This window comes from Haliotis asinina, chromosome 14, assembly GCF_037392515.1.
Source record: "Haliotis asinina isolate JCU_RB_2024 chromosome 14, JCU_Hal_asi_v2, whole genome shotgun sequence".
NCBI classification, from domain to species: Eukaryota; Metazoa; Mollusca; class Gastropoda; order Lepetellida; family Haliotidae; genus Haliotis; species Haliotis asinina.
Genome location: NC_090293.1, coordinates 54646296 through 54750905, shown reverse-complemented (window position 1 = coordinate 54750905; position 104610 = coordinate 54646296). Strand labels below are relative to the sequence as shown.

At 40.6% G+C, this 104610-nt stretch overlaps 2 protein-coding genes across 2 annotated transcripts; one reads left to right on the top strand and one right to left on the bottom strand.

The window, feature by feature from the left end:
• Positions 1–1527: 1527 nt before the first annotated feature.
• Positions 1528–52579, bottom strand: LOC137261875 (doublecortin domain-containing protein 1-like). Its single transcript, XM_067799683.1, has 39 exons — positions 52492–52579; positions 44935–45103; positions 44132–44362; positions 43803–43864; positions 43289–43401; positions 42769–43037; positions 42528–42627; positions 42280–42373; positions 40356–40522; positions 38895–38990; positions 36830–36919; positions 35899–35985; positions 35636–35737; positions 34667–34841; positions 34011–34119; positions 33107–33251; positions 32521–32652; positions 26237–26422; positions 25571–25722; positions 24821–24944; positions 24483–24567; positions 23954–24039; positions 23570–23710; positions 23151–23397; positions 20756–20921; positions 20200–20352; positions 19408–19599; positions 18608–18816; positions 18357–18427; positions 17833–17968; positions 9481–9740; positions 8967–9150; positions 8608–8805; positions 8002–8247; positions 7075–7211; positions 6462–6548; positions 5999–6148; positions 3996–4181; positions 1528–3713 (listed from the first exon to the last, which is right to left on the bottom strand). The coding sequence occupies exons 2-39, from the start codon at positions 45099–45101 to the stop codon at positions 3663–3665; spliced, it is 5586 nt and encodes a 1861-aa protein (XP_067655784.1). The 5' UTR covers positions 45102–45103; positions 52492–52579; the 3' UTR covers positions 1528–3662.
• Positions 52580–52809: 230 nt separating this feature from the next.
• Positions 52810–103650, top strand: LOC137261171 (AP-2 complex subunit alpha-2-like). Its single transcript, XM_067798877.1, has 24 exons — positions 52810–52934; positions 56038–56115; positions 72912–72980; positions 80323–80465; positions 81954–82147; positions 82492–82621; positions 82939–83040; positions 83329–83437; positions 83723–83945; positions 84179–84275; positions 84544–84681; positions 88122–88229; positions 90479–90553; positions 93554–93651; positions 93983–94112; positions 94371–94472; positions 94711–94887; positions 95119–95312; positions 95600–95772; positions 96676–96799; positions 96985–97101; positions 97582–97651; positions 97955–98089; positions 98302–103650. The coding sequence occupies exons 2-24, from the start codon at positions 56052–56054 to the stop codon at positions 98377–98379; spliced, it is 2850 nt and encodes a 949-aa protein (XP_067654978.1). The 5' UTR covers positions 52810–52934; positions 56038–56051; the 3' UTR covers positions 98380–103650.
• Positions 103651–104610: the final 960 nt, after the last annotated feature.

Sequence of the window (104610 nt, the reverse complement as noted above, 5' to 3'; positions counted from 1 at the left end):
GGCTTGCCTGATACAGACCACAGCCACAGAGATGGAATGGTGCTGAATGCGGCGTTAAGGAACAAATAAATTTGCTACAAGAGGGCGCCCATTGTCCTGCTGTAAAGTGAGGTGAGACCAAAGGTAAGTTAAAAAGGAATCAGGACTTGTCTGTATAGAGTACAAAGAGTACTATCGCCATTCCTGCAGTCTGAACCTTTCATGTTTTCTTGTCCATGCCTACCCATGAAGATCCGAGTTAGAACTGATCTTCAGCAACCCATTCTTGTTCCTAAGAGGCGACTTACGGGATCAGGTGGTCGGGATCGCTGACACGCCATCGTATCGAAATTGCGCAGATCGATGTTTATGCTGTTGATCTCTGATTTGTGTGGTCCTGTCTCTGGTATTTATAGCAGACTGTTGCCATATAGGTGGAATATTGCTGAGTGCGGTCTTAAACAACAAACAATGGATGTTTGCGCGGACTGGGATTTGATGTTTGTTAAAATACGTTTTGCTACCAACGCAAATGAGATCAATATTGTTTTATATTGTAAACTTCAGGAAAAATCCGAAATGGTATTTCAGAGAATGTGAACTGCAGAAAAAAACTAGCATGCATGATTACTTATTGTGCAGTTGTTCGCATTTGAATAGCTTTGTCTGGCTGTTGGATTCTGGATCAGTTATAGGGTGCTCCAGCTTCCTGTCCATGGAACAGATGGCATCTGGACAATCTGCATGATGGCCAGTCTCACATCCCTCATCTAACATACATACCAGCTGGTCTGTAATGGTTTTGGAGGAGACTAGGTTCCAGTGATCTCTGCTGGCTGTAAGAGTCTTAGCCGAGGGCGAGCCACCAATCACCAACTGTTCAGGCCATGTCTCACAATATGAATAACTCAACTGTTTGGATCCTCCTAGAAGGCTGACTGTTTGGATCCTCCTAGAAGGCTGACTGTTTGGATCCTCATAGAAGGCTGACAGTTTGGATCCTCCTAGAAGGCTGACAGTTTGGATCCTCCTAGAAGGCTGACTGTTTGGATCCTCCTAGAAGGCTGACTGTTTGGATCCTCCTAGAAGGCTGACTGTTTGGATCCTCAGTTAAAGTTGGCTGAGATAAAGATGATTTCTTTGCTATCAAAACATCAAATAATCCAAAATTTCTTTAATCTTCAATCAATATGTTAAATCGAAGGACGATGTAGTTTCTTGACCTTGAGGTTACAGGGTTAATGGGTGAAATCAACAGAGGTGGACATCTTCAGAGGTTTCAAAAACAGTATTAGTTCATCACTGCTTCTTGAATGAGTGAGTGAGTGAGTGATGAATGTCAAAGGAATGAAGTTCTGCACAAGGAATTCCCTCACTTTAAAAAGCAAATCCATAGCTCACTATTTTGTCTGGATAAAGATACTGGAACTTCTTTGTGGAACAAAACTGACTGAACAGTAGATCCTGCCTGTCTAATGTCTTCAACCCAGGACCATTCAACTCTTCACACAGTACTCACATGCAATAAATCAGTAACAACAGTCATGATGCTATTTAGAATCAATTTTATTCTAGCAAGTTCTCCATGTTTTGAAACAAGCTCCTGTGAAAATGTCTTATGTACAATAATTTTTACAAGTAATTGGAATATAATCAATATATCTCTATAAAAATACAATACACCTCAACAGAAACAGTAATAAAATCCTATCCTACGGAATGGTAAAAACTTGTCATGTATGTGGTAAACACTTGTAATCAGCAAGTGTGTTAGACAGCCACAGATGTAGGATGTTTCTGCACAGTGTACTAGTAGTACAGTACAGATGATCATATCACAGACGTGTTAGTATGGGTAAATGATCTACAAGTGGATGATTTGTATATTCTATAAACATTAATTCATGAATATTCAAACTCACAGATATAAAGTAAACAAAATCATATCACAGACAAATACAATCTTCACCATGGACGGAACTGGACAGACCATAAAAACAATTTCTGTCATACAGATCTCAGGTTAAACATGAAGAAAGAAAATAGAACATGTAGAACACTGACAACATGTATACACAATAATCATACAACAACTTTGAACAATTATAATGTTTCCCGTTGGTAAAATGGTAGTGGTAAAATGGTAGTGGTAAAATGGACTGTGTGACACTGAAATAGAGTGGGTGAAGTTCATATGCACTGTGTATAGGTCAAGTGAAGCTCTGGCACCCATAAAGCAGGTACACTGTTCACAAGGCATCTACACTGTCTGCTTGTAATGCCATTTTCTACCACAGACTATCTCTACTTACTGTTCATTTACTGGCATAAGACAAATGGCAACAATTAGGGCTGGGACGGGTATCCCGGATACCTGGGATGGGTGGATTATGAATTGGACCTGGGTACCCATGTCAATAACCGTCCCGTTAAGATCATGTGACTAATAGACTGAAAAGTGTAAGTTGTTATTTTTTCTTGATGAAAAAGTTGTATTGTCTTTGAAGATTTACACAAAACTTACAGCCACTGATTTTGAATATGATACATGGTTAAGATATTGAAAAGTTCGAAACTTTTTGACTCCCAGCTGAAGAATATGTTGTCATTTCTGACAAATTTGATATCTGTAATTAGCATAATGGATATCCGGATAGGGTTGGGTAATAGGGAGTGGGGTACCCGGGTAAAACATTTGGACCTGTCCCCAAGCTAGTAACAATTACCAAGAAACAGTATCAAGGCAACAGCATTGCAGCCATACCCAATACTCTCTGCAAAACTTTTTACAGTCTGCAAAATCCAAATCAATATGTAGCTGACAATGCAATACCAGGCATGTTACATGTAACTGTACACTGGTGGCGTACATGAGTGTTTCAACCACACACAGGTACTTAATGTCCATTATGACATAACTACACAGGTGATGTTTAATAGACATATATTCAAATCCGGGTACTATTGACTAGAAAGTGCTGGACATATATCTCGACAACAGTCTACCAGCCACTCCACTAGTGTGAGACAGATGAACTAAAGATCAAACCATGATCATCAAACTCCAAGCGAGGAAATAATTCTCTAGAAGCTGGTCACTGGGTACAGGTGTACAAACCACGCTGAAAGAATAACTAAGAGGAATACAGAACAACATATGTCAAGGTAAGGTTCCAAACTTTCACATCAGCACTTAGTGTCTTACTGCAACAAAACACAAGGTCATTCACACCGAATATCACCTTCAGGATTCTTGTGTCAAGAAATGCTCACTAGAGCTGAGACCACCGTTTACGACAACTGCAGCACCCAAAATACCACCATCAAATGTCTATCCTGAAACTATCTACAAGATTTTCGTCAGCTTTGTATTAACCAACTATCTACAGATCACACATGGGCCTATAATGAAGAAAGTGGCATATTTTAACCATTGCATGTAACAACAACAAATCCACACAGATCTCTATAAGCTAATTATTCTAAGTCTTTATAAATTATGCCTTCTAGCAGAGTTTCTAGAATATACACATCAATCTGGCATAGATTGTAGCACCTCTGGCTGCTCCATGGAACTAGTGAGCATCGAAGCAGTCCTTCACAAACACCTGTGCTGCTGTTGATGTTGCTGCTGCTGCTGCAGAGGTGTGCCTGCCCCGTCCCTGGCTCCGTGTTCTTTCCAACTAGGGAGCTTCTAAAGGCAAAGCCAACTCTGGAGGACCAAATGGATCCACCTGAAGATAAACCATACAGAGCAGTGATGAAGCAGTTCACATAAAAAGTAATTCAAACGATGCACTGTATACAAATCTTTTCAGAGTTTTCACATTGCCAGGCCATCTGGACCAATGGATACATACAATGCAGTTAATTCAGCATTGGTCAGTGTCACAGACGTATCATATCACCTTAAACAACAGAACCTCCCAAGCAAAATCAGGATAACTTCAAAATCAAATTTCAGAATTAAAATACTTCAGTGAAAATATAAGAATGAGAATAATCTGTCAGCTTACATCAACTTTAGGATTCCCCTTAGCATCAACCCTGACGTCTGTTGCTGAAGGACCATACGCTCGTCGTGCTCGCCCCCAACTGGCCTTCACCTCAACATCTAACATCTGGACTCTTGGTTTCTTAAAGGCCTTCCCTGTAGAGGCACACAGTAACTGGTCTCGTTCGATGTCATCATATGTCTCAATCTAAACACAGAGCATGTGTGACATCTGTAAATATATCCTCTAAACACAGAGCATGTGTCACATCTGTCAATATATCCTCTAAACACAGAGCATGTGTCACATCTGTCAATATATCCTCTGAACAAAGAGCATGTGTCACATCTGTCAATATATCCTCTAAACACAGAGCATGTGTCACATCTGTCAATATATCCTCTAAACACAGAGCATGTGTGACATCTGTTACTATATCATCTAAATACAGAGCATTTGTCACATAGTTGGTATATATGGAGCAAATATAGTCTGGTTCATAATTATTGAGAATTTTTCTTCTTACTTTGAGCTATCCTAACACCTCAGCTGATTCACTGATACTTAAAACTAAGTAATGGTATAAGGGAGGTAACTCATCTTGGCCTACTGAGTATAGTACAATTAGAGTTACCTCCCCTGAATTTGTAGCCGACGTCATTTTCCTCAGCACTGTCAACAATGTCTGCTGAAGATAAAAGAAGGTTGATTTTTGAGTTGTGTAATCAAGGAATTGATGATGTAAATACATTGGCAGAGAGAACAGGAACTCCTCTTTCTACTGTGTATAGGATTAGGAAGAATTTTAAAGAGGGAAAGGATTTGGGGCACCAGAAAGGAGCAGGGAGACCCAGAAAATTGGACTTCTCAGATCGCGTCCGGCTGGGAATTTTAGCGTCTAAAAAGCAAAGGGCAAGCATCTCCAACATCAGGTATGAAATGATAGAAAGGGGATCAACAGTTGTATCAAAATCTACAGTTAGAAGAAATTTGATTGATCTTGGATGGGAGAAAAAGACTGGAATTCCTTCTCCTCTCATGAAACAAGAACATAAAGACAGGCGTGTTGAGTGGTGTTTGGCACATGAAAACTTTGACTGGGAAAATGTGATTTTTACTGATGAAAGCTCAATATGGGTATATCCCAATAATGTGAAAATATGGACAAAGTCTGCGTCAGCACCGTTGTATCGACGACCTAAATACAGCCCAAAGTTTCATGTATGGGGAGGGATATCCTTATTAGGAACGACCCCGCTGTGTGTGTTTGAGGGAAATCTGACAAGTCAACACTACACTAACATAATAGATAATTTTCTCCTTCCAAGTGCACGTGTTTTATGGAAATGACTGGATTTTGCAGCAAGATAATGATCCTAAACACACCGCAAAACATGCCAAGCAGTGGTTTCAGGAGAAAAATGTGACTGCATTACCATTTCCTGCATATAGTCCTGACTTAAATCCCATTGAGAACATTTGGAGGATGATGAAGGAATGTGTGAATCAAAAGGGGTTGACAAAAATTGAAGACATGAAGAGAGAAGTGGTCCGATACTTGGACAGCATAACTCACGAGACACTAACCTCTCTGATAGGAAGTATGCCTACCCGTCTTAGACTGTGCCGTGAAGCTCAAGGAGACTTGATAAAATATTAAATTGTTACCTACACAACATGAAAAGGTCAGTTCACTTTTACAATACATTCAATTTTATCTGATTTGTTCTCGTTTAATAATATGAAATGCTTTAGCTATTCTCAATAATTTTGAACCATACTGTATCTGCTCACCAGCTGGATGGTGGGGTACTCTTGTGGTTCAAGTCTCTGCTCATCACACAAATGACCCAAATTCCATTCCCCACATGGGTAGATTGTGTGAAGCCGTTTTCTGATGTCCCCCACGGTCAAAATGCTTGAATACTGCTAAAAGCTAAAGGTAAGCTCATTCACTCTCTCAGTACATATACAGCAGGTGTATATAGAAAATCTACAGACAGAGGGCGTATTAATCTACTCACCAATTTTCCATCGGAAGTGAAGAACATCTGGGCCTTCCTCCACAGTGTCAGTTTGGTGGTAGCTGCCTCCAGGAGTTGGTCCAGGGTTTCCCCCCAGATATACACCGCTCGCTCCAGACTCTCGCCGTTTGGGTACACTTGAACACGTTTCTACACAGAATACAGAATCTTTACACAACTGGTTTACATCTGACAACCTTCAGGATGAAACATGTTTGTTTCCTTAACCATTTGTTAGTTAATAATAATTACCTAACTACAGATTCTACTTAGAGTTAATATCAAGTCTACATGGAAAGGAAAGTATTTTTCCATTTCACTGAAAAGCCAGTAATTGTAAGGGATGGCTTTGACATTCACGTTTCATTTTCACATTACCCTAAAATATAATGAAGAAAGTTTGTAAAGCATGATATGTTTCAATGGCCTGCATCTTGTCCCGCTGTTGCTACTATAGTCTCACCATGTTGGGCTGGAGGTACAGTCTCCCCTTCAGGTTGACATTGGCCAGTCCCAGTCTCTGGTTAGCCTTGATCTCTCCCAGGTGGGTCTGTAAGTAACACAGTGTCACACATACTACACAGTGTCACACTTATTACACAGTGTCACACTTACTACACAGTGTCACACTCATTACACAGTGTCACAGTTGCTACACAGTGTCATACTTATTACATAATGTCACCCAAATATACTGCATATCACTGAGGATCATTATCACAGCAACAGCCAATCACATAGCTTCACAAAATACAACCACACTTTGTAACACAACCACACATTGTAACACAAACATACATTGTAACACAACCATGTCAAAGTTTCTACATTATTCTTAATAAAAAATCTTGTTTCATTTTGTTGAACATTACAGTTGCTATACCTTTCAATACAGTCAGAGATAATTTCAGTTGGAAATAAGTTGGCAAAACAATGAATGACAAGCTGACATAATATCTTAGGGTAACCTGTTAATGCCATTGCAATTTGCCGACGAGATTATTATATCTGTTTATCAGTGGAAATGTTCCGTTCTCCAGACCGGGAACCAAGAAGTCCAGATGGTCAATACCTACCTCCAGCTTGTGGACTGTGTCGTGCTTGGCCTGCTCCTGGGGGGTCAGCTGTTGCCACTGCCCCTGGATGACCACCGGCTGGGAGGTGCTGAGCGTGGACTTATACTCCCCAGGGTTCAACTCCTCCATCCGACGACCTGCAAACACCAGTCAACATTGATGACAACTGTGATCATGGCGGAGGTGCAAGGAGTAACAGCCGGCTGAGAGTATCTTTCTGACAGTCAGACTGTCACGTAATGACAAGGAGGACAGTAGTCCTGTGACACTGAAGCACTGTATATAATGGTACAGTTTAGACTGAAACATCATCTCACAGATTTCAATGTGCAACATATAAACACAGACTTGGCCACACTGTACCTAGAGACATACACGGGCTTGGCTACACTGTACCTAACTAGAGACATACAGGGACTTGGCTACACTGTACCTAAGGACATACAGGCACTTGGCTACACTGTACCTAAAGGCATACAGAGACTTGGCCACACTGTACCTAAAGGCATACAGGGATATGGCTACACTGTACCTAAAGGCATACAGAGACTTGGCTACACTGTACCTAAGGACATACAGGCACTTGGCTACACTGTACCTAAGGACATACAGGGACTTGGCTACACTGTACCTAAAGGCATACAGAGACTTGGCTACACTGTACCTAAGGACATACAGGCACTTGGCTACACTGTACCTAAGGACATACAGGGACTTGGCTACACTGTACCTAAAGACATACAGGGACTTGGCCACACTGTACCTAAGGACATAAAGGCACTTGGCTACACTGTACCTAAAGACATCCAAGGACTTGGTTACACTGTACCTAAGGACATACAGGCACTTGGCTACACTGTACTTAAAGACATACAGGCACTTGGCTACACTGTACCTAAAGACATACAGCGACTTGGCTACACCCACCTTTCATCTGACGCAGGACATGTTTCTCTATGTCCAGATCAAGAGAAACCTGTGCTCGGAAGGCTCGCTTCTTTCTACGATTGATATCCTTAGACTCAACCACTTCTGGAGGCACAAAGTTCTTGCCACCAGAGACCCACAGCTCGATGGGGTATCTGAGAATGGTCTCAAGCGGCGGCAACGGCACCCGACTCAGCAGTTCCTCCCTCTTCCGCTCCAACTTCTTTGTCTCCTGGGAGTCCAGCTCTGTGACACAATAGGGGAATCACTACATCATGACAGAAAGTATTAATGCTCTAAAATATTGTCCAATGCTTACTGACATACCATCCAACTCTTGACCTCATAAACTCCTATCTGAATTTGAAAACGGTATAAGAAGCTATACCGAAACTAATGTACTAACTATACTAATGTGAAAATGTAGAATAGAAGTTGATCATCTATGAAATTTTGTCATTTGCCTAGCTTCTGACAACATTTCCACACCCTCCTTGCCTCAACACCCTCAGAAAACCCCACCTGTGATCCCCACCCTGACACCTCACCAGTCTCCAAGCCCACTCCACAGCTACAATGTCACTATCCCCTCCTTCCAGAACCTACCTGTCTTCTCCTCCCGAGCATGGTGTTCCTCAGCAACGTCTCCTGCCCCTCTCTCCTCCACATCGCCACCACCACGCTCATCCTCATCAAACTGCTCCATGTTGTGCATGGCCCGAGTGAGTTGTGAGTGCACCTCTTGTGAGGCCTGGTCCTGGAGCGCCATCCTGTTGTCTCCACCCTCATGGACCATGGTCATTGCTGCAACATGTTGGACATTTTGTGATTCTGAAGGACCATTTGCATTACAGAGCACATAACTTTCACATCTGAAAACTGGTAGCATGATACGTGACATGTAAAGTAAGCAATGCTGACATGTAGAGTACAGGAGGATGAAAAGTAAAGTACATTACACTCACACTGCTCACTATCACTGTTCTCCATCATGACGATCTTCTCAATACGGTCGGCCATGACAGCCTTGTAGTTCTCCACGGCCCAGTCAACCAGATCGTCCATGTCCAGGACGAGGACTCCATCCTCCGTGTAGAGTCTTGTTGCTGGCTTGCTCAGCCCCAGCTGGTGGGTGCACTGGTTCAGTATCTGGGAAGACAGGCATCATGGGAGTAAAACATGCACTTCAATCTGTGGTGCGACCCTTACCATGTGAGATATGCCTGTGGATGCTTCCCATGTATGATGTGTGACCTTTGACACAATCATTGTACACCATACTGTGTTTCATCCCTGAACCTACATTGTAAGTTTCATCCACTTCCTGATCTTGACCTTACCTGAATGCTGTGTGCCCTCAAACTCTTACTACCCTAGCAAGCTGTGACCCCTGACCTGATGTGACCTATCCCTGATAGCTGTGTGATCTACAAGCCAACCTTTCCCCCAAGCTGTGACCCCCGAACTGACCCAACCTACCCCCTGTATGCTGGATCCGTAGACTTTCTCGCCAGTCCTCATTCTGCCCTCTCCATTCTTGTACGCAAGCAGCTTGACTGTCCGCACAGACTTTGCTGCGGAGATCTGCTTGGCAATAGTCTTGACACTGGTCTCCTCCCGCAGTGTTGCCAAACTCTCCTCCCAGTTCCGCAGAGTGATCTCAGCCTCAGGTGTTGACAGGTCCACCTTGCCATTCAGCACACAGAAACTTCCCACGTGACGCAGCTTAAGTTTCTTAGCTGTAGACACAGAACATCTTTGACTAGCAACATTTCTCGATATCACCAAGCATTACTATACAGCAAAATATGACTTTGCACAATTAAACAGGGTGGCATGAATCCTGAATCTGATCTGAATATTATTTTGGCACTTGTTTAACATTACTGGCACAATGGTGTCTTGGAAAAACATTTTACATGGACAAGGGGGGCTGTTAAAACGTGTCTGTGTCCGCAACAGCCAGGATTTTTGTAAGTGTTGCCAGTTGGCACCATAACTACTAAACCGTGTGTCAGTGCAGTTGTGACTTTTGCCATTCATGGGAACCATGGTACAGTCAGGCAGCGTTACTCCGGACCCCGATATTCCGATTCCCGCGATATCTGAACAAAACCTAGCTGTAACCAATCTTGTTTACTATGTAAACTCATTACCTGTTGATTCATTAATCCGGTGCTTCACTCTCCGTATCCGGACATTAATTAGCAGTAACAGATTAGCTAATTACACATAGTTTTGCTTCATTAATCAGGTGGTACATCAAAAAGGTTCGGATAATCTCCTCACACCATGAGCCCCATTCACTGGTAATTGTTAAGTGACACTTCCGAGTTGAACATGTTGTTAGTTTGTGATTTTGATCAATTAGTAGGTCTTACTTTTGGCTAGTTTGAGTAATGCCAGTCATGCTTACTTGCAGTATAAAACACAAAATTATTAGATTATAACATGGACGAGACAGGGTTGTTTCATACAACTCGGACCAAATCACACGCTGGCAAACAAGAAAATGGTTAGCACAAAGAAATCAAAAGAAAGAATCACCATCGCCTTGTGTGCAAACGCAACTGAATCGATCAAAATCAAGACGTTTGTCATCGCAAATTCTAGACGTCCCAGATGTTTTGCAAAAGACTTTAATCCACAAATGTATGTCCGATATCAGTTTAACAGGAAAGCATGGATGACATCAGATATATTTTGTGATTGGCTATGATCATATGACAGACAGATGCAATCACATGGTCAACACGTGATCTTATTTTGTGACAATGCTGCCTGTCACAAGTGTGCCAATGTCAAACTGACCAACATGACAGTTAATTTCTTGTCCCCAGACACCACATCGCAGAACTTTCAAGGCCCACTACAAGAAATATCTCGTCAAGCATTTCATCCAGTGTGCTGAAGATGACCGGCCACAATCACTTAATCTCCAAGAAGATTTCTTTCACAGTGAGTTTTGTCATGTGTATAATGTATCCAGACATGATTGTATGCATTGATTGGTTGTCATATGAATATTCAAGTTGTTATGTCTACAAACTGTAAGTCTTTAGAAACTTGTATACATTCATATGTTTTTGTATTGCCATGTCAAAGGGAAGTAACTCTACTGTAGTGGTGTTCATAACAGTTCGTTTTAGTAGTCCGCACGTTTCACTATCCGAACGTTTTTGATGAAAAACAGAAGTGTCCGGATTAACGCGGCCTGACTGTATACAAGACCTGTGGATTATATTTAATGTTGGGCCAATGGTATGCTCTAGCATTGAAAAAAAACCCCCCAAAACAAAGCATATTTTTTAGCGTGAATGGCACAATGGCTCTGCCTGGCTGTAGCACTGAAAATGTACAGTTCTTAGATGAGACCCGTTTCCACTCTCCCTCTCAACAAAATATGACCAGTCCCTGAACTAAATCATCAAATATATACAGTCAAGTCTGGTTATACAACATCGCCTGTTGCACATCAAATTGTCAGATAAATGTAAATATTGGATTTTCATATTCTGAGGACAGATAATGTTATGCAATTTTCTGAATAAAAATGTATTTTTCTGAATAAAATTGATATTTTATACTTATCCTGACTCGATTACACGATGCCATTTAGAAAGTGGTCAAATGCAACATATGTCATATTTGGGATTTCACTTTCTTAGTAAAGTACAAATTCTAGTACTTTTTTTGGTTGAGTCCCATCCGGGATTCGAACCCGCACCCTCAGAGTCAGGCACCTAATCGCTAGCACACAAAGTCAGCCGCCTAGCCCGCTCTGGTGGAAGTCGCGGTGGCTGAGCGGGCTAGGCGTGTTTGACTTCCAAAAACAGCCCTCCATTATAGTTGATAGCGAGCAATTCCCATGTAGTGCTAGTGTAGAGTCAAGGCTCTGACTTTGTGTGGGTTGGAGGCTCGCGGAGGTTCCAATCCTGCTGCTTTATATGCTCTGAGATATTGTTGCAGGATACTTCCTTAGGTGTCTGAGTAGATACAGGCGCTTGAACCGTTAGTCTTCTAGACTTAGTACGTGCAATGTATATCTTCAAGGTTCTCACTGGACATAATGATAAATTTTGTGTATCATGAGGTCCCAAGATTGAAGATAAGGCTGGTATACGGAACTGTCTATCCGGTTGACCTGGCAGTTGATTCTTTGCGATGAAATCGCATCTTAGACCATACATGAAGATGAAATACAGATGGCTGGCAGTGCGTCTGCTTTGTGTGGGGGTGGATGAGAAGATTCTTCCACTCTGGTAATTGTAGTGTTTGTTGTCCTAACTCTTCTATAAGTGTTGGAAACCAATCTCTCGTTTGCCAGTAGGGCGCGACCAAAATTAAATGTAACCCCTTCGTTTGTCTGATTTTTTCGATGACTTTCGGTAGCAGTACTAGAGGGGGGAACGCAAAAGCGTTCAGTCCTTCAAACTGAATGCTGAGAGCGTCTGTTGCCCAGGCTAAGGGATCTGGTACTTGTGACACAAAGGTCGTTGTCTGTTTGTTGAACCTCGTTGCAAATAGGTCTATTTGCGGTGATCCGAGGGCCTGACTGATTAGTTGACACGCTTCCCGATGCAGCATCCATTCTGTTGGTGATGGATGAAGAAGACGAGATAGGGCGTCTGCCATGATGTTGCAGGCTCCTGGTGTTGACATGCTTTTACTTGAAGATTCACACTGTCGACTAAGTTGAACAGTTGAAACATCAGGTGTAGTAGAGATAGTGATCTCGTTGACCCTTGTTTGTTTATGTAAAAGACTACTGTTGAGTTGTCTGTGTGGATCATTAATAACTTATCTCTCAGTGCTATCGACCAGTGGTGGATTACGTGAATGACTGCTTTCATTTCTAACTGGTTGATGTGAAGAGCCTGTTCCTCTTTGTTCAAGTTTCTGCTGCTACCTCATTTCCTAGATGAGCTTCCTATCCTTGCAGAGATGAGTCTACATAGAGATGGTTGTTGAAAACTGGCTCTAACATATAGGTTCCTGCCCAGACATTCGATCGGTGATTTACTAACCAACCCAATTGTGTTAGTAGCCCGATTGTGAAGTCTAACTGTAGTCTGAGTTGACTCTTCTGTTGATGCGCTTGCATGCCGTTGTCCAGAAAAAAAGCACTGCATAGCTCCCTGAGATGTAGATATTTGACGATGGGTTTGGTTACCCGAGTAAATAGCCATGAGGCCGAAGATATTCCGAATGGTAGGACCGTCCCTTGGTAGTGCTGACCATTGAAAAGGAAGCGCAGATATTTCCTGGATTCTCAATGAATCGGGATATGCAGGTACACATCTTGCAGATCTATGCTGGCTGGATAGTCTGCTGGTCGGATGAGGAAAATGTAACATCTTGAAATGTTCTGGCTTCCATAGAAACTTCTTGTTGTAAATGAGTCGGAATTTCTCTCTCGAATTCTTCTTCGGTGCCAAGAAGATTGGGGAGTAAAAGTCGGGTTTTAGGTTCTGTGGCTGTATTACTTCTACTGTTCCCTTCTGCAACAGTGTTGATACAGCATCGGTCAACCCGTCTAGTTGATTGTCTGCATAGATGATTGGAGTTGGTAGTTTTGTAAGCGGTGGTGTATCTTCCAGCAGAATCTTGTAGCCGTCTCGCAAAATATTCATGACATCGTTGTCGTTGAGGATTCCAGTAAAATTGAAGACGTCCACCCACTTGAGATGGTTGTATGGGAACGGCTGGGGGTGGAAGACTCCAGTCATTCCGAACCTGATCTTCAGCGTTTATTTCCTCCTCCATCCCTTGATGATCTTCCTGACGTCTGCAGGCACTTATTTCCTCCATAGGGGCGACGAAAAGAAGAAGACAGCTTCTCCTCTCAAGCGTTGAATTTCTTATCCCTCGCTCTTTGAACCCTGCAGAACTTGGACTGATTTGCCTGTTTAAGGACAGAAGTCAAAGTGTCGATGGATTTGATCATCATGACTTCCCTTGAATCTTGAGCAACTGATCTTGCTACCTCTTCAATCTTCTTGTCAAACACAGTAGGTGCAGACCATGGGGCTTGATACGAAGGCTTTGAGAAGTTCTCACTCCATGACGCGGCGGACAGGAACCCCTGTCTCCGTAGTAGATTAAGACCCGCAGTAGCAGAGGCTAGATGTTTGGACATAAACTGTTGATCCCTCCTCTGTGTGATAAGCGCAGACAGGATCATCCTCTCTTCCTCATTGGCAGGATTGCTGAATTTTGTCATGATTTTGTCTCGTTGATGGCTCTGGATCGAGCTAATCCGAAAAGGGTTTGCCTCTTAGTAGTGTCGAGTTGCGACAGCCTGTTGTCTTCTACTTTGTAAAACCTCCTGCAAGCTGCATTGATAACTTTGCAACCTTCATCTACATCAGGTGCTCTGATAAATGGCTCCATGTGATGAAGAGGGAAACGACGTGTGTTAAATGGCGGCACATGTTGCTGTTGAAACTTGGTTGCTGACCTAATACAGGAGTTATCCGCAGGAACGTTAACGTATCGATGTCATCATTCTTCATCTTATACGTGTTGAGTTCATTGGAATCCTTAGACGGTGAGACAAGGTTTAAGCCATCCATGATCCATGATGTGACTTCTGAATCTGAGAAGAGGGCTTCTTCTGGTGACAGCTCTTACTCCTAGAGTAAGACGCATTCACAGATCACTGATGATCCCGAATGTGTGAATCTAAGTCTGAAGGGGAGGATGACTGCATACGGCCCCTTCTATGAACAGGGGAGACGAGCAAGTGACGTCACTCACCCAAGTACAACTACTCGTGCGAGTGCACTCACTCGACATGTGTGTGTCCTTCTCTGTACCGCGACCAGATGACCGGGACCTGGATCTTTTAGAGTGCGTGCATGCATACACCTCTTCTTCATCTTCAGACGTGTGTGCAGGTCTAGACGAGTGCTCTCGCTGATTCGCAGTTAACACTGCTCACGAATGCAGTCGTCTTCCTTCCTCCATAAGGAACCATCGCTCCATAAGATTCATCATCTGCATTGTGAATTGTTGCATGAAGGCACCTGCGTCAATTGCCTGTGTTGACTGCAGTGACGACTGTGTCTACGATGCCCGAGGTTGCAGTCGACATCTGCAATGTCTGCTGTAGATGATAAGGGTTCTGAGGCATTGATGATGCTGTCGGTGTCAATCTAGTTGCCGACGCCTGTTGATTACGTTGATTGATGTCTTTCTGACTCTGTATTATCAACGGAGGCTCCTTGAAGATGCGATGTTTTTTTAGGGGGATGATCTCTTCCCCGAATGATTTGTTTATCGAAGAATGATGATTCTGTGATGATCTTGAAGACGAGGACTTCGATGACTTAGATTTCATAGGCGGTGACGGCCCTGCCTCTACAGACGGTCTCTTCTGAGTCTTGGGAGACAACTTGCCCGACCCTGGACATAACCTCAGAGATACAGCTGGCATATCACTGGAATGAATCTCAGCACCAATAATTAAACGGTTACCTGATTATATTTCACCAGATTTAGACATGGCTAATGTAGGCCGACGTTGCCTATCTCTAGCACGTCTGTGAACAGACCATAAATTTAATAAGAATTCTGCTTCAGACAAATTTATACATAATTTACAATGAGTATGAGCAGAACATAAGGGCTTACAGCCGGACAAAATAAATGTTGGTCAATCGCCAATGGCCGTAATCTGCACTGAAAACACGATTTCATCAACTGAGACTAAGACTCAGTTGATGAAATACGTGTTATAGAAAGACACAATAATCACAAATTTGTATAATAATATTATATATATACAAGCCAAATACCACATATAACACAAATTCAGTTTGCAAGACCAAAATAATGAAAACCTTACAAGCCAAATACCACATATAACACAAATTCAGTTTGCAAGACCAAAATAATGAAAACCTTATCGCTGTATATGGGACCCCAGTTGCCTCCATCCGTCCTCGTCGGGTGATAGGGAGAAAGTGAGTATCATGGCCAATCACCTGACCATGTGCGCGGGAGGGGAGATAATTCATGGGTGAGAGTGAATTTTACATCCGCTTCTTTTAGAAGGGAATTTCACAGTTGACTCAGTTGATGAAATACGTGTTATAGAAAGACACAATAATCACAAATTTGTATAATAATATTATATATATACAAGCCAAATACCACATATAACACAAATTCAGTTTGCAAGACCAAAATAATGAAAACCTTACAAGCCAAATACCACATATAACACAAATTCAGTTTGCAAGACCAAAATAATGAAAACCTTATCGCTGTATATGGGACCCCAGTTGCCTCCATCCGTCCTCGTCGGGTGATAGGGAGAAAGTGAGTATCATGGCCAATCACCTGACCATGTGCGCGGGAGGGGAGATAATTCATGGGTGAGAGTGAATTTTACATCCGCTTCTTTTAGAAGGGAATTTCACAGGATTTCAGGTGTTCCACCACCTTCGCCAGGAAGAAGAGAAAGCAATTAAGCATGAATCAGGATAAGGACAAATATGATATTTTACACTTATCCTGACTCATGCCAGTTATGCTTATCTCCTCATTCTGTGTGAAGATAGTGGAATACTTGAAATCCCTTAACGTTCCCTTCTAATTGAAGTGGACGTACAATTCACTCACCCACCAGAAGCCTTCCTTTCCTGCCATTACGGTCACATGACCAGCCATGCTTGCCACTCTCTTCGAATCTCATAAGCCTGACATGAGAATTTCCTGGATTTCAGCGTGCCTGAGAGGGGCAGTTGCGGGGGCTTGACACATGAGTCAGGATAAGTATAAAATGTCAATTTTATTCAGAAATTGCATATTTTTCCTTATTCTGACTCATGCTTATTATGCTTACAAAATCCAACGAAAATGGCGGCGGGTCATGGGTCAGGCCACGTTGGATTCTGTTGACTGCCATATGAGTACGTCCAGTACATCCTTCAGAAACTATAATGGTGGTAGTTTGATCCTGTTCTTCCAATATTCATCTGTGTGATGGGGGATCACATCTAGTTACATTGTTTCTTCTCTTGAAGCATTCACTGGCTGGAACGTGATGACATATAGATCAGCTAGCATCCTGCCAGTATCTATTGCACACTGTTAGTCAAGATTTCCAATCAAGACCAGTCACGACCCTTCTTCATGTACAGGCATCTTCATTACGAGTACAGGGTCAAAGTCAGCCTGTGCAACACATGTGCATGGACTCTAAACCGTTACACTCCGTGAAGCATCTTGGTCTCAACAAGTCATGTGATAAAAGGGTGAGTGAAATTCAGTGCCTTTGTGGAAACAATAGTTGTTGTGCAACAACAAGTGGCCAAACTGGTGAATGCCAGTGATGTCCTCTGTCCCGTAGACAGTGGTTGGCAAACACCATACTTGATTTCCAAAAGCACCCCAATGCCAAGGCTAAGTTGACGAGAAACATGTCAAAAACCCAAGAAAACTTATAAATTTTACACAAAGATGATATTAATTAGAATCACTAAACCAAACATGACATAATTTACATTATAGGAACGAAAATTAAGCAAAAACTTATCGCCGTATCAGGGCCCAAAGTGCCTCCTGCTGTCCTCGTCAGGTGATGAAGGAGAGAGTGACAAGCATGGCTGGTCATGTGACCGTATTGGCAGGAAAGGGAGGCTTCTTGTGGGATTAACAGTCAGATTAACGAGACTTGACTGTATACTGCTGGTAAATGGTCCTGACATCTGCAACTTGACACACAGCTGCTATACATTGATGCTGTTACTACGTCGGTAGGACATGATAGGTAGATGATAATCCTGATACAATATATTTGTTTACATAAGAGACTGTCCATACCTTGTCCCATGGCACAGGCAAATGGCTTGTTGTTGGGCAGTCTCTGAAGCTTGAAGCGCCCTCTCATCGCTCTTGCACAAGACAGACACACCCGAATGTCTCGGTTCTTCCTGTCATGTACTTCTGCAATGTAGCCCTGTAACCAAATACCTTCAGGCTCAGACAGAGAACAACCTTTATCTCAAGCACTCATTTTGTCAGAGTGCAAATCCAAATAGTTTCATCCAATTCACAAACAAACCCTTCCATCATTACTCAGTCATTGAACATCAGTGTAACTTAACCAGATACCTATTGCCAGCAGCATGCTCTAAATGGAGTATTAATAATGCCAAAATGAAGTTATCACCACCTACACCTACCACCTGTTTGTGTTATAGAATGTCAATGTTACACAATGGCATGAGGATGTACAGTGGTATCATTCAAGCAAAATGGTGGAGGACGCCAGAAATCGTCTGGAAGGGTCTGGACATACAAAGGAAGCTGGAGAAGCAAACAAAGACACTGTACACGTGACTCACCGGTTGATCAATGATGGCAGCATGGGATACGGAAGATGTGCAGACGTCAGCTCTGTTGGCAGCTGTTATCTCTGAAACAAACATGGAACACCCTCATAATTCTAAGGAGCATGGAGGATTCAATTACTTCTTTACCTAAGCACTCATCTAAAGTATACTGGCATTTTAATCACAACTCATGTCTGTTATCAAAATTTTAGAGTCTCTTCCTGGAGAGATCCTTGACATTGTAAGTAAATGGTTCAACCAACCTTTGTCATACTGATCAGCATAGAAGGCGTATATAAAGCCTGTCTCTGCATCATAGCGCCACCGCTGGTGAGCCTTGCCATACTGGTTGAGTCTGCGAGCCTGGAGCGTCACTGCACATCCTGTGAAGGTCAAGGGACGGTTGTCCCCATGGTCGTTGGGCATCGCAATGGTCAGTGCCATCTGCTGGTTGTACTTGGAGCAAATCTCACTGGAAAATAGTGATACAGGACGGAATACATGAGACGGATGCCTGAGATTTGTACTTGGGACAGTGTGATAACTGGTTGTGTGAATGGGATGATGAGATTCTATTTGGAGTGAATCTCACTTGACAATAACATGACAATTGTAGTGAATGTCAGCTCAGTATGGTCATACAAGACAGATGAGTTATGTACTGACAGTGAATGTCTTGTACTTGGGTACAGTGATGTATCCATACCCTTGTATTCCAGGACTAGGTCAGCAATCTGAGATGCTCTAATTACCTTCAGTTCAAATGTTCATTCTTCTATGTTGTTATTTTTGCTTCCTTTTCCCTTAATGAGCAACACAGCGATCTATATTCCACCCAAATAACAACAATCTGTAAATAATTGATTCTGCGCCAGATAATCCAGTGACAAGCAGCATGAGCATCAATCTATCAATCTAACAGGAATCTGATGACATGTATCAACCAGGTCAGCAAATCTGACCACCCAATAGCAGCCTCTTGCAACAAACATGGGATTCTGATGATTAGTCCTAATCTGTTTCCGAGGGATTCTGCTCCTCTCTAATGGATATAGCTGCCTACCCATTTTCCTTCATAACCCAGCGCTGGTTGATGTCGTCTGGCCGCCGCTTCTGCAGGTAAACATCAATAACCCGTCCTTCTTGTTCCTGGACGCCAAGCACCAGGCCATGATTAGCTGCACAGGCAATGAAGCCATCCTCGTATACAAACCGCTGCAATGTGTCCCGTGGAACACGTGGAGACGGACGTGGTCTGTTGTTGAAGGAGAAGATATCAAAATGTGATACAAAGCTACACTCAACAACATATAAGCTAAATGACAGTGGTGTGTGATGAATACAGACAAGGTTGAGGCAATCTAGTGATCAACATCATGATCAAACCAGGCAGTTGATTTTAATGCATATAACTTTATGGCTAAAATTTCTTGAAATTGCAGAGAGTGACGTTTCAGTGTAGATGCTGATACCATCATTAAGCTGAATCAAGAATCTACACAGAAATGTCACTTCATGCAATAGACAACAGGTTGTTATCCACAAAGTCATAAGCTTCATTACTGACTCACAGATTTACACTGCTGATCAGGCAATTAATCAAAGCAGCTGTGATATAATCACAAAGAACAGACAAGCTGGCGAGGCAGACCACCTGCTTAGTTGCCTCTTCTGACAAACTTGGGTAGCAGAAGACCACTTGCACCCCATTCCGTGTTTGGAGGCAATCATCATAAGTTTGATCTTTCAATCTAATGCATTTGACTAATCTGACCTGAAAGAAAGACAAAAAGAAGACCTAGGAACCTGTACTGGAATCCCTACAGAAAGACATGCATGGTCCAGAATTCCTCACCGATATTTCTCGTACAGGTCCTTGTTGGAATATTTGACAGCTTCTGGGTCGTTGTCCTCGAAACTATTACCAACATTCACCAGTCTCTCCCATGGCCAGCGGAGGTTGTCCAGCCGTTTATCTGACTTCAAGTGGGCGCGTTGGCGGGCGTTACTGTTACAGAAGGGATTACATACATCATAGAAGCTCAACATAACAATAAACCTGTCTGAAACTCAAGAAAACTGGCACTGCGGCAAAATATGAACAAGAGAGGGGTATTCCCATTTCTGACTTCTGAAAATGAGAGCCCAGTGGAAACTGTTCACTCCATATCCCGGGTACGGATACACTCCCCAGCATTGCTGCTGATCATATCAATCACTGGGCTACCCAAACACTATCTGGTACAGACCATTATATTGTTGAAAAATTGCCGAAAGACCCGGGAAACGAAAAAAAAAAAAAAATAAAATACCAAATCAGTTCTTAGTTTACTTTTTGGCAGGTGTGTGTGCCAGTGAATACCATTGATTGAGATTACTATACTACTGTTGATAATGAGAGAAAATCATACAGGTGTTCAGTGGTGAAATCTTCCTCATCTTGATCTTCCTCTTGTCTTGCTGTTCCATTAACCACCCTGGCATTCTCCTCTGCCTCATCCTCTTCCCGTGACCAACATTTGTTGACAACAATTTTGGCATTGGGAGTCAGCCCACCCTCTATCTCCATCACAAAACCTGGAAACATAACAACTGTGTCAGCCCACCCTCTATCTCCATGACAAAACCTGGAAACATAACAACTGTGTCAGCCCACCCTCTATCTCCATCACAAAACCTGGAAACATAACAACTGTGTCAGCCCACCCTCTATCTCCATGACAAAACCTGGAAACATAACAACTGTGTCAGCCCACCCTCTATCTCCATCACAAAACCTGGAAACATAACAACTGTGTCAGCCCACCCTCTATCTCCATCACAAAACCTGGAAACATAACAACTGTGTCAGCCCACCCTCTATCTCCATGACAAAACCTGGAAACATAACAACTGTGTCAGCCCACCCTCTATCTCCATCACAAAACCTGGAAACATAACAACTGTGTCAGCCCACCCTCTATCTCCATCACAAAACCTGGAAACATAACAACTGTGTCAGCCCACCCTCTATCTCCATGACAAAACCTGGAAACATAACAACTGTGTCAGCCCACCCTCTATCTCCATGACAAAACCTGGAAACATAACAACTGTGTCAGCCCATCCTCTATCTCCATGACAAAACCTGGAAACATAACAACTGTGTCAGCCCACCCTCTATCTCCATGACAAAACCTGGAAACATAACAACTGTGTCAGCCCACCCTCTATCTCCATGACAAAACCTGGAAACATAACAACTGTGTCAGCCCATCCTCTATCTCCATGACAAAACCTGGAAACATAACAACTGTGTCAGCCCATCCTCTATCTCCATGACAAAACCTGGAAACATAACAACTGTGTCAGCCCATCCTCTATCTCCATGACAAAACCTGGAAACATAACAACTGTGTCAGCCCATCCTCTATCTCCATGACAAAACCTGGAAACATAACAACTGTGTCAGCCCACCCTCTATCTCCATGACAAAACCTGGAAACATAACAACTGTGTCAGCCCATCCTCTATCTCCATGACAAAACCTGGAAACATAACAACTGTGTCAGCCCATCCTCTATCTCCATGACAAAACCTGGAAACATAACAACTGTGTCAGCCCATCCTCTATCTCCATGACAAAACCTGGAAACATAACAACTGTGTCAGCCCATCCTCTATCTCCATGACAAAACCTGGAAACATAACAACTGTGTCAGCCCATCCTCTATCTCCATGACAAAACCTGGAAACATAACAACTGTGTCAGCCCACCCTCTATCTCCATGACAAAACCTGGAAACATAACAACTGTGTCAGCCCACCCTCTATCTCCATGACAAAACCTGGAAACATAACAACTGTGTCAGCCCATCCTCTATCTCCATGACAAAACCTGGAAACATAACAACTGTGTCAGCCCATCCTCTATCTCCATGACAAAACCTGGAAACATAACAACTGTGTCAGCCCACCCTCTATCTCCATGACAAAACCTGGAAACATAACAACTGTGTCAGCCCATCCTCTATCTCCATGACAAAACCTGGAAACATAACAACTGTGTCAGCCCATCCTCTATCTCCATGACAAAACCTGGAAACATAACAACTGTGTCAGCCCATCCTCTATCTCCATGACAAAACCTGGAAACATAACAACTGTGTCAGCCCATCCTCTATCTCCATGACAAAACCTGGAAACATAACAACTGTGTCAGCCCATCCTCTATCTCCATGACAAAACCTGGAAACATAACAACTGTGTCAGCCCACCCTCTATCTCCATGACAAAACCTGGAAACATAACAACTGTGTCAGCCCACCCTCTATCTCCATGACAAAACCTGGAAACATAACAACTGTGTCAGCCCACCCTCTATCTCCATGACAAAACCTGGAAACATAACAACTGTGTCAGCCCACCCTCTATCTCCATGACAAAACCTGGAAACATAACAACTGTGTCAGCCCATCCTCTATCTCCATGACAAAACCTGGAAACATAACAACTGTGTCAGCCCACCCTCTATCTCCATGACAAAACCTGGAAACATAACAACTGTGTCAGCCCATCCTCTATCTCCATGACAAAACCTGGAAACATAACAACTGTGTCAGCCCATCCTCTATCTCCATGACAAAACCTACATAACATTACTTTCATTTACATAACTGTAAATTACTTTTATTTACATAACTGTGAGCTTTCATGGGTGAGTGTGATCAATTACACAAACCTGTGAGTTCAATGCTAAATGCCTGAGAGTCATTGATTGGTATGGAACAGGGAATTATGGGACTAAATCAAGGAAACTGTACTAACCTTGAGGGTCCCTCAGAGAAACAAACTGGCGAATCTTTGCCACATCAGTGGAGAGCTGAGACAGAAGGAATCGACGCTGCTGTTCAGTCTTGTTCAGTTTTGGGTCACTCCACTGCTCCCCGCACGTGACAAACACTAGCTGATCTCGCTGCAGACTCTGAAGGGTGAAGTGTTCCACACCAGTCTCATCGAACATTCGGCGAGCAGCAAATGGCAGATTCAGGAATGATGTACAGTGATCCAGGAACTATCAACAGAAAGGAAGTGATTTGATTGGATGTGGCTATGATCTGTTTCACATACAACCAATAAGACTGATGCATCTTTATATTACAATCAATCAAACTGAGGCATCAACATGTATTTCAATGCTTTATGACCAGCCAGAATGTAGAACTAACATCTTTACTTGGACTTACCATGAGAAACTCCAGCTCCCGGACGGTCAGGTCGCCAATGGTGACGTCAATGTCAACAGAGTCAGCATGATTCATGGAAGTGTCCTTCTTCCTGCTGCGTCCACCATCCTTCTTGTCCTTCTTGGGAATCTCCTTTGTCACCTACAGCAAGTGTGAGGATGTGAGTGAGAGAGGGTGGACAGGCTTCAGTGTCCTGCAGCTGTCCAGCATGTTTCAATACAAATGATGGTCACATTTGATGACACTAGCAATGGAATTGTTGTGTCACCCTCTTAAGTGCATGTCACTCTGTCTCTTGTTAAAAGGTATGGATTTCATCTATGAAAGATACTTGTTCTGAGTAATGACAAAACATTATAGAGAAAATGCACATCCATAGCTTACCGAAGTCAAACTGGGCCCAACAATCTGTACTGCCAAGCTTTTATCTCTCTCACCATTTTTCATCACCCACAGACGCAGTGGAACCACTGAAATCGTAAACGCACAATTATCAACTAATTCTGTCCATACCGCTAATAAATATTCAGTGAACCTTTGACCATGAAGACATAAAGGACAGCAAAGTGATCATAATTACAAACGAGTGATACAAAGATACAGAGATGATCATGCTTGTCACAAGATTCATAACATAATGGTATTGTGATGTATCACAAGGTTCACAGCATAAAGCAAGGTACGCAAGAAGGTGTATAATAACAAACATAAGCTAGGAATAGTTTTCGTGTCACAAGGTTAATGGCTCATATATCACAAAGTACATGAGACAGGTGTATCACTAGGTTCATGAGATAGGCACATCACAAGGTACAGGAGATAGGCATATCACAAAGTACAGGAGATAGGCATATCACAAGGTACAGGAGATAGGCATTTCACAAGGTATGAGATAGTCCTTAACAGCTCTCACCTCCTGTGAGGCCAGACTTCTTGTCTGACTTGTGTAGTGGTGGGGCATACGGCATCAGGTAGCCCTCCATAGGCCAGTCATACCTCTGTAAACATAGAACAGTCAAGCAATGTATTCAAGAAGATTTAGAAAATGTGTAGCAGAGTGCATTTGGCTGTCAATTTGAAATGTCATTTTGCTCAAATCTGGAATACTGAGTTTAAAATTTTCCAAAAGTTATTTTGACTCCTGACAGTGGTGAGACAGTGGTGAGACAGTGGTGAGACAGCGGTGAGACAGTGACAAGACAGTGGTAAGACAGAGGTGAGACAGAGGTGAGACAGTGGGGAGACAGTCACCTCATTCAGCTCCCCATCAGCTGTGATGGGCCAGGAGTACGCCAGCTTGTGCCACTCTGAGTTCCCGGCCTGCGTGTACTTCCACTGTCCCAGGTTGTCAAACTTCTCCTGCTTCAGACCAAATCTGTCAAACAGTCAGTTACAGGACATGTACTGATCAGTTATGTAAGAGATATGTTATTTGTATTTGACCCAACAACGTAAAGAAATACAAGTTTGGGGTTCTGTGAACAAATTATCCCAAACCCAGTGAGACAAATGTGTTGTGCTGGGGACTTAGTTACTTGAAAAGCACAGAGACCAAGTGAGTACAGTTTCACTCCATTTTTACCAATATTCCACCCATATCACGATGGTGGACACCAAAAACGTGTTTCACACATTGCACCCAGGGTCACAGTGGGACAAACAAACGCTTTAACAATATGGTGTCTTCCCAAAAAACATGTGGGGCAAGCATGACGTACAGCCAACCTGTTTCTACTCTCATATGACTCACAGAGAGAGACAAGCATGTTGTACCGTTGACCTGATTATACTCTTATTTGACTCACAGAGAGAGACAAGTATGTTGTTCGGTTGACCTGATTCTACTCTCATATGACTCACAGAGAGAGACAAGCATGTTGTATGGTTGCCCTGCTTCTCCTCTTATTTGACTCACAGAGAGAGACAAGCATGAAGTATTTGGAACATATTTCATCTCTTCTCTTTCAGAAGTTGAAGATACTGTTGATCTGAGACACTCACCTCTGACAGGATCCCTCCTTCCTGGACCTAGGTTCTGACACTATGAGATACACACGGACTCCTGGCTTGCAGCCCTCAGGGGGATTCTCTGTGTAGGATTCGTCATCTCCGAACTTGTTGCCGAGATATGTCAGGACTTTGTCGGGATAGGCCTACAAATGCAAGTTTTAGTATACCCAAATATGTCAGTCATGTGACAGGAAGCAGTTTATTGATCTCAAAAGATTGAAGAACTGGACACTCAAATAAACATTCATATGACCATAGTCATTCACACTTGGAGCAAGGTTTCTCACTGGATGAGTCCCAAGGCAATGTTCTAACTGATATAGAATCAGAGTCGTCATACTGCATTATATTGTGTCATATTGTTCTGTCACACTGTGTCATCATGAAATACTGTGCCAATGTTCTGGAACATTGTGTCATACTCGTGTAATGTTTTATCATATTGTGTCATGTTTTGCCATACTGTGACTTTTGTCAAACAGTGTCATGTTCTGGAACACTGTGTCGGGTCTGGAATACTGCTATGTTCAGTCATACTGTGTCATGTCATGTCATACTGTGTCATGAAAGGCCATGTCAGGTCTGATGGCATGTCATATTGTGCATGTCACGCCATTCAGTGCAATGTGTTTTCACACATCAATAAGTAAAACTCACCACAGAAGCAATGGTGGCATCTGTTGTAAACTTCCACATCTGGTTGGGGTTCTGTGTCATTTTCTTCTGCAGCGTGACAACTTGTCCCTCGATCTCGGCATCTCGGTCAAAGAAATGCCCCTTTACTGAAGTGTCTGACACACCGAGACACAGCTGAGGCACGAACTTACAGATGATATAGCCAGACTGTGGGAAAAACAATCCCAATAACGTAATTATCTCAGCAATGTGTATATCAAAAAGTAGATGTAACCACAATCTAGATGTAAAAACAATCTATACATTAAAACAAGATATATATGAAAACAATGATATGTCAACAACTAAGATATATAAAAGTAGCATAGTAGTGAGACTTCAGGACTACTGAGGTGTGCCAGGGCCTTGGAGCCTCCAAACGGCCAATGCAACCCCCCACAGCCACAAAAGAGGGTAGAGTTTTGTGCAAATCTAGTTTTGGAAGACACATAGACCCCAAGCCACAAACAAAGACAACTTCCGACATGGAAGAAGTCTTCAAGGCCTTCTGGAGAAGTGTCCCCAGCGTCTTGCTTTCCAACCAAGAGAAACAATTCCTGGAACGATCTGATCTGGCCACACCCTCTACGAGCAATACAAGATCTCTCACCAATTTCTCAAACTCTATTTGCTGTGCTATTTGCGAGTTCGTGGAACATGGCAAAATAATTGATTTCATCTACATCTTCCCGCCTAACCAATTTCGACCTGCAGTGGGCAAACTCCTAATTGTTCTTGCCGACGATTGTTGTCTGAACCCAAGGACTGACACAACTGCAACACGGACTGCCTCACCACCGCATAGAAACTTCCAACCGTCTTCAATGCAGACAACTCAAATTTGAACAAACCTGTAGAGGTTGCAGATTCTTTGAATAGAGTCCTCCTTGGGGTACTTAAAGCATTAAAATGTTCCTTTAATTCTTGCAACAGTTGTAACCATATTTTAAATAAAAAATATGTACAAAACAAAAAACAATGTTTTTGTCCTGTGAGACCACCCCCACCGGGCCCTCTGGAGCTGTGACAGCCAAGAGCAGGTAACCTCAAAGCTATAGCCTCAAACCAAACACTTCCGGTCTGTAACAAATACAGACAGAATGTGGGGAGACGGGTGGCCGTACCCCAAGGAGGACTCTATTCAAAGAATAGCCAAGAGCAGGTATCCTCAAAGCTATAGCATCAAACCAAACACTTCACTTCTGCAACAAATACTGACAGAATGTGGGGAGACGGGTGGCCGTACCCCAAGGAGGACTATTCAAAGAATAGATCCTCCTTGGGGTACTTATAAGCATAAGACAGACTCCTAAAGATTGATCTTAGGGAGAGGCATTCTGTCTGCCTATAAACCTGGCACAAGATGATAGCCTTTACTACAGACCAGTCCCTCCTAGACTCCGCGATTCCGCGGTTGCAGAAAAAATCGCGGAATTTACCTTTCCATGCAGAAAAACGTCTGGTCCGCTGAAAACACATTTTCGTGCAGAATTTGCCACATTTTCAGACGCAGAATTTGCTTATTTAAAAAACTGAGTGAAACTGACTGATAGCCGAAATAAAAAGTAATGTCAAAAGAAGGATCGGTTACACATAAAACAAACTAACATATTTACTATGACAACATTTGCAAAATAATCATAATTAAAGATGCTGTATTAATAAACCAAGTTTTAGGCATTGTTTCAAATAATATTTGATGAATTTGACACTGCGATTACGTTCTCAAAATCGATCATTTTGAAAACTGAAATTGTTTCAGATTTCGTTTAAATATAAAATTGTTACTTGCATAAAAGTGGAAGTTGTTCATCTGCATCAAAGTTACAAATGAGAGGAGAGAAATAACTTTCAGCAAGTGTTTAGTTCTCAAACACAGAAAAAACTGTGGGCGTTTTGTCATCAAACTTACTCAAGATGTGATGTGTGCTGTCAACTTAACTTTATATCTGTGTTTGAGAATTAAACTATGAAGGTCTGTATAATGTTTTTGTTGATTTATCTAAATGTTTAACCGCAGACAGTTTTGCAGAATATTGAAAAATAAGGAGCAGAATTTGCTTAAATTTGCTGCGGAATCCTTAAAAATTTGCCATGGAATCCAGGAAGGACTGATAGACAGTAGGTAATGAGGAATCACACTTACCTGGTCACGTGACCATATTCGCCAAACGGCGGGGTGCGGACTAGGGCCAGGACATAAGATGGCTTAAATGACCCGATAATATCTCAAGATACTGACACAGTGTGCCAATTAATCCCCCCTCCCCACCATCCCACCCCCACCCCTTTTTCTTGTAGAAAACGAGAGCCAGGACAAGCCACTGATACAGTTCAGAAAACAGTCTCTCTGGCAGTCTAGACCAAAAATACCGCAACCATAATAGAGAGCCTTAAGGGTCTTACGGACATCTAAGACGTGAGCACGTTGAAGAGAGGTACCGGGTGGTGAAGGCTGCGTGAAAACAGGAAGCTCAATAGGCGCCGTTACATGAAAGGTGCTATCTCTCTTAGGATGGTAAGTATCTGGCAATCTGATGCTCACACTATCTTTGTGGAACACAGTCATTTCCTGGTTAGCGGACATAGCATGAATGTCGCCTACCTGCCTGCCAGAAGTTACTGCCCCAAGAAAAGCAATCTTCCATGTCAACAGCTGGGGGGAAAGAGCTGACAGGTTGAGAAATAGAGGACCGGACAACCAATCAAGAATGACTGGCAAATCCCACGGGGGACTAATCCTGTCCACGCCTGCTAGAGAACGCTGAACTAGAGGGTGCTGCCCCAGCAATGCCCCGTCAACAGGTATATGGAAGGCAGAGATTGCCGTGGAGTATCCTGTAATTGTTGAAGCGGCTAGACCGGCTTCCATCCTAGACTGTAGGAACTCTAAAACAGATACTAAATCTGCAGAAAAGGGATCGAGAATCCCCCTGTTGAGATACCAGCGCACATTACAGGCCCATCTATCCTCATACTGAACGTTTGTCAAATCCCTCCGCAAAGCTAGAATTGTGTCTGCAACTGGTGCAGGAATTCCTCTCGCTTGGAGGCGATTCCAGACAGCAGCCAGGCCACCCACTGAATCCTGGGATTTGGGTGCAGCGCTCCATTCTGGGATAGAAGGTCCGGTCGAAAGGGTAACAGTACAGGAGGTTGAGACAGAAACCTGATGATTACCGGAAACCGGCCGACCAAAGGGGTGCCAGGAACACAAATAGTCGAGCTGGTTGTGCGGCCAGCTGCAAGATGACTCGAGGGATCAGAGGAACTGGTGGGAATGCCCACAGAACTGGCCACAGAACTCTGTATGTCCAATCGAGCAGAAAGGCATTGTTGGCTAAACACAGGAATCTGGTTCGTCGCCCCAGAGGCAAACAGATTGACCTGGAATGACCCAAACAATATCCCCCACTGTAATATCCATTCGTGTGGGGCTAGTATATGTCGCGAGAGTGTGTCTGCGCGAACGTTGCCTATGCCCGGGAGGTAGACAGGCAACACCCGAATGTCGAACAGGTCGAACGAGCAAAAACTGATAAGCCTCCTGAAGGAGTGACGGAGACACTGTGCCACCTTGCTTCAGGATGTACGTCATGGCGGTCTGGTTGTCCATCTCCAGACAGACCACCTGACCCCGTACTGACTCCACGAAGCTCGCAAACACACAGAAGACTGCTCTCAATTCCAACACATTAATGTGGAGGGTGACTTCCTGCTCAGACCAACGGCCTGAGACTGATAGTTCGCCCAGGACTGTGAGGGAATAGTCCGTCTGAATCGAGAGGAAAGGTGTCGGGGTCTCTAAGGGGAACCCCTTGGACAAATTCCTGACTTCCGTCCACCACCACAGGTGAGGAATCAACCAATCAGGAGTCTCGAGTACCTTCACGTAGCTCTCCGAGTGGGACTACAACTGGGCTAGTGCCTGTTGAATGGGTCGCATCCTCAACCTCGGATGCCAGACCACGTCCACTGTAGCCGCCATATTGCCCTACAGATGAAGCCAAGTTCTCTCTGTGGCCGTGGGGGACTCGAGGAACTGAGAAACAGTCCTCTGGACTTTGACAATGCGGTCTGGGGCCAGGGACGCAATCCCTGTGACCTGGCTAGCTGAGCTGGGATCAACATAAGTTTGGTGAACACCCTTGGTGCCGTAGAGATGCCGAAGGGCAGAACTGGAAACTGATAACAAAAGATCAAAACTCCGATCAAAAGAAAACCAAAGGTATTTCTTGAACTTGGAGTGTATTGGAACATGGAGGTAAGCGTCCTTGAGATCGATCGACATGAGCCAATCCCCTGTCTCTACAGAGGAGATCACTGAGCACAGTGTCTCCATCCTGAAGGACGGAACCATTATGAGCTTGTTCAGCCCCCTGAGATTCAGGATGGGTCTGAACCCTCCACCCTTCTTGGTCACAAGGAAGTATGTGGAATAAAACCCGTCTTCTTGTTGACCTTCCGGAATCACCGCAATACTGCCTTGTCCAGTAATGACTGGACGCATTCGTCCACCACCGGCGGTTCGAAAAGTGCATTCTAATCCAACCGTTATCGATGGGCAATCTCTGGGAGATCAAAGTGCGTGTGAACCCCAGATAGGATAGGATTCACTATCTCCCCGACCAGCGACATAAGGTTGCGCAGGCGGGCCTCGGCAACCTTGGTAGGCGAGATGGCCTCCACAAGAAAAAGATTTTCAAATATAAGAAATATATATAAATATAAGAAAGCTGTTGGGTATTAGTAAATGATAAACATGTGTGCTATTTATATTTATGTGACAATTTTGTACAATGATAAAATTTCCAATTCATCGGTCTGTTTCTGACTCAAATGGACTGTAGCATGTATTTTATCTTGTATATATGCTGAACAGCAAAAGAAATGCAACTGTGGTTTTTGTCAAGTTTTTAGATAGAAGACATAGACATGAATGAATTTTATGAGATTTGATTGTTCAGTATATATCCACATCCCTGTTTCAATAAATACATGTGTATCACAATACATCCCTTTGTACAGTGGATCTAACAAATCACAGCACTCTCCAGCCCTGGTACCATCCACAGTACAGCACTACCAAGAAGCATTTTCAGCAATTCACATGTACCTACAACAACTACCTGGTCAACCCTGTATCATCTGTCATGACCAATCACAATACAGTTTACCAAATCGCACACATCTTTGAACTTTTACGTCGAAAAGAGTTTTACCTGAACGATACCAAATGCGATTTCCTGTACAATTGCTTCTGGTGAAGCACATGGCGCACACTACAACACTGTCAACATAGTCACTGAAAATTCTTGTCAGTAACCAAGGATGTCGGCTTGTAGAAATAATGTAATTTTCTGAATAAAACTGAAATTTATTCTTATTGTGACTAATGCTAATTATGCTAATTATGCTCATCTCCTCCCTCTGTGCGGAGATAGTGGAACACACCCTATATGATAAATGGATGTGGTTTGAAAGATATGCAATAAAGCCCACACATCGTCTAGTAGTGGACTACTTATGTCATCTATGACTGAAAGGTTCTACACTCTCGACATATTTGGCAGCTCTAAGCTCTGTTATCACCATGACAGGGATCAAGATGACTAAAGTGCCTGAACTACTCGCCTTACAACAATCGTTCAAGCTGGAAGACCGAAATGCAGATTTAAGGCTCCAGTTTGGGATTTGAATGTCGTACTAGAACACCTCATGAGTGACATCTACGAGCCACTAGACCAAACATCGCTTGAATTATTGAGATAGAAAACACTGTTTCTACTCACCATAGCTGCAGCGGCACAGATGTCACAAATGGTCTCTCTGGACTTATATCCCCAACCAACTAAATCAATGCGATGAGTTTCACTCACCCTTTTATCACATGACTTGCTGAATAATAAGCATGAGTCAGGATAAGGAGAAATTTGGCTAATGGTAGCCATGTCATCAGAAAGCCCTAAGCGTAGATACTGCAGGTGAAGGACCAACGACAGTGACTGATGAAAATTGTAACTGCCACCAAAAACTAAACAGTATCTGTTGTCTGACTGGCCAAATTTGTTTGGCCATCTTGGGTTTGACTGAGCGGTCGTAGGTCGCTCAAAGGTTACCTGACGTAACTAGGGTTTGTTAGACTCAGTAGTGGAGCGTAACAAAAAATACTGAGACTAAGTTTACTTTTACTGCGAAGGAATTGGATTAGGGCATATTCCGTAGTGGGAGCCTGGCTTCAGTCAGTGATTGTCAAGGTAACAAACCTGTGTGATGACCCATGTCTGCAGTTCCTTCATACGACGGATTACATTCTCACTGGGGCGCTTGTCATCAGCGCGCATACGGAACTTCTCATTGACAACCAACTCTGGGTACAGGGCCAGGTCCTTGCGTTTCTGTAACAGGCCAAACTGTCTTGTACAATACACATTATTATCTCAGTGCAAAGCTCTCAATATTTCGCATCACTCAGAAAACTTACTGCCAAGCAAAAAGCCGACATTCTTTTCATCACTTTCAAGCCCTAAAAAAACGTCTAAAAATGATTTTCATGCCTAAGAAAGGAATGCTAATTCTCAATATATCTCAGAAACCAACAATACCTTCCAAAACAATAATTTTGTTTAAACCCTCCACCCATTTAAAAATTTAAAGTTCCATCTTGTGCTGTGTCTCATATTTCAAGCAAAAGTTGAAGATAATGTCTAAATTACATAATCATAAATACAAACATCACCTAACATGTAATCAAGCAGAGACAGATAGACTACACAAAAGCACCAGTCTGAGTGGCAAAACTGACTTTGTAAATGTACAACGTTTTAACAGAAACACTGGCAGGATCCTAACCTTATGCAGCAGGTAGTAACCTCGTTCATCAACCTCGGCACACTCAGTCATCCACTTGATCTTGTCTGGGTCCTGCATCATCAAGTCGGCCATCGCAGACTCGTACATCACAGGGAAGCCAATCGTTGCATCCCATTGCCCATGTCTGAATCACAGAAGTATACTATCTTCCTTACAACTTTAGATATGACCAAACATAACACAAGTTTCAACTTGCAATATAATACATCCCTACCTGCAGCAGATGTCACCATACATAAAACCGCAGCTGACTTTGAAAACACATGCCTACTTACCTACTACTACAACCATAAATACTGTAAGCATTACCCTGGATCATGCTACTTTCCTTCCAACAGTGATCTTGGTGATGACTAACTAGAAACTGTCACTAACCACCTATACATATATTCTTCCACACCATGTATATATACAAACGCTGCACTTTGTTTTGTCCGGTCAGTCATGTGACCTGTGAAGATCAGGGTTACAATTGGTCTTCAGTAACATGTGATTTTCATAAGAGGTGACTAAAGGGATCGGGTGGTCATGCGTGCAGAATTGGTTGACATATATCATCATATCCCACTTGATGATATATGTATAATGTATGTATAATGATGCTTGTGATGTTGATCACTGGATTGTCATTTATCATTTACAGACAGTGAGATGTTAAAAAACATGCTCAGTGTGATGTTAAACAACATACCAACCAACCAAATCCAGCTATGTGATTGCAGTCTGTTAAGAAGTCAAGCCTGCACCAGACAATCCAGTGACTGACATCATGAACTTTGATGTACACAAATTACTATACAGGCTTCAGCCAGACCACGTGATCCAATTAATCGCCTCTCACAACCATTCAGTAACCTGATCTTCAGAGTAATGGTCTACTTACTCATCCAAGGCCTGGGTGTCCTCCTGCATTAGCTGTTCACGCACAATGTGGGTGGCGCCTTCCACCTCGAGCTTGGTGGCTTTGTCAAGGAAAGCCTCCACACAGTAGGCTGCAGACAGGATACAATAACATGACACAATAACTTCACACAATAACCTGACATGATTACCTGACACAATAACTTGACACAATTACCTGATATAATAACCTGATACAATAACCTAACACACTAACCCGAAGCAATAACTTGACACAGTAACTTCATACAATAACCTGATACAATAACTTGACACAATAACCTGATACAATAACTTGATACCATAATGTGACACAATAACTTGTTACAATAACTTGATATAATACCTTGACACAATACATTGACACAATAACTTGCCATACATTAATTCAAAATAGACAATGCTGAGTTTCTCTATGGTTTGTGTGATAATTTAAACTTGCAAATGAGTGAAAATTCCTCATGTCAGCTTAATTACAGCAAGACAAACCAGTGTTTGATATCACGAGTCCCTTGCTAACAATGAAATGCAAGCAACCAACTGGAAAAGTCAGATCATCTGACAGACTTAATCAAACTACAGATTGCTTTAGACCAACTCTCTCTCAGAGTTTGTTGGCAAGGGTTTGGGCATACTCACTGAAAGGGCAGATGTATGCCTCCCCATATGACACCCACACCTCCTGATCTGTCTCTAGGGACAACACGTTGGTGATCTCGTGACCATACTTGTCGTACAGCTTTTGAGCAACAGCATTCAGTTTGGGGTTGACTCCTCCAGATGACCAGTATGCAGTTGACAGCTCATCCAGCAACTGAAGGCACCAGGGGATACAAGTATACATCAATGAAATCCTACCTTCTATACCTGCCATCTGATCTGTATAGACAATGGTGAGATAGATGGTAGATCTGTATAGACAATGGTGAGATAGATGGTAGATCTGTATAGACAATGGTGAGATAGATGGTAGATCTGTATAGACAATGGTGAGATAGATGGTAGATCTGTATAGACAACGGTGAGATAGATGGTAGATCTGTATATGCAACGGTGAGGTAGCTGGTAGATCTGTATATACAACAGTGAGATAGATGGTAGATCTGTATAGACAACAGTGAGATAGATGGTTGATCTGTACATACAATGGTGAGATAGATGGTAGATCTGTACAAACAACGGTGAGATAGATGGTAGATTTGTACATGACAGTGAGATAGATGGCAGATTTGTAGATAACAGTGAGATAGATGCTTGATCTGTATATACAACAGTGAGATAGATGCTTGATCTGTACATACAAAATTGAGATAGATGGAAGATTTGTACATGACAGTGAGATAGATGGTAGATCTGTACATAGAATGGTCAGATAGATGGTAGATTTGTACATGACAGTGAGATAGATGGTAGATTTGTACAAGACAGTGAGATAGATGGTAGATCTGTACATAGAACGGTGAGATAGATGGTAGATTTGTACGTGACAGTGAGATAGATGGTAGATCTGTACATACAACAGTGAGACAGACGGTAGATCTGTATATACAACAGTGAGATAGATGGTAGACCTTGATTGGTTTTCAGATTCTGTTGAGCTGAACTTACCCTGGCCATCAGTTTGGGAGGATTGTTTCCTATCCCCTTCAGTGCACCTCTCAGGTTGAAGAAGAAGTACTGGGCTCCTTCTGACATACCATTCTCATACACCTGTAACCATATAGATGATGCCAGTAAGCAGGTGGAAATGGAAACACTGAAACTACATGAAGTCATCCTCTGAATGTTTGGAACCTCTCAACTTATCAATGCAGGCTGAATATTTAAGGCTGTTCAATTTACGACAAGAGTCTGAGATGAAGAACACTTACCTTGAGTTTGAGTCCCTTGGTACCAACCAATCTGTCATCCACGTTCAATTCCTGTATGTGAGACATCTTGTACATCGCTCCCATAGACTGTAACAACATATGACAGATCAGTGACCAGCTTGCTCTTCATGGAATCTGGCATTTCTCAGCAGATACAGAATTATGTTAAACCAGATTTATGTAGTGTCCAGAGTTAGAGTCCAGAGTGTCCAGAGTTATGTAGTGTGCAGAGTGACAGCGTCCCTAGTTATGTAGTGTCCAGTGTTACTAAGTGACCAGAGTTATGCAGTGTCCAGAGTTACTAAGTGACCAGAGTTATGCAGTGTCCAGAGTTACTAAGTGACCAGAGTTACCTAGTGTCCAGAGTGACATAGTGACAAGAGTTACCTAGTGTCCAGAGTGACATAGTGACAAGAGTTACCTAGTGTCCAGAGTGACATAGTGACAAGAGTTACCTAGTGTCCAGAGTGACATAGTGACAAGAGTTACCTAGTGTCCAGAGTGACATAGTGACAAGAGTTACCTAGTGTCCAGAGTGACATAGTGACGAGAGTTACCTAGTGTCCAGAGTGACATAGTGACAAGAGTTACCTAGTGTCCAGAGTGACAAGAGTTATGTAGTGACCAGAGTTACGTAGTGTCCAGAATTACACAGTGTCCAAGAGTTATATAGTGACTACAGCTACAAAGTGCCTAAGGCTACACAGTGACAAGAGTTACGTAGTGACAAGAGTTACGTAGTGACCATAGTTAGATAGTGACCAGAGTTATGTTGTGACAATTGTTACGTAGTGACCATAGTTAGATAGTGACCAGAGTTACGTAGTGACAAGAGGTGCTTAGTGTCTAGAAATACACAGCAACTATGCAGTTCTGCCGAGTCCAGAGTTACGCAGAGTACTGAAGTGTCTGGAGTGACACAATTCCTTACCTCCTCCTTCTCCCTCTCAGCCTCCAGGCCATCCAGCTTCACCTTCAGCCTCGCCAGTGTTTTCGTCAGCTTGTCGATATCCTCATCAGCCTGGAGAAACCCCATAAACAAAACATTCAGTATCCCGACTGGAAATATTTCCTTCATTTGGAAAAATATTAATACAATATTTTTTGCCACTCACAAAACACAATAACCTGATGGTCACATGAACTAACAAATTGCAATAGCCAACAGGTCAAGTGAGCTTACAACAGCAAATAGCCTTAGGAGCTAATGAAACAATAACCTGATGGTCAGGTAAACAAGTATATCACTGTAACCTAGGGTCAGGGGAGCTAATGAAACAATAACCTGATGGTCAGGTAAACAAGTATATCACAGTAACCTAGGGTCAGGGGAGGTAATGAAACAATAATCTGATGGTCAGGTAAAAAAGTATATCACTGTAACTTAGGGTCAGGGGAGCTAATGAAACAATAATCTGATGGTCAGGTAAACAAGTATATCACTGTAACTGAGGGTCAGGGGAGCTAATGAAACAATAATCTGATGGTCAGGTAAACAAGTATATCGCTGTAACCTAGGGTCAGGTGAGCTAATGAAACAATAATCTGATGGTCAGGTAAACAAGTATATCACTGTAACCTAGGGTCAGGGGAGCTAATGAAACAATAACCTGATGGTCAGGTAAACAAGTATATCACAGTAAACTAGGGTCAGGGGAGCTAATGAAACAATAATCTGATGGTCAGGTAAACAAGTATATCACAGTAACCTAGGGTCAGGGGAGCTAATGAAACAATAACCTGATGGTCAGGTAAACAAGTATATCACAGTAACCTAGGGTCAGGGGAGGTAATGAAACAATAATCTGATGGTCAGGTAAAAAAGTATATCACTGTAACCTAGGGTCAGGGGAGCTAATGAAACAATAATCTGATGGTCAGGTAAACAAGTATATCACTGTAACCTAGGGTCAGGTGAGCTAATGAAACAATAATCTGATGGTCAGGTAAACAAGTATATCACTGTAACCTAGGGTCAGGGGAGCTAATGAAACAATAACCTGATGGTCAGGTAAACAAGTATATCACTGTAACTGAGGGTCAGGGGAGCTAATGAAACAATAATCTGATGGTCAGGTAAACAAGTATATCGCTGTAACCTAGGGTCAGGTGAGCTAATGAAACAATAATCTGATGGTCAGGTAAACAAGTATATCACTGTAACCTAGGGTCAGGGGAGCTAATGAAACAATAACCTGATGGTCAGGTAAACAAGTATATCACAGTAAACTAGGGTCAGGGGAGCTAATGAAACAATAATCTGATGGTCAGGTAAACAAGTATATCACAGTAACCTAGGGTCAGGGGAGCTAATGAAACAATAACCTGATGGTCAGGTAAACAAGTATATCACAGTAACCTAGGGTCAGGGGAGGTAATGAAACAATAATCTGATGGTCAGGTAAAAAAGTATATCACTGTAACCTAGGGTCAGGGGAGCTAATGAAACAATAACCTGATGGTCAGGTAAACAAGTATATCACTGTAACTGAGGGTCAGGGGAGCTAATGAAACAATAATCTGATGGTCAGGTAAACAAGTATATCGCTGTAACCTAGGGTCAGGTGAGCTAATGAAACAATAATCTGATGGTCAGGTAAACAAGTATATCACTGTAACCTAGGGTCAGGGGAGCTAATGAAACAATAACCTGATGGTCAGGTAAACAAGTATATCACAGTAAACTAGGGTCAGGGGAGCTAATGAAACAATAATCTGATGGTCAGGTAAACAAGTATATCACAGTAACCTAGGGTCAGGGGAGCTAATGAAACAATAACCTGATGGTCAGGTAAACAAGTATATCACAGTAACCTAGGGTCAGGGGAGCTAATGAAACAATAACCTGATGGTCAGGTAAACAAGTATATCACAGTAACCTAGGGTCAGGTGAACTAACAAAACAATAACCTGTGCATCAGTGGAGCTAACAAAACAATAATTTGAGGTAGTAATCCACAGTCTTTGGATGGGATGAGCTATGACTGAATACTCACGCTTTCCAAGGCTTCATAGACTTGATCAGGACTGAGAGACAACACGCCAGCAACAGTCACTTTGTGCTTGTCTTCATCACTCATTGCATAATTAATCTGGAATTGGAAGCAACACTACTCACATCACAGTTCATCTCTCACATCATGGCGCACCTCTCACATCACGGCGCACCTTTCATAATCAGGCCCACTTCTCAGATCATGGCCCACCTCACACATCACGGCACACCACACACATTACGGCCCACCTCTCACGTCACAGACTAACTCTCACCCCATGGCCCACCTCTCACATCACGGCCCACCTCACACATCATGGCCCACCTCTCACATCTCGGCCCATCTCTCATGTCACAGACTACCTCACACATCACGGCCCACCTCTCTCATCTCGGCCCACCTCTCATATCATGGCCCACCTCTCTCATCTCGGCCCACCTCTCATATCATGGCCCACCTCTCACATCATGGCCCACCTCTCACATCACGGCCCACCTCTCACATCTCGGCCCACCTCTCACATCTCGGCCCACCTCTCACCCCATGGCCCACCTCTCGCATCTCGGCCCACCTCTCACCCCATGGCCCACCTCTCACATCTCGGCCCATCTCTCATGTCACAGACTACCTCTCATATCATGGCCCACCTCTCTCATCTCGGCCCACCTCTCACATCATGGCCCACCTCTCACATCTCGGCCCACCTTTCACATCATGGCCCACCTCTCACATCACGGCACACCTCTCACATCATGGCCCACCTCTCACATCTCGGCCCATCTCTCACATCATGGCCCACCTCTCACATCATGGCCCACCTCTCACATCACGGCCCACCTCTCACATCTCGATCCATCTCTCATGTCACAGACTACCTCTCATATCATGGCCCACCTCTCACATCATGGCCCACCTCTCATATCATGGCCCACCTCTCACATCACGGCCCACCTCTCACATCTCGGCCCATCTCTCATGTCACAGACTACCTCTCATATCATGGCCCACCTCTCACATCACGGCCCACCTCTCATATCATGGCCCACCTCTCACATCTCGGCCCATCTCTCATATCATTGCCCACCTCTCACATCTCGGCCCACCTCTCACACCTCGGCTCACCTCTCATGTCACAGACTACCTCTCATATCATGGCCCACCTCTCACACCTCGGCTCACCTCTCATGTCACAGACTACCTCTCATATCATGGCCCACCTCTCACATCTCGGTTCACCTCTCACACCTCGGCTCACCTCTCATGTCACAGACTACCTCTCATATCATGGCCCACCTCTCACAACACAGCGCACCTTTCATAATCAGGCCCACCTCTCATATCATGGCCCACCTCTCTCATCTCGGCCCACCTCTCATATCATGGCCCACCTCTCACACCTCGGCCCATCTCTCATATCATGGCCCACCTCTCACCTCAAGGACCACCTCTCACACCGCCTACCTCTGTTCTGTACTTCTTAACCTCCTTCAGCCGAGACTTGACGATCTGCTTGATGCTGGCGATGAAGTCGGCAGTGCCAGTTGGGCTGAAACCCTCCCCCAGAGAGACCCAGAGTGGCCCCATGATAGCTGTGCCTCCGTGTTGGAGACAGTCATCCAGGATAGGTGCTGCACACAAAACACACGTCATTCTACCCTGACTTCAGTAAACGCTGGATCGTGATTAGTAAATCAAAGTCATTGAGAGGCAGATAATCATGTTATGTATACCGCTGAATTTTAAAACTTATCCCATCTCATGTTATGCATCTCTCTTCCTCTCTTCGACCCAGTGAGGAAACATGCTGTCAGCTAAGTTGAATCAAATCTTCTTGGTCTCTGACCACCCGACCTCTGTCCCTGCAATAGACACCTGTCAATCATCCTGTACACGCAGCCGATCACGTGACGTCCTCTACTTGTCATTTTCTTTCTTGTCGCACCACAGGCTGGACATGTTGTTTTGCGAGAGAATTGATAGCTTGATTTAGTGATTGATAATGGGCCTTTCTAAAGAGAAGAATACTTCTAAAAAATGCAAGCCTTGTGGTGAATGCAACTGCAACTTTTCATCGGCAGGTCCGCACAATTCCTGTGTCGAGTGTATTGGCTTGTGTGAGAGGTCATCTAGATGTAGTGTGTGTATGGGATTAGATGACGATGAATTTGATCTGTACCGGCGGGTGAATAAGAGATAGGTGCAGGGCAGAAGATGGTTCTTCAGGAGTTCCGAAGCAACCCATCACAAGTACGGAGTAGCATATCGGGAGTTGGAGCTACTCTTGGCCCCTTGTGGAATGCATCCTCGCCTGTGCAGTGTGTCAGAGGGTAATCTGCAGCCCTCCAGCCAACTGTGGGATAATGCATCACGTGAGATAGGATAAGTTTAAAAATTTTGAAATTTTAATTATAAATTGTATATTTATATACTTATCCTATCTCACATGATGGATGCCCACCCTTCCTTCCCCGCATCACAGATTACTTGGAGCTCCAAGAAGAGAATGACAAGTAGAGGATGTCACATGATTGGCTGCGTGTACAGGATGATTGACAGGTGTCTATTGCAGGGGGAGAGGTTGGGTGGTCAGATGTCAAGAAGATTTGATTCAACTTAGCTGACAGCACGTTTCCACAATGAAGAGAGGAAGACAGATGCATAACGTGAGACAGGATAAGTATATCAATATATAACTTATAGTTAAAATTTCATATTTTCCAACACAGAATGTAATAATTAAACAAACTGAATAAACTGGAAAATATAATTGATAACAGTACTCAAACAAATTTTCAGACATACATTACAACTTGCTATTTCCACCTTTTTTTTGTGTTATCGTTTAATGTGATTCAAGAAACATCTCGGCTTTCATCGCCTCGAACTTCGCGCTCAGACACGATGTTTAATGCTATTATATATGCATGAAGCATTTTTGTCACAGGTTAGAACATAGCACGATAGGCCTTTTGTAAAACATTCAATAGTATGATCGTACCCAAAACTTTCGTCTGAATCTAAAAGTTTTGATTTACGAGGACAATATCCATTGCTTTAATATGATCGACTGCCTAAGGACATGTGCATGATTCTGACCAATCACGATCCTCACAGCAGGCTGAGGCAGAAAAGCGTCATTTGAAACCAATTATTATGCAATAAAATCGCTTCTTACAACTGTGAAAATACTGGTGGCCATGGTACAGTGATGATGATGTTCAGAGCTTTCGAACAATACCCACCACCAAACGAATTGCCTCACATGCAAAATATAAGCTGACACAGAATGTTTTCAGCTTACTGTAGATAAAGATATCATAATAGCTCTAAATTTTGTATGTAAAACATCATGCTATTCCAAACAGATGCCATGATTCTGACATACTTGCAGACAGATCAGTTATCTCATTGCCCTCCCAATCATACAGGATCCGGGCGTGACTTCGCAGGTCGAGTTTGGCCGTGCAGGCAACAAGGAACTGAAACGTACAAGACAGAAAATACACAATCCCTACCACTACCACATATATATGTTGCATTTCCGATATCATGTTACAGCACTGCAGATACCATTTACAACATAGCTCACAATACATGCACATTACTGAATTTACAATACAAAGGGTAGCTCACCTCCTCTGTGTTGGACAAGTTGGCCACTATCTCCATGGGTTCTTTACTCCGCCCATTCCGGTAAACTAGGATTCTCACTTTCTTCTGTTCAATCAGAGCTCTGTAAAACAAATCATTCCAAATATACTGATGTATGTCTATAGTTAATACCACCAAGACTAAAAGACATTCCGGGGTGCTTTCACAACAATAGCTTACAACTGAATCACATAAAGAAACCCTCAGTAACATGTGAACATACTTCATTCTTCTGGACAGGCATGACCTGGTCCGCTTCTTCTTGCCCTCCTCCGGGAGCATGATGCCTGACAGTGTCCATACAGCGCCCTCCCTCTGGATCAGATTGCGTTTGGTGGGAAGATGAGGATCCTTGTAACTCTCCCCCATGGAGATGTAGACATCAGAATCAGGGAGGATGTCCCCTGCTTCGAACACCTCGATGCCATCCTCCAGGAAGATCCTCCTGGCTGCGAACGGCAGACCCAGCTTGACTGTGAGGAACTCCAACAGCTGTCAACACAGACAGTATGCTAATTCACTTGACATATACATAGGGCACCTGTATTTCATTTGCATAAGTAAGGATATTACAGCTTCTACTAAGGGCTGGGAACCGTCACTGGACCCTCTGGACCCATGGAAAGTTCTATATTGACTAATGACCAAACAAATGGCTGGTTACACAAATTGTTGATATGGTGTTTTTTGGGTTGTCAAATACTTCTGTAGACAATGAACCACTGACTAAAACTATTTCTTACCATCTTGATGTTCGGTGCTGTAGCTCGGACAAAACTGTCTCTTGTTCCATTTTTGAATGCTATGACACGTATAGTGTGTGGCTGGCGTCGGTAGAGACCTCTGGGTCGTTTCCCTGGAAACAAAAGGAAACAAACATATTGCTTGGACCGTAAAAGCACTGCAATATACAAATTCACATGAAAACATATTATATGCCCCACAACAATTACCCCACTACAAGTGGACATGGGTTAATTCATGTCGTCATCACACAGTAACAGGCCAAGTTTTTTCTTCTGATGACGAAATAACAAAATTAATTTTCTTGGACAAGGCTGAAAGTTCTACCTGGACATTTCAAAACCCATCAGGTGAAGCCACCCATCCTATCACAATTCATGCTACCTCCATTCTATGCACAATCATTGCCCCAACACTAGATCTCACTGGGGATGCAATGGAACCTGCCCACCCCCACAGCCGCCACCCCACCCCACCCATCCCTCCCACATACACACGTACCACACAACCTACCTGAGGATGGTCTGCCAGCCCATCTATATGAGCAGCGAGATGAAGCCCCCGACACTGGACGGCTGGAAGAGATAGAGACAAACATTTACGAAGCTGCCTCACTTGTTGAAGCAGGTACACAGGTGGCAGCCAGTGTTCCTGATGATGATTCGTAGATTGTGTCAGCCAACTGAACCAATGACAAACTGCCTTTCATCTACAGTCTGTGAGTGGAAGAAGGAACACCTCATAACTGCTGATCATGATTTGGTGTTGGGGTGTATGGGTCATACAAGATGATCACACTATGACTCTTTACATGAAATACGTTTGAATTTAATGTCCCCTACCTGACTCTCCTGACCGGGGCGCTGGCAGGACGGCAGAAGTTCTTCACACTCTTCTCACGGGGTGTTTCTGGATCCCACAAGTTGGGATCAGCAATAAACTTGGCATCTATCTTTGGTTTTTCAGCTCGCTGTTTGTTGCGCATATTGACAGCAGAAGCTGGACGTCTCCGTGGTCGACTGTATGAGTTGGGTGTTGGGGGAAAACGCTGGAGGTATGGAGAAGCTGGAACCCTGCAGGAGGTAGACATTTTCATAATGCTTGTTGTAAAACATGTAATCAACATTGCATAATGAGTACCCTATCACAGTCCAGCTCCTGCTGACCTATCCTAACCTGTCCACCTTCTGGTGGCCTAATCAGCTGGCTTGATTGTTGTTTAACGTTTAACTCAGCAATATTCTAGCTTTGTGGTGGCGTTCTGTACAGAATCAAAGTCTGGATGAGGCAATCTAGTGATCAAAAGCGTAAGCATCAATCAGCACAACTGGGATACAATGACATGTCAACCAAGAGAGCAAGTCTGACTATTAGTCCTGTTTCTGGCAAGAAATTCTAATCTGGATTTTCATGGTGGTCTTATCAGTGAGTGGGCTGGAGTAAACATGGTTCTACGCCACTTCTATCATATTCCAGCAATATCACAGCAGGGGACACCGGAAATGAGCTTCACACAATGTACCCATGTGGGGAATCAGACCCACGTCCTCGGTGGGATGAGTGAATGCTTTAACTACTAGGCACCTCACCGCCTCAGGTGGCCTAATTAGCAATTCAAACAATGGCAATGATGAGTATTACTGACTCTCTGTCTTTCTTGACTTCAGACTTTGATTTCTTCATTTCCTCCAAATACTGGGCTATAAGTAAGTCTTCATAGCTGATCATGCCCGAGTTGTTGGGGTTATAGTTGATCACATTCTTGTCCCGAGTGGACGCCCTGTGGACGTCCATGTCCCCACCCTTCGGCATTTCTGAAATACACAGTCAATATGAAATTTCAAAACAAGCTGAGAGCTGGAACAGGGCTTAACTTAAAGTTACTTTAAACGTGGCTGCATCTACATAGTGATGCACATGCACATCTGTGCTTGGTTACTTGTACTTATGCTAGCTAATGAGCCTGAGATTTATTCCCTCAATGCTGAGTGTAGGACACTGTGCCCACAACTAAATGACAAGCAAAGTTTGTTGGAACTCTGAGAGGACAACTTTTGGGTCAATCACATGTGTGTCCTTTTATATTGAAACAGTTAAACAGTCGAATTATGGTTTGTCTTGTGCAACCCAATGCCCTTGCAACATGGCGGTTGGGAGCACCCGTTTTTGACATTCCTGTGGCCCTTCTTGTTGCGGCTACGTCAGTTTTTGGCATTTTCGAGTGAGATCATAGTGAAGTGATTGTTCAGTCTTCACGACAAACAGGTTTTAAGAAAAGTGTTCATACATGGGACAATAATCACACTTTTGCTAAACATGTACAGTCAGGCCGCGTTAGTCCGGACCCCGATAATACGATTCCTGCGATATCTGAACAATACCTAGCTGTAACCAATCTTGTTTACTATGTAAACTCATTACCTGTTGATTCATTAATCCGGTGCTTCACTCTCCATATCCAGACGATAATTAGTGGTAACAGATTAGCTAATTACACATAGTTTTGCTTCATTAATCCGGCGGTACATCAAAAAGGTTCGGATAATTCCCTCACACCATGAGCCCCATTGAGTGGTAGATCTAATTGTTAAGTGATTCTTCCGAGTTGAACATGTCGTTAGTTTGCGATTTTGATCAATTAGTAGGTCTCTATTTTGGTTAGTTTGAGCAATGCCTGTCATGCTTACTTGCTGAATAAAACACCAATCGTGTCAAAATTATAAAATTATAACATGGACGAGACGGAGTTGTTTTATAAACTCGATAGTATGATTGTATGCATTGATTGGTTGTTACATGAATATTCAAGTTGTTATGTCTACAAACTGTAATAAAGTCTTTTGAAACTTGTATACGTTTGCATGGTTTTGTATTGTCATGTCTATGGGAAGTAACTCTACTGTAGTGGTGTTCATAAAAGTTCGTTTCAGTAGTCAATACGTTTCAATATCCGAACGTCTTTGATGAAAAACAGAAGTGTCCGGATCAACATAGCCTGACTGTACAAATTTGGGATTGCAGCAACAACTGCACATAGGTAGTTTCTTTTTCTAGTTAGTTACACAGTTGGAACATATTACAGTGGTCAGTAGAGCGTTTTCTTCCAATACTAAGTTCTAAATGGCATCTCTCCAGATAGAAATAGACATGAATGACAAAAGGTCTTGATACAGAAAACATTAAGAGCCTTAGAGGTCCTTCAAATAGACCAGACGCAAGTCCTAGAGAGCGCAGAACTCCTTTATCAAGTTCCACTCTGCATTAGATTACACCACAGTCATCTATTCTCTACACATGTTAGATGGCTCTATTACCTATATTAACAGAAATGTTCTTGTACGGTCATTTCATGCAACTAAACAACCCATATGCACTGCCTTTTGCTAAATGTCACAGTGAGTCATATTAAAAGTATTAGGTAGGTAATAATATTAACACATGATAATAAGACAGACGGAACAACATAAACCAGCACCTGTATTTACTTTTATAATGACCTGACGGATAGAAGGACAAGGCATCAGGTCACAAACATGCTGGATATTTTGGTTGAAGTGTGTCTAACCAACTACAATAATAACAAAGTAAAACTACTGGGTCCTTATTTGTCATAACCCCAGCTTACTGTAATGTTCAATAATTAAGGATTGACTGTGCATTTTTCGTTGCACTGAGGTATAAAACTTAAAACCAGTGTGCAAACTGTATGAATCCTTATAATTAAATTCAACAACAAATACTTTAGGCTTCCAACAATACTTTATTTAAACATAATCAAATTCGTCGAAACAGATATTTTTGTTACCACCGATTAACATTTTCGGTGTAAGAATTCCGTAATGACATGACATGACTCAGGTGACTCATTTACATAAAATGACACGCCTACCAAACCATTAGCCAGTCAGCATACAGCACCCTCAAACAGCTGTCAATCAACCAAGCTAACACTGGGGGCGAATCAGAGCGGAACAACAAAACGTGACGCGTTCCAGTAACAGCAAAGTTTCAAGTTCAAACATTTGAATTATTACCAGCGAACTGAAAGACACAGTTTGAAAAGTGAGAATTGGAAATGAACCCCGATGACATGAAGTTAGTGGTGGAACTGAGATTGTCAGTGGCAGCAGCATTTGCACAAGTGGAAAGAGATTGTGATGTGACTGGGATTGCGATGCTATGAACTGATGTTCCAACATGCATGCTCTTGTCGAGACGTTACAACGCTATTAACATTCACGAAATATTTTGAGTTGTTTGTTTATGTTAACCACAATGTATCACTTCAATGTTTATCCAAAGTTCATTAAGGTACCTGAGTGCAAGGGAATTCTCTAGTTGTGTAAAGGTATTCCCTGACATTCCTCAGGCCGAAAGTAGTCCGGTTTGGTGGGCGTGGCTTATTTTTTTAGATTCATTGGGAAATGAAATAAAATAAAAATTGTCCCAGTTAACCACTCAGATTGCCAGAATTTTAATGAACACAATAAAAATTTAATTATTGAGCACTGATCCACATTAAATAAACATTCAATAAACAAGAACAGGTATAAAAACGTAACAATGAAGTTATTTCAGCGTTGGAATATTAGACTGGGGAAGGACTCTCGCAGCAAATTCACTATGTAAAAAGAGTGGGGTACAGGAGGAACTCGTTCCAGGAGAAATAATCTAACAAGTATATGAGTTCTTTAGAACAAGATCCTGTGGTAAAATTGTTTCTTCAAGAACAGAATTATCTCGAGATAGAGTTCCAGACAAACATGTTTTCAGAAGGACTGATCTCTACTAAAATCACATAAACATTTCCAAAATTTCACTGCAAAAAGGTCACACATGTACAATTTAAAATATCCTGGCGTAATGTAAATTCACAGACATCTATATTTCGTGCTTTTGGTGTAAACTATTCCCCATACTGGTTGTCAAGACTTTACGCGGTCGCTATACATAACAGTGTGACGTAAGATTTCACGTTTGTAAACATGAAGTCGTCTTCTTCCTTCTGTGAAGTGTCGGAAATCACAAACTTCAAAGCAGAGTTTTTTATCCAAAGTTTTCCAGCAAACGGATGTTTACTCTTCTGCACTAATGAAAAAACATAAAAACGAAATTAAACCTTCAAAAATAGTTTCATTCATGACATCACCGATCTGCCAGTCGCCTGTATTGGTAGATGATAATGCTAAAAGGTCATGACTCCAGAAGGCAGGGTGTTGTCCGGGAAAAATATCCTCGGAAGCCAACTTCAGAAACAATCCTTATAACTTTACAACAAATTTTCATGAAAAGTTACTCAGTAAAAACAATTAATATGACTTTTTATGATCAAATCAAATGGTTTTAATTAATGAATAACAAACAGATGCTTGTATTTATTCAGTAAATGTCTCCAAAGGCATGTAGACTATTATTTAAATTTTCATTCAAGATTACTGGAACTTGTATTTGTTTAAATCCGTCTTTTTGATGAAAAAGACAATAGTAGACAAATTCTGAACATTTCCTGACTAAAACCTTCTTATTAGCATTGTGAGACATGAGCATTGTACAACATCGGTATCAGCTTTTGGCGTAAACTATTCCCCATACTGTTTGTCCAGACTTTAGCTATCATGAATATTGATGTCGTTGCGCGCAACTGACTTTGATACTGTCGTTTGGACGATGGCTTCATCTCGTAACTATAGTGATGTGTCAAATGCCAAAATATATGTTTTTATGAACATTTTATATTGATGAAGGTTTGTATAATCGTTGATTTTCATGCGCCTTGTTAATTCCGCATGCCGTGCCTAAACGTGTTAGGTGCTGGAATATTGATTACGCAAGGCTAAAACATCCTAAAAATTGAACTTTGTGTGATGACATAAACAATCGGGTAAGAGTTCCGCCCATACCCCAAAATGTTAACTTAGGAACTGTCACTCAAATTAATCACTAGTTATACCATCAACATCAAGCCTGTATAAGGCATGAAAAACAATATACGACCTGCAGTAACTGTCATTCCCTTATTCAGCCTCGGGAATCAAACGGTTCTCCGCATAGGTTGAAGTCAGCATAACAACATCGATATATGTAAGCTATATTCCATACAGCTGATCAATACTCAAGAAAAGTACAACGTACCTCTACTGGCCACCAGAGTAAACGGAGCCAATGTCCTCTAAGATTTGCAAAAAAATGTCTTTCTCTGCACTACAGTGATACATGTATTCGGCTAGATGTAGAGCAAAGTAGTGTGTGTTGTCGGTAGTTGCCTTTTGATGCACTACCACCAGTTTTCGATCAGGTTTGTACAGGCACCGGTGATGATATTTGGTAATAAATACAAATAATCATTACTGTAAATGGCGGATTATTTGCAAATTCATACTATACTGCATACACTTACCTTTAAAGTTCTCTGAATGGTTGACTTTACTATGGGTGTGACCCAGGTCAGACAGTCCGTCATAAGCCTTCCAACAGTCCGTAACAATATGACTACCCCCCACCACTTTCCTACAAATAACATCAAGTAATGTCCATTGGTCACGTGTCTCTACAGGAAAAAGAAAGAACTGTCTACTCTCCCTACAAATACCACCCAAAACCCACTGACCCTCTACCATCCCATCTCTATGATAGTTACGTTTCCCAAATTTACTTTCATCAATTTACACCGTCAAGCCAGCACCACCAATTTTGTCTGAACCATTCTTTTCAACCATCGCAGATCATACCTCTCTACAATACATGAAATAGTCTGGTACTGTTTCTCTTGAGGTTTCTAGGACTTTCCCATCACATCAAAATCAATACTCATTTCTCTGATCTCATTTCTCTGATTGTGTCGGCACATGACATTTTATGAGCAAAGCAGTAGGTGAGCACAACAGTTTTTCTCAGTGACACATTCAACCCAGAGACCACGTACCCCACTGCGCTGGAACCTGATTTTTTGTTACTTTTTTACCATACTTTGCAGTTACACTAGAAACGACAGTCAGGAACCTTACACTTGCAATTAATTGTGTAAGTGCGTGTTAGTATTTGCTGACAATTAGGACAAGTTGCTTGGGTTGGTAATAAATTGTGTAAGTGTATTATTTGCTGACAGTTAGACAGGTTGCTTAGGTTGGTAATACCCAGTACAAAATACCCCTGGCAGAAAGAAACAGAGCTCTCAGTGCTACCTAAATGTGAAATTAGATAAAAAAGATTCAAGGGATGGGGTTGTTTAGCATTGGAACGTGTAACAACCCGAGGTGGTGGGGAGACTTTACGAGGGGATGTGGGGTCAGAGACTGCATCAACAGCTGAAGGTGTGGGAGAGCATGGAGGTGAGACAGACTGGAAGGGGTCTGCAGGAGTTAGGTGCAGGTTTTTTTAACACTTACAGGGGTGGCTTGTTTCAGATGGTCTAGCAGGTTTTCGGGTGAAGATGTTACAATGTGAACGGGACATTTAATAATGTGTTTAGGGCGTGCTGGAACGGGAGGAGATCACATACTAGTGGGTGTGACAAGAGGTATGGGAGCAGTGTTAGTACTATTACTGCTGGTGTTAATATTTTGAGTAAGTAAAAAAGATACCCCTGTGCTGGACACTGCAAAATTGCCAGGCTGACTGTCACTCGTTCGTCGCACAGTCAATCAGTCACTAACGCTACAGAACCCCAGTGAGTCCTTGTTCAAGTGTTAATCACTCTCTGACCTGGGTCGATGTCACCATTCGATAAGGATGAAAACAAATGCAAAGTGGGTCTGGTGAAGAAGAGGGCTCACAATCTTGTACTATGTTAGGGGGGATGTTTAAACTAGAGGATGACAACATGGCTCCTACATTTTTGTCTTTCTCGTACCACCGGGAATGTGTACCACACTCAGTCAGCTAGGGTCTCGCATGGGAATGACGACAATGTGTATGTTTTATTCAAAAAGCATTAAATCATAGGACGTCATTAAATACAAGAAACTCGTGCCAAAATCATCATATGCACAGGAAAAAGCAAACCAGGTGATATCTCATTCAAATTTCGAACCCACCAACAGAGTATGACATCATAATTCCTTTCCTACAATTAGCTGTTATGCCAGTATTACCTCCATATGTCAACACGGTAATGGAAAAAAAAATTCACTGGGAATGAGGTTTGATCTCTTGAACTCACCACCCTCATCTCTAAGTGTATCTCCACTGTTCCTAAGAGCCACCGAGACTTCTGAAACGAGCTTGTTAATTGATAGAAAACAACCCTCACGCAAGCCTAACAACCAGCGCCTAAATACAATAAGTTCTACTCTGTCAGTCACCAATCTCAGTGGCACTGAGGTAAGATGGAGGACTTTTGACCAGACGACCCGGGTTCGGTCCCAAGAAGCAACGTCATTTCTTTCAGACTTAGTTAGATTCTTAGTAAAAATTGTTAGCATGGTTAGCTATGTAGTTCACTTGAATGCTTACACCACTAACATTAGCTTATGAAAGTAGTGTGTTAATTCACAGGAAGTTGCAGGTGACGAGATGAGATGGGCCGAGCAAAGACAGAGGAAGAAACATGGAGACAGCACCACTCCTCCCCCAACTTTTTGAATGTTACCCCCAAACTTCTAAACCCCCATTAAACGCTTTAACCCCCCTTCCCCCCAATAAATTTATACCAGCGCCCCTTTTAAGAATATTACATCTGGGAATAAATCCCTGGGACCGCATTTCTTACTAAGAAAAGAGGCGGGGTACGGGCGGAACTCTTTCCAACAATCGTCTTTGTAATTATTTTCGTAAAATGTGTGAGATGTAAAAGAAAAATGAAACTTTGCAAAGGGACACTTGTGGTACATATCGAACTTTATCTAACATATTCAAAGGACCCAGCCAGCTTTCAAAACAATGTTAAATTAGGCCTATACGTTTTTCCCCAAGTGATGTGTTGGAAGTAAATTCATGTCGTTACGATCAGTATGATTTGTGTGTCAGTTGTTTTATATTCATTGTTAATGACAGCAACAAAAGGCAGCTAAATGAGACATTGGAATGAAACATATTCTCTCGACTGCACACATTCATGAATCAACAACACAAGACCGTTATTATGAGAATGGCTGAGAACTTCATATCAAAACGGGCACCTGCTTGTTCACCGAGTAAAATCGTTAACTCATACGCTTCATACAAGCAAACTACTTAATTGTAATTTTAAGATATGAATTCTTACTTGTCACGTATATATGTCCACAATGTTGTATGACGGTGTCACTTGGCCATGCAAAAATTATTATCTCCAAGAAAGTGTAATAATCAACATTTTGCGGCCATATTGATATTTGCCGCTATCACCTAGGAGATGACGTCACTCACTGATTGTCGCTCGTAAGATGTTTTCTTTTGAAAATATAATTAATTAAAATCCATGGTGCCTTTCATTTAATTATTTTCATAAGATGTGCTAAATGAATTAGTTTTGATAATTAGGTACATTGATCACTTACGGAACACACCGGAAATTACCGAGTGGGAGTACCCGCTCATCTCCGCCTCGCTTTCATCTAGCATGTTAATGGCGGCCATTTGTAGCTGATGGTACACCTACAACCTTGGTCATAATTGGACATTTGGTTGCTGTTACTGATTTTACACTTTGAAAGTTCTTGCCCGAGGGTAAGTATATTCTTACTTTATCACATCTGACAGGAACGGGGAGTGATAACGCCTAGGTTAAGTTATAAACTGCGCCGGCTTCTAGACAGTCAAAAAAATCTTGTCAAGACTGGGGTCAGGGGGGCGAGGTTTGCCCAGATTATTTCAAATCATTAATCGCTAATGTACTATATTCACAATTGAAACTCATAGGTATCATGACAGCAATCGTAGGTGGATGATTCCCCGTCATTGTGAGACCAAGCAAACCCCATGTTGATGATAGCGATGACAATCGACATCCATTTCGTTTGGTGCCATCAAAAGTAGGCGTGACCATTGACAGATCTTGCAGCAGTGCGATGACTCTCCGATAACTGCGAGTCAGTGGAGGAAACGTAGATGCCAGAGTACCACGATGTCATAAGAGCCTACAACAAATCAAAATATATGAATAATCTGTCCTTTCGATCACGAGATATTCATCTCTTGAATAAAATATGCTGTGCAAGTTGACAACATACTTAACAGCCACGAAATCAGGCTCTGCCTAGAACTGAATGATTTATCAAGTAAGTTACTTACCAGAGCCAAATCATTTTACAAATATTAAATTCTGTGATTTTTGTTATGTATTTTGTTTATCGTGTCCAATCTGTTATCCCTGTATCATATAGACCAACTCCAGAGAAATGATCACATTTGCTGTCATTTACAGGAACATGGTTTCTTGGTTTTCATTTATTAAGGTATGTTGCCAAGTAGCATTAAATCAACAAACATTAGATGTAATTTTGCACATCTATTTAATATTATATCATATCTGCTTACCAGCAGGGTTAACTGATGGTATCAAAAGCAAATGATATTTCCTGTTTTCAATGGCAACTTAATAATACAAAATAGGACACAATTAAGTCTGCTTTTGACTCTGAAACACTCTCTTGACAATTGAAAATGATTCAGTAATGATTAGAGTCCTTATACGTTTTCCTTATCTGGTTTCCTTATTTTTCACAATTCTCTTTTCTGGCTTTTCAGCATGATTCCCAATTCTCAGGGTCCTCCCTCAATATGGCATTGACATTGTATCGGGATTTGTAGTAGACTAGTGAAGTTTGTGGTGTTTTTTAACAATTCTTTTTTAAAACACCATTTATGATACCCCAGTGTCATGAGAAACTGTATATGCTGTTTTCATGTTTGTTTGCCATCTTGACTTCAATGTTTGATCAAGAGTTATTTGCTCTTGTTTTCATCATAAATGACCTCCAACCTCACAGATGTTGTTTAAATATATTATGATGAACTTGTATGTCAAAACCCCACAATGTAAATCATGGATTATGTCAAGATATTTGTTTCTGTGAGCGAGTCTCAGTTGAGGTTCTGATATAGAGGAAAAGTTTGACTGTGTCATTTGTAACGTGTCAGTATGTCTCATCATTATCAGCTGATAATGATCCTTGTTAAAGACGACCCAGCTCAGGATCCAGATAATCTTTTTGGGGTGTAAAATATATGAGCACCTTTAGAATACAGCACCACAACTTCTTGTGAGGACGTTAGGGTTAGGTTGACGTAACCTAACCCTAACCCAGCCTGATCCTAACCCAAGTCAAACCCTAATCACCCTCAATTAAGTGAAAGAGCATTATGACATGTTTTTTAAGTTTAGGGTGCTTTATTCTAAAGGTAGGCCAAAATATGTTAACTGAATCATTGTTATGTATATCTTTTGGAGGAAAGCCAACATCTAAGTATCAACAAATGCAAATGTTGAGTTTGCTATAGCATATTGAACAGAATTATTTTGGGAACAGGTTTTGCAATGGTTTATTAATACCCTGTGAAGTAGACAGATATTCTGAATCTTCAAAGAAAACTTTCAATGCCTAAAGTGGATGATGTTCAGTAGATACTTTTTGGTTTCAATTTTAATCAGGATCCTTGAGTTTCATTGTCATGGTTCATTCACGTCCACCACAATGCACAAGTACAAAATTGTATACATGTGAATACATTTCTGAGTTTTCTTGTTATATGAACTTGTTAACTTATGTGTATATTTATCACAGGGGCAAATCATGTCGTATCCTGAGCAGGTGCAAATGTAAATTTACACAATGCAAGTTTGTAGTGGATGCATGAGTTTTCTTTTAATGTTTATTTTGCAATCAGAGGACGATCTAATTAGGATATTTGTTGACATTCCAATGCCCTACAATTCAGCTACTGTTACACAGAAGTTGACATTGTTTACTATACAGCAATGCCAACTTTTATGTGGACATTCAGAATTAGGCAGAAAGTGTGGTATGATTTTTTGTTTTGTTTTCCAGTAAGTGAAAAAATTCTGAGCAGAATAGATCAAACATATGTTATTTCATGTAAAGATTTTTGCAAGGTAAATATCATGGATATTGCTATGTTAAAGGTTACTAACAGACACTATCCACACCCTGACTTCTTTTCACATGTCCAGTTACAAATTCCCATTTTCAGATGGTTTGAGTTTTTGTATACACTTCTCTTGCTGAAATGGACACTATTTATGTTCCAAATTAAAGTCTGGTCACATGATATGCAGATTAGCTTGTGACAGCAGAGTAGTGCTCAGTCATGGCTGTCAGAGTTTGACTGTGATTCTAGTAATCGTGACTGATGAATATTGTGCTTTAATTTTTAAGCCTGATCCTGGTAAACAAACACTGATATCTAATTAAAGAAGAGAGGTTTGTGACTCATAGGTTAATGTGCTTTCTTATGTCATGCTTAACATTTACTTGCACAAAAGGTAATGTTTTGGTAAGTAGGTTTTTAAGATGACAAGGAAGGCTTCATAACAGATGTAAAACTGGTTTGTAAATATTTCAACCAAATATCCAAGTACACTGTTATACTCGAGCCAAGGTTGGCCCAGTGGTCATAGGTCCATCCTTTCACTCTTGCCAGAAAAGTATGATTTTGTGTTTGAATCCCATTCTGTCTTGTACTGAAGTTTTTGGTCGCCAGGTACTGCTTCAGCTGAGTGTGTATTATCATAGGCAGTCTGGAACCTGAAACACTAAAATTTCCACTCATTTTGTATTTTAACAAAGGAGATGTGTGCTGTTGTTTGCAGGTAGATGCTCCAATATGCCGGCCGTGAAAGGGGATGGTATGCGAGGACTGGCAGTGTTCATCTCAGACATCAGAAACTGTAAGTCACAGTATCCTTCATTTGATGATTCCAAAGTCCTTGTCATTAAAATGTACAAGTTACACCTTAGCCCCTCTTGACTACATACACTGCTACAACAGTCAGCTAGAACTTCAGCCACACAACTCATGCCTTATCATGTTCACAATAGAGGATACTGTGATCATCCATACATGTTTGGGTTCATAGGGTCAATCAGTTGTCTCCTCCTTTCAGTCAAACCACCATGAGATTATCACACAATATGATGATCAAAGTACATGTCTACAGTGTGATAATGAATGTCCATTCATTATTATGATCAAAGTTGAACCTCACTTCAGGATGCATGTCAAGGGAGGTAACTTCTAAATCTTTAGCCTTCTGACTAAGTTGTCTGATGGCAAGAGTTCGGATTCATGTCATCTCCCTCTCAGCATTGGGAAAAAAATGCTGTCAGCCAACTACCTAAGGAACTGTCTGGAGATGCTGGCATAATTCCTTGTACTTGTGGCTGTATCCTCAAGGGTGGTCAAAGTACTCTAACTTATTGTCCTCCTGAGAGGGTATGCAACTCCATAAACATTCAGAGTATATTGTATTGTCCTCTGTAGGTAAACTGCTTTAGATTTAATTACTAGTCTTACATGGATGTCTGTGATATATACTAGTGGTTTTACTGTTCTTCATCAACAGTGTTTTATTTTCTGATATTCTTGATCTACAATGTCATTATTACTTGTTCCCATGATGATGTGGTTGCAATATTGCTGATGTGACAATATTTATTAACTCATTATTATTATTCGCTCGTTGTTATCCTTCATTTGTAGGGCTTGTAGAAAGTTTAAAGGGGACAGTGTCTTGCCATGAAGTTTGAAACAAGTTGGGACAGGGCCATCTTAATCAAAATAATACTGGGGTGATTTCTTAAGCTATTGAAGTCTCATGTTCAGAGATGTAAAACATAGTATCTTACACAGGCTAATAAGGATATACAGAGTGCTGTTTGTGTATTCTGAAAAAGAAGCATTGAGATATGTAATAACAGCATGTATAGTATTCCCAGAAATTATTGAGAATCATGTTGCGTCGTGTAACTCATTATGTTTATTAACTTCTGGCGTTTTACTTACATAAACATGTTAAAACATCATTCTTTTACAGTCTCAGTCTTGTTTTAGTACTTTGTTAGATCTCCTCGCTCAGCAATGCATGTCTGAATACGCCTAGGCACACTACCCATCAAAGTTTGTTGGTAATCGTGTGACAGGGTATCCCAATATTGAACCACCTCGGCCTTCATATCTTCAATATTTCTCAGTCCCTTTTGGTTTATTCTGTCCTTCATGACTCCCCAAACATTCTCAATTGGGTTTAGGTCTGGGCTGTAACTGGGCCAGTCTAAAACTTGAACATTTTCGCCCGACAACCACTGTTTTGTGTAGCGCAGAGTGTGTTTTGGGTCATTATCATGCTGGAAAATCCAATCATCTTCATACAATGTTTGTGCTGTCGGAAGAAGGTGACCATTTAGAATGTCAATGTATCTTTCTTTTGTCAAGTTTCCCGTGAAAACACACAATGGCGTCACTCCGCGAGCCGATATGCCACCCCACATGTGAAACTTCGGGCTATGTTTTGGTCGCTGGTAGATAGGTTTGACAGTATCTTTGGTCCAAATTTTCACACAATTAGGGAAAAGCCAAACAGAACTTTCATCCGAAAAGAAAACATTATCCCAATCTTGATTTTCATGAGCCCGACACCAGTTTAAACGTTTTTCCTTTTGTGCATCTTTCATCAACGGCGGGGGAATTCCACGTTTTTTCACCCAATTAAGTCTCTGTAATTCCTGCCTGTTTCATTGCATACCTGAGGACTTCCTCTGCTAATCATTTCATTTCTGATGTTCTCAACACTTTTCAATTTGCCCCTACTCACAATCTGCCCAAGTCTTCGGCGATCCACAACACTGAAATTCAGAGGCCGACCTGCCCCTGCTTTGTGCTCTATCTCGGTTCCTGTTTGAATATTCTACAAAGTTCTGTATAGTGTAGACAGAGGAATACCATGTCTACAAGCTAACACTTTAGCATGAGCCTCACCCCTTTCAAAATCATCTAGAATGAGCTTTCTTTTCACTCTTGCTGTAAATTCTGCCATGTCAACACAGGAAGCCGTCTGCTCAGACAAGGGAGATAACTCTTGACGTAATGAGCTGCCTTCTAAGCCTTCAAGAGTTGTCTCCCTTATTTAGTATGCTTAATGCATAGTGAAAGCCCTTTTTCCAATCTTAGCATCATTAGAAAAAAAACAAAGATTTTCTCAATAATTTCTGGGAACACTGTACTTGGCAATTCTGCATCAGTAACCTGCATATAGTAGATGACTAAATGCAGAAACATGGCATTATCGAAAGACAATTGATTCTGTTTTGACAAGTAGAAGATTTTATAAATGATCAATCCATGTCTCTCCAGCTTTCTGATATGGGACCACAGTTTCCTAAGTACAGAACAGAACCTATGAATATCATCAGTATTACTCTGTTTTCAAAATGTGTCCTTGCATATCATCACTGATGATACTTGACAGAGTTTACCAGAACATGCATCTTCGCTTCATGGCCGTTGTGTTCAGATGATCGAAAATAATAAAAAATCGATCGAAAGGATTAAAAAAGATTATCAATAGTCAAAAACATAATTTCAATTGATCAGAATTTTGTTATTTTAGAATAACACATTTGTGTGAAGTAAACTAACAATTAAATTTCATGAATATTTGTGAACAAACATGCATTCATGTTTTGGCAACTTTAAACCACTTTTGTTGTTTAATTACAACTGTAGTGTCTTTGTTGCAGTATTAGCTATAAAACACATTAATTAGAAGAAAAACCCTGGGATAGAAAGCCTTAAAATTGGTGTTTGCATGAAATATGTATACATTTCGGTTACAATCAATATTCGTTCACCACAAGTCTTTTGATAATCAATCATGGATTTCGTGTCTGATTCCCAATACTACCTTATTGTCAGCAACATGCTGCATATACTGAAACAAGACACTCTCACAGGGCTGCAACACCCAGCTACTTATGGTTTAACACCATTATAACCAGCCTCTTAATCTTACGGTCTAATCCATGATCTCTGTATCAATGTTATGCAATGGACATCTAAGCCCATCATGTACCTATTCCATACAGCAGTTTGTGGATATCTACTGCTTCACTACCCCCATATTCACATTATTTGTATTGCTGTAACATCCCACTGCGAGCTCAACAGCAGTAATATCGGATAAATGATGTTTGTATATTTTTGATCAATATGCGTGTTGCCACTTAGGAAATCTGCACAATTTTTATGTGTTTGTTGAAAAGCATGAACGAGTTGGCACTCTGTCATCTTGTTCAAGTAGAATACGTATTGTTGAACACCTAACACCAGAGAATACTCAGCTTGTGAAGCACCTTTGAAGTTTATGGTTAATGTCAAATTAAAGGCTAGGGAAAACTCAAAGGAAATAATGCAGGTCTTTTACTCATACTCTCTCTGAATCACAAGCGTACACTGATATATATTGATATTGTGAATGGCAACGCCAGCAGGACCAGTACTAGTTCTGATAATGCTCATTGGTAAGATCCATTCAAGACCACTTCCAGTCCCCTCCCTGTTTTTGTTGAACAAATGGACAAGGTCCTGCCAAGGTGATGTCAAGGTCAGCTTTGTACACGAGGAAACGGCAGTAAAATGGTGACATATTCCTGGCACATCCAGTTACCAGAATGACAACAGTTCTTGTGACATGTCAGTATTTCAATAGTGCCATTAAAGCTCATTGCCCAGTTGTCACTGGTTGTTATGATCAATATCAACTGTCATGTGACCTGGTTCTTTGCTCATGCCCATTAAAAATTCTGTTATATCACACTGATTAAAAAGCTGACATAGACAGTATGAGATTCAGGAAGAAAGTGTCCTGTTAGACACTGGTGATCACAGAGACCTGATGTTTCCTGCAGACGTCTGTGATAGTTGGGTGGCTTGATTTAGATACCACTCAGTGAAGGCTATATACATATGACTAGGCGTCCTCATCCTTCTTTAATTGAATGTAAAGTGAGTGGGAGACAAGCGAGCCAGCACTCTCTGTCACTGTGACATAACTCCCAAGTATTGATTCTTCCACAGCCTTGAGGTTCACTGGGCTCCACAATCTCAACTGTCTCTATCAACGCTGATTACACAATTTTTTTCATTATTTCACTTACTGACTTACAGGGTATAACTGAATACTTATTTGATTCAGGAATATTCATTTATCATTTATTCACTGTCTGCACAATCACTTCTCTATGTGGTAATGTGAATGCAAACATGTGACACAGTCTCTTCTCTGTAATGTAATATGCAATATACACAATCTCTTCTCTGTAATGTAATATGAATCAGGAAAAGCAATATACACAATCTCTTCTCTGTAATGTAATATGCAATATACACAATCTCTTCTCTGTAATGTAATATGAATCGGGAGAAGCAATATACACAATCTCATCTCTGTAATGTAATATGCAATATACACAATCTCTTCTCTGTAATGTAATATGAATCAGGAAAAGCAATATACACAATCTCTTCTCTGTAATGTAATATGAATCGGGAAAAGCAATATACACAATCTCTTCTCTGTAATGTAATATGAATCGGGAAAAGCAATATACACAATCTCTTCTCTGTAATGTAATATGAATCGGGAAAAGCAATATACACAATCTCATCTCTGTAATGTAAAAAAGCAATATACACAATCTCATCTCTGTAATGTAATATGAATCGGGAAAAGCAATATACACAATCTCTTCTCTGTAATGTAATATGAATCGGGAAAAGCAATATACACAATCTCTTCTCTGTAATGTAATATGAATCGGGAAAAGCAATATACACAATCTCTTCTCTGTAATGTAATATCAATCGGGAAAAGCAGTATACACAATCTCTTCTCTGTAATGTAATATGAATCGGGAAAAGCAATATACACAATCTCTTCTCTGTAATGTAATATGAATCGGGAAAAGCAATACACACAATCTCATCTCTGTAATGTAATATGAATCGGGAAAAGCAATATACACAATCTCTTCTCTGTACTCTGTAATGTAATATGAATCGGGAAAAGCAATATACACAATCTCTTCTCTGTAATGTAATATGAATCAGGAAAAGCAATATACACAATCTCTTCTCTGTAATGTAATATGAATCGGGAAAAGCAACATGCACAATCTCTTCTCTGTAATGTAATATGAATCGGGAAAAGCAATATACACAATCTCTTCTCTGTAATGTAATATGAATCGGGAAAAGCAATATACACAATCTCTTCTCTGTAATGTAATATGAATCGGGAAAAGCAATATACACAATCTCTTCTCTGTAATGTAATATGAATCGGGAAAAGCAATATACACAATCTCATCTCTGTAATGTAAAAAAGCAATATACACAATCTCATCTCTGTAATGTAATATGAATCGGGAAAAAGCAATATACACAATCTCTTCTCTGTAATGTAATATGAATCGGGAAAAGCAATATACACAATCTCTTCTCTGTAATGTAATATGAATCGGGAAAAGCAATATACACAATCTCATCTCTGTAATGTAAAAAAGCAATATACACAATCTCATCTCTGTAATGTAATATGAATCGGGAAAAGCAATATACACAATCTCTTCTCTGTAATGTAATATGAATCGGGAAAAGCAATATACACAATCTCTTCTCAGTAATGTAATATGAATCGGGAAAAGCAATATACACAATCTCTTCTCTGTACTCTGTAATGTAATATGAATCAGGAAAAGCAATATACACAATCTCTTCTCTGTAATGTAATATGAATCGGGAAAAGCAATATACACAATCTCATCTCTGTAATGTAAAAAAGCAATATACACAATCTCTTCTCTGTAATGTAATATGAATCGGGAAAAGCAATATACACAATCTCTTCTCTGTACTCTGTAATGTAATATGAATCAGGAAAAGCAATATACACAATCTCTTCTCTGTAATGTAATATGAATCAGGAAAAGCAATATACACAATCTCTTCTCTGTAATGTAATATGAATCGGGAAAAGCAACATGCACAATCTCTTCTCTGTAATGTAATATGAATCGGGAAAAGCAATATACACAATCTCTTCTCTGTAATGTAATATGAATCGGGAAAAGCAATATACACAATCTCTTCTCTGTAATGTAATATGAATCGGGAAAAGCAATATACACAATCTCTTCTCTGTAATGTAATATGAATCGGGAAAAGCAATATACACAATCTCATCTCTGTAATGTAAAAAAGCAATATACACAATCTCATCTCTGTAATGTAATATGAATCGGGAAAAGCAATATACACAATCTCTTCTCTGTAATGTAATATGAATCGGGAAAAGCAATATACACAATCTCTTCTCTGTAATGTAATATCAATCGGGAAAAGCAATATACACAATCTGATCTCTGTAATGTAAAAAAGCAATATACACAATCTCATCTCTGTAATGTAATATGAATCGGGAAAAGCAATATACACAATCTCTTCTCTGTAATGTAATATGAATCGGGAAAAGCAATATACACAATCTCTTCTCTGTAATGTAATATGAATCGGGAAAAGCAATATACACAATCTCTTCTCTGTACTCTGTAATGTAATATGAATCAGGAAAAGCAATATACACAATCTCTTCTCTGTAATGTAATATGAATCGGGAAAAGCAATGTACACAATCTCATCTCTGTAATGTAATATGAATCGGGAAAAGCAACATGCACAATCTCTTCTCTGTAATGTAATATGAATCGGGAAAAGCAATATACACAATCTCTTCTCTGTAATGTAATATGAATCGGGAAAAGCAATATACACAATCTCTTCTCTGTAATGTAATATGAATCGGGAAAAGCAATATACACAATCTCTTCTCTGTAATGTAATATGAATCGGGAAAAGCAATATACACAATCTCATCTCTGTAATGTAAAAAAGCAATATACACAATCTCATCTCTGTAATGTAATATGAATCGGGAAAAGCAATATACACAATCTCTTCTCTGTAATGTAATATGAATCGGGAAAAGCAATATACACAATCTCTTCTCTATAATGTAATATCAATCGGGAAAAGCAATATACACAATCTGATCTCTGTAATGTAAAAAAGCAATATACACAATCTCATCTCTGTAATGTAATATGAATCGGGAAAAGCAATATACACAATCTCTTCTCTGTAATGTAATATGAATCGGGAAAAGCAATATACACAATCTCTTCTCTGTAATGTAATATGAATCGGGAAAAGCAATATACACAATCTCTTCTCTGTAATGTAATATGAATCGGGAAAAGCAATATACACAATCTCTTCTCTGTAATGTAATATGAATCGGGAAAAGCAATATACACAATCTCTTCTCTGTAATGTAATATGAATCGGGAAAAGCAATATACACAATCTCTTCTCTGTAATGTAATATGAATCGGGAAAAGCAATATACACAATCTCTTCTCTGTAATGTAATATGAATCACGATACGCAATATACACAATCTCATCTCTGTAATGTAATATGAATCAGGAGAAGCAGTATACACAATCTCTTCTCTGTAATGTAATATGAATCGGGAAAAGCAATATACACAATCTCTTCTCTGTAATGTAATATGAATCAGGAAAAGCAATATACACAATCTCATCTCTGTAATGTAATATGAATCGGGAAAAGCAATATACACAATCTCTTCTCTGTATTTTAATGTGACTTAAGATTAAGAAAAACAATCTCTACTCTTTGTGGTAATGTGAATCAAGTGTCTTAGTACACATAATCCAGGGGTTCAAAAATCCCATCGCCCGACGCCCGGGACAAGGCAGATTTCATTTCGGGCGTATAAATAATGATATCTTACTTGCCCGTGGGCTACCTGATAATTACTGCAATGCTTACGGTTCCAACAGGTAAATGTGAGACGATACGAGAGCAAAATGAGGGAACTTTCGCAATGATAATAAACTAGAGTTATCTTTCTTTGCTATTTCTCCCTCCCCGATCAGGGCCTCGCAGTAAAGCTATTGGAAACCGAAGCGAGCATTTTTATAAATAACTGACCAATCACTGACAAGAGAGCCGGCAGGCACGTTTGAGTGAACTGTCAGACCGTGGCTGAATAGCAGACGACTGCCTCGTGTTTTATGGAAAAAAACATGTCACAGAAACTGATGGACAGTTTTTTACAATCGGACACAGGGGTGAAAAGGAAGGCCTTGGGTGATGACACCGAAGCCGAGGTTTGCACCAAACAATCTAAAGATAAAAAGTACGACGAGAAACGGTGTAGACAGTTTCAGAAGTCTTGGTGTTCAAAATGGCCGTGGTTACTTTACAACGAAGAAAAAAGACATTATGACTTGTGAATATTGTGCGCGATTTCCGTCTGTATCCACGAGACATGGGGTAAAGAACACTTTTGTCAGTGGGTGTTCAAAATTCAGAGTAGAATATCTGAAAATCCATGACAGTTCAGCCGTTCATGCCGAGTGTTTGTCATATTATATTCATAGCGGTGAAACCGGTGATTTGGAGGTTGGGGCAAGCTGCGATAAAGTAGAGAGAGACGGGAAACTTTTGAAGTGTTTTAAAAACATGGACAAGAAGAATTACGATCAAATTGAGAAACTGTTTGTGACAGCATTTCTCATTGCCAGCAAAGGAAAACCACTACGTGATTTTGCAATGCACTTAGACTTGCTTGACAGGGTTGGTGTGGACATAGGGCATAATTACAGAAACATTGATGGTGCGAGCAAGTTTATTCAAGCAATTTCACATAGTTTGAAAAAAGACTTCCAATCAGATATTAATGAAGCAAACTATGTATCCATTCTTAGTGATGGGAGTACTGACTCTGTAATTCTTGAACAGGAAACTGTGTTTATTCGTTATGTAAGCCATGGTGTTCCAGTTTCATTCCATGCTGCAGTTGTAACTCTAGATCATGCTACTGCTGATGGGGTGTTGGATGGAATAAAAACTGCTCTTGAAATGAATGAAATTAGTTATGAAAAGCTTGTATCACATGACTGTGAGGGGCCCAAACTAGTGTCTGCAAACTTTGATGGTGCATCTGTTATGATGGGTAACCATTCTGGAGTTGCAGGAAAGATCACACGAGAAGCTTACGTTGTACCTGTTCATTGTGTAGCACGCAAGCTGGAATTGTCAGTGTTGCCATTGAAAAATTTTGAAGAGGTATTGAAACATGGTCTTCACGAGCAAGCAGGCATATCTTTGCCATATGCACACTGTTTCAAGTCCGCCACCAGTCCAGAGATGCATAAGGCCTTAGAGTAATCATACTGGTATTGATTTAAATTACATTTCAACAATATGAGAGTCAGAGACTGTTCTGTATAAAAACAGTGCCAATTATTACCTGTAAAGAGAGAAAAAAGACGTCCAGACAGTAAACAATAACTTCAAATACCATGTTGATTTATTCTTTCACAATATCATCACAATTATGTCATAACAATCAGGGCAAGTGGAAAATTAGTCAGGGCAAGTTACTTTCTTGAAGTCACTTGCCCTGTGGCAAGTAGCTTTTAAAAAAAATTTTGAACCCCTGATAATCTCTTCTCCCTATTGTAATGTGAATCAAGTATCTCATTGCACACAGTTTCTGTAATGTGAATCAAGATTAACAAGCCACACAATCTCATCTCTGTATTGAATTGTCAATCAAGATTAAAAATACACCCAATCTCTTCTCTGTATTGTAATGTGAATCAAGTATCTGAATGCACACAATATCTGTAATGTGAATCAAGATTAACAAGCCACACAATCTCTTCTCTATATTGTACTGTGAATCAAGATTAACAATACACCCAATCTCTTCTATGTATTGTAATGTGAATCAAGTGTCCCAATGTACACAATATCTGTAATGTGAATCATGATTAACAAGCCACACAATCTCTTCTCTGTATTGTATCATGAATCAAGATTAACAATACACCCAGTCTCTTCTGTGTATTGTAATGTGAATCAATATTATCAAGTCACATAATCACTTCTCTATATGGTACTGGGAATCAAGTATTTCATTACTAACAATCTCTTTCCTATGTTGTAATGTGAATGAAGTATCACAATCCATACAGTCAATCCTTAGTACCGCCATGTAAGTTAAGACTGATAATCCACACAATCACTTTTCAATGTGTTCTGTGTATTTGAAGCCGTCAGCTGAATCTGTTCTGTTGTTATGTTTGGAGTGTCTTCCTGAATTATCCCATACACCCCTGTCAGTAATTCTGCAATGCTACTGACAGCAGAGTACGTCTGCATCTTCAGATATATTTCCTACACAAGTCCTATCATTGAATGAATACATGGCCATTCTTCTGCTTAATCCAGCATGATTAATATATGGTACTTTTCAATTATTGATTGGTCCTGACAACCAAAGCTCAAGTCAATATTTGAAGCAGAGCCAATAGATTCAGCTGTTGTTGTGTTAGCCACTGTCAGCACTAAACTCCCTCAGGTTACAAGTAGATTGGTGACAAACAGGTACTAAATATTCAGTCTCCACGTGTTTACACACGTTTCTTGCTATATAGAATTAAGGAGAATATGTCCTTTGGAAGACCTTCCTGGGTGTGTTAGGTAGCTGACTTTTGAGTGTTGGCGGTTAGTTTCCTGACTCTAATTAGTTTCCTGAGTATAGGTAGGAATCCCAAATGGGACAACTGTTTCACTTCCATGGTCTGGTGAATGAAGCAAAGTTGTGTGAGTCCCTCCTCATGTTTTTCAGCTTAGTCCAAAGGTGGATGCATTTGATACATTCTATATTGCCAGTAACTCTTGAGAAGACTGCACTGGGAAGGATACAGAGAAACTCTGTAGGAACACACAGGCCATACATCTGAACATATTTGGTTTCCAGAGGAATAGGGTTGTGTGTAACTTAGAACAGAAAGAGCCTGGGGCTGTTGAGTATCAACTTCCACAGTTGAACAGACATTTTTTGACCTGCAGAAAGTGACTTGAAGGGTGTCAAAGTAATTGGTTCAGCAAGGCCCTTAATTGATTAGTTGAGTGGTAAACAGTATCAAACATGAAACATAACCCACTGCAGAGTTGTAGCTAAAGATTATATTGCAGGGAAATATTCTCACGTGACTATTAGCTTGTGGGTAATTATTATAACTAGTATAGAAACTGTCTAGCTCTGATACAGGTTACTTTGTGAAACTGGACACTTCCATAGTTTTTCGTTCAAATGTCGAGCACTCTTTCACAAAATAATTGGCATTTTGTGTAACAAATATGAATTTATTTAATAGTTCTTCCATGAATGATTTGTATTAATTTTTTTCAGTTGTATTCATGGTAACTGATTTAGTTACCTGACCTCATTCTGTGTTACAGAGCCATTTAGTTACCACTCCTGTCATTGTCTTGCATCATTGTGGTCATCTGGGCTTCACTTGGCTCAAAGATGTTGACTCATGTTCTTGTTCTTGACAGGTATTCGTTGGTAAGTTGGATTTAGGTTTCAGTTTGTAGTCCTGAAAATTCATTGATCCTGATATTAGGAAAAAGCTGAACCTACTGTCCTTACACCCATTCATTCTGTCATCAGATGGATGATTAGAACATATTCTGTCTCATGTATCAGTTGTGTTCAAACATCATGTTTGTACTCTGTAGCCACGTACAGAGTTGTGATTATCTGATAACACTACAACTTGCATGAAATCCATGTTTCTGCATTTTGTAACATCTATGTATGTTATTTTTCCAGTAATTGCTGGTCCTTGGCAATATCCTGCGCTGTCATTGATTTATCTGTCATTTTCCCTTAGTGCTCAATTAGGCGGCTACTCAGTATTGGATACATTCCTTTCAGAGTTCTTGCACCCTGCCCAGCTCAACATGCTGCCCAACTGAACCATCTGCTGCTGCCCACACATCACATTGCCATTTTTCTCCCACTGCCCACTTGGTCTGCTGGCCTGCTACCCTGCTACCCCTTGGCCATCTTTCTCCCAACCTACATACTCTTCGAACAACCCTTTCCTGGTTGGTTAACTGCTTCTGCTGCCCCTCTTCAGACTCTGTGTCCACATTTCTCCCTCTACCCAACTTCCATCTATGTCCTGTTCCCATTTTGAGTGTTTTCTGACCATCAGATATGTTTACTGACCATATGGTGTATATGGAGTTATATGGAGTTCCATCTACTGACCTTATGTTGTGTATGAAGTTATATCGACTGGCAAGATGGTGTATATTGATTGTATCCAACAGCTAGCATGTCTGCTCTGTTTTCTCTCATGTCTCTACTTTTCTATTTTCTTTACTTTCAGAAATTTCCTTTACTATTGTTAACATTACTGCCAGCTATATCCTGTGTGGTGTGTTGATGACAGAGAACCCTAACTGGCCATTATTTACAGCAGCTACAGTGAAATGCTTTGAAACAAATGTTGATTGGAGGAGAATGGTTACATGTGTCATAAAAGCCGTACTTCCACATCATCAAAGTCAATTTGATATGGTTTGATAAGCTTCTGTTGGCTTCATGTTTTCTTGCTTTTCAGTTTTAGATACATTTCTTCTGAACACTGCATCAACGTCTTTTGAAGTTATATTAGTGGGCCTTTCTTAACCGAATCTTTGGAGAGAATGTGTACAACTGAAAAATGTGTCTGGCTTGGTTTATGACAGAGGTGGTCTTATGGTCTGTATGTGTGACAATGCTTAAGAGAGAAATATTATTTCAATGGTATATCATCAAGTCTACCACTGTTCTCTGTAAACTGCTATTGATCGGGTTTGTTATCACCTGCTTATTCACTGAATTTGCTGAAAATATACTGTATTCATCTTACTATGTAATATAATCTAATGATACATTTTTAGTCATCATAATGTGCACTGTACCCAAACATAAAAGCTTTAGTTGAAGTGCTTGTCCCATGTCTACATGTCAGCTTTCTGACTTTCCTTCAACAATCGGGAAAATCTGCATAAGTTAGCCTGTTGGTTGAACTATTTCTTCATCAGCATAGATTCACCGGCTGAAGATCTGCATGATAGGCAGACCTGTTGGATTGAACTATTTCTTCATCCTAATAAGAATCTTCAATGTGATCTTTGAATAAAGTAAATGCTGATTGGTAATTTGTATTCATGGCAATTTGTATTCAGTGTGATCACCAACAATATGTATCTCTGCTGTAGCTTCTTCTTTTAATATAGCAAGTGAATACCATATTTATACTATATTCTCGCTATCAGTATATGAACCAGTTTCAGTCAAGATCTGACTATTGCATATGACACACATGTGTAATTACTAATCTTTGAGCAGTTGGAGTAAAGCAGTTAAAAAACAGAGTAATCTTGACAGTATTTGCATGTCACTTACATCTCAACTCTTCCCAGTACTGACCACAAGGTATTCATGAAAGGAACAGCACAATAGACCATAGCAGGAAAGAGAAAGAAGTAATGCGCTGTGACTAGCTGAGTCAGTTGTCGTAATAACATACATCAGCGAGTGTATAATTCCAGTTGTTGATCAGACCCTAGTTAGGCTGGAAATGATGCTTGGTGAATTCACTGTATTGATTTCACTACAGCACGACATAATATTGACCAGTGCTGTTTTCGCTGCTGTCAGTTCTGTAAATCGCAGCATATGCTGCAGGGTACGAGGGCCGCGGGGATGGAGGAATAATGGCCTCAATTGGATTGTGATTGTATCTGACTGGCGGGGCAACTTCAGTCAGGGCTAATTACATTCATGTTGATTGCAGGGCTCTTATGAGGGGCCATAAAACATTGGATGTGTTTGTGTTGAGCTTGAGGGGCCATCCGATGTTATGCATATAACTCTTTTGATAATACATTTGATGACAGAGCTGATGAAATTTGGATCTGATACTGTACCTTCAATTTTGAGTAGTTGTATGTGGTTTAACCCAGTTCTGCTGCGTGTTGTAATTAAATCTTAATTATCATTCCAAATTTTTATACCCCTGCTATGAAGTAACGGAGGCATATAGCGTTCATTCCGTGTGTCCTTCCATCCCGAAACTTTGTCTGGAGCATGTCTCTTAAAGTTTCCATGCTAGGTTCACCAAACTTCACACATGTTAATCATTACCCATAGATGTGCCTTTTGCTATTATGAAGTTTTTTAGAGTTTTGTTTTGTCCTGTTTCCATGGAAACATGCCTTACTGCCAAATGTGTTTGATGGTTTTTGTCCGGAGCATATCACTCAAAGTTTTCATGCTAGGTTCATCAAACTTCACACACCTGTTAATCATTACCCATTGATGTGCCTTTTGCTATTTGGAAGTTTTTCAAAATTTTGTTTAAAATTTGCTCAAAACCTAATAAGTGGTACTTACAATGGCATATATAAAGCCTTAATAAAAACTTGCTGACCAAAGTAGGTAAAACTACAAGCATTTAGGATGCCCAGTAATATCAGACCACTTCGTAGGCTTGCTGCAAGAAGCAAAATAGCGGAATGAGTATTCTGGACCCTTGAAGGAATATCGATGAGTGGCACCATCAGTGCTGCAGATTTATGTCATAGCATCCATGCTTTACAGTCAAAGAGCACATCAACCTTTGAGGCCTGTGAATCTTAATTAATTCACAATTTGATGTAATGTGTTTCTGTAATGTTTATCCCCCTGTCTCCTTCACAAGTTATGTATGGTGGGGGCACCTGCTGTATCTGCGTCAGTCATCATCTGTCTGTTAAACCGTTATCTCCCACAACACCAGCCAGGCAATATTCTGTGTTATTATTATACAAAGGTTTAAATGCAGGACATTCTTATCGACTTGAAATGTTACTGTTGAGCACGCAAGGTTTAAGATCAGGACTTTTTTTCCACACATTGTGAAGAATATGTTTTAGTGCTCTTGCCATGGCCATTATTTTATGGTCCTTGTTTTGTTGCTGGTTTGTTTGTCGTTATATTCGAGCTACATAATGGTTATCTGTAATAGTCAACTTTGAGCGGGCAGTGGGTTCTTGTTTTGTTGCTGGTTTGTTTGTCGTTATATTCCAGCTACGTAATGGCTATCTGTAATAGTCTACTTTGAGCGGGCAGTATGGTAACCCAGTGGTTAAAGCATTCCCAAGAAACTCTGTGTAACAATGAAGATGATAATGACATTCATAACGTTTTGTCTTATATCATGAGTATATTGTCCAAGATTGCGATACGATGACAACCAAGTCGGACTTACTTCCCATTCCCGGCCATATAGCTGGAATATTGCTGAGCGCAGTGTAAAACTAGACTCACCAACTCAACCACCCAATCCCATTTATCACTCTTATGGCCTTCAGAAACCCATGCTCGCTATAAAAGGTGCTTAACACTATCAGGTTTGCTGACTTGGTTGACACATGTCATCGGTTCCCAGTTGCACAGGTCAATGCTCATGCTGTTGTTCACCTGATTGTCTGGTCCAGACTCATTTATTTCCGGACTGCTGCCATAACGATGTATATTACTGAGTGTGGTATAAAACTACTCACACTCACTTACAACGTATCGCACTGAAGATAAGATGACCTAACCAAACCTTATCATCGAATCTTGTTAGTCATCATTGATAACCGGGTTGGATTGCAGCAGACCAATTCCAATATCTTTGCGGTTTGAGCTTTTAGCGCAGCGTCGCTCATTGGAGCTACTTCAGCAGTGGTCTCAAGACCATGGTATAAGAGTCAAGGTCATGAAATGAGACAGTGGTCTGAATCAGTGAATGGATGCATGTCATTTCCACCAACAGTCAAACCTGCAGCAGATCACCACATATGTTGCCCATTGTACCCATCTTAGCAATAAACACCTGGGTCTTCTGCTTATCCTTGGAATCAGCTGAGGCAATGAGGAAATGCAGCTTACTTACAATTGTCAAGTCAGCTGAACTGTTTTATATATTAAACTGGATTGAGTTAACAATGTGTGCGTACATTGGGATGGTACACTCCATAATTAGGGCACCAGTATGTTCAGCTACAGCTCTCTACAAAGCAGCACATGATAAACATGTGATAAGCATCAATCTATACATATGTCAACATGTAGATATGTGTACCTACATTCCACAATCTGTGCAGTGAACATACTGTTGTGCACGTGTCAAACTTTTGCTTACATTCCTATCTTGAATACAATACAGTCATGCATAAATAGTGTTGTGCAAAAGATCATTAGGTGACAAGCAAAATAAACATTTACACTAAAGTTTGAGGAATAAAAAAGGGACACTTTGATAAATCTTTGTGAAATGCAAATTTTAATCAAGAAAGTTCTATTGCCATGTGATATTATCTCATGAACGACATATGCAGCTCTAAAATGAGTGGTAGCCATGGGATAGTATTGTGGTTAAGGTGATCACTTCCCCGCATGGGTACTATGTGTGATGTTCATTTCTGGTGTCCCCAGCCAGATATTTTGGAAATATTGATAAAAGCAGTGTTGAAGTGATCTTAACTCACTCAGTCATTCTAAAATGAGTATGATCTTCATGTTTTGTTTCCACCCAAGGCCCTGTGTACTTTTGTTCTTGTGAACTATGGTTTTCATATTGTTTCTGTTGCCATGGCTTCAGCGCTGTATTGAGCTTTGTCAATAGCAGATAATCAGCATGACTTTTTTCTTTACAGGCAAGAGTAAAGAAGCTGAAATTAAAAGAATTAACAAAGAATTGGCCAACATCAGAAACAAGTTTAAAGGTAAGTAGATAATGCATTATCTAGAATCATGCTTTCAGTCGGCATGCTGCCTAGGGTGTCCTGGGGTTGATTCCTTGAGTCACCCAAACCACATGTTGCCATCAGCATTTGCTTCTATACAGGTCCATCCAGTCTGTTTGAACATTAGCTGAGAAGCTGTGGAAATATTTATGAACTATATATAAATCTACCAGTCTGTCCCCAGGCCTACCATACAGACCGTGAACAAATCGTCAAACTATGTACACCAAAACAGAACAAAAATCACCAAAACTGCAGCAATATCCTCTGAAATTGAAACAGACTCTCTGTAATGGAAAACCAGTCGTTTGAAATGGAAACAAAACTTGCATATCAGCTACAAAACAGCCGTCATAGCATCCAAAACCAGCACTCATAGCATCCCATAACGGCATCAACCCCCCTATTGTAGTAATCTTCAAACCTATGTTAATTCAACACAATTTCCTCCAATTACTGTTACAGAACATTTGATTATTGTATTAGAGGATATGAGGTCAGTTTTGATTATTTGTTCACCGTTTGTATGGTAGTTCCTCCCTCACTCACTCCCTCTGTCTGAAAACATCCTTTAAGTGTATTGGACTCCCTATGCTAAAGACCAAGTGGTAACAAGTGTATTGGACTCCCTATGCTAAAGGCCAAATGGTAACAAGTGTATTTAACACTGATTCAGCATTGATACTATGGTAGGCAAGCTGTATGAACCTTTTGTGACATGAGTATGCTGTTACCCCTACACCTTTCCAGCACTTTTCTTTGCTAGTATTTAGATAAGTTGTTTTGACATGACACCACTGTAATAACATAGCTAGGAGTGAGATAACAGTGGCAATGGCCTTGATGTAGACTTGGTCTTGCAGCCTGACACACATTACTGCTAGACACATATTAGATGATCCTGCGCACTAAACGCATTTGTGACAAGAGAGGCGGTACAACGAATTGGGCGAGTACACTTGGCTGCTACAGGTAGCTTGACGATTATGCTCGTGCAATACATGCTAACCGTGACATGAAATCAACACCGCATATTCATTCGAATGATAAGACTGCAATTTCAGGCATAAGATACTGATATTCCACACTAACCTTTAGTTAAGACGAAGACAAATAGATGATTGGGGCATTGACAAGCATTTTAGATATTCAACAATTTTGTTTAAAAAAACCTAGGAAAATGTCATTTGCTTCGTGAAATGGATCGGTGGTCCTAAACATATTTGCTCAGTATATTGTGTTGATTCAATTCATTGGGACTGTACCTGTTCCCAAATCAAGTGTGCTATAACAATTCATGCGTGAAACACACAGGGAAAATGAATTTCTCGATATTTATCAGACAGCCTGTCTCCCTCTTGTTTTAAGTGGATCGTTCTGTGGGGCATTCCCAAGTATGCAAATTGGGGTCATTTGTCAGGTCATGGATCATCTTATATGTGTATACCAGTAGTTGTATGTCACAAAGACTAGTCTCAAGTTGAAGACAGGAGACAGGACAGAAATCCTAGCCTACTAAAGCTGCTTGCCGGGATAGCCATGCTGTGCATTTATTTGATTTAAAAAAAAAACACCACCACTAAAGCATTCACTTCGAAAGATTCATTGCATTTTCCTTTCACAAAAAGTCATAGGGTTATAATGTAGACATTATGGCTAGCAGTAGCCAGGGCGTGGAGTGTAAAGGACAAGGCTTCATGTGTAAATATGAGCCAGATGTTGAGGTGCTGCCTGCTGCTGGCATGTACAGAAGTCCACAACAGACATACATAACCAGCTGAACACATCATGGTTTCTTACTGTGGCTGACTTGCAGATTCAGTTTTATTGTGTCTGTCATGTGGTATTGAGGTGCTGCCTGCTGCTGGCATGTACAGAAGTCCACAACAGACATACATAACCAGCTGAACACATCAGGGTTTCTTACTGTGGCTGACTTGCAGATTCAGTTTTATTGTGTCTGTCATGTGGTATTGAGGTGCTGCCTGCTGCTGGCATGTACAGAAGTCCACAACAGACATACATAACCAGCTGAACACATCAGGGTTTCTTACTGTGGCTGACTTGCAGATTCAGTTTTATTGTGTCTGTCATGTGGTATTGAGGTGCTGCCTGCTGCTGGCATGTACAGAAGTCCACAACAGACATACATAACCAGCTGAACACATCAGGGTTTCTTACTGTGGCTGACTTGTAGATTCAGTTTTATTGTGTCTGTCATGTGGTATTGAGGTGCTGCCTGCTGCTGGCATGTACAGAAGTCCACAACAGACATACATAACCAGCTGAACACATCAGGGTTTCTTACTGTGGCTGACTTGCAGATTCAGTTTTATTGTGTCTGTCATGTGGTATTGAGGTGCTGCATTGTTCGTATCCACAGCCTGTAAGTCTTTGACTTCAGGCAGCATCACTTTCTACCATTGTTTACAGAATGTCACAGAACCTTGTCACTCGTGCAAACTGATCAGATGTTTAGGGGTCCATAAATTACATGCACACAACAACCGAAAAACAGGTCCTTGAAAAGAACATTTACCGTCATAAATCCACTTAGAGAGAAACATGTATCTGTTCATCCTCATTATGCTTTCTTTAAAAGTGCTGTAGTATTTATTTTTTTAGAGTTCCTTACTTTGTGTTGTTGTTTTGGGTTTTTATTCTTAAATTCCAGAATATTTGCTATGTATCAGGAAGGCTGGAGAAGCATGTTTAGAAGCACAGACATGGGATGCAAATCAATCTCAATCAAGTCATCTTATCCACACAGTCACATATCTACCTTTTCATTGAGGGGCTGCTGTATTTTGTAGCTGTAGCCAGCACCAATGTTTCAAAGTTATGAATCAGAGGAGAAAAATAACTTTCAGCGAGTGTTTAATTCTCAAATACAGGAAAAGGTGTCGGTGCTTAGTCATCAAACGTACTCAAGATATGATGTGTACTGTTGACTTAATTTTATATCTGTGTTTGAGAATTAAACTATAAAGGTCTGGATATAATGTTTTTCTTGTTTTTTCTAAATGTTTTAACCACAGAATGTTTTGCAGAATATTGAAAAATGTGGTGCAGAATTTGCTTAAATTTGCCGCGGAATCCATTAGGGAGTGCATTAACACACAGCAGTGAAGGACTTGATGTGCTGTTTAAGGCACAATGCATGTAATTGAGGTATCCTCATGATGTAGGAGTTTTGTTTTTCTGTGTCCATTCTCTTCTTTGGTGCAAACATTGTGTGTCAGGTGAAAAACCTGCTGATAGTTCTCATGTTACTTGCCCTTCTATCAGTGTAGATGGTTGTCATGCTCATCTCATGTTACATGTCCTTCTATCAGCGTAGACAATTGTCATGCTCCTCATCTCATGGTACTTGCCCTTCTATCCCTTCTATCAGCGTAGACAATTGTCATGCTCTTCATCTCATGGTACTTGCCCTTCTATCAGCGTAGACAATTGTCATGCTCCTCATCTCATGGTACTTGTCCTTCTATCCCTTCTATCAGCGTAGACAATTGTCATGCTCTTCATCTCATGTTACATGCCCTTCTATCAGCGTAGACAATTGTCATGCTCCTCATCTCATGGTACTTGCCCTTCTATCCCTTCTATCAGTGTAGACAATTGTCATGCTCCTCGTCTCATGTTACATGCCCTTCTATCAGGGTAGACGGTTGTCATGCTCCTCATCTCATGTTACTTGCCCTTCTATCAGCGTAGACAGTTCTCATGCTCCTCATCTCATGTTACATGCCCTTCTGTCAGGGTAGACAGTTGTCATGCTCTTCATCTCATGTTACATGCCCTTCTATCAGCATAGACAGTTGTCAAAGTTCCGATCTCAGTTACATGCCCTTCTATCGATGTAGACAGTTGTCATGCTCCTCATCTCATGTTAACATGCCCTTCCATCAGTGTAGACAGTTGTCATGCTCCTCATCTGAACAGGTCCACAAACATGACATACTGCAGTCGTGAAACCAGAACACATTGACCTAATCTGGACATGAGGACTTAAGTATTTCAAAGATAGAATATTTTCCAAGATTAATGAACTTTGTTGAAGCAAGAAACTTTGAAATGAACTAAACAAACTGAATAAACAAGTGTGTGATGTGACTCATCATGGTCTCTACCTCGCATTCTGCTGACACCTAGGTTGATCACTATTTCGTACAGCTTTTATATCAAAGTTATAACAGATAACACCTTGGTAGAAACATGATAACTAAGATACATGCTGTCTGGAGATAATGTCCTTGAGATAACGATCCCTGACTACTTGCTAGTGAGGTTCTTAACACTTTCAGAGCTGACATTGTCCAGAAACCTTTGGTTGTGTTTGAATCCCAGTTGGCCCAAGTTATATTTCTAAGTTTATCAGCACCTCTGCATCCATTTTCTACCCAATTCATAGGTCACTCACCTGTCCTACCAGTGAGCTGACAGGCTATTTGTTGTTTATAACTGACTTGCTGTCAGCATTTTTTCTTTTTATAATGGAAGTGTATAATGGAATGCAGGCCTAACATGTTTGACGAGTCATTGACTTAATAGCCCTGACAGAAGTGTGCAACATGACACAATGCCAGCCTGTTGTGTGTATAATACACAAACATCCAATATGGTTTTAAGTAAAGTCCCTGTTATAAATCCATTAGGCTTCAGATGCTGCAGGTTGCGGCCAGGTCTTTTGTTTGAGAGTTCTTCTCTACAGCTAAGAGACATGCTACAAACCTAGTAGCCACTTCCATCGTCAGTATGGACAAGTTCATGATTACATGCAAGCTTTGGTGGAAGTCATTAATGTTTCATAGTTGTGAAACGGTCAAGGTGTAGCCATTATGTTTCCTTGAAGTGATTTTCAAGAATGCATTGTCTGTAGTATGGTACCTTTTGCAATTACTGTACAAGGTCAAAATACCTTCTGAAGTATGATATGTAGAAGACGCTTATTGCTCGCTGGTTGTGAAGGAAGGAATCAGAGATGCCCATTTAACCATCCAACTCCCCTTTTTTTCTCACTTTTTTCCCCTCACAGTTACCAACTTATCCATTCATGCATTGACACAGATTACCAATTCTTGCTTCCACTCACTCAACCATTCATACATTCTCTCACCAACTTACCAACTCACCAACTCACCTGCTAAGCCCCAACTTGTGCTTTCTCTGCACTGTTCAGTGTAAGTCCCACCAGCAGGATCCTGTAACCTATGCTTGACCTCCAGATACAGCTTTTCCCATGTCACCATCTTCTTCAGTCAGAGAAGATGTTGCCTTATCTTGCCCCACCATGTCCAGCCTAACTCCACTTTGTCCTACCATGTCCAACGTAGCATCTGGACCCATCTGGACCCACCTTGACCCATCTGCTAGTATGTAAGTCCACGAAGCACCAGTTGATGGCACTCCTGACCCTGAAGTTATGTTCAGTTATTGATTACTATGGCAACCACCATTGATGGTTGTATGAGGCCTGTGATGTCCAGCAGCTTTAGGTATGAGCTTCACAGCCAACTCCAATCAGCCATTTATCCTGGACTTGCACTGATAGTCCGCTGATTGATCCCCAGGGAAATGTGTCCCCAGCCAGTCACATTGCTTATTTACATCAGGCTGTTAAATAACAAAAGTTGAAGTGTTTTATCACACCGACTCTACTGAGAGGTGGAATGGAAGTATTTTGTGGTGAAGTGGAAACTGATTGTATGCAATAGATCTGCTGTAAGCAGGTAGACTAATAAGGCTTGCCATTGTTCAGATCCGTTTGTGTATATCATTCTGAAGCTGGTCACAGCGAGATATCGCCATGTTAGTTGTGTAAGGCACCAAACATACATCAACATGAACACAGCTGTGTCTACTTGGACTGGCTGTCAACATACTTGATAGTGACTGGTAACTGTTAACTACATGGTGCTTAATAAATTTATAAATGCCAGAAATGAACATATTTCACATTACTGTTGAATGTTGACTTATTTATGCCTAGGTCATGAAGCAGAACACCATTTTGCACATTGTTTACATGAATAAATGTAAACATGCAACTTCGTTAGTGGGTTTTTAAATGAGAACAAGATTTTATCACAATGAGTGAGTGAGTTAATATTTAAAGTCACATCAGCAGTATTTCAGCCTTATCATGACGAGACGATTCTTGAAAAAAGGTATTTATGTATATGGTAAAAACCTGTCATCAAAGGACAGTAAAACAACTAGAATATCACAATAAGAAATAAAACTAGCGTGAAAAGTTAAAACTGATATCACTATTCAGACAATACAATATAAAAACAGGCTATAGATAACAAACAACTGAAGGTAGATCACCATACTAGAGGCCATGGGGGACTTACAGTACTTTTGCTACCTGGTCCCTAGCTGGATTTACACCATCCACTCAGCTGCTGGTGATTGTATGCAAGATTAGCCACAAACTAAAATGACAGAAATACTACTGCTACCAAAAATGGAAGATTAAATTTGAATTCAAATGGTTTGGGACTTGCGTACCCTCTCAGGAGGACAATTATTTTACGGTACTTCAAACCCGCTGGAGGATACAGCCACTAACAATCTCAGTTACTAATTCAACTTCCAATCATAAAATACTTAGTTATTTACAAGTCAGACAACAAATCTAATTCTTTTAAAAAGATTTTTTTTTTTTTTTTGTATCACAAAGGTATGACACAATTTTTTTATATCGATAGTTATTATGATTCTTCAAACCAACAGTAATTCTAACGCTTGAACACGTTATGGGACGCAGCCAGAAATACTTGACTTCATAATGTGTATTCAGCTCTTGTACCTGGGGGTTTCAGTAAAGTGCTATAAGTCTTAAAACTAGCTTCCTTTCGTATTTGCCTGCACCATGACACAACAGAAATAACAGTCAAGGGTTTTAAGCCAAATTCACATACTCTACTGAAACAGCCTTGCAGATCCATGCTGTGTGTATTACTGTGTTCGTGATAGGGCCAAGATATAACTGTCAACAACAGTGATGTTAACATAAGACTGGTTGTCCTTGTCACTCAACCCATCTTACAGGCCATGTTTATGAGGTTAGTTTCAAATGTAACAACTAAAATCCGTAGGACCCTAGCAGGTGGAGGAGTGGACATAGCACAGTGGTCAACTGTCCAGCCAAGGTTCAAATCTAGTATGTGTTGACAGTTCCTCCCCTCTGTGATGTTTTTTGATATTGCTGAGGTGACTTTACACCAGTCCAGGTGATCTGCACTTAATTCAGTACAGAAACTACTGAAGCTTGCAGGTGGTGCCTGACATAATGGATGGCTGTCTGTTGCAGGGGACAAGACCTTGGATGGCTACCAGAAGAAGAAATATGTCTGCAAGCTGCTGTTTATCTTCCTACTGGGACATGACATTGATTTCGGTCACATGGAGGCCGTCAATCTGCTCAGCTCCAACAAGTATACAGAAAAACAGATTGTGAGTATTGGAATACACACTATAAAAATCAACAATCTCATTACCAGATAAATCTACCCGAGGAACGTGATGTGTTACTTTACTGTATGGTGATTGCCTTCTTTCCATGTTTATTCATGAACAAAGAAATATTTGAACTGCTCATGTTGAAAGTCGGCCAACAGTGTTGCATTTCCGATGATGGTGTGGATTGTCATTGAAAACTATTGGTAAAGAATTGAGATGAATCTGCTCTTAGAAGTTTGGATAAAGCTAATGTACTGTTTATTTTAAAGCAGACTTTCAGATTTTGTTATCCCTTGCAACACGTTTTACAGGAGATATTAAAATGCACTCCATCTGTGCGTCTGTCCATCCATGAACATTTATGTTTTCCAGAGTAGAACTTTAAAAACGTTCAATATTTCTTCTCTAAACTTAGATAGATCTGGTTGTGTACTGGTGCCTTTTGGTAGTAGGGTATTCTGGATAAAAATAATTTTGGCGTTTCCATGGCAACTGGTTTGACTTAGACTGAAGTTGGTGGTAGTGCTCTTTTCCACAGAACTCTAAAACCATTCCCTATTTCTTCACCAACCTTGGCACATAGCTAGGTCTGGTGGTATGGTGGTGCATTTTTGTAGTTTTGGGAGTCTGAATAAAATATTTTTGGCCTTTTACATTGCAGCAGGTTTGACTTGGACTTAATTGTTGGTAGTGCTCTTTTCCGGAGTAGAACTCTGAAACTGTTCTCTATTTCTTCACCATACTTGGTGTATAGCTTGGTCTACTGATTTACAGGGGCCAGTTGGTAGTTTTGGAATTCTGAATGAAATATTTTTGGCATTTCCATGGCATCGATTGCAACAAGTTTGACTTTGACTGGAATTGGTGGTAGTACTCTTTTTCTAAAACCATTCAATGTTTCTTCACCAAACTTGGCACATAGAAAAATCTGGTGATGTACCGGTGCCTTTTGGTAGTTTTGGAATTCTGAATAATATGTTTTTGGCATCTCCATGGCAACAAGTTTGAGGATGTTCTGATGTTCAGGAATGCTTAATGACACTCAGAGATTGGTCAGTTATGGATTGGAGACTGTACTGTTAACTGAAGGCACTTGACAGAGTGACTGCAATATATATCCCCAGCACACATTGTTCAAAACTGAGGTTTTCCCACCTTTTGTACTTAGAACTACTCGTAAACTCAATTTGGTGTTATGGATACAACTAATTATGTATAGTTGACAGAGATGAGGATGTAATTTAGTTTGATTGCAGCCAGAAATACAATATTAATGGCTATTTATGGAGAGAGATGTAGAAACAATGAATGGTGTTGATGTCATATGGAGCAATGATAAAAAATCATTGTTGGGTTAACAGTGATTTCTTTTTTTTCTGTTAACATTATTAGTACATATTCTGTTATAGATTTGTCCTGATATGACTGAAATATTGCTTAAGATGCATTATCACTCACTTGCTCTCCACTCACTCTCCTCAGGGCTACTTGTTCATCTCCGTGCTCATCAGTGCAAGCAGTGATCTCATGAAACTGGTCATACAGTCCATCAAGAATGACCTCGGCAGTCGCAACCCCATCCACGTCAACCTTGCCCTGCAGTGCGTTGCCAACATTGGCAGCCGCGAGATGGCAGACACTCTTAGCTCAGACATTCCGAGGCTGCTAGTCTCAGGGTAAGACACAAAATATAAGTAGTCAGTGTAATTGAGGCTTGAGTGAGATATGAAATTGACAGTTTTGTCTACAGGGGAATTCATCCTTGATTTTGTGGAGAAGATTAATGTACTGATGCATTCCATACTTGTCCTCAGATTATTGCGTATTATTTGAACAACAATGTGCTCACTTCTGGGCAATTTACACCTGAATGGTGACCCTTACTTATCAACAGTCCTGGATAATTATCAATGCTGATACACTCTGTAAGCAGGGAATTTTGGTTGTTCTTGAAAAAAAATAGTGCATAAAGATTCTCAGCAGTCCAGGTTTTTCACTCTATGAATAATTCCCCTTCCAGTGACACGATCGACTCTGTGAAGCAGAGTGCAGCGCTGACCCTCCTCAAGCTACTTCGCTCCTCACATGATCTGATCCCCATGGGGGAGTGGACATCACGGATTGTCCATCTGCTCAACGATCAACACATGGTGAGAGACAAGCAGACACTGCACACAGACATATGTGGGCTTGGAGAGTTTCAGAAAGCTAGGGGTTGATGTATTGATGTATGTACAACAGCAGCCTGGTGTATAACTGTCGCTATTGCCAGGTGCAACTCAGGGACCATGACAAGGCTTGTATGAATACTGTCTCTACAGACTACAATTACTGTTATAGTACTATGAGATTGATCAGGTATTAGATCGAATATGTTAATGAATGGTGGTGTTTTTGACCAGCAGCCTATCTCTTCCATTAGTAAGTTTCAACCTCTGTAATTCACTGCCATTTGTTGACGTTTCAGGGAGTAGTCACGTCAGCAGCCAGTCTGATTGAGGCCCTTGTGAAGAAGAACCCAGAGGAATACAAAGGATGTGTCTCATTGGCTGTGTCCAGACTCAGCAGGGTAAGTCTCAGTAACAGGTTTGTTTAGTTGTTATTTAACGCCACACTCAGCAATATGTCAGCAACATGGCATCAGTTTGTAAACAATGATGTCAGGAGCAGTCAATCCAGTGATCAGAAACAGTAGAACAGGGTACAGAGGTGTTCAGTTCAGTTCAGCAGGGGTATGTGAAAAAGCATTGTAAACGGTGTTGCCTGACTTCTTGTTCGCAGGATCATTGTCAGTGACCATGTTAAGAATGAACTGTGGTGCACGCATTGACATGAACCATAGCACTTGATGTTTCAGATTGTGACGTCCTCCTACACAGATCTCCAGGATTATACGTACTACTTTGTGCCGGCACCATGGCTGTCTGTCAAACTCCTGCGACTCCTGCAGAACTATCCACCTCCAGGTGAGACATCTTGCAGTGTCTTGTGTTGTGTCAGGATGCCAACAGTTGTCCAAATAAGAAACTTAGAAATAATGCTTTGCCTCAGTCTACCAGAAATACTCACCTCCAGTTGTTACATGCTGCTCTGTCCTTTAGTCAATACTAAGACAGTTTGGATAAAACAAGTGTAACAAGTTTCTGTATTGTTTGTATTGTTCATCACAAAAACAGCACAAATTTATGAATGGCCAACTTTTGTTCAGACAATTAAAATATCCCAATCTTATATGTCCATTCTTTCCACAGAGGACCCAAGTGTACGGACCAGACTTACGGAGTGTCTGGAGACAATCCTAAATAAGGCCCAGGAACCTCCCAAGTCCAAAAAAGTCCAGCATTCAAATGCCAAAAATGCTGTCCTGTTTGAGGCCATCAACTTGATCATCCACATGGACAGCGACCCCAACCTTCTTGTTCGAGCATGTAACCAGCTGGGACAGTTCCTCCAACACAAGGAAACAAACCTCAGGTGCAGTTATCTCCCCTTGTCTTCGGGTGTCAGTTACCCACTAATAGGGATCCTGTGGCATGAAGAGATATACAGTTGGCTTAATCATGCTGTGTGGTTGTCGTGTTCTTTTTGTGATATAGCTGTTGATGCTGCAATGTGCTGATGCTGCAGTGTGTAGTTGCTGCGATGTATTGATGCTGCAGTTTGTTGATGCTGCGATGTGGTGATGCTTCATTGTGTTCATATTGCAGGTACCTTGCGCTGGAGAGCATGTGTCTGCTGGCCACGTCCGAGTTCTCTCATGAAGCGGTCAAGAAACACCAGGACACGGTCATCACAGCCCTCAAGGTTAGTCTACTACAAATCATGCATATCGAGGGATCGATTGCGACCATTGTGGTAGAGTCAACGTCTCTGCCGTGTGTATCAATATTTGAATGTAGGAATAGTGTCCTGCTTGCTTAACGTGGCTTCATATTAAATTGTATTGCGTTTTTTGGACAATAATTATTTGAAATTGTGACATTTTACTTACAAACAAATCAGAGGAAAGATGACGTGAACAAGAAATGTTACTGTATTGTCCGTATCTAAGACTTATCCATGGTCCATGCAGACTGAGCGGGACGTCAGTGTTCGTCAAAGAGCAGTGGACCTGCTGTACGCCATGTGTGACCGAACCAATGCAGAGGAGATTGTTGGGGAGATGTTAGAGTACCTGGAGACAGCGGACTACTCAATCCGAGAGGAGATGGTAGGCAATGGTCATGATAAGAATAGAAGACTGTTAGTAGAGGCTGCAGTGTTCTGAGTAGCATTTAGTCCTCTCAACCCATTCGACAGGAGTGCAAGATAATGACATCTCCAAATATAACTTGCAATAATTATTCAACGAGTCGGATTTATGTGTCATATGAATTATGTATGGAATGTACTAATTCTCAGCTTTATGAATATATAATCTTCAATGCGTTTATATACCTTAAAACGAAATGCCTGCGAATTGAAAATATGATCACCACATTTCTTGGGACGCACTCGAAAAAAAAAGCCATTGTTGACTTCAAGCACACCACGTTCAGTGGTGCCCAGTCTTATATTTTCTTCATAATGAAATATGTTTTGATACTTTAATCAAAATGTTTTTTCTTTGACGAAGAGAAAGCTCAAAAGTTCCCCATTTTCCCTAAGAATTGGTAACTTTCAACTTAAATAATTATAAACAAAACCAATCTCAATGTTACATCATCAATTGGACGAACAGGAACGATCATGGCAACTGCAGTAAACAAACAACTCCACATGCATCGTAATGCCGAAGAAAATGTGCCATCCTTTTGATATATCCAACTATTTTATCTGTAAATATATCCAACTATTTTTCACCTGTTGTGAATAGGTAAATATTATTGTCTCTGCACAGAAATTACCATATTTAACGAGTTTATTTTGATTTTGTTTGATAAACCTTCCAACATTCAGATGATTCACAATGTTGGTGACCCGAAAGGGCGTGGCCAAACTTACGTGTTTTTTTTAAGTGACAAGACATGAAGGATGTTTGAAAATATGCGTTCATTAGCAGAATCTGAACTCGTATACATTGAAAGAAAACGAGTCAATACCTATGTAATGCAGATCATGAAACAATATCACAATATTTGTAATTGTACCCACCCTTGATGAAACCGGAAGCACATACACCATATGGCATTCATGGAGGTAAAATATAAACGAGTTGGAAAACGACCTTTGATACATTTTCTAAATTAATTCAAATTCCCATAAGATCCATACTATACACCAGAATTACCTTTCAGTCATCTTCATTTGTTTACTGTTAGTAGTGTCCAATAGCAGTTGTCATTTGCTGCTAGTGTTGTATTTTTTCCTCCTCAAATTAGCCGCGTGTTGATCTTTAGTTTAGCAAATCCAAAGTCAATGATATTTGCAGTCGATTTTTTTCAAAGAATGTTCTGACACTGGGAGACTTATAAGTTGTCAGTGTGTCATAACAATAGCATTATATTGGTCTGTGAATATCGTCGCAAGAAGTACAATTTTGATTACTGATAACATTTTCTGATAAATATACTGTTACTGCAACAACATAAATGACATTAGTCATGTGTGATTCACTAAACAAAGAGGTACTGTTGAAAACAAAAATGGTGGCATCACCCATAGTGCATCACATTTCAGCAAGATATTATAAAGAAATAAAATACACAAAATAATATGAAACATCTACCCATATATTTTATGGTGTACGTGTAGTTTATTAAAGAATTGTGAAAAATCGTCAGTTTTCCACATCACTGAAAGACATTAATTAAAATTTGTTTATTTACACGCTACTAATGCATTGACAGATCCTAAGTGTCTTTGCCCATGCCTATTTGGGAAAGAAAAATACTTGTGATATTATTAATACATTAACATATGAAAATATATGAAAAGATTTAAAGCTATGAAACATAAAGCATTGACGAATCTATCATAATTATTCAGCAAGAGCGTTAATTTATTGGATAAAATTATGAATGTAATTCAACTTGTTCTGAAGTGAGACATATAAATTGTGCATACATGTAATATGAACGCAATATTTATTAAATCATCCCTGATTTCGTGTGAAACTATAACTGAAAATATAATTTAGTTTATAAAACATGTATTGTGCAGTTGCTATTACACTACATGGTCAAACAAGGAAATAGGAATAACAAAGGAAAAGCATGAATGGTATTTTGAATCACAAATGCCACGCCCATATCAGCACACCTGTTGTTGAGGCTGATGTTTGTAAACGTTTTAGTGTCGGACCATGTGATAAAAAGAACAAGCTAGTATCTTTGCTATCTTTATATTCAGTGGACAATAAAGTAATCTGCCTAATATGAACAAAAATTCAAATAACTTGCATCTGTAGTCTTGATCGACTAATGTTTCCGGGTCACGGGAGCATACAAGGTCAAAGTGGTTCGTCTAGTGCGAATCATATAGTCAAAAATACACCAAGTAATTGCTATGAGCTCTGATTAATCAATTTAAACAGTAATTTGTGCTAAATTTGGATTTGCCAGAAGAAATATCTGCAACTTTTCTGTTAATATTCAATAACGAATGAATTTCATTAGGCAATCCCTGTCTGTGACATCACATCCGGTGACCTTTGCACTTACTAGAAAACAAGTTAGATTTCACGATCTTAATTTACGTCTGTCTCTCGTCATACTAAACGGAAAATATTATATGAAACACTTGTGAATGAGAAATTCTCCCTCTTTCTCTAGGTCTTACACAGAAGAGTTCTGTAAACTTTCTTCTGACCAAAATGGCTATATGTTATGTAGGAGTTGACAAAGCGCACCATGTTTGTGTTTTGTATGTGTAACACTATCTAACACCGGCTTTTTGCGTGTTTGTACAAAAATTAATGAACCATAACACTTGAGATTAGCAATCATGAATGTTTTTAAATCATGTATTTTATTCTGCTACTTTCATGACATGACACGTTTACATAAACGTAGTAGTGGCATTTCAGTAAGACCTGTGATATCGAAAATATGATTTTGATTTTTTTTTTCAGTTTTAATTTGTCGTCGCACAGATATTTGCGGATACAAATATACCAAATTACCGTCAGATACTTATGAAATATCAGTAATAAAAATATTGAAATCGGTTTGCGCTAATTGGACAATTTATTCGGTTCCTAATATAAAACACATCCAGCTGTCAGTCAGGTAATTCAGGTAAATTTAAGAAAATTTACTTTATTTATGTTTGTCTTGTAATTAACCTCTGTATGTTTGAAATTATCTGGATATTTTTTTATAATGTTTATTTTTCTATCTAGTATTAATGAGCCAAATATTTTTTAAGTTGTTCCTTATTTAGTGACAAACCGAATGTTTGAAATCACCCACCCTCTTATCTTGTGCTGAAATTAACTCAGCAGGCTAAAGGTTAACTAGCAGCAGCTGGGGATTCCTGGTCTCAGTTGAACGTAAAGAACAGCATAGTGGCTTTCTACTACAGATGCACTGGTTATCGTGGAAACTTTTGCAACATCTCTGGCATAAATTTGACTCATTTTTTCAAGGAATATCAACAATCATTCGATCTGTAAAATACGAACAAAGACAACATGTCCCATTAACAGTGCATATTTTGCGTCGTGTCCAGGTTCTCAAAGTAGCCATCTTGGCAGAGAAGTATGCAGTGGACTACACCTGGTATGTTGATGTCATCCTCAACCTCATCAGGATCGCTGGAGACTATGTTAGTGAAGAGGTACGTGCAATTCTGAACCGTTCAGTTCAGTACGTTTACATTGTTTGCTTGACTTTTTTATCATCTAAGAATTTCAAGATAGTCCCAGTTGTCACTTCATGCATTTTGTCAGCCATACTCAGATCCACATATATTTAAAGGGGCACTGATGCGGAGCTAATAATGTTTCTCGCCAACGGTCGAATTACGAAACCAAACCGCAAATTGGTCAGCGCCCGCTCCTTCGACCGTGGCGGACAAAGGAACTGGGCTCCTGTCCATATTAGCAGAATTTCTTCACCTTAACAGTCAGAAGGCCGGATGCCCATCATATGCCATTTGTTTAAAAATATCCATGGTATCCCTTGTCTGATCGTAACCAAATATCCCAGCAGTGTAGTTCTTTTCGGATGCTTGGATGGTATAGTTACTGATCCAATTTGATCCTATTTCTGTGTTTTTAACCTAGATATTTAATTGTGTTACATGAAAATATGATGTCTACAGGCACGTAGCAAGCCATTTGTTTCAGTACGGAAGATTGCAAAGCTTTATGTATATAGGTAGTTTTGAGTCTTGGTTCAGCTGTGATAGCAAATATCATACGTAAATTTTGGTAGCTATGGTAGCTACAATGGTTTATTATTTATGATAATAAAAACACACAGTTGATTTATTTGAATTCGTAAACAAAAAACGATGACTTTGCCTTTGTTAGAGAAATCTGAAAATTTTCTTACGTAAAAAAACCCTTATTTCACCTATTTACCCAAGTACACAGCAAATGCCTGTGTGTATTCCTTATGTAACGAAATTCCATTGGTATCCGCAAAACAGTTTCGGCCCATAAGTGTTTTCAGGCTGCATGCGACACAGAGATTACATCTTCCTTGCTGTAACTCGCATTTTATGGTGTAAACCTACACGTGGTATTTGTCATCATTCTCTGGATGGTCAATTAATGAATTTATAACAGGTATAATTAGTAGTAACACCACTTCGGTTACTCAACAAAGGTTCCCATTTGGCACTTCTCCTGTCTGGAGTAAATACTTAGCATTATAAATTAAGGTCTGTAATGGCAAATGTATTGTATGTTATGTAATATGTGCATGTAAGTGATGCAAGAGGGTTTATCAGCTGAGTTACAAAAACAAACATTGATCAAAGGATTAACTGATAACACACTGATTGATTAATTACTTTTATCTTCTAGCGGATTTGTCAAAAGGCAGAGTGTGTACATGACTACACCCTGTCGTAAAGAGTGAGTGCAAAAACAACATCCTCCCTTCAAAGAATTAACCACCCTTGCGTTGATTGATTGATTGCTCATTATTGGTTAACTAAATTACTTGAATAGTGGACATCATACAATTAGTTGCCAGGTGTGCTATCTTGGGAGACCAATGAGAGGTTTATCTGGTTTTCACCAACGAAAGACGTGAAACGATGTGTTACTTTTTCGCAAATGAGACAGTTGTAAGACACGCGACACAGAGCAGGACTATTAACCAGCTGCAGATGAATGGAATACGATTTCTTTTACGTGGATATTGATGGATACATTCCTGAACAAGGTAGTAGCCTGACATTGTTGCTATAAAATTAGTCTGTTTTACATTCATTATTTGGATTTTGTTTTAATTTATTTGTTGTAGCATTCAGCAGAATCTGTATGACAGAAAACAATCTCTAGATCGCATATGAGTGTGAAATAGGATCCACATTGGCAATTTATACAATGTATAAATGTTGCTGTTATGTTAGAAATTTACTATGAGTATAAGCAGATCGTGTGTTCTTTTATTAATTTTCAGAATCATACAAATATTACAATAAACCAATTAGGGTTATGAGACAAAATATAGAGACGTACATTGGCTTCGTTATTTTTCCGTCCTAATAGTTTTTTACCATTTCTACCACTGGCAGATGATTAACCTTCAAAGTGTTTCATTTGTTTTCATAATACATTTGTTATGAAGTAAAAATGAATTCACCTAAGTTGATCTGTCTATAATTAAACTATCAATTGCGCTTACGGAATGCGCAGCAGAGGTCACGAACCAGTCACGAATTCTGGGATATCATCCGGGTACGCACGGGAGAAAAACAATAACAAAAGTTTACACCAGTCCACGGAAATTGCTCCGCATCAGTGCCCCTTTAACTGTCTGATCAAATTTCCATAACATAGTGTTGTGGTTTTCAAGTTTCTGTCAGTTCAAAATTCGAGACTCTGTATCATGATCTTCTCCTTCCCTCAGGTGTGGTACAGGGTCATACAAATCGTCATCAACAGGGACGATGTACAGGGGTATGCTGCAAAGACTGTGTTTGAGGTGAGTCAACAAGAGGGAGACAACTCTTGTCACTCAGCAGGCAGGCGTGTTTGTGATGATAGAATGTATTGTACTGTATAATGGTGGATGACAGATAGAACCAGCACCACTCTGTGGTCCCCAGGTGTCCCTTGCCATGATTTCGCTTTTATATTACTAAAAGTGCATAAACTAAACTCACTCACTTCCTAAGCTGCCACTTCCTAATATTGATGAGTGGTTAGTGAATATTGTGGAGTTGGCAGCCAGTATTACTTTCATCTCTTCGTTTCAGCCAGTCACAGTGACAGTGCAGACCTGCCTACCCTTACGATTTCTGCGTAATTATTACGTTTTTTACACCTGAATTACGCCAATACGACTTTAGAGAAAAAATTACGCAAATTAGATAATTATATGAAGTGACCAACCTGTAAGGTTATTTTTGTTGCCTCATTATTGAATTCAGACACGTAAATAAGGAAGTTATTGACAGGTACATTTTTCTGCATTTGTGAAAAACATCGAATATCTTTATTTCATCCTTTTTCAAATTTTACTATTTTTTTAATGCTCTCCGTAACTCGGTGTTTAACCCATTCAACACCGGAGGCCGATTCATCGGCCAGGCAGGGTTAGTCATGTGAAAATGATACATATTTTTCGGAGCCTAACGAACATATGCTTCTTTTATCAACTTAATCACTTTTCACAATGTCTGATAACACATAACAAATTTTAGATGACCTTATATTATCAACAAGATTACAATTACACACTATTTTTCGCAATTTTATTGAAAAAAAACCGATTCGAGGAATGGTTCAGCATTAGAGTTCAAAATAAGCAAATTAACGATGTTTCGATGAGAGAACTAAACAAATTAAATAACCTGAATAACGAAATCAACAACAGTACTCAACCAAGTTGTGAAACGGTCATTGTCACTTACTATTTTCATCTTTATTGTGCGTTGGTGAAATATAATTCAAGTGACATCTCGGCTCTCGTCGCTTTCGAACATGACGCTCGGACACGATGTTTAATGCTAAAATATATGCGTAAAGGTTCTTGTCATTGGTCATAACCTAACACGATACGTCCAGCAAGGTCCATAATGTACATGTAGGTGGTGATTTTTTAGAACTGAATAGGAGAATATCAAGAAATTACCCGGAACTTTCTCCGGAATCTACAGATTACGGGGACATCACCCACTGCTGTTATGTGATTGGCTGACTTAGGTCACATGTATGATGTTGACAAATCATGATCCTTATTTCATACTGAGGCAAAAATAGCGTCACTAGTAACCAATTTTTATCCAATAAATTCACTTCTTACAACTGTGAAAAATTCCTGACATGGACACATTTACATACTTGATGTATAGAGCTTTCAAACCTTACCCATCATCAAACGAATCGTCTCAAAAGTTACTCACTCGAAGCTTCGAAAACGGCGGCATTTCGCGCTGTTACATTCCGTTACCGAGCGGAAAGCCCCTGACATTGGGAAATGGCCAACCATACATATTATTTTTATATCTGTTTACTATAAATTTCCGATTTCGTGAAAAATTAAAATATCAATGGAAAAACGTAAGGAGATACTATGACATGTTGCAAGTGAAAAAAATCGCAGCAATTTTTGCTCCCTTCATGGTTCATCTGTGTGTGAGCTTGAATTTTCATTAAATCTGAACTTATTTAAGTTGTAGTTTTACATAAACAGTAGGACTGTACCTTTCAAGTGATGTTTGACATGTAGAAGCCAAAATATTTAACAAGCTGACATTGAAACTCCACGCACTGATATGATCGCTCAACATTCACAAACACTGCTACCGAGTAACATTACGACAATCGGCATTCGGGGTGTGACGACTTGGTCCGAATGATGGTCCGAATGATGAACTTCCGCTCATGTTATGCGAGAAAAATGGCACCGCCAAAAAGAAAGAGTGAATCTTCTAGCGAACAATCAGGTGGGAAGAAACACAAAATTGAGCAGAAATACCGCAAAGAATATAGTGATGTTCCAGGGATACAACCTTCGTTACGTGGGGTAGGATATGCCTTCTGCAGATACTGCAAAAAAGATTTTAGCATCTCACATTCTGGAAAGTACGATATCGAGAGACACGTGCACTCCAATACTCACACAGAATATGTGAAAGTAGCGAAATCGAGCGGTGAAATTAAGAAATTCTTTGTTGGAAATGAAACAAATGTGACTGATTACAAAGTTACACAAGCTGAATCAGTATTTAGCCATTTGTTAGTTCAGCTGAACTTACCATTATCAGCAGCAGATTCTATCACCAAAGCAGTCAAAGTGGCTTTCCCAGATTCTGAAATTGCCAAAAATTATGAATGTGGAAGAAGCAAAACGACTGCAATTGTTAAAGAACTTGCTCATGATGTGAGAATAAGTTTGATTGATTCTTTGAAGACGAATCCATTCAGTGTAGCAACAGATGGCAGCAATGATGAATACGATAAACAGTTTCCATTAGTGATATCTTTTGCTGATAGTACAGGTGTGAAGAAGGAATTACTGTCAGTTCCAGTATTGAGAGATGTGGCTGCAACTGGTGAGAATATTTTCAACTTGATTTGTCAAGAAATAGAAAGCAACAACATTCCTTGGACAAACTGTCTATCACTAGCATCGGACAATGCCTATGTATTGACTGGCAAAAAGAAGGGAGTATTTGCTTTCATGTTAGACAAACAACCCCAACTTCATTTATCTAGTTACTTAAACACATTATCATGATGATCAGATTTGATTACACATTCAAGGTTAAAAATTACACCAAATGATAGAGTTGGATCCACAAAGGCCCAATTTGGGGTAGGCAGGTCTGACAGTGTAATTTCTAGCTTGATTTGTATTGAATATATACCAGCCTGTTTCATTTACCCATCTAGAATAGAGAGTGGTGTAACAGTCTGATGCTGGTAACAAACTAAGAAGAAGTATAACTTATAATGCTCTGTTGACTTGTATTGCCAGGCCCTGCAAGCACCTGCCTGCCATGAGAACATGGTGAAAGTTGGGGGATACATTTTGGGAGAATTTGGTAACCTCATTGCTGGTGATCCAAGGTCAAGGTAAGTCTAGTGATATGACACAGGGATGAGATGGCTAGTTCTACCTGCCAGACAAGGTGATAGACGTGACCTGTGTCAGTGTACCGGCTGTCAGACACTGGATTCCTTTGCACAAACATGATGATATGAGGCCAATATGTTACAAATAGAATATGCTTGCTTCTCGCTAACCTGTTTTATCTGTTACTAGGTCAGTCAATGGTAAGCCTTTCATTTCATTTAAGATGCCAAAGTGTAGTCAAATATCTATTTCCTTCAGACTTGGTGTATCCATGTTCAGATCTGTATGACTGCCTGCACATGATGTGTTACCATGGTTACTGTGTTTCAGCCCAGTGGTACAGTTCCAGCTGCTCCACTCCAAGTTCCACCTCTGCGGCCCAGCAACCCGGGGACTGCTCCTGTCAACATACATCAAGTTCATCAACCTCTTCCCGGAGATCAAGCCCCAGATACAAGATGTGAGCGCATACAATACATGTGTAGCAGTGTGAATGTGCTCCTTCCCTAATACCTACCACAGTGTTGCAATGTTCCAGTCCTAGTCAGAATTCATATAGTTATGCATTCATATCTTGTACCAAACAACTCTGAGTTCTGTATTCTAAGGAAACTTATATCTGTGTCAGCTGTAGGATCTGTGTTGTAAGTAAATATGAGTCTGTGTCAGAGCTGTAGGATCTGTATTCTAAGTAAACATGTGTCTATATCTTTGACAGGTGTTGAAGAGTGACAATAATATGAGAAATCCTGATGTGGAACTACAACAGCGTGCAATAGAGTATCTCCAGCTGAGTTCAGTTGCCTCTCAAGACGTCCTGGTAAGTTGGCACATATGCAGTACACACTAATAAATATACCTGAGAAATACATATAGCAGCGCTTGAATTGGTCTTTCCGTTTAGCAATGAAGTATGATACAATTATGCTAGATGACAAGGCAGCTGTCCTGGTCATACTGCTGGAGTTGTGTGCGGAGTACGGAATGAGATGTAGAATTGCCCACTGTGATGTTGCATCACCAGTAAGTTCACCTGCTATCTAATGTTGTGTTGCCAGGCTACAGTACTAGAGGAGATGCCACCCTTCCCAGAGCGAGAATCCTCCATCCTTGCCAAGTTGAAAAAGAAGAAGCCGTCAAGTGTCCCAGAGCAGACTGAGGCCAAGGAGCAGCACCGACTCCCTGCAGCCCAGATGAACATTAATGCAGCCGCTGACTCCAGTCAGCCTCCCCCTGTCAGTTTACATACCCATCTCTCATAACACCAATCTCAAATTACAATGGTCTCTCATACCACCACTCTCTATTGTATGGTGCCAACCCATCTATCAATGCACCAGACCTCTCCAACATGTACACAGTCTTAAAGAACATTCATATTACAAATGACCTGCCCCGACCCCAGGCATTTGTCAACCAACCCATTTTACTCCTGTAAAAATGACATACTGACTCTCTGTGTACAGGTATCATCACCGACAAGTTCCGGATCTGCAATACTGCTTGAGCTGGACTCAGCAGCGCCCACATCAACAGCGGCACCCTCGGGTGGCTCAGCAGGGTACCTGGTAGATGTGTTCGACACGCTGGGAAGTGGAGGAGGCACGTCCAATGGCCTGGAGTCAAATGGCACTGCAGCGACAGATGAAGGACTCAAAAAGTATGTGCAAGAGTTTCACTAATTGAGGCAGCAATTTAGTGGCCATAATTTAAAGTTTGTTGTTACTGGATCAAAAAGTTTGGTGGCAGAATTATGTGTCCAGCCACTGGTTTCCTCAGGCAAGAGGTAATGTTTCATGTCGTCTGTGACACATGTGGCCCAGTTTGATAGCCTAGTAGTTAAAGTGTTTGCTTGTCGTGCTGACGGTCCAGGTTCAATTCCTCACTCACTCACTCACTCCTCGATGTATTCCTTACTCCTACACAATCATGTACTCATTGTTCCAGGTTCATTTTGAAGCACAACGGGGTGTTGTACGAGAATGACTTGCTACAAATTGGCATCAAGTCAGAGTATAGACAGAACCTAGCCCGGATCGGTGTCTTCTATGGAAATAAAACATCATTCCAGTTTACTAACTTCAAGGCTGACCTCAACACAACAGGGCCACTTGCCTCTGATATCCTTTGCAGCGGTCGCGGTTACAGTCTAGTAGCTTATGTGTTACATGCTTTTCTGATGCTGTGTTTGTTAGGGATGCCAGGACACATCACTATATCGATATTTAGTTTTGAAAGTATCTATTTAAATATGTTTATGTATTTTTTACATTTTGCAATGGTATCATGTTTTTTGACATGCAAGAGGTGTAAACAATTGTTTTACATGCACTCTGATGGGAAATTATATCGTTTTAATCTAGGAGAATAAAAAATGTTGATCTTTCATGGACAGTTATAAAATATGAAATATTAATGTGTTAAAAATGTAACTAAATTTACACAATAATGCTGCGAAAATAGGTATTGTGGTACTTGTCGAATCGTGACATGGGTATCATAATACGTGGGTTTTGTGATACATCTGGATTCATGAAACGTATGTATTTTGACATCCCTAGTGTTTCTTCTAGGGATAACCGTCTTCTTGCTGAAATAGGCACAAGCATAGAACAGGCATTCTCTTGTACAAAAAAGTGTCTGCATAGTCCAAGTCACATGACCAAACTGAAGGTAGACAGGTTCCTTGTCTTTTCACCATGTGACATTATTCTGAGTTGTCTGGCTTGGTATGAAAGTTGTATGGACATTTCATATGATTAGGATGACCTGGTCATGGCATTGATGCAGCCTTCATGACCTGAGACAATGGGGTTGTATGTAATGATCTGCCTCACAAGGGTTGTACCAGGGAGAATGTGATCTGAACATGATTGTCAGCAGTTTTATCTGTGGTGTAAGGGAGATTATCCTTAGTTGATCAATGATGTGATGATGGTTTGATGTAGCTCATGTGTCTACTGAAGGACATGAAATCTGATGATAGGCAAGTGAATATGTGGTTGTTTCCTTGACTGTCTCACCCCTCCAGATGACTCCAAAGGCTGTGGAACCTACAATAGACGGTGGTGCTCAAGTGCAGCAAATGTTCAACATAGAGTGCATCACTGAATTCTCACAAAACCCAACTCTAGAATTGTCATATATGTAAGTAGATTTCAGAAATTCCTACCCATGACATGTTTTAACTCGTTCAGCAACTTGTATCTTTGACAAATATTAACTGATGAATATAAGTTTCCACATTTGTGAAATCTCACGTGATCCCTCATTCAGTTTTTATCCTGTATTCTACCAATGTTTACTGACTGACCGACATTGTTGCTCCACAGACACAGTGGAGCTGCCCAGAGATTGACTCTGAAGCTGCCGGTGTTCCTCAATAAATTCATAGAGCCGGCAGAAATGAACTCGGAATCATTCTTTACAAGGTGGAAAGCACTTAGCCAGTAAGTTACCTTGTTTCTTTGGAGCTTCATTTTACGCTCATTGTCATATATGCTGAAGCAAGGAATCATTTAACCTGGTGTATTTTTCAGTTCTTGCAAATGTTGCTTAATTTTTCTGATTTTATAGGATCTTTTGTTGGGAGTTTCGTGTATTATTGCGAGTATGTACATGGATGGTGACCATGTGTGAGTATGAATCAGTGTATGAATTGGGCATTACTAGAGATGTCTGTGTGTGTGAGTGGGGAAAATATGTGAATTTGGCATTACTAGAGATGTCTGTGTGTGTGAGTGGGGAAAATATGTGAATTGGACATTACAAGGGATATCTGTGTGGGTGAGTGGGGAAAATGTATTAATTGGTCATTACGAGGGATGTCTCTTTGAGGTGGGGTACAATATGTGAATGTTGAAAATGTGAGCAGTCAGAGCACACTATAGAGGCCAAGATGATTGTTGATGTTCCCTTCATACTTTCAGACCAAATCAGGAGTGTCAGAAGATATTTAAGGCCCAGTTTCCAATAGATACAGAACAAACAAAGGCAAAGGTAAGAGAAAAACAACTGTCCTGAGCCCACTAGTAGTAAACTGGAAACAGTTTGTCAAATTGTATCAACTAGAGCATGTGTTTGGGATTACATTTCATCAGTAAAATACACTTTCTAGAGCCTTTTCTGGCACGTCATATGCCGTGCTTGTGTGGATTGATAACAAGCTTGGAGATGTGTTGAAAAAGACAATATGCTTGTGTTTAGCGTCAGGCAGTATTCCATGTGTAGGTGATTATTAACTTCTCTTTGTCATTAGTTTCAAGGTTTGATCTGTTTCATTTCTTTCTTTGGTTGTTGCAGCTTATAGGGTTTGGAGTTAGTATTTTAGAAGGAATCGACCCAAATCCTGATAACTTTGTGTCAGCTGGCATCCTGCACACACGGACCTCACAGACAGGCTGCTTGATTCGACTAGAACCCAATAAACAAGTAGAGGTATGTAACAGACAAGCTGTTTCGACTAGAAGTTACCCTGTATAACTGGACTTCTACTTACAATGTAAATTGCTGTGATTGATTCAAGACAACTAGTTACTTCTGCATGGTAGTTCAGTACCGTCAATCCCAACTATTCAGCAGTGTTACCAGTACTTGTATTATTTTGCACTTTTGTTATACATGTTGATGGACTAAACTGTCTTTTTCAGATGTATCGCCTGACTATCAGATCAACAAAAGATTCCGTAGCGTCCATATTAGGCGACTTGTTGGAGGGACAGTTTTAAGGGACCTGTGTTATGCTAATCCAAAACACGTAGACATATTTTGTGTGTTAGCAATCAACTCACTCTCCGTTGGCATTGACGTGGAGAATGCTTGGCAACTTCATCAACCAACCTACAATGGTGCTCATGGAGTTCTCATAGGCGGTCACGTGACAAGACATTCCTGATTGTATTGTCTTTCTACTTGTCTATGGATTCAGCAGTTCAGATATTTCAGAAGGAGCCGCCGCTGGACAATAGAAAATATCAGTGATCATATTCCTGGAAGAACCGTGCACTGCATGTTAGGAGTAAACCAAAGGGTGTTTCTGTTTGGAGGAAGACAAGACAGGCATGAAAAATAGACTTGGACAAAAAGATTATGAATAAATATATATATGACAAAATATATGGTCACTTTTAGACATTAGTACTGTGGATTTTGCCTGAACCAGACTTCAGATGGATGTTCAGTTTTGGCAGAGATTTGAATTACAGCTGTGGATACGTACTTGAACTTGAAGATGAGGTTTAAGAATTATCATTTACGTTAGGAATTTTAGGACCTGTGGTTCAGTTTCAGTGTTCCGCATTAGTCTGGTTTTGACCAATTCGTGTAATAGTTTGTTGTCTGCTTCATTAAACTTTTACATGGAGTTTTGAAGAATATTTTGGGATGTTTTCAGAGCAATTTAACATTTACTCTGTGGTGTTAATATGTGCAGGAGTGATGTGGTCAGTGATGTATTCTGTCTTGTGTTGTGAATTGTAGAGGAGGTTGTCCAGTCGTCCCACATCTACAAGACAACACCGAATGTTGAACATCAGTGACTCATACATTGTTCAACATAAGCAGTGTCCTCAGTCACCAGTCAATCCTCAACATTATTGAATACCGACAGTGTCCTCGCTAATCTCTTAAGCATCAATCATTTTTTGACATTGGAATTGTGCTCAGAAACCTCTCTAGCCTCAACATTGTTAAACATTGGCGGTGTCCTTTGTGACCTTGTTATTCACTTAGCATCCTGACTTGTTTGTTGGCACTCTCTTGAAATATTTTGTATTGTACTCGGTAGGTCAACTCTGTTAGCTCTGTTCAACACAAAATTGGAAAAGCTCAGAATGCTGTTTCAGTGGTGCATCTAACTATCATAACTCTGTGAATGAAATACTTTCTGTATGCCTGAAGTGTTGACAGAAGGTATCTACACCATTCAGGTACCTTCAGCTTGTAGAGCAGCTGGCTCTTCAGAATTGTTAACTGTAAAACAAGCATGCAAGATGAAGATCACTGGATGTTATGCTGTGTTGATATACTCAAGGTCTCAAGAAGACTCAAAATGCAGTCTGAAGTTTGAACTTCACATCATGATTGGTGTGACACACTGTCAATCAGCTGTTGCCCTGACCAGGATGGTAATTGCGACAAGCAGTCAGACTCCCACATCAAGATTCCAAGTCAGTAAAGAACCATGGTGGATCTGGACATTGTGATTGTTTCATGTGATGGCTCCTTGTTATATTGTGGACTGAATTCTAATGCACTGGAAGTACAGTCCAGTACATATTCTTTGTAGATATGTTATCAGATCTATTCACTGCTATGAGATGTTTACTGTATAAAGGCCTTTGAGAAGTGTCTGTGTTGGCGAAATAGCAGCATGTTTTCATTATGCATGGATCACACTGCCAGATGTGTTGTCGATATATGGATATGTTACCATGGTTACCAGGAGATTTGCTCTTGTATCTTTAAGCATCAGTATGTTGAGAATAAGTAAGTAGTTCAGGGCTAAAGTTTGACTCTGTGGTTAGAAAAACAGGTTGCCTTGTTAATGATATTTGCTTCTGTCATCATGGCTGATCTTTGGCCTGGTCATGATCCCTGATTTTTGGCCTGTCATATCCCTTTATTTAGGCCATATCATGATCCTTAACCTTGATCTTGATCTTTGTCCTGTCATCAGCAATCATCAGTTCCAGTGACCAGCTTTTGGATTGTAGACTGTAGAAGGTCTGTATTTCGCATCACCTTGATCTGTACTCCCCACCCCATATGAAACTATCACACTGGGATACACACACTTCAGACCTGGCGTAAGCTCCTTTCTCTCAAGAATAGCAGATCATTGGAAGAGGTAAGTGGTCAAGTTGCTATCACAGCAGTGCATTGTGGGAATGCTGTGGATCAAGACGTGTACATAGTTTAGCCTGCCATGTAGACAAACATTCCTTGGAGGACATGGCAGCTCTTACAATACAAGGGCACACCAGCCTCCACTTTGCACTCTTTTGTATTTTTACACACTCTTTGTTAATGATTTGTTGATGTGGAAATTGTTTTGTGGAAAAAAACCTGTGTTAGCAAGTTGTGTTAATTCCAGCAAGATGGAGCATTATGGAAATGGCAGTGTTGTACAATGTTTCGTATGCCATCTACACCTTGTGATAGTAATGCTGTGGATAACTTAGTTCATGCAGGAGAGAACTGGAGCAAATTCTGGGACTTTGTGTTGAGGGTCTTCTCACAGTTGTCTTCATCAGTAATCATTGTAAGAGAAATGGAAGACTATTATATAATTTGACATATTAGGATAAGATTTATTCCTTGGTAGAAGTGAAACTGGCTTTTGGTATATATATTGTCCTTTGTGCAGGCCCAGTGGCCGCTGATGTGCTGAAGTCATCACTTTTGAATGTTCTTGTGTTGATAAAACATGAACAAATCATTTGAAGGTGTGATGTGAGAGACTTTAACAAGCTTGCTGCTTCTTGTTTATATTGGTTTATCATTCATGAATTCTGTACTTTGTTTGAAAAAGCTTGTGCCCTTGATATGTTGATGCAATGCTTTGCTAGTGTATAGACACAAGCACTACAGGCCAAGAGGGGTGAGTGAATCATGATATGAAAGGTTACAATATGTTATCAACCATTGTTAAATCTTATTGTTTTTCTTCTGATTTGTAAATTTCATGTATACTTTGTACATTGTGTCGTACTAGCTCTCTATAGCGATGGGCTTTGCTGTATGCTCTGAGGAAATATATAACTATATATGGTGACTTTCCTGACCTGAATATTGTATATAGCTCTATATATAAGCTTGTAAATGCATGCTTTAAGTTTAGTTAGGCTACCAAGAGATTTGTGTTTGATCATGCAATGCCGTATGTATTGAACAGTACCCAGAGGTGGAAGTCAAGAAAGAGTAAAGGGGAGGTAACCTCTGAAATGTGTCTGATATATTTCCTAGAGTAAAGATGTTATGAGGTGGTGATATTATTAACAATGTTTTCATTGTGGAAGAGGTCGCCATATTAATTCATTAGAACCAGCATGCTTCTTGCCGGAAGCACTCCCCTCTTAAAACCTCTCAGTGAACTTGCTATGCTGAGCGTCAACAGGTTCATGGTGTCGGGTAGTGAAAGAAGGCTAACTTTCTTGTTTACATTCCCAGTGCACATGCTAAACCTCAGCATTCTTCCTCCCTTATGATATCTGCAGTCCTTCCCTTCTCCATGCAGCATCTCCCTTGCCCTCAGAAACCCCTTACTTGACCTACCTCCCATAGACCCCTACCATCTAATCTGCCTCCCGCAGCACCAGCTCCCCATGCAGTTTGCCCAAACAAGTAGTGTCTCATCAGCATCTTCCCTCTATAACATTCCCCTTTACCCAGCAAACCTGTCTGTCATGAACATCCTCAGAGACATGCCTTTCTCTATCCACTCAAGTTCACAGTTCACTTCGTTCCACCAGCTGCCACAGCTTTTAACCAGGGTGCAGTAGCAGGCCTCCTCCTGGACCTCCTGAGTTTCTACTTGATGCTTATTAACATGCTGTGAATGTGATACAGTATTTAGACACACACACCATAATGTTATTTAATGTACTCCTGGTCATGATGATGCATAAAGATTTTGTAGATTCAGTGGGCATCACGACTCCTCAGCTTTATTCTGTAACATGGCAACACATGTGGACTAGCCATTATCTTTTGTAGTCAGGACTTGCTACTTGTGGTAGTAGTCCAGTTGCAACTGTTGTCAGACTTAAGTAGTGGGTAAATTGTTTGTTCAGGTAAGTGGACCCAGCCATCATTAACTTACCTTCGGGAAGTCTTGAAAAACACAACAATCACACAGTATATATACATCATTATTGGTAGTGTACCGTGGTTGTATCTATCAACAGTGTATTTCAGTATTTCACGATACAGCTTTGGCATGTGTTTAGGTTTTGTAGATGGACACGGTTGTATTGGAATGCAGGATGTGTATAGCTACAATGTGTTTGCATATAGGTTAGTGATCAGTGGCTCTGGTAGAAGACCTGATGAATAGAACTGTTACAACATACACCAGTCAAATAATATACAAAGTTATAGTCGGAGATGTGACTGTTGGTGATGATTAACACAGACTTAACCCTACATTCACCTGTTGGTAATGGAAAGCCATGATAGTACAAGTAGTAGATTCTGTGAAATGACTACTAATAACCTGCCTGACTCGTGAGCCTCTCAGTGTCCAGGGTACATTCAGCTTCAGGTTATGTGCGATTACATGAAATCCCTAAACAAAGGATGCATTTTGTACATCTTCTGATGTAGTATAATGTCAAAGGTCTGTTTCACCAAGTTTCCTGGTACACGGACTGGTGAGTACTTACCTCCTGGCGCCTAAATGTACCCTGGCTGCAGCACTGAGGAGGGAGCGAGAACCACACCCTCGGGGTTGTCCTGACTGTCTCTGTTAGAAGCAGGTATGTTACCAAGTGCGGAAGTATATGCTCATTGTTCCAATGATCTGTAGTTCCTAGTAAAAGGAATGTTCCTGTTGTATGGTGCAATAGTTAGTATAGTTAACTCGCAGTGTCCTGCTATGTCAGGGGAGATCACTCATCAACACATGTAAGCACATCTGAGTAGTAAACTGCTTAGCTGTCAAATGTTGTCAATACAGTTTCTTGAAACAGTGAATTGTGTGGTATTTCAGGTTTGTCCACAGTTTCTTTTGAAGTACATGTAGGTGGTTAGGATTTGAAGAAATAGTCATTATAACATGTCACATGAATTATGATTGGATTATTTGAAGTTTTGTAGTCTGACGAAGGGTTTTGTAACAAAGTTTTTGTATGATGATAATCTGAATGGAGAGTGGTCATCCCCACTGGAGCCACAAGCTAATGTGTCACAGGTAGCTACACTCATGAAGATTGTGATACCTGCACAGCGTGACAATACATGTCATACTCATGTAATAAAGGTGATTTTTAAAAAGAAAACTTGGTTCATTTTGCTTTGACCTGGCTTGAGGACCAAATCGTGTTGTGAACCACAATTAGATTGGTTGTAATGGGGTCAGACCGGCATTGCTGCAGGATGTTTTGACTCTCACCAGAAATACTGTTATTGAGTAGGTGGAACTCATCTGACTTAGGACAGGTACTGAAGACGACCACACTGGACCTGAACAAACTATTGCTTTTGACTGGCCCCTGTTTGTATATGTAGACAGGTGAGAAAGAGATAAGTCTTTTGAGTGCCTTACTTGCATTAGCTATTACTTCATAGCCCTGAGAACCGTGAAGATCCGAGTTAGAATTGATCATCAGTAAACCATGCTTGTCACAAGAGGCAACTATTGGGATTGGGTGGTCAGGCTTGCTGTCTGGGTTGACACATGTCATCAGTTTCCAACTGTGTAGATTGATGTTCATGCTGTTGATCACTGTATTGTCTGGTTTAGACTCAGTTATTTTACAGACCGCCGCGGTATAGCAGGAATACTGCTGAGTGTGGCGTTAAACTGAACTCACTGACTCATAGCCATGTATTCCTTCCAGCATATGTATTATCTGTAAGGTAATCGCAGTCCTCTCCACTGACTCAACTGCAAGGGGCGGGGATAAACTTTCATCCAGTCAACCAAGATTGGATTTTAAAATTCATTAGTGGAATAGCAGTTGATAATGTCAAGGGAGACAGGGAATCTGTGCGGTGAAACAAGAAAACAACTTTCAGCTGTTGATCCAAAGGCATCACATTGAAAACATTTGTTTTCATCTGAAGTCTAGACACTGAAGACAGATTTAAGTTGTTGATTGGGATTGATGAGCTTGATGTGATAACGTGAGATGTCGAAGTCTAACGATGCAGTCTTATGGGGATACCATAGTTTCCTGTGGACAACTAACTGGCCGTCTGTCTTGTTATTTTACAGCGACATTCAAGGAAAGTTTAAT

Excerpts from the sequence above, each read along its gene's own strand:
- LOC137261875 (XM_067799683.1), bottom strand. The coding sequence starts at position 45,101 with ATGCCGAAGGGTGGGGACATGGACGTCCACAGGGCGTCCACTCGGGAC. Across the intron at positions 44,363-44,934 it reads GAAGTCAAGAAAGACAGAGA|GGTTCCAGCTTCTCCATACC; the intron begins GTCAGTAATACT and ends TACCTCCTGCAG. Across the intron at positions 36,920-38,894 it reads TCTATGAAGCCTTGGAAAGC|GCTGATGAGGATATCGACAA; the intron begins GTGAGTATTCAG and ends GGGTTTCTCCAG.
- LOC137261171 (XM_067798877.1), top strand. The coding sequence starts at position 56,052 with ATGCCGGCCGTGAAAGGGGATGGTATGCGAGGACTGGCAGTGTTCATC. Across the intron at positions 72,981-80,322 it reads CATCAGAAACAAGTTTAAAG|GGGACAAGACCTTGGATGGC; the intron begins GTAAGTAGATAA and ends TGTCTGTTGCAG. Across the intron at positions 96,800-96,984 it reads ACTCTAGAATTGTCATATAT|ACACAGTGGAGCTGCCCAGA; the intron begins GTAAGTAGATTT and ends GTTGCTCCACAG.